This window comes from Colius striatus, chromosome 2, assembly GCF_028858725.1.
Source record: "Colius striatus isolate bColStr4 chromosome 2, bColStr4.1.hap1, whole genome shotgun sequence".
Classification (NCBI taxonomy): Eukaryota; Metazoa; Chordata; class Aves; order Coliiformes; family Coliidae; genus Colius; species Colius striatus.
In genome coordinates, this window is record NC_084760.1 from 86,772,418 (window position 1) to 86,916,596 (window position 144,179).

The window sequence follows — 144,179 nt, forward strand, 5'->3', positions numbered from 1 at the left end:
ACTCACAAGCATGGCAGACTTGCACGGGCTGCTCCGATGCCCACTTATTCCAAAGGCTGCAGCTCCTCTCTGCCTCTCGTGTGGGGCTGCTCTGCGGCGCGCAGGCTCTCCAGCACGGCCTGGGCCATGGCCGTCTCCCCACACAGTCCCTCGCCCATCCGGGCTCACCCACACGGAGCTGTTGGTGGCTCTCAGTCTTGCCACGAATCTCCATAGGTTTCAGGGGCACAGCTTGTATTCTCGCCACGGCTTGCAGAGGGGTCTCCGGTCTACTGCTTCTCGTTCCTTCCTCCCTCTCTGGCTGAAGGGTCCGCGTGGTGGCCTCCATCTTGTATCACTCTCCACCTCCCGACTCGCATTTCAAATTCCCGTCCCCTAAATAGTGATCGCAGAGGCGCCAGATTGGCCCAGCCGGGCCGGAGGTGGGTCTGAACCTAGGAGCCGGGGGAGGGTCTTCACTGCAACCCGCTCCCCCTGTTACCAAGCCAAAAGCTGCTCCTGGCTAAACCAGGACAAAAAGAAAAATCATGTATATGATATTAATGTCTTAGAACCACAGAGTCATTTCACAAGACTAAAAAATAACCCAGGTAATGCACAGGCGGTGCCAACTGACCCTAGAGCCACAGAATGCTCTCTGGGCCTGCTTTATTGAGCAACATGGTTACAGCTTCCATATCACTGTTATTTACCTGTAAGATAAAGGAAATTCAATTTCCTTACCTTGCAGCAGTATTGTGTGGAACAATATAATGAAGATGTAAACAAAGGAACTTGCTTTCTCTTTGGCTAAAATATTCTATTGTGTATCAAATGATTAATCTCATTAAATTATTTAAGGGAGGGCCAGATCCTATCCCAAACTATAGTGACACAATTCCAGTAGGAGTACTTTTTACTTTTGGAGAGTCACACAGGCTGCGGTTGGAAGAATATCAAAGATGAAGCTTGGGAGTGGGTTCAAATGAAATGCAGAGCCCAAGAATGACCCATGAAGGACACTGAGTGTGTATAGAGGAGAAGAAATGGAGCACACAGATCATAACCAGTAACAAGGACCAATGACTTTGGGAGAATTGGCAAAGAAAGTGGTGATGGAGAATAGTGTTTTCACTTGGACCACCTTTTGGACTGAAAACAATTTTGGGAGCCAACAAGAACTGCCAAGGCAAAGTAATTGTGTAGATTGAGATCAGTAGTGGAGAGGTTCCAGATGCAAGGTAGCATGTAGCTGGAAAGAATCAAAACTAAGTTTAATATTGGAAAGGGACAAAGAAGGCAGAAAGTTAGAAAGCAGCGTTCTAGACAGCTGTTGCTTCGCAGTTTTAACAATATTGCAATAAAAAACCCCAGCACAGTAACTTGTTTTTCAGGATATATTTTTAAAGTTTTGTAGTGAATTTGTAACTATTTTTAACATTTCCTTTGATTTCTCCAGTATATTTTCTCCCAAAGGTACCTGTCTATCTGCCTCTCTTAGAAAAGATATGAGTACCAGGTGGACACGTAATATATCTGAAATGAAACATTGATTTATTTCAATATGTCTACCCCAAACTTTTCAAAAAGTAGAGAATTTAAAATGCATCCTTTTTTTGTGAAAAACATTTAGATGGCTAAAAGAAATTTATACCAAAGTCAATTTCACATCAGGCAGAAAGAAAGGTTTTAAAGCTAATGCATTAAGTTATGACATTAACCTTGTCATACGTTTCCATACAGTACAAACACCTTACCAAACCAATCCTCCTCTAGTGCCATCATACTCCGGCAGCTCTGCCTAGTGCCAGCGTCTCAGGGGGAACCATGTTTGTTTATCTGCACTTCTAGGGTCAGAGCTACTTCTCCATAGACAACCTCCTCAGTTAAATGCGAGTTTGTAGGATTTGAATTCTTTATTACTACAGGGTATCTGTAGGGTCAAAGGATAATTCAGGATTGAGGGAATTAAGGAGGTCAGACTAGAATATATGTATATAACTTCGTTTCTTCTAATGGAAGAAGTTGGGTCTTGAGAAAGGAGAAAGCATCGTAACTGACTGGCTTCTAAACAGGCTGTTTTAGGTACTTCAGTTGCAAACCAACCTCAGATTAGTTTGTTAATGATTTTTTTTTTTCTAATAATTTTACCTCTGTGAATGAATATTTGCATTTTAGAAATCTTTGTGGAAGTTTCTGCTAAACAACAGCCAGACTGGAAGGCAGATAATTTTCAAAATCACATGCTTAAGATAGCAAATATAAAATTATTTTAATGAACTAATTCAATAGCTTTTTATTAATTACGCTAAAAGATGTAGATAAAGCCTGAATACCTCATAGAAATAATATTTTAACCTTGTAATACTACCATTCTTCTGCAGGATTCATCTTGCTGTAATTGTATAAAGGAATAATCTTTAAAAGAACCAGCCCTGTACTTCTTGTTTACATATGGGGGTTTGGTTTTTCTAATGAAGGAACTCTTCTAATAAGGCTATAAAAATGTTAATTAAAAAGATGTTTAAATAAGTTCCTGAATTTCATAGTGATTTTAACAATTCTGCAAGTTGCACACATTTTTAGTAGAAATGTTTCTTTAGATTCAATAGTGTCATTAATGCATCAATAGAATATTTGTGGTGCCATCAGAATGAATGACATATTCTGGTAGTTATTTTAAAAGTAAGAACAGAACATATGTGCAGAAACAGCATTAAGAACAGCACTGCTAAGTCCAAAAATCAGAGTGGATCATATGTTGCTGTATACCTTTGGAATATCTGAAATAATTAAAAGGCACACAAAAGCTCCAATCAATCAAAAGAAGAATGAAATTAGATGGAAGCAGCCTTTTGTACCCTTATTACCCATAAAATAATTTTTATGGTACTGCTCCTAGGTGCTAAGTCCAATGGGAAATAAAAGCACTGAGTACTCCACAGGCTTGAGCTCTCAGCTGTGCAGGAGCATACACGCTGCATAATAAGTCACTGCAATTAGGAAGAAATTAAACACAAATTATATACTCTGCACAAGCCTCCCAGTAAGAATGGTTAAGGATACCAGTTCATTCCAGAGATTCTAAGAGGTCTGGCTATAGCTACAGCCTTATCTGGTTGCTAAGGGGACAGTGTTTGTCAAGCACTTTCTTTTGTTAATAGATACTGTCATCCTTCTCTACAGAGGCCAATTTATCCTCCTTTACATGCAGAACAGCTACAGAAAAGTACCCTGTGCATGGCAGAAGTGGTGGCTTCAAGCTAACCAGGTTACAGGTGGGAGGGTAGAGAAACAAAGCAGAAGATCAGAGTGCACTAAAGGCAATTAGAGGGCGATGAAGAGTGAGAGTGAAGGAAGCTGTTTCATGGCAACGGGAATGACTTTGTCAAGGTTAGCCAAGAACAGCAACAGTGGGTAGATTTGGCCAGGGCTAGTCAATAAAACAGGACTGCCATACATGCTGTAAGTAACTAACACTGTAAACCACTTTGCCGTTCTCATTTCTCCTTCCTTGGGAAGACAATTAGGTCCCTGTGCTGCCACCACCGCCTGTGCATGCGCTACTTTATGAGCTACCTGGGCCACAGGGAGGTGAATCTCTCCCACTCTGGTATTCTCAGTGCCAGGTGGTGAGCAATCATATTTAAGAACACCTGACAGGAAAAACCTCTTTGCACCATTCAAAGCAATTTGAGATAAAATTGTTTTAGTAACTAACACTGCGACAACTTTAATTCTGCCCCTGTATATGCTTTGGTTTTACAACTTGATGCAACTCAGTCTCCCTTCAAACCATTTGCAGCTTCTTTTCTTAATCAGATCAGGTCATGACAGCAAGGTCATTCATTTTGTGCTGGCATGAACGAGTCCAGTAGGCTCTGTTAGCATCCAGGATGTCGTTCTTTCTAAAAATAACCCTTGAGGAGAGCTGGATCATATCTTCCCGTCCCCTTTTAATATTTTAAATATGAATAATGGAAATTTAATTTGGTTTTGGTCAATGGTACTACCTTTGATGGCTTTCTGATGAAGAAGATTTATACTGTAAAAAAAATAGATGTGATTTTCTGAATGGCTGTACTACATACCTACCTATTTTCATATCATTATAGTTTCTTTGATTAAAAGTCCAGATAACTGTTCTGTAGGAAAGTACAATACTTACCATCCACTTGTATGTTGGGAGATTCATATGTGATGCCTGCTATTGAAAAAAGGAAGGATTTTTTCTTGCTGGTAATTTGTATTAAATGATATGTTTTCTTTTGCAAGTGTAGCTGAATGGCTCAATTTTCATATTTTTCTCAAGTTGTGTAGGCCATTTGCTGGGCTTTGAGAATTTTAGCCTGATTTCCCCAGCATATGATGCTTACGCAAACGTGCTCTCTTTGTCTACCTGTATGCTTCTGCTGTTAAAGCTGAAGAAGGTTTCAGCTTCGAAATGGTTGGTCAAGTTCATTAAGATCCCCGAAATAATTAGGTTCTTTCTAGTTTAATGGAAACTAACTTCTGTGTAGAGGAAAGAGAATTAAATTAGTGCCCCCATTGAAGAAAAGGCCGGGAGAATTAATCAATTGTGATGATTCATCATTTATACTTTTTGTTCAGCAGCTTCTGGACTGTTCAAAGAGCACATGCAAAGCTCTGGAATAACTGCAGATATGTCCTATTATCACTGAGGATATAACAGAGGGTGTGATGGAGGTGAGCTAAGGATTTCCCACTGAGGAGGGATGGAGGTAAGTGGCGAAGAACTACACTTGCAGGAAACTTGCATTGTTAGTTCGGCTTCTCACGGAAAAGCTGGCATGTCTGCATGGATTTTGTATTAATTTGGCAAAGCATTTTTTGGCACAGTTTTGGTTTTTTATTTCTGTGGTTTGTATGAGCACATGTGCTCGTTGATAGGCACATTTCTTTGCAATTGCACTTAACAGCCCTAGCTGTATCTTCCTGATGCTTTTGGTTTGGATTAGTGCAAGGCAACACAGTGGAATAATATTTATTTTAGTAACTTTTACCAGTGTACCAATAAGAGTCATTACCTACTTTATCCAGCTCTGAAGTTTGCACATGACTTGTGGCTAGCTAAATATTTAGTTGTTACCTTTGCATTGCCCATAGATTAACAATGTGAAACTGAACAAAGATCTTTGCTCTTTGCCTTAGCTCATAGGAGCTCTTCCAACTATATCCTAGTTACACATCTGACCCTGTGGAGTTCCAAATTTGGCAGAAGGAAGGTACTGCTAGAAATATTCTTTTCCAGTTTATCAATCATTTATTCATGAATACAAAGTTACACACTGAGTGATATTTGGCCAAATCGTTTGCTTCAAGAGTCAAGTTTATGATCCTTTTCCAACTACCGCAGACTTGAGGGTATCTGGTAGATTGTTTTTACCAGATGTAGCTATGCAATTTCTGTCAGAAGGCCCAGGCTGTCTTTCCTAGCTTTCAAAAACTGTGAGAAGCTAAGTAAGAGTCACAGATTATTTACTTAGTGCCAACAACTTAATAATGCAGACCTTAATATTGAAAGGTCAGGTACTTAATGTCCTAATAAAGAACATTTGTGTGAGAAGCTAATCTGGATGGACGTTAAGTTGCAAATCTGATTGGCAGTGTTCACAAAATTGCTGCCAAAATTCTTAAGGAAAGTTGTGAACTGATATCCCAAATCAATTAGGGCACAGCATTGTATTATACTTCTTAGCCATCCTTTCATCTGATGGAGCAATAATATCTTTGGGAGATATCTCCTGAAGATGTTTCAGAGGTCATGTTTTAACTTCAGCATCATGGGTTAGAGCTTTTTGAGTCTGTTGGTTTGTCTCTTTGTTTTAACATCTCTGCAGCAGCTTTTTTTTTTTTTTGCATGCCTATAAATAATCCATACGGGTAGACTACCATAGAACTGCACATTATTCTGCTTCTTGCCGGGACTTTTGTAAGGCTCCTGGTTAAAAAACCAGGATTTCAGTTTTGTGGGAGTTTTGATCTGTTCTTTCAAAATCTGTTTTCATTCCAGATTGAAATACAACCAGAGAAAAGGCACACAGAGGGAGCTGCTGGTGTGCGCACACACACACATGCTCTCTTGCAACACCTCTTTAAGTGAAATTTCAACAAAGGGCTGAGTTTTTTAACTTAAATATTTTATATTGATGAAATCAAGATGGCTTGAGATTAAAAGGATATTTTTCCGAAATGAAAGACCTCGCAAATGCTCTTAATTTCTCCCTCTTTCCCAATGGCATTTCAGTGAAATCATTATGCTTCTGCAAAGTAGCTACATCTGAATGAAATGGCAAAATTCCATCAGAAAAATTTACATCCAGCTGTTTGAAGCTTTCTTCCACCGTTTGTTTAATTGCAAAATCATTTTGTTCACATAATGACAATTACAGATAGCTTATCTGTCTGGCATCTTAATTAGATTGCTAATCTAGGACTTGATCCTTTCTGGTTATTGGTAGCCTTTTTTTCATATATGTTGTGATTTTAATCTATTTTATGTTTTCATTAAGCATAGGTTCTTTGATAATATCTGGTTTAATAATAAGATTATGGCTAAGGTGGAAGACAAAATCCAAATAGGTTTGGCACGGATGGTGCCTTAAATGTGCAAAGAATCAATTTATAACAATGATCAGATAATTTAGAATTATGCGGTAATCTGACATAAAATATTTGCTGGCTTTGAGAAAAATCAGTGCAGAGTTCTATTCAGAAAAAGCAAATATTTTTATATAATGAAGACACACACAAAATGTATATAAACAATGGCACTATGATACATTAAATAGACATGGACTTAAACCAGAATTCTTTCCCATGCTATATCTATCTATCTAAAAAGATAAATAAAATATTATACTATATCTATTATAGTCTATCTCATACATATGTATTTATATAATATTAAGTAACTCATTTTCTCAGTAACTGAGACCCTCATGATCTTTAAGGTATTTGTCCTCCTATGGCACTCATGCCAAAGTTTCCAAGAGCTTTTAATTTTAATTGCCAAAGTGGTTTTGTATCAGTGCAGTGGTAGAATTTTAATCTGTATGTTGAAAACTTCGGGCTTATGGAATAAAATTTATTCTATAGGTATCGGTTAGTTGTGTTGCTGTCAGCAAATCTGTTGTCACAACAGGTGATAACTTTTTCCTTTGACAGAAAACTCTTGCTAACCTGTGAATCATTTGCATGTTATACGGATTTATCGCTGTTCCTTAAGGTCTCGTGTTTAGCTGTAGTCACATTTGTGTGCAGCTGTCCTTTTCTGCAAATGGCAGACTCATAGGACCACATGTAAATTCTTCCAGCAGATTGAATTGCCCATTGCATTTAGCAGACTGTCTCTGACACATCCATACTGATCAGATGTGCTCCTTTTATGCAGGGAATGGATGAAGCCGTAGCTCATACTGCCGCAATTACACCATGGGAACAAAATAAAAATAGTTGAATTTTAGAAGTTTGTGCAAGATTTGTCCCTCCTGGTAACATTGAAAAATGAGACTCTCATGGTAGTGGGCAGGAGTATCTCATATTTGAATAAAGCTTAGAAATTTTAAACATGTGCTTGTGAAGCTAAAGCACAAATAGAACTCATTTGATTCAGCATAGCTCTGAAAAGTCGTGTTTTGGTTCCTCACACATACTTTTCATATCATCTCTTTGTTGATGTAGAACCATGTTTGTTCCTTATGTCCTGAAACTGTTTTTCCAAACTGAGCAAATAACTACTTGGTAGAAATAATGTGTTCTTTTGTATTTCGAAAACCAAAAGCCTAGACTAAGAATTCCAAATGTAATGTTACTATTTCACACACGTACATTCATCCCTCACCCTGAAAAAGACTTTGTCCAATGATACGAACTTCTGCTTCCCACTATGTTAATTGTATACATGAATCACAGAAATGTGACAACATGTGAAGCTCTCCAAAAATTGTAGATGACTTTTTTAAACATCTCACAAACTGAATCCTGGATTCTGTATGGGTGGACATCTGTGCTCTGGGAAGTTTTGCTGATATCAGTGATTGGTAGTTCCTTCGTATGGGGATGCTGCCAGAAGCAGGGGGACAATAAAAAAAACCACACCCCAGAACAGCAGAGAAAAATAATAACTATAACAGTATACCTCATCCTACAGGAGTCTTAATTCCTGTGGTCAATACAGTAATATCGTCATAAAGGTGGCTATCAAGGCAAAGGGTACAGAAAAGTTCAGGGCTGGAATATTCTCCAGGAATGAATAGAAAATCATTGGGGTATCTGAGGTAAATGTCAGTGCTGGTACAAAGAAATATATTTGCCATTGAGCTCTGCTGACATTTTCTCTTTTAAGATTCCTTTTTACAGTTGCTTCTTGTCTGGACAAATGTCTGTCATTTGGGACTTGTGTTTTCCAAGATGGCCATTTTGCTCAAGATGACGTTGCTTTTAAACTCCTCACTTTTAAGTTCCTTTTCCAAACTGAGGTGAAGAATGAAATTGAGAAAACACATTGATTTTTTTTTCGTATGACAAAACATTTCTGAAGGCTGCTAGACTAAAGGAGATTAATGCTTCCAAGATTTGAACAGCAATGTATCATTTGGCAGAAAGATTATATTGGTAACAAAGATATTGGTATGACTACCTCAGGAGGAGGAGATATTCCTCCTGACAATCTTATGAAAATTCTCCTATGTTTGGCCAGTACATATGTGTCTGAAATACTTGTTCAGAAGTACTAACGTGTTCTGTTTCCTCACTCCCAATTAAAGCTTTCCTACACAGTGACAGAGTTGCACATACATCCTATTGTCTCTCCCAACGTAAAACCCATAATACAACTGATCTGCTTGGCCATTTTCTCTGTTAGTCACAGGAGCCAGGTCAGACACCTTTCTGCCTCCCAGGATCCTTGTGGTAAATGTCATGGGGCTTTGCGAGACCCTGTCCTCTCTGCTCACTGTGCTGCTCCTTTTGCATAGAGCTTCTGGAAGGTGAGGGGGAGAGTGCAGAAAAAGGATGTTCTGGATGAGACAATAACTGCAGACTCTCAGAGAAGAGGGTGGTCCAAGTGTGAAGGAGCTGAGGAAAAGGCATAGAAGGGAGAGGAAGGACCTGTGGCAGGTGGGACAGAGGAAAGAGTAGCAACACAGGCAGAATGTGAAGGTTGGAAAGGAAGAGTAACAGAGGGTGTAGCCACAGGAAAGTGCCCCTCATAGACAAGTTTCAATGACAAAACATGCCTTCCCCCACCCCAAACCCCTGTGCATAGCCATTGACCCAATATCTTTCAGCATTAAACTCATTTCAAGCATTTGTTGGAGGCTGCTATAAATTCAAAGGTGTCGAGCCCTTCCAAAGATATGTAGCATGCCTGTGAATGTGGCTCCACATATTATTTCAATTTTACACCCCCAAAACCCTCGGAAATCAGACGCTACAGTTACAGAACGTCACAGTTAGAAGACACCGTGCCTGAGACGCATGGTATCTTTATTCACCACAGGATCCTGATTCACTCCCAAATACCATCTGTCTTGTGCACCGAGTCAGGCAGAGGTATGATGGGAGGGAATAAAAAGTCTGTGACTGTGCTGTGGCACTGTGTCGTGATGTATTTACCTGCGCCGCGGAGCAAGTAGAGGCTGCATGGATAATTTTAATGCCAACATTTCTCGTCTTTCAGCTGCTCTATTTAGGGAGAGTAAGACTTTTTTCAGCGTTTTTATGGGGCTGTATCTGGCAGGGCAGTGCAGCCGAACCTGTGCGAATACAAGGAAGCTGCGCACGGCTGACGGCAGGTGCTGGGTGTGTGAAGTTCTGGAGATGTTTACGGAACCACGAGCCTGACTGAAACTAGCGGTTTAACAGCCTTGTGTTCTGTTTCAGCCAATAGCTTTGGGAAGCAGAACCATGGAAAGCGACGAGCTCTTCCTTTGCCGAGTAGCACCTTCTTCCCGCCAGCCCCGGGGGCTGCTGAGGGCTCCCCGCCTCGCTAGCGGCGGAGCGCCGTCCCGGGGCAGCTGAGGGGTGTCCGAGCCCGCCGTGGGCGGCCGCGCGCGCGCCCGGCGCCCAGCCCCGCCGGTTCCACGGGCGCCGCGCGCGCAGGGCGGCGGCGGCGAGGGGGCGGAGCCACGCGCCCCGGCACGCTCCGCTGTCCCGCCCCCCCCCCGGCCCCGGCCTCCCCTCCCCGCCGCCCCCGCCCGGCCCCGCGCGGCGCTCCCGTCTCGCAGCCGCGGCGCCTGCCAGCGCCTCTCCTGCGTGCGCTCCACTTGGTACGGCCCACCCCGGGGATCATGGCGATTGACGGTAAGTAGGCCAATAACGGGCTCCTCTCGCCCCGAATCGCTCCCCTCCCCCAGCCCCCTCCTCTCCCTCTCCTCCCCCGGGCACGGGGAGGGGGGCGCCTCTGGAGGGGCCAGGGCTCCCACCGCGGCGGGAGGTGGGGGCGCGTCGAAGCCGAACAGCATCCCGGCGACGGGGGCTGCAGCGGAGGGGATTCGTGTGTGTGGGGGGAGAGGTGCGTGTCGTTGCTCCCTCTTCCCGTCTCCGGAGGTAAATAATCCCAGGCACGGTGGTCGGCATCCTTCCTCTGTCTCCTCTTCCTCCTCCTCCTTCGCCTGCCTGCCCCAGGGATGCTGGGCGTGCGCCCGTGGGCGCCGCGGAGGGGACCTGAGGAGGACGAAGCCGTCATTGCTGTTCGTGCCTCGAGCCGCCCTTGCTCAGGTGGGGAGGCGGGGGCGGGCGGCTGCCTCCGGGGCGGGCCGTGCCTCCTCTGCCCGCCACCGGGTCCCAGACCCCTGGAGAGAAGGGGATGTGTCGGAACAACCCGCACCCTGGTTGTAAATGTCAGTTGCTGAACGTGCGCAGCCTTAGCCATCCTCCCCGGAGAGACTTTGTCAACTGCTCTGAAAGTAATCGTCCCTCCTGGCCCTGAAGTCTCTGAAAACAGATTCCCCAGGCGAGGGAGGTTCCCTGCTCTCTGCTGGTTGCCTGGCTGCTGAGAGCTTAACAGCCTGTAAAGGAGCTCCTGTCCGCAGATCTTTCTAGTCATCACTTAAAATCCACAACAACAAAGGAGTAAGATGTACTAGACACTTGTTGGGTTTATTTGGCTATTACCGCTTAAAAGGCAGGGCTTCCGAGTTTGGGTTTTTTTTTTTTTTTTTGAAACCTTCCTTCTCCATTCTGAAAAGTAATTTTACATCTTGTTAAAAATCCTCAATAAAAAAATAAATGAATTCTCCTAGAACTTTATTTCCAACAAAAGAAGGTCCTAAGGTATGCTGCTTTATGTTTCTTTCTGAAAGCATCAGTTATTGTAACTTAAGAATCTAGGAAAACAGTGAGGGGGGAAAAGAACCAAACTGTTATTGTTTGTTTTGCATGTGGGTTCCTTCCGTGCTGTCAGTTTCCTCAAATTGGTAATTCAGGCCTCTGTAAGGAGAAGTTCCACCGTGCAAGCAAAGCTGCAAGTTCACCCTGTCTTGGAAGCTCTGCACACTAGGAGTTTAAGTTGGCCAGCTTTAACTTGGCTAGGTTCTTTTCTGCTGAAAAGCCATCTTTTAATATTATCAAGAAGATAGCAAAAATTTCTGCTGGATCTGGACTTTTTACATAACTCAAGCTCAGAAAAAAACAGTATCATAATCTTTCAAAATCTGTCTCTGCTTTCATTTTAGGCCGCGTTATCCTAGAAATCTGTGAAAATTTGTTAGATCTGAAAGCAGCCACAAATTATGAAATTTGTCTTTAATATTTTCAGGTGATTTAGAGTATGACGTCTTGAATGTTAAAGCAGATACTCATGAATGAATAAAGCAATCCAACCTTTGAAAAGAATGCAACACTTCTCATTAGGGCCAGACATTAGAAATAGCCCAGCTGCCTTGTAGACACTTAGGTGCGATTGCCAAGATGAGACTTAAACTTTTGAGATGCATTTGGGTACAGAGTTTATAGTTAAATGGGAGGCTGGATAAATAAAAAATCCAATCGTGAAAGTGATCTGCTAGGTTCTGATTTAGAAGTCTTCCTTGAAGAAAGAAAACACAATGTACTTTGCTGCTGTAGTCTGTAGCAGGCATGCAGCATCCTCTTTGTTTTCAACCAAAGAGTGGATTGTTGTATATCTGTTAGTAGGTGTTAGAATTTTTATTCCTCATCCTGGTGTTCTTTCCTTCCTGTTTGTGCAGTGGTACCTCGCACTGAGCATTTAGCAGTACTATTTGCTGGCCATCTGTGTTTAAAAAATAAGAGTTTGATGTGGGTGAATAACCCTTGAAGTCAGGATTAAAGCACAGGACTTCTAAAGTGTCGTAATACAGAATTTACATTGTGTCCAAGTAACTTTGTTAATGTATGTGACCAGACATACCGTGGTTCAGACATGTTTTTAAATTTTTTGGTAAGGGTATGGGAAGTAATTGAGATTGAAAACTTCTGAGTGAAGAATACAGATAAATAGTTCAAAACTCTTTCAAAGCAGGACATATGCAGTTACATGTGAAGAGTGCACAAAATTAAGAGCTCAACTGAAAATAGGATTTGTTAGCTGGAAGAAATTAAGTGCCTTCTTAAAAATCTGTAAGTACCATTTCTGGCGTCACTTTGTCAGCATAGCAGTTTAAATCAGTTATAACACTAAAAACGAATGCTTTGGTAAAAGTGAAGCTTTTTGTGTCAAGTGTTACAGAAAAACAGTTAGACATTGACCATGGCCAGTGACTGTTGTAATTTTGTTCTGTGACAGTGCTTTGTTACTCTTTTTTTGTGTTATGATGACTGACAGACTTTAAAAAGACAAGTATTCTTTGTGTGACTACGTTCAAAGCCCTAATTTAGTGACTGTGGGAACCATTACATCTTTTTCTTTAGAAAGTTAATGTCATGTTAAAACATGTTTTTTATTTCTTTAGTTATTTAGTGATACAGTTTGCATAGGTTGGGCAATCTCAGCTTTGCTAGGAAACAGCAGAGAGCAACCCAATTGGAAAAGCTTTATCTCCAATGAGAGTAAAGACTTATATTTACAGTGCTTATTTCTGTATATTTCTCTTTCAAAACAAAATTAGTGTTAAGTAGGAGCTCTGTTTTAAGATGCAAAGTTATTTATTGATTAGTAGTATCCACTTTTTTGTAGGGAAAAGTTGAATTAATCTAATACAGAGAGTGTCAGAATGCAGAGGGTGGCAAATATGGTAGAGATAAGGCCAAACTGAAAGCGGTAGTAAGCCCAGGCTAGTAAGTGGTCTGGGGTTAAGATCGTCTCGGATACAGCTGTCCAGGTCTGGGGTCTTGTGTCAGTTTGCTGGGACTGGGGAGAGGGAGAATTCAGGAGTCGCTTCTGAGAATCCTACAGCATCACCGTGATAATGTCCCTCAATGCAGATTAATTTGATTTCTTTATCCTGCTTTTCCTCTTTTGCGCCATTGCAAAACTTCAGCATGTGCTTTAAGAGTTCCTTGAGTTGAGGTCTGTGTGAGGAACTGGCAATCAAAATCACATTGCAATTGCATGGAAGAGGGAAAAGAAATGTAAAGGTCACAGTGGGATGCTTTGTAACTGAAGGCAGAATTGCATGTTTTGCATATCCTTCTATTTTTACCAAGTTTTTGGGCTGCACTTGAACATTCTGTAAAGTGGTGTAGATTGGGGAAAAGTGAGCATTTCTCAAAGCAGGGAATACATTTACACATCAGCCTTTTCAGACTGAGTTAATTATTTTGGAATTGAAACTTTTTCCTATGGATTCCATTGTGAAGAATTTAGTCTTAAGAAATGAAAAGTAGTATTAAAGAGAGTTATGAGCCATACAATTGGAAGGAATCTAGTAGAGAAAAAAGAATTTCAAGGTTGTACCATCATCTAATAAGTTATTGGTAGAATAATGAGGCTAATAAATACGCCTTTCCTTATTTTACCCCTGTGATCCTACCAGCATAACACTTACCCTTCCCAATATAATATGCCAAGGTCCTCGTCATGTATCTAGGCTTTTGAATATCTCTTATTTTGTCCCTGGCATCTCCTGAGTGCTTCTGAAGCGTCCTGAGCTTTCTGATGTTTCTGACAAGATTGTGCTTCCTCTCTTTCCTCATCTGCCAGCTGTTTGTTTGGGAGCAGGCAGCTGCAGCTCTGTCTGCTGTGCAAGGATATATCAGCTGGTTGGCTGTCCCTGTGTTTCGTGGAATCTGCATTTGTGTCCTATTTGACTGCTAATTTTTTAAATGAAATGTAGAACCCTGAAATTATGAAGCTCTTAAAACTTTATATCAATTTTTGACTTAAATTAGCCAGTGAATTTGTAAGCAATAGAAGGATGGGGCAAGAAATGAACTGCTTAATTATGTAACTCTCATTTCCTTGGGAAACAAAGACAAAAAATACTGATTAGACCTACTTTTTGTTTATGGATATTAAAAGAGAGAGGATTTAGAACAGTGCTTCATATATGCTACATGAAAATGATACCTAATTGCAAGTTTCATTTCCTTTTCTGGATTCTGGAAAGTGCAATGGGCTGTTTACAGTGCTTAGGTAGGAGTATCATATGTGTGCCTCGTAGATTGACTCTGGCCTAGGGAATGGTTTTATCTTGACTTCCAAATTACCTGAGGTGCTCAGATGTTGCTGCAGCATGTATTAGAAGGGTGTAAGGTGACACAGAGATCCTCAAGTTGGTGCTGACCTTAATTAGCCATAGTGCTTATGAATCCGAGTTGATGCAGCCAGGGCAGAGGTTGAGCAGCAGCAGCAGTTTTAAATAAAGCCTAAACATAAACAACTGTATTTTGTAGTTAGGCCCGCTTTTCTCTGGAAGTCTCTTCCAACCCTACCATTCTATGATTCTATCAGATTTGGCCAGCCACACAAAATCTGTTTAATGATGTCTTCTGCTCATTTACTGTCTGTAGTGAAAACTATAAACTGAATGTTACCTTGTATTTTTATTGTCATTTTAAGGGTGATTCCTTGCATTATTTGCCAAAGACAGTAAGACCTTGTGCCATATGAAAAATTTGGTTTGTGTTATGCCATCACTGTAGTGTTATGGATCTCTTGACATAAAGAGAGCTGTCAAGTCTCTATTGCCTTTTAGGTAATAGAGTGGGCTACCTCTTAAAAAAATATATATATATCTAACCTATAATGCTCTACAGACTTCTTTTTGACAAGCTCTCTGTGGGCTGAGATGAAACAATTGTACTTGATATCAGAACAGTTGATGTGTTCAGAGTGAAATTCTTCATGAATTCTGTTCATCTGTAATTCTTAGCACTTTTGCAATTGGAACTCTTGGCATTCAAGATGGGCATCCAGGAAAGAAAACACACAGTTGCTACGTGATTAAAAATGTTGACTTATATTACTGCTTATCAAAATACAGGGGATCTGTAAGAGAGGACAGAGTCTTGCTGACTTCCAGAGAACTTTAAACTGCTTTACCATTAGAGTCGTGTTTTCTCTCCACTTTACTCCCAGTGTGAATCAATTATTCTTCTTCCAGCTTTTGTAATGAATAGTGTGAGGGATCCACAGCTGATACTCTGAGGTGTTTTCCTGAATATTGCCAGGTTTTTAACTGCATGAGGCAAAGGTCCTGTGTTGTATGTAAAACTAAATCTGTACCTGGGGTTGGAAGTGGATTTCCAGTCAGCATTTAATCCTTATATTTCCTAATTTTTGAGTATTTGACTTCTGGAGCTAGGAGATCTTTTCTGATATCTGTGTAAATCTGTCTCTACCATGAAACGGAGAAACTTTGGAAAGTTAATCGTAAGACAGAAAATGAGTGTTGTGTTTGTGGACGAATAGGTCAATCTGCAGAGGAGCATATTTGGTATGAGAAGTGGTAGGTTCAGTATGATTGACACACATGGATATTTTTGTTTTGTAGTCTAAAATAAGCAGTTTTGAAATATTAATTCTTTATAGTGATTTCCCTTTGTATCACAAACTTACTGTTTGATCTGAAATATGAGAAATTCAGTTACCGGTACTGTTTCTGTGAGTATACCTTTTCTCACGATTTCTTAACTAAAATTATTAAAATGTACACTTTTGATGACAATGAAAGTCCATAGATCATTAATAATTTTAAACAAATATTTCTCAGCTTACTTTCTGCTGTGAAACTTTGCTCCAGAGTGGCGACTCAGTAGTGTTAACTAAAAACCATAGGAATTAGCCAAAAGTCTTAGTAATCTTTTTTTTTTTTTTAATTATTATTCTATCAACTGTTATGGTTGATAGATAGATAGATAGATAGCTTTTATTTCCAGAACATTTGATAGCAGTATACGTTGCTTGGTAATGTATGTTTAATCTGCTTGTCATGTGCAGTGAAGTAGCAGTTCTCCTTGTAGCTCCTGGTTCTTTTTCTAATCTTACTTAAGAAAAATCCACAAGTTTTATATCAGGTCAGATTTGAACCATTTGTACTGAATGTTTCTGTAGCTTGTTGTGTTTGCTGTATCTATTAAGAGTTTGAGAACAAGGTGAAATAAAGAACTTACTAATCCTTTTCCAGTGCTAATTTTGTTGTCAGAAGAGCAGGAAAAGAGAGCTGTCAGGTCATTCTGGGGAGAAAGGAAACTGGAATAATATTATTTTCATGATGTGAGGAGAAGACCCCTGAGAACCCCTCTGCTTTATGACATAGTCAGCTTAACTAGTCTTACTGTCTCCATTTCTTTTTGGCTTCTGTAAGTCTATGGCGATGTTCCATCTTTTTAAGTGTGGGTAAGATCATGTACAAAATTTATTTGCGAAAAAGAAATGGCTATCTTGATTAATTGTAATTGATTGCTAATTAATTGATCAATGTTGTCAAGTCTTCCGATTTCAGATAATAATAAAATAATTTCCGTATGAAGAAAATGTTAATGTTTGTCACTACTTTCATGGTTGAGAAGCTAAGAATATTTTGTTTGTTGTTAAGTCAAGGACAGATAGATGACCTTATCTTTAGGCTAGGAAATCACTAGATAGCAATCATTTTAAATGGTGCTAGCAGGGAAGACTGCTTTTACAGTAGGAGTTTGTATTATAAGACCAGAATGTTGATTTCTAACTTTTACTCTTGAAAACATCTAGTCTTAAACATGTCTGCTGCTATTTTAATCTGATACTTGTTTCTCTTATTAGTGCTTAAGACAGTAAATCATTGATCTTCAATCACCTGTGTACATCCACCATCTGTTGTCTTTTTTCCAGATCCAAGAGCATTAGTCCATTAAATTTACCCACGTATGGAAACTATTTGTGTTTTAACCGTTTTTTGTTGACTTTATTTTTTACCTTTCTCTGTGACTTCTGTGGTTCTATTTTATTCTTTCAGGTGGTGGTAGAGAGGAGAGACCAAAAACTGCACAAAATATACAAGACGTGGGCACATAAGCATATAAAATAGCTGTCTTTTTCCTAATAAATTCAAACATGGTTTGCTTTTTGACTACTTTCAAGCATTCAACTTCAAACATTTCATTTTTTACATTTGAAATATTGCTTGTAGACTAAAATTGCAATAAAGGCTACTAAAGGAGTGCAGAGATGATTTTTAAACCGTGGGTGAGGACGGGCTAATGAGTGTATTTAGCCCCTTTTTAGCAAAACCCCCATACTGATGCCAGCTGTAGAACTACTGTTCTGTGAAAGTTTTTCCAGCTTTATTTTCCTTTACAGTTAGCTACCTGTTCATCTAAAACCAGCTTTAGTTCAGTTCCTAGAATGAGGTAGTTTTTCAATGAGTAGATCTGTTGGTGTACGTTGTTTCATTCTTGTTGTCTAGTGCGTCCTATGTTATAGGAAACAATGTAGCGTAAGAATGGGTTTCCAAAGTATCCCATATTCATAGCAAAAGCATTAGTATTTCTGTGTGCTTCAGATGTGTTAACAGTGTGTTAGGCTTTATCATTTGTATCCCATTTTATATTTCTGGCAGGTAGCCAGCCTTACCTGTGTCAATCTGTAGACTGACTGTGACTATCTGATCTAGTGTCACAGAGCAGGAGTGATGGAGCTGTGCTGAAATGCACGTCCCTTGCCACTGCTGTGCGTGAGCAGGAGCTACTCCTCTGTAGTTTGACAAGGTAGGCTCTCAAGGGCCGTAATGAATGCTGTGCTCCTTGTTCTGTTTGTGCTATTCAGCCAGCACAGTGTTGTCATTCTGTACTGGAATTTTTTGGATTTGTCAAGGCAAAAAATAGTTGTCTAATTAAAATTGTTAAGTGAATGCTTGTTGGCTGTAGCCCAAACTTATGAAAATGCTAATAACAATAAAATCCTCTGCAGGAAAGCAGTTTATTACATAAAAAGTATGTTTCTGAACTTCCACCCGATGACGAAGACTTCTGTGATGCTATATAACATTTCACTGCAGCTACTAATGTGGATTTGTGCTAAGTGGAAGAACAATACATTTTATACACGGTAGCCTAAGTTGTATTGATACTGGAACTGAGACTCTGTGACATGCTTGTTGAAGGGATGGAATGCACCCTCACTGAGTTTGTGGGTGATGCCAGACAGGAGAGCAGTTAATGAGCTGGAGGGCAGGGCTGCAATCTGGCAGGTGCTCAGCAAGCTGAAAGAAAGAGTTGAAGGGAACCATGTGAACTTCAACAAGGACAAATAAAAAGTTCAGACCCGTGCAGCACTATAAGCTGCAGACAGATTGGCCAGGAGCAGCTGCACAAAACAGCCTGAGAGTCCCGGTGAATAGCAGATTGAACATGAACTAGCCATGTCCCTTTTACCTGTGTCCAGCTGTGTTAACTCAGTGTGAGAGATGAACTGGAGAGACTGCAGCAGAGTGATGGGGGACCAGAGCACATGGCATATGAGGAAATATCATAGAATCATAATGGTTGGAAAAGACCTTCAAGATCATAGAATCCAACCAGCAACCCAACACTTCCAGGCCTGTCACTAAACTAAACTATATCCCTCAGCACCTCATCTATGTGTCTTTTGAATATCAACAGGGATGGTGACTCCACCACCTCCCAGGGCTTCCTATTCCAATGCTTAACAACCCTCTCAGTGAAAAGATTCTTCCTTATGTCCAATCTAAACCTGCCCTGGTGCAGCTTGAGCCCATTCCTCGTGTCCTGTCATTCATTATTGGAGAGAAGAGATTGACCCCTACCTCACTACAACTCCCCTTCAGGTAGCAGTAAAGATTGATCATATCTCCTCTCAGCCTCCTCTAGGCTAAACATCCATAGATGTTTAGACCCTTCATCAGCTTTGTTGCCTATTTCTGGACATGCTCCAGCACCTCAGTGTCCTTCTTGTAGTGAGGGGCCCAGAACTGAATACAATATTCATTCAATATGTTTGTGTAGTCTGAGGAATCCTGAAGGGAACTCTTATTGCAGCCTTTTAAAGGGGTCTGAGAAATGCAAATGTATTTTTTAGGTGGATAGTGAAAGCAGATGAGGTAATGAGTGTGAGCTACATCAAGGCAAGTTCTGACTGGCTGTAAGGAAGAAGTGCTCACAGTGAAAGGACTGACACCTTCCCTGCATACAGCCAGGAACTGATGGTGCCTCGAGGGGGCATGGAATCTTGGTCCTTGCAGAACTTGACTGGTTGAGGCCCAGAAGAATCTCCTGTAGAGGTGGTCCTGCTATGGAGTCTCTTGAAGTGCCTGAGGTCTTTCCCAACCTAAGTCACTCTATAATAATGCTAGTGTTAAATTTCCCAGACAGTTATTTTCAGCACCTAGCAGTAGAGTTTCAGCTAAAATCCAAACATTTGTAGAATTGAATTATACTAGTTTTAGAAAGAAACTAAATTTTCCAATTTAATCAATTTAAAATTCAGATGATGCTTTATCTTCTGTAATGTACAACTTTTCATCTTTTTGGTGTGACAGTCATCTTGGTAAATAGAGACTTGGTGTACAAAATCTGACTTAAATTGAGAAAATTAAGCTTCATCAAGCATCCCAGCAGCCTTTGTGAAATATCCAACCATTCTGTTTGTGCTAAATGTTTGAATTAGTTGGATTTTTAGGGCCATTAGTTAGTCTTTTTTGCTCAAGAAAATTTAAATGTTTTGTTGAATATGCAATTCTAAAATTACTTCATCTTTCATTATTTCTCATTTTACTTCTGTGGTCTGAAATTAGGAAAAGCTCTATGTCCCCAGGTAGCTTTTTTGTATTTTCAGATTACATTTTGAAGAAAGTATTACATAGTTTTAAATGCAAACTCACTTAAAACTGCAAACTGTTAAATAGGAGATGATAGTCAAGATGAAGTAAAATTAATAATCATTTTTCTCTAAATAAAACTCAAATTTTAATTAACTATAAAAATAAGGTGGACTACTGCTATTAAAATCAATTACTTTAACACAGAAAGACTGTCTTTTCAGACTGAAATGCTAAATTAGTGGTTGATAACTCACTCTCATGCAAAATGTTCTAATGTTTTCAGTTTATTTTCTTTCAGTGACTAGGTTATACAAAGCTGAGAGATTTCTTGGGACTTGGAAAGACAGAAAAACTTGTATCAATTTGTTAACCTGTGAGGAGAAAAAAACGAGGTGTCAATAGTGTTATTTGCTGCACAATTTTGTAGAGCACTAAGGGAAAAGAAGAATCTGTCCAGGTTACTTGAGGATAATATTTCATATGTTTAATAAATTGGTTAATTTAAAATATAAAATGCATTTTCTTTAACTTTATTTTCAAAACGTGTAAGTCACTTGACATTTTTACTTAACAGTTGATTTCCATCTAAAACCAAATTGGAAAAAGAGTAATAAATTAATCACCTATGAAATAAGAAATATAATTCAGCATTTTTTAACAAAATGAGAAAAAAACAATCCTGAGCAAATGCATGTTAAATTGTATAGATTTATTATGTAGCCTTATGGTCAATAAAAAGTAACGTGAGGGTTCGTGTAAAGGCTTTATTTAATGGAACAGTGATTAGCATCCAAATGACTGAAAAATATGTTTATTTAGAAAACAATAGGTAGTAATGCAAAATGCAAACTTAAAGTTAGTATTTTATGATGAGATTTCAAAATGGTTGATTTCATTGAGGACAGTATATAATTAAAGTCTAATGCTGCTCACTGTTTTCTCGATTATTTCTAGGCGAATCTTTATTTTTAACTAACCATCTAGCAGTTGTGTAATAAAAAATTCTCCTACTTTTTTGGATAGTTTTTGTTCTTTCTGCACTGCTGAATTTAAGTCTATTGGGGGAACAAAATCTAGGGAGAAGAGTTTCAGTGACTCTCTTAATTTCTCTTTTGTAGCCTGAAGATGATTGCAGTGATTTCACAGAAGATAGTAATCATCTCCCAGAGTTTGTTTTTGTAAAACACTTTGTTGTTGTAAAACCAAGTTTATTTATTTTGACTTAGGTCTTCTTGTATTTACTTTCAAAAAATGTTTACCGAGTGAGAAGGATATTGTCCGGCTTCTAGAATGTTCTGGAAAGAGCAAGTTATTATGTTGCTATTATGATGGGGTTTTGTAAAGAAGATGACTATACAAAACTCCTGGGATCCTCAGAGTCATTGATACTTGATTTTCCTTCAAGAGTATCTTTGAAGCTTATATTTCATATTACTGAATATGAAGAAAAGGTATATTGGCATAAAGTGAGGATTCTTTTTAATTTCATTTATCACATTTAGTTTTATTTTATAAGAATTATGTTTGACACCATTTATTTGATACTTTATATCCTTTTTTTCTCTAATATATTATTTTCCTACAGTTGTTTTGTTAAAATGTAAATTTAACAGCAAATATAGATATCTTTTAGAGCTTTTATAACTCTATTTCTTAGTGTTCTCAATTATGAGATGTAAATATTAGTGAATACTATATCATAACATCCTTTATTATATGGCATAATTACTTTATTATGGAGTGAAGAAGAATAGTAAGTGCTATGTAATATATTTCCACATTTTTGAGATGGAAATGATTTTGTTATCTAAAGCTTTTTTTTAGAGTGTTGCAAAGTGTTTGGAGCCAAGTAGTGGTTAATGTTTATGGAATGGATGTTGTAAGTTTTTGGAACTCTCTAGTTTGTCATTTCATTAGAATTATGGATTACTGGGAATGAAAATCTCGACAGTCCCCTTCAGTTCCGTATTTATTTACACACAGTCTTTTGTTCTCAATGGAAAGGCTTAGTGAGTGTTAGAGTACGGTTAAGATACGCCGTAGCCTGAAGTAGCTTGGAATGTTTAAGTTTTACTGTGGAGCATGTAGTTCCAAAATATAATAATTTAAGAGAGAAGAGGATCATGAACACTTTAAATGGATTCAATATAATATAATCCTAATTTAAAAATCAACTGTTCCAACAATTTCTAGATACCATTTAAAAAATCTCTTCAACAACTTTCTAACTGCCTGTCCCTCCTTCTGCAAGGCTTAGGAATAGCTTGTTTCATCTCCTATTCCTGCATCACACCTTCCTATTTCAACATGCTTGTTCCAATGTGTTCTCCTTCCTTTGTCCTCACTGGTTATATATCAGTGTTTTCTTTATTAGCTGTAATTGTAACAAAAACTGTGGGTTTTTTTGAATTAAAATGTAAACTGAAATTTAATATTTCTAGCAAAAATTATATTAATCTCATAATTTTCTCAGTTTCTGAACTTTTTTTTTTTTTTAAATTAAAAAAACTCTTAAGGAGAAATTCCGTGTAAACCCACCCTTTAGTAACTGTAGACTTTCTCTTTTGTTATTTTAACCATGAGAAATAATCATAACATTATTTTGACTTTCTGTTAGAAATAGTTTTGATATTTTGAGAATTCTTTGTAGGTGGCAGCTCACTCAAAACAGGAAATTATATTTTTATACTTGGGAAATATTAGCATGACTTCAGTTAGTTTGCTTGCATTTGTAATTTTATCTGTATAAATTTTATGTAAAACTCTTCATACTGCACTGTTGTTAGCAATATTAAGCTACAGGTACATTTGTTGTTTTGTACAAATGATACCATGTATAAATTAAAAACTTCTTAAATCAGTCTGTTGCATTTTTATTAAATGACAGTTTTACAGCTTTTTCTTTCACACTTTATAAGCCTTATTTAAAACCCAAATACATTTTATTTGTTAATGTTATCTACTGATTTATTTTCACATAGGTGGAGAACGAACTTGTGGTGTACATGAGCTAATCTGCATTAGAAAAGGTAAGTGATGATTTATGAAAGAACTTAACTTGTGTGTAGAACTAGTGAGAAATCTGCTACCTAGGGTTACAGTCTTACATTTTCTTAGTGCTGCATATTTGTGTTGCAAAATCTTTTGATGCTGACCCTAGCAATGAGAGGGGGAAAAAAAAAGAAAAGTGAAATTCCAAAATAAATTTGATTTTTCATAGGAAGGAAAAACGTGAACTTCTAATATTCACTGAGTTACATGGAAGCTGATAATGTTATTCAGCTGTGGTAGGAAACTAAAAAAACTTTCATCTTTGTCTTGTTCAGATATTTGATGGTTTGGTTCATGTATAGGATAATTTGATTTTTTTAGTAGTAATTGAAAGTTTTGAGGGTGTTTTATTGAGCTGATGTAAGGAACTGGCAATCTCTGCCTATGCTTTCAGTTGAGATCGTAATTACTCAAACTTCTTGGAAAACAACTGTTATCAGTAATGAAACCAGTAATTGACAGAGCATGAAGCAGAGCTGTGCTCAAGAAAGAACTTTTATAGATTTAAAGCCAAGCTACAATGACTGAAGTTGAAATTACCAGAACAGCTCATCTGATATAATGACTGGATACAGTTCCGTTTTCTGTCCTTTTTTTGCCAGCCCTGTGCTCCTTTCTATGGCATTGCTGTTGAATCTCTGTTTTCTGATCTGAAAGCTAACCTTGAAAAAAAACCCCCATGTTTCTTCAAGGATTAGTTCCTTGAATTAATTTATCATTAAGTCACAAGAGCCTTAAAGTGCATTCAAAGGAAAGGAGTAAGAAAGTGTGGTGGGAAGGTATAAGGGCTGCAAGGCTCTTTTAACAACAACTAAGTGTTAGACTGGCTCAATAGTATTGTCAAGCCATGTCATACTTGGTAGGAAGAAATCTTGTTTGGCCTCTGAATAGAGCTTAGTTTCCATTGCATTCACTTAAAGGAGGAGGAGGAGGGAGGGGGAGGTTGTGGAGTCTCCTTCTCTGGAGGTTTATAAAACCCGCCTGGATGTGTTCCTGAGTGATGTGATCAAGGTGAACCTGCTTGAGCAGGGAGGTTGGACTAGATGATCGTTAGAGGTCCCTTCCAACCCCTAGCATTCTGGGATTCTATAGGACTTACTAAATTAGTACCTCCCAACCTCAGAACTAAGTCTACCAGTTAATGTAAAGAAAAGCTTTATTGTTACAAGTCATCTTTTCCATCTATATCTATTAAATGAATAACTGAATGTTGCGAGTGATTTGACAGTATTGTAATGAGAAACATTTTTTTTTAAACTGTGAATTATTTCTTTATGACCTTTTTTATTCCTTCTTTCTCATTTTGGAGGGGATATTTCTTTTGGAGGGGATGGAGAGGATTTTGCTTTGTTCTTCAAAAAAATTCTTTATTGCTGTCTTGTTAATTTTGTTGATGGATAAGTTGATGCTCTGTATTCTTTCTGAAATAGGCTCTATTTTCTTTCTGAATTATGAAACTCATTGGAAGTTTAGGAAGCTTATTGAAAAAGTTTAAAAGTCTTTTAACCTTGCTAATATGATTCTAAGATCTGTATTTATTTCAGAGTACTGCAGTGATTTTAAGAAAAACAATTTTTTCTGCATTCTTGGAGGCAGTGCTGTATGGATTTTAATGTTATTGCTGGGAAGCTAAGTTGAAAAGACCTATTTTCCTTTAAGGCTCTATGTTATGTTGGAATTTTAGATTCTAAGGTCTGTTGTTGATATGCTAGTGTGGTGGTTTAACTCTAGTGAGCCAGGTGCTCACTAAAGCTGTTCTTATCACTCCCCTTCCTAAACTGGACAGGGGAGAGAGAAGTGTAACAAAAGACTTGTCAGTCAAGAAGAGGACAGGGAGATCACTCAGCGGTTACCATGATGGGCAAAACAGACTCAACCTGGGGAGAGTTGTCTTCCCTGAATAATGCAAAGGAAAACTTTCCGGTTTCAAGTGATGGAATGTAATTAGAATTTATATGAGGATTCTATGACTTGAAGAACACCTGTTGCTGGTGACTAACGTTTCTTCCTGGTTAGCAAATTGACACATTCCTAAATTGCCTTTTTCTTGACCACACATTCGTTTTTGCTAGGAAAATAGAAACCTTGAGGTATCAGATGGTGAAATCTGGAAAGGGATCTGAAAGGTCTGCAGTGCTATGTGTGACCACATCATTTAGCTCAAATTATTTCATAAACATTTCTTATCTGTATATGAAGGTAGAACTATAAAAAGGAAACCCAAAGCTCAAAAATGAAATGTCTACTCTAAGAATATTCAGCTGTTACAATTAAAATAATTTGAAACCTCATTTTTTTAAAAAAAAGTTTTGCATTTCTCAAATTAGCCAAAACCATGGAGCATTTTTTTTAATGTTCTGTATCTTCATCTTTTTTAGGTACACAAGGCTGCAGTACGGAGAGTGCAAACAGTTGCATTTTCATTTAAAAGCATCATTAAAGCATCTTTGGTGCTAACAATACCTCTACTGAAATAAATAGGAATAAATTGGGTTGTAGGTTTATTTTTAGCTTTATGAGACTCAAAGATTTAAAAGTACCAGTTATAATGCTTATTGAATCTCTCAGATTATCTGAATTATGATGTAAATATTCCAATACACTATTGATACAGAACTCAAATCTGCTAACCAATGGTGTAGTGATTGCCTAGCACAGAGCCTGCTCCTATGTCACACAGTGTAGTTTATAGCTTCATAGTTGTCCAAGATAAACTGTGGTGGGTCCACTTCTAGTCTGCACAAGAAGAATTATAGTACTTTTATAATGTTTTGTGTGTTCAGTTTCCATTTAGCAGGTCCATACGTTTTTGAAAAGAACCTGCAAAGAGCTCTTAGGAGTAAGAAGACTGACAGACTTTTCTGGAAAGCCTTAAAACCTAATTTGTATTTTTAAGTAGAAGCTTCTAAACTTGTAGGTATAGGATGTCTGTGTCTTGAGAATGTGAGTATTTTGTGGCTGTTACATAACATCTGATAGCTGCAAAATACAGAACAAGTAACTTTACAGCTATAGAAAAGAATGTCAAAAAATACGATCAGTTATTGCAGAAGTTTGATAATACAGCACTGAAATTTGTGACTCTTCTGTTTAGCATAGCTAAGTGGTTGAACTTGTGTGGTTTTGTATTTACACACTTATATTTACGTTATTCAATTCTTTACTTTTACTGTAACTGAACTTTTTATTTACTTCTACGTTTTAGTGTAAGTTTATTGCATGTACACACTCATATTCAAATTCTTGCTTCTTGTCTGACAAATATGTATTGAAGACTTGTCTAAGGAGAGTCCTGCTTAGTTTAGTTAGTAGTTACTAGGTAATTTCATTCAGTTACTTAGGATTCTTGAAATTAGAAAGAGGTGACGGGATTTTTTTTCTGAGAATATTCAGTTAAAGTTTTGCTTTTTTGCTGACTGTTTTCCTAACACTCTGATGTTTTTGAGGGGGGTGTCAGAGTTATATTGAGTTCTTCCTTTGGTTACTTGCTATGGACATAAAAGAGTTCAGGGAACTTGAGATCAAACTTCAGAAAAACACATCTTTTTTGACTGTATAGTGCACTGTAGCTGGGCTGCTAGTCTAACTTGGAATTGGCTTTTGTTAGATGTACTGATATTTTAATTAAGGTTGTTTTCAGGTTCTGTTTGACAGACTTGTGATGTTTATCCTGTTCATCTGTAACTGAAGAAAAATCCTCTTTAATAGATTCTGATATGTATAATATTCACTGTCTGACAGGGAAGTGATATTAAAGCAAAAAATGTATGACCGTATTATTTTTAAGTCTCTCTCGCCTTTCATTGTTCATTTGTGTATTTTTGAAGTAATGCAAAGTGATACTTCTAACTCAGCAATGTATTTTGTATTTGTCTTTTTGTAGTAATGTCTGAGTTGTGCAGATTTTAAAAAATACTTTTTAAGCCCTTTTTTATTTCACAAGATATTCTTTTTTTTATTGTTGTAGCAGTCTCACAAACAAAGGAAATTATTCAGCAAAATGTCTTTGTGGCTAATAATGGAACAAAAGTGCTCTTTAATATGCAAAAGAAAGAAGTTGCTAAAAGACACTGTCTTTGGCTGACAATGAAAAATGTCATTTTTGATAATTTTGAAACGATACAAAGGTACAAATATTTTTGTCAGATGATATTTTAAGTAGAAATATGTCCTTCTTTAATGTTCTGGTCAACTGTCGTTATCCATTTGCATTTATCTGAATGTTGGCAACTGCAATTAATTCAAATGAAAAAAAAATCGTGTTTATTAGTGAGTTTTATTTTACAAGGAGAAATATTATTTTATTCAAAGTCAACTGTGTCTGATATTCAAGTTATATTACAGCTTTTATGCTAGTTTACATTAAGTGCCTCTGATAAAGAAACAATTTTTCCTCTTTCTCTGCTGTTATCCGTTTCTTGTTCTTTGCCAAGAGAAAAGTGATACCACAGATAATAGCAAATTTCTTTAAATTATATAACTTCACATTCATGTAAGACATTATCTATATGTGTTGTTTCTACTTATTTAAGAGTTCACATATGGACAGTACATAGAGAAGTGCATTTAAGCTTTTTACAGTGATAGGAGTAAAACCTTTTCAATAAGAAGTATACACAGTTTTATAATATATGAAGACAACAGTAATTAATCTGTTTATATTGTGCACTAGTTACTTTTAAATAGACAAATATATATTCTTTTCCAGGCTAGGAGAAATTTTGTGTACTTTATCCCATGAATACCAAACTTGACAAATCTGAGAGATATTGTAAAAGTATGACTTTAATAAGGAAATGAAAATAGTAGTATTGGAATTAACAATGGAATATATACTAAATTTTTCACTCTATTGGAAAGCTAATCAGCATTTTTACATTTTGGACTAGAGAAAATTTAATATGAAATATTTTTCTTCAAGATTAGTGATGCTCATACAGGAACCAAAGTCGTGTTTCTGGTTCTCCTGTGTTTGGAGTCTTCTTGAAAGCAGCGATTACTGGGGTCACTTAACTCCCAGCTACTGCGGTACCTTTTCTTCCATAGCAAGTTTTGTCTATAAGAACTTTGCTGTATCCAAAACCATGGCGTTTTGTCACTTAAATTGTTCATATAATAATTTTTCCTGCACAGTACTTTGCTATGTATCCTAGTTAATGACTGTGCAGTTCAGAAATCTGGATCCTAAATTGCCCCACACTTTGTTGTTATTTGTCGTGGCTGCAAGGAGAAATGTGGTGTTAAAACTTTTTTGTTATATAGATTTTATTATTTTTCCCCCAGTAATGGAGAGCTACTTTGCAGTAGCTGTGACCTTTTAAATTGCAAGTCTCTAGACTCCCGCAGGTCTTTAATGCTTTTGCACTGGGAGGATTATTTGAGCATGCCATTAAAAATCTATAATCACTGCTGTTCTCTTACCCACTGTGTGGAAAATACAGTCATGTAATATGCTATGTAATTGCAACAGATTATTGGGATTTGGAGGTAATTAAGATGACTCTGTGATCTATGTCTGTTCCAAGTAGCAATGCAACACTTCCTCCACTGTTTCTTTTCCGAGATTTCTGTTGTGAGATACTTAATAGGAGATGAATTCCGTGTTAGAGAGAAAAGGCATTGAAGGACTGGTAAATCAGCAGGGATGGCAGGCTAAGAACTTCCTCAACCCCTAAGGATTTAGGAATTAAAAGATTTATGTCAAAAGTTTAAATCTCCAGCTCAGACTATGACTTCTGTTATTCCTAAGTTCATTCTTAGATCAATGATATTTTGGAGCCCAGGATCCTCTTTTTTTTATAGTTAAGTTTATCTCGAAAAGACAGTTTCAGCATGGTATTTTGAAAGAAAGGGAAAGGAATCCTGTAAATGACAGTCTGCAGAGATAGTACTAGAGTTGATAATTTTTGTGCAGTTGTGTATATGATAAGTTAACTTGCTGAATCAAGCCCTTTTTGACACAAACTGTAATTTTGGAAGTATATTGAATTATATTAGATGTAAATATTTAGTCAAGTAATTTAATTGTTTGTAATAAAATTAAAGAAATTTAATTTTAAAATTAAAATACATTCTAGACTTTCTTCCTGTGTGAAGGAAGTCTTGGAATCTAGAAGTTAAAATGTATTTTTTCTTATTAGTCCTTGTAATTAGATATTAAGAAAACAAGGGGAAAAAGAAGTTCTAATTTGCATCAGTAGTGGTGCAGTTTATCCTTCAGCAAGTGTCAAGTGACTTCAACCAAGTGGTGAAAAAAAGTTGCTGCCATTCCCAATAACTTTCTACTGGAATAAAAGTGACAGTGGAATTAGGCCAGTGTAGCTGTTGTGATACAATGATTCCAGTAATTTTTTTCATGTAAACAAGCACTTTTTTTTTTTCACTTTGTTAGGTGTATGACATTCTTTTATAAATTCACCTTTAAATGGCATCATCTATCACTTCAGATAATATAAGTTTTCTGTTTTCCTCAGTGTTACTTTGAAAGGTTTATATATAGTTTTTTAAGGGCATTGTTATTCCAAATAGAAAGTTAAATAAGCACTTTCATCCTGATTTCATTCTGTCAGTCTTTCAAAACTTATGAAAGGCTCACGTTACTAAAAATTCGTAATAATTTTTTTATTTAGGAAGTGCAATGCTCTTTTCAGTTCTACATTGAAATTCAATTGTCATTTCAGGTTTATACTCATTTAAAATTGCATGTCACTCGGTAATATACTGGATATAGCTATTTGAAGTGTTGAAATACAGGAGGCTCATCTTGCATATGCGTATAATTTGTACTAGAGAGCGTGTAATCTCTAAGTGCAAGATGTGGGAGAAAGAAACACATAGGAAGGAACATCATAAGTCTAGCAGTGTAATGTTCATTTAACATAACACACTGATAAATATAGACATTATTATTGGGCTGGGTTAAGAAGTCTTCTGCAGAAAAAATGCAAAATACAAATTTCAATTGAAAGGGACAGCATCTTTCTACAGAAAAGTTTGATTTTTTAAGCTACATTTAATGTTAAAACTGAAAAACATTAATAGATGAGATTTAATTGAATGTTTTGAGCTAAAACATTTTTCCTGATACTTGTTTTAAAAGAATAGATAAATTTGTAGAAATGAATTTCTTGGTTGCAATGCTTTTATGAGAGAAAGAAGATGGATATGAAATAAATAAGGAAGCACAGGAAACATGTTAAGAATTTTGTCTTTTGACACATTTAATAAAATGTTTAGAGGGGATTCTGAGTTCACTGTTATTGATTTTTAGCAGAAACATAATCTAGTCAATTTTTGTGGTGAAGTTGCTTCTGTTTTTCTAATAATAATGTCAGCTAGAGTTTAATGTCAGATAGAATTTATCTTGTTTTTAAAACAGTGCAGATAGTCAAGAGTTAATTTTTTTTAAAGTCTTCTAGTACAACTCCGGGTAAAATATTGTCCCTTGTATTTGTAGCATTTTGTCTTGGTGAACTAGGTTCTCTTCACTTGTGATTGCTTCTTCAATTACTCCAGCAAACAGAAAAATAACAATTCTGCTAAGTTATGGTGAAACTTTGTGTATTGAATTCACCTTATCAAAGAAAAACTGTTTAGAAGGAGCACAAAATCTTAGGTAGCCTTCAAGTTCAGATATTACTTTTAGAGAAAAGACTATTCTATGTTGTTAGTCATAAAAGGAAAACATAATTACATACAAATCGACCCATATGGAAGTACAGTTCTTATTCCTGTTGAGCAATCATTCATACTTAAGTATTTTACTTTTGAGCTGACTCTGAGATATGAAGAGTTTTATTTGTTTTTTTCCATTTTTGACATGTGTTGTCTGTGAGAAATAAATATATGCTGTTTGGAGATAAATAATTCAAACATGGAGAAAAGGCAATCAGGGCATGAATCTTATTTTTTGGTTCAGTAACCTTTTTGCTTTCTGAAAATATATTAATTTCTCATGCAAGTTGGAAAGTTGGTATGAAGTGATAAACAGCAGTGAATAGCACTTGGATGAAAATATTTGAACCAGACAGCACAGGTTATTTTCGTATAATGTCAAGGTGTAAAAGGTGTAAAAACTAGTAACAGTAAATAATTCTTCTTCAGAGCTGCATACAAAACAACAGTCCTGTTTATTTAAAAGGTTAAAATATCTTAGATCAAGTTGTCAAACCGAATAAAAGAGATTACAAAAGAAAATAAACTTACATATTTTTGTTTCAAACGTTTCTGTGCTAGGATCTTAGAAGTAATTGAGGTTCTTTGGATCATACTCCTAGTTGCTTAATTTGTGCACAGAAGAGATAGTATTACATTTGTAAATGAATAATTAAAACAGTATCACAAAGGTAACTATGAGTCTTTGTATGTTACTATCTAAGTGGGCAGTATGATGGGGAGTGTAAGAGCTCCAAGAACAATTGGCTGGATATTAAATGCAATTGACAGAGATATGGGTAATACATATTAAAAACATTAAATGATTTTTTGATATGTCTGAGGATTTTTCTTGGTTTGATGAAACGTATTCAAAGATACCGTTATTTTCGGAAGAGTTTGAGGCATCCTGGAGAGAAAGAGAAAATGTTTAATAATAGAGAAGTTATTATTCGAGGAAGAGATGTTCATTTGATATTTAAGATGAAGAAATGGTAAGTTTCTGTGTTCTAATAATTCTAATTCTAGTCATGATAACAATAAAAGTGAATTGAAATTATGTTGATGTAATACTTCTATAATGACTATAACTTTCAGTGGCATTTCCATAGCCAGCAATTCAAATAGTCTTAATAACTTTGTATGAAGATAGTTGTTCTTTTACTGTTTCTAAAACTGTATTATAATACTATGTTGTTTTTCTTAAGAATTGAGGAAGTTTGTTATGAAGTTTATAAAAGTAGTACATGTGAATTTGAAATATGACTATGACAGAGTATTGCCTCTTTACTGTTTTTTGATTGTAGAATAAACCACTGGGAACCTCTGAGAGTTTTTAAAGTGCTTTTCATGGTACAATTAATGCCCGAACCAAGCAGAATTTATGACAATGTATTTTGAATAAAAATAATTCTGGTGTTGAATGTGACAGAGACATATTTTATATGCAAAAAAGAACTTTTTTTGCTGTTGTTGTTGTCTACAAAGTATAACACTTGACACTTCAACTGTGAGAAACTAATTGAAGGATTAATGTAATGTATAAATCCTTTATTCATAGATGGGAATCTGTACACAGATTTTTTCTGTGGAAAATTGAAGTGCAATTTTATTTGAGATTTTTTTTCCTGACTTTATAATGGTAATACATTTAAAGAATTTTATCTTGTTAACATACTTAATCCAGGAATGTGCATTCTAAGATTCTTTACATGGATGCAAATTGATACAGAAATCTAATTTTTAAGTCCTATGTTCACACTGAATTGCATAAATAATTAATTAGTCTTGCTACAGCTAAAGTTTCATTCTTTTTGTAAGTTATTGGCCAATGTTTTGTTCTTAGTTGCAGAAAGATGTCATGAGATACTCTGTTTCCATAGAGAACTAGAGGGTTTGCATATGGTACCTTTTTCAGTTCAGTCTCCTGCTCAAACCACTATTGACACTGAATTCAGTCAATGATGCTTAGGACAGCCTGTTTCAATAATAAAACAGTTGTCCTCATAGATAAATTTCTGTGGTCCTATGATCTGTTTACTCTTCCTAATGCCTCTTCTTTTTCTGTCTCTTCTCTTTCCAACTTATTCTGTGCACTCTGTCCCGATGTTGCACCTTCCTCATAGCTCATACTTTCCATTTTCTCACTGAACATCATTAACTTGTGCCTAATGGCCACCTTCCACTTCACTCTCACTTCTCTTGGTCCCTGCATCCTGGTGAATTGCAGTTTCTTCTGCCAGTACCTCTGTGTTTGACAGGTGTTAGAACTGGAAGTTACTGAAGAATGAAGATTTTCTGGTCTTGGCCCAGTCTTCCATTTCATTTGGGTCACGATCAATAATTCAAAGAAAACTGGATGTTGTTCCAATAGCCTCAGACATTCTCAGTTATCCATATGCAATCTCAAGAGGAGGGGGAGCATGCTTTCTGCCAGCAGAACCTTGGGAGATTTCATCTGTTAAACTTTTGAGGTTAAAAATGAAAATATACAAGCTGAGGCTTTTGTCAGGTCTCAGAGTTTTCCTGTATTCAGGAAAATTCCATGAAAATGGTGAAAGAATACCTGACAAATTATAAACATACACCTGATATGTGCTAAATTTTACTTGCTTTTAATCAAGTAGCACTAGGGCTTTTAAAAAAAAAGTCAATCACCACTATAGGGGTAATTTTTTTCTTCAGCTCATTCTTGGTCACGACTTAACCGTTTGGGTTTTTTTGTAACTTAAAACTAAACAAACCCTATCAGTGTGAGGCAGAGTTGCCATAAACTTCAGCTGTCACAAGTGATTGGATCATGACCAACTCTAAGCAAACTTGTGAAGGGAATATGAGGTAGACTTATAAAAAAAGTTTTAACTTCCTTTCCTGTCTGGTCCAGAACAGAATTATGCTTTTATCACCTTGTTTCTTTGCTTGATGCCACAGGATTTCTCATCTTAAAGGACTGATGAGGATCGCTGTAGGAACTCTAAGGCTCTTTGTATTTATATTGTGTTATCTGAAATTGAAAATACCAGGTGCCTACTCCTCTCTGTCACACTGTTTGTTTTATTCTGACCCTGTTAAGCCCAAATTATGTTCTTGTATTTCTTGTTATTTCTTGGACTTAAGTGGGTTGGAAGGTGAAGGTCAGATATTGAAGGTTTCTAGTTATAACTGATTTGGCCTTCCTTACTTCAGGAGACAGTGTTCCCATCTTAAATCAGTTGAGAGAAGCTCATGTTTTTTCCTAGCTTTTCTGGTGTGATCTAATAAAACAAGAAAAAAAATTACTTGTTTGATATTGACTAAACAGAGGTCCTAGTCTAACAGAGCTTTCTATTTTGTCTTATTTTTTTTGCTTCTTTGGTTGCTATTTTGGTATTTCTGTAGTAAAGTCAGGATGGGTGATTCTCCTGTTTGATTTAAAATGGTAAAGATTCTAGGCAGAATATTATGCAATCTCTTCTGGTCAGAGGTAAAAAGAAGTAAAGAAAAAATAATTTCAACAGTTTCAGATAGATCTGGATGTTGAGATCAAAAGAGAAGTCTAAATCTGACCAATTCTTTTTAGATGGTGGAAGGTCCATTTCTTTTGATCTTTTTTCCCCTCAGTTTTTAAAACACACCTGTGTAATTAAGGACAGCAGCACAAATACAAATGTTTCCTGTCATCTGACAAAACAAACTGAGGGGGTTGTAGAACTGCATGTGTTTCCCAGTCAGCACTTTTACGTAGATGTATGAGCCTAGATGTGCAAAGGACATATGTAGTCTCAGAGAGCAATTTAATTTGGAAGGCTCCTGGTTAAGAAAGTTGCCGTTCAATTCCCAACTCAAAGGAGGGCTAGCATTAAAATTTGATTCTATAATTGATCTAAGCAATCAGTTCCAGCAATAAACCCATTTTATTCCGGATTTTTTCACCCTTATCTCCAACTGGAATTTTCCTTGTTGCTGCTTCAGATTGTTGACTCTTGTCCTTTTTTATCCCTGAGCATACAGAGTTTGTTGTCAACTTTCCTTTAATAGTACACCTTTTTACATAGTGAAAAATGTTGCCACACAGCATGGTACTCCTAAAATGAAGTGCTAAGATTTTGACAAATGGAATTCATGAATCTGATGAATTTTCTTAAGTCAGAAAAAATAGAAAAAATACAACCCCCAAGTGAGGAATTTATGGTTGTGAGTCTAGCAAAAAGAACAGGAAGAAAGGGATATGTGAAATTCTAAATGAATACAGCTGTGTTCAGTCAAAAATGCACTGACATGTGTTGAGGCCACAAAAACCACCCTTTAAGTGTCAAGGTACTTGTTAACTCGAGGTCTTACTCTCCCTCCTTACAATGCAGATTTGAGAGTTAACAGATATAAGAAACTATAATGTTTATTAATCGATCTGTACTCTACTAATAAACCATTTAGCAGATTTACTAATCAACGTACCACTATGAATCACTTAGAGTTCTATAATGCTTTATAACATTCTTAATTTTATGCAATTATTGAATTCAAGGACTTTTTTCTTACAAATTGCAGCAAAATATTATTGAATTATCATTCTATTACCTTTCAATTTAACTTTCTACACTGCTTAGTAACAAATTTGCAATTCTGTCATCCCTAAACTTATCGCATCAAGTGTTGGATGTAGACTCAGTGGAGAGTTCAGTGGGTTCCTCAGGAGGCTTCCCTCTGACATAGTGGCAGCCTTCGTTAATGAAGCAGGTCAGCTTCATTATAGTCTGTGGACATCTGCACTCTTTTTGTTAAAAGATCAACCTTCTTTTGTTCTTCAACTGCTTTTATAACTTGTTCTTACATTTCTAGGCCCTCTTTTTTGCTGCCTTTTTGTATCATAGAATGGTTTCGTTTGGAAGGGACTTTAAAGTCATCTAATTCCAACCTCACCACCATGGACAGGGACACCTTTCACAAGACAGGGTTGCTTAAAGCCCCATCCAACTCCCCTTGAGTTATCTGTTTAATGGCAATTATGTATGCTTATTTTAAAAAATTTCTAAGACATTTTAGCCTACTTCAGCTTTTTTTTTCCCGTCTACCTGGTTTTAAGTATGCTTTATCTTTACTCCATCTAGCTTTTTTTGGTTTATATGCAAGTAGCACTCCGGGACAAGGAACATCATAACATCATGTGCTTTTTCTCATCCATTCATACTATGTATCAGGGAGCAGCAAGGGCCATCTGGTCCCTAAGGGAAGAAAATCCAGGAGCTGAGCATAACAAGAATGGCAGAGGCAATGACCTCACCAGAAAGGGCTCAGTCCTTCCTCAGCAGCAGTCAGAGTCAGCCTTGAGCCAAACCTCCATCCTCTTTTGGGAAGAAGGAATACTCCCTCCAGTGCTCTCGCACAGATGTTCCATCAAAAAATCATCAGCCTTGTTATCTGCTGATTTTCTGCAGAGACCCTGTCTTTCTATGGGGTCCAGTACTCCAGAACCTCAAAACGACAGTCCTCCCTTAGATTAAAACTAGATACTTTTCTGTTCTTTGAAGAGCTGGTTAAACGTTAACTCAAATTTAAATGGTGTTTTTTTAGTTGTACTTAAGTTGGAACTTGAGTTGGAACTTGAGTAATACTTATTAATGATCAATTCTGGTAAATGTTATAACTTCTGCAGGTTAAGGTTTTACAAAGCTTCTTAAAATGTATTTTGTTCTGTTTCTTCTAGTGTCTCCTGAAGCAATTGGATTTCTGTCTGCTGTCGGGGTGTTCATTATTCTTATGTTGCTACTTTTCCTATATATTAATAAGAAGATGTGTTTTGAAAATGTTAGTGGTTTCCCAGACCTTGATTCAGGATACACCACGAGAAAGAATTCACAAGATAAACTTTGTAAGTATCTGAAATACAGTGTACTAAATTTAATGCTAAGAACTCAAATGTTTAAAAGGGTTTATAGATATACACAAATTATCATCTGACTGAAGTGATTAAAACATACAATGCTGAATTTTCCCATGACTGTTCAGTATATGGAGAGGAAGAAACCTTTGTATTCACAAGCCACAGAAACCAATAGCTATATAACAAAAAAGTAGAGGTTTTCACTCAGCCTATTAAAATCTTTCACTGACTGGAGAAGATCTTACATTCACTCACCTGGAAAATAATTTTTAAGTAGTAAAATGTTAGAAGCTAAAGACATGTTATCTCTGACTAACAAATTATTTCTATACTTTTAAAAATAAAACAAAGTTCCTAAGGGCAGTGTCAAATTAAAAAAAATAGACCTCAAAAAAGATACTGAGGGTTGATAAAATAACCCCTTTCTACTTTTGGGCTGTGTGAATTGAATGCCTTTTTCTACCTTTTGACTTTATACAAATTTAACTAGTTGATGTTCCTGTTGAAATAAAGTTCTTATCTGGTGATTAGGTCTTCAACAATAGCAAGTGAACTTTCTTGTAATGTTGAGATGGTGCTGGTGTCTTTTCTGTCAGACAATATCAGCATTTTGGGTGGTCTGCCTCTTCCAGTCTATGTACTCCAAAGAGTCGACATTAGACCTGGGACCCTAGAGTCTGGTAGTCTGTTCCAGAGGCTGTGCTTTAGGACCTGGTTTAGTGTTAGGTTAGACACTAGGTTAAGATCAAGGTCTAGGTCTGGATCAGATCTGAGGTCGGTGAGTCTAGAACATCTAGCTCACTAAATTGTGGATTCTAATAGGTATTTCGACCTGCTGGTTCTGAGCAGGAGCAGGCTTGGTTTCTCCTGTTTCAGCTCAGCTGTTGGTTTCTAGAGCAGATGATGGACCAAGACCAGATTCCAGCTCAGTTCTAGATCGGGAGTTCTGGATCGGTTCCAGAGCAGTAACGGAACAGTTCTAGATCTATTCTAGAACAGTTCTAGATCCATCCTAGAACAGTTCTAGATCAGCTCTGGATAGGTTCTAGATCACTTCGAGAACAGTTCTATTCTAGAACAGTTCTAGTAATGGATGGTCTAATGGTGTTCTAGAACATGCTCTATTCTGGAGCGGGGAGATTACAGAACGGTTCTAGAGCAGTTCAAAAAAAAAACCCAGACCTGGAACAGTTCTAGAGCCGTTCTAGATACGTTCCACCATATCGGTTTCTGGAGCGGTTCTAGAGTGCCTGTTCTAGACATGTTCTAGACATGTTCTAGACATGTTCTAGACATGTTCTAGACATGTTCTAGACCTGTTCGATTCTGGAGCGGGGAGTCATCCCCTGAAGATTTTTGGGCTCTTTTGAATTGATCCTGTCATCACATAAAGCACATCTGGAGACTGGACATGTTGGCAATGTCCATCATATAAGCATGTATGCTATGAAATGAATAAACAACCAAAGATGTGAAATTTATGGAATGGTTTGGGGTTGTTTTTTTTTAAATCTGATCGACTAATACTCATGCTGACTTATATCTGAAAAATAAGAAGATAACTGTATTAATCTTATTCATGAGTATAACAGGATCTAAGAGAAATTCAGTAGAAAAATTCTTTAGTGATGCTAATGTGAAGTGGAAGATGATAAAACTTTTTGACTTTTTGATGATAAAACTTTTTGAGAGGTTGAGAGGTTGAGAATGCAAATGCTCATAAATATGCTACGTCTTCAATTAGAACTGGAAAGCTATTAAGTATGCAAATTATTTTTTGAAAAATATATGGGATAAAATTTCCTTCTCACCTGTTTGTTTCAGGTGTTCAGACCTTCACTGATACCATGTTATCTCCATATACCTTCTATTCCTATTACATCCAAGCCAGCAATGTTCATGGTTTTACAAGAAGCACCTCGGTGACATACAGAACAAAATCGGGGACACCTGTAGGAAGCTTGCATTTAAATCCTAACGCTAGCTTGAGAGGAGTAGATAGGCACCAGAGAACAGAATGGGAAGTTTGGAGGGTTTTCTTCCCTTCTACCTCTTCAAAAAGTACAGCAAAACTTTTTTTTCATGTTCAAAAATACCTTATGTAAAAAACAAGTATTTTGTGGTGAAATAGTCTCCGTGATGTATGTTTTTGTTCAACTATTATATTAAAAGCTTGTTTTAGTATGACACTGATGAAAGGACATAATTTAAATGTCTCATAACTTCTTCTTTGCAGGTTAGAATAACCCCCCCATATTTCCACCTCACAAAGTTGTCTTATTTTTGAAAATAATGAATTGTGTTTTGACTAGTTGATGCTGCAGTTGATGAAAGACTGGGGTTTGCTGGTTGATTGCAGCTTCATTTCAAGATATTTACTTAGCTGTTTTCTTATTATTTTCAATGCGTATTGAATGGAAAGAGCAAAGACACAACTTCCCCTGGTAAATATGTTGAGTTTGAGATAGCAAGAGCAAATAGCTCTGAAATTGAACTTGGAGAAATGAAGCTAATTTGTTTGTGAAATGGAGACTCTTTCAGTCTTAGAAGTCGTTTCTGAGTAGGGTGGACAAATGGCGTTTTTCAAAAACCTCCACCAAAATCTGAGCCTTCCCTCTGTGTCTTCTCTGGTTGACACACTGAGCAGTGCTGTGGATGATCTGACAAGTGTTGTTGAAGAGGTTGGCTACAGTGTAGCTGATTCAGTAACAGAACGAGTAACAAACATGATAAATGGCCTTCGTGCAGAAGATGAAATCTCCAAAACACAGAGTGATAAACCTGTGGAAGGGAGAGAGGAACAGTCGGCATCATTAATTCATTCTCAGGAAATAAACACAAAAGCAAAGAGAGGTATTGCAGAACATAAAGAGACTCATTATTCTAAAGTGATAGATCTTGTAAAAAAGGACACAAGTCAAGATGGAGTATCTGTCCATGTCATAGACAAAAATCAGAGCCAGTTAAAAGGCACAGATAGTAATAATCCTATAAGTGATAGAGAAGTACCTCAGGATTTGAAGACTATAGGAGATCCTTTTGAACGGAAAGCAGTAGGAGGAAATGACTGTTATGTAAATAAGTTCTTAAAGGATAGTAACCTGAAAAGTAATAAATTTACAATGGAGCAATCTGTCGAGGAACAAGATAATTGCCTAAGTGCAGTATCAGATAATTCTAAGAATCACTTCCATAGAAGAATCAAACCTGGAGCTGATCTTAAAGATTCTGAAGAAGTGCACAGTTTCAGTGTTCCCCAAGACTTAGAAACAAAACTTGTTGAAGTACAGAGGCAAAAATTATCAGACTCCAGCTTGATGAAGATGCACAATGACCGTCCCAATTGTATTAATGAAATCAAAGAAAAGAAATCTGAAGCATTTTTTGACAGAAAAGGAAAATCTGTATCAAAGGATGAAGACAGTGTGTCAGCTACAATTGCAAAAGTGGATAAAAAGAAAAACTCAAAGAATTCAGAAAGAGAGCTATGTAATAAGAAGACAGCAGGAAAAGGTGAGGAGTGCGTCAGCAAACTGCATTCTTCAACCTTTCCTGAAACTTATGATACTTTCTACTTTTTTCACTTAATTTACACATTTAATAATAATTTTCCTGTGGATGAAAGTAGGTCTGTTTTGTCAGTGCTTCAAAATATGTTGATATTTCTTGGTTGTTAGTTACTTTTAAAAGTATTGCTTAAAGGAAATTATTAATAAATGCCTTTCCTATGTTCTAACTTTTCTTTTTCTATATGCAGTTTTCTTACCTTCTCTGCAGTGCCTTGTGTGGTTTCTGTTGAAAACTTTGAAATAACTTTTAACTTCCAGTATCAATTATCCTGTGAAAGTGTTTTTTATTTTGTATGTTCTAGAAGCATTGCATAAAAATGTCATAAGACAATAATGACAAAACTTAACTTATGTTACATTTACATTATATTAAGTCTTAAGAATTTATTTCTGGGATATTTAAGGCACAAAACTCAATGAGAAGTGGCAATTAAGTGATTTTCAGTATAGAAAGAACTGAACAAGGCTTACAAAGAGTCCTACGAAGAAGACGTATATATTGTTGATATGAATGCTGTGTGGCAGTCTTCAACATCCGATCTTAAACAACATGATAGTGGAATTGCAGTAATAGTTCCCGAGTAAGAAGTAAAAGTTTTGAGTTTTCACACAATCATGTTGTAGGCTGTACAGTGAACTTTTAGAAAGCAATAGAGGCTTGCCTGGAGATAACATTTCTGTAGAGAAATGATTGATTTCATGGTAGATCTGTTTTTCTTTCTGTGTGTTTGTTTTGCCATCTTTGAAAATTTTGGTTATTCGTTTTGTCAGTTTTTAGGTTTTAGTTTGTAATTTGTTTTGGCTTTTGGTTTCCTGGTTTTTTGGTTTTTTTTAATTTGATTTAGGATGCGGTTTCAATGTTTTTTGATAAACTATAATCTTATCTGTTATTTCTTCATGTAGTACAATATTTATAAAGTGTACTCTGTATAAAATATAGCATTTTAGATCCCATAATAACCAAATGAATAGCTTTGAATAGGTTCATAATGACATATGACCTTTATTAGCCAAATAAAGGAAAGATTTATTAAGAACATGAGTTTTCTTAGGCAAGTTCCCAACTAAGATCTAAAAATCAAAAGAAAAATGTCAAGGAGAGACAAAACCCTGAGGATTTTTTTAATGTCTGAGAATCTAATTGTATTGCTAATTTAAAAAATGTTTGCATGGATAGCTTATGTTTTAACTTTAATAACGTTTCGAAGTGCTCTGAAGAGGTCTTGTTCATAGCTTATAATAATAATGTACATCCTCATTCTTTTTCTTGTATGATACTGGAGAAAATATATCTGATATCAGTTAGAACTTCTGGATATTTACAAATGTCAGTGTCTTACTAGAGGCATAACTTTCAGCACTTCTTTCAAACATGTTCCTACCGTATTTTATACTATTCCATTCTTTGTGCAAACTGATCAATGAACCTAATTTCATATTTGTGACATGTTTCTTGTACTGATAAATGATGCATCTAAATACTGGTATCTGACATTGTATTTTAGTCCTAACATGCACTGCTTTAATTATAGTTGGGAAAATCTGTAGAAGCCTCCTAGATGACAAGTTTCAAACTGTTGAGGAAGGCAATATGAGATAAAAAATTTTGGTTTATGTACCAATAAAGGAGACATCTTTTTCTGGGCAGCTTCTGCAGTGAATCTACTAGCCAGAATATATCCTGCTTGATGTCATATTTTCTGTAAGGGATCAGTGAAATTGAACTTGCTTTATAGCCATCCATACAGTGGGAAGAACCATATCTGTTAGACTTGAATTAAAATTGATAGCCTAAAGTTGAAAGATCCAGTTGCTCATTAGCAGTTTTTCAAGGCACCAGTTTTCCTATAAATACCAAGTTAAGATTACGTACACATTGCATGTAGAGCTGGTAGCACCATCTGCAGTTAAGGTTTCCTGACATTTTCCATTTCAAGACCTTAGTTTCAGTTTCTTAAAACAGTGTGCCAAATTTTATATAGTTGGGATGAAATTTGGCATGCTTTCTGTCTACAGTTCTTTTTTTTCCTTTTCTTTTCTTTTTTTTTTCCCTTTCTTTTTCTTTTTCCTTTATTTTTTTTCCTTAAGGTATAATTTTAAAACTTTAGCTGTTTCCAGGAATAGAGTGTGGAAGAAACATGCTGATTATCTGTGCAGAAAATAAGTAGATACTTTGGTACCTTTGTATATTGCACTATGTACTTGAAATGTAGGAGAGCACTTTTCCCATGTCAGAGATGCCCAACTTCTATGGAAAAACATTTTAAGTTTGACCAAATTGGAAATTCTTGGAAACTTTCTTTCAGAAGGGCATATTAAACTCTTCTTATAATTTGCTTAAGTTTATTGACCATCTTATTTGCACTCACATGCTTCATTGCAGGGGTTGAAGAATAGAGCAAGTCTTACCCTGGTTTTGATGCTTAGGGTTACTGAAAGACACTGGACGTTTGAACAGGAGAATTGAGAACAAACGTGGCTTGTGAAGACAGACACTTGTTAAACAAATGTGACATGATGCAAAATGTAAATGGATTTGAAATAGGATGGGTGACAGCTATGGAGAGACCTGGTAGCATTGTATGAAGATGGAGATAATAAGGTTATGTGAGTAGTTGATTAGGTGTAAGTAAAGGGAATTTGGGACTGAATAGACAAAAATAGTGGAGGAAATACCTGTAGGAGACTAAAAGTGGATGCTTGGACCAGGAACCTCAAGTATGGGACCAAGAGACAAGAGCTTAGGATAACATTCTACTTGTACGAAAGATGTCTTTTGCAAAGTTATGTACCTAAACTTGCAGCATGGACTTTTCTGTATGAGTACCAGGGAGACAGAGACCTCTATGGGAAGGGAGACCTCTATACTCATCTACTCTACAGGCTTACCTAAAAGCGGGAAGGAAGAATCTCTGTGGTAGAAAAAAGCAAACAGGAATAAAAGGACTGTAGATGGCTAGCGTTGATAGAGTTGCCCAAAATTCAGCCATTTAAAATTAAAGTAAGCTGAATCCCTCCTTAATTAGAATACTCAAGGCAGAGGAGTGAGACTGGCTGGACATGAAGATGGAGACTAATGGAAGTGGAAATGCAGAACTAGAGCTAAGGACAGCAAGTGGGAGAAGGGCATAAGAGCAGGGAGGGGAGAAGTGATTGAACATGGCTGGACAGCACATTAGACAATATTCCCTTTTCGAAAGAGGAGCTGAAAATACATCATTATGGGCATCTTGGAGCTCTGCTGGTAGTGGAAATCCATTGACAAATCATATACCATAAGCTTTCTCACAGAGTAGTGGTAATGCTGACCTTTAATGAGCTTACATGAACTTTTTTAATGCCTGTTTGAGTTTTGATCTACAGAACCTCTGCATGGCAGGTTAAATTTGGACAGAATCCATTTGAGATTTGGAAGAGGGAGGAGGAACGTGTCCTTTCACAGAAATAAAAGTGCAGCTGAATCTTTGACATGTGTGAGGAAGTCAAATTGGCCACAGGAGTGGGCATTATAGAAGAACTGGTATAAAAGAATTAACTAGATAGATTCTTATGTGCAATTTTTGCTGTTGACAGATGTCTACAGTGAGAATCTGCATTAATTTTAGTTATTGAGCAAGGGGCTGTTTATTGTAAGTAAAACTGTGCATGCAAACATCTTTTGCTAACATTTCCCCATTTGTTACTCTGAGTTTAAGCACTACAGATATAAATATCCTGAGAGGATTTTGTTGTAGGCTTCTCTTTGTAAATCAGTTTCATTTCTGTGTTACATTGTATACTCACAGCAAAAATCAGCTGGCAATGGAGGATCAAGAGCTGCCTTTTTGCTTTGTTAGATACCCAAGCATAATATTGCAGCAATGTTGTATTTACGTAAATTACTGTAAGCATTTTCTTACTTAATGAAAGGTTTCAAGTACTTCAGCATGTGCTGCCTTATATAAATGGATCTATTTTCTGTTGAACAAGTTTTAGGATGGTTCTTGGAGGGCTTAATAATCTTTCAGTTTTTCTAGAAAATAAAAATAGCTCTCACCAATTACAAAATCACAATACTTATAATTACAAGAAGATTATATTTTAAATATTATTTTTTAAAAATATTGATAATATGGAAATTTTAATTGAAATGGCTTAAATATCTTCAGTGATAACCTGTTACGGTTATTGTCTTGTATTCTGTTTTGAGCTGTAGTCGATTTGCTTTATTTTATTCAAACAGACAACTCTTATATGAGTAAAGACCAGCATGGTTCATCATCTGAGAGTGAAGATGAAGCACTGGGTAAATATCATGAGGCCTTGTCTAGAACCCAGAGTTCCAGGCTGCCAGTGGTGGATGGCAGACAGCAAAAAAACTATATATGGGAAACCAGACAAAAATATAGTCCCCTGTCTGCAGAATATGATGGATACAGTAGTGAAGCCTCAATAGATGAAGGTAAGAGTAATTTAAAAGCATTCTTTTTATTCCAAATTTCAGAATTATGTTCTGGATAAATAAATCCTGGACGGGGACTGCTTGAGTTTCAAATTGCCAATGTCTGTGAGAAATATCCAGATATCTTTTTTATTTGTGCATGCTCAAAAAAAAATTCTTACAGAAATGCTGCAAGTTATATCTTGTTATATTAAGTTCCACACGATTTTATCATTAGTTATTTTATTTTAGTGGGAATTTAAACTGTTTTGATTTAGGAAGGAAATACGGCAACTCTTGGTGATTTCTGTGGTGTTATAAGTACAAAGAAGACCTATTGTTCCTCCACCAATAAGCTGATACGACACCAAAGTAAATTAAATTGGTTATTGGTTACAGTGCATCTGGTCATTGCACTGTAGGTTACTGGAATGTTCTGTATCTTTTCTTCTTTTGAAACCACAGGAAGAAATTATTACAAAGATTAGATTAATATAATTTTTCCATGTATGCAATAGATGTTTTCTTCTGTGGTATATCTTTCTTGATTTTAACTTTTGATGACAACCAGACATAGAGACTGAAAATTCTACTGTCAACATTTTGTCAATATACTTTTTGTCCTTGCAAATAGCTATATGGGAGAACTGTGTCTATAGCCATTTTCTAGCATGAAAAGTGAGCTTTAAGTTGCATAAAAGCCAGTTTCCAATGTAGATGCTGTGTTATAGTAAGATGTTATTTGATCTCCCTTTAATATGTTAAAATGCAAAGATTTTTATTTATATTTTCTAATAAAAAGTGGACACATGTAATTAAAAGATATCTGTCCAAAAATGTGCTATACAGTCCAGAAGTGTTTGAAAAAAAATAGTTTTTCTACTATGTGATGTAAAAAAGTCTGATTGCCACTGCCATTTGAAATCAGTGCATGTTTGTTTCTGATTCCAATTTAAGACACAAAGGACATGAAAGCCATAGTGGAAGTAAATTGCAGAGTAAGTGGATTCCATTCAGAGGATTCCATCAGGAATTTTGATTCTTTCCTTTGCTGTTGTAGGAAGACTGATTTCCAGCAAATAGGGAAGGAGATGCAGAGGGTGAGGTTAGGTGGTAAGAACCGACGTTTAGATACTGTGATAAAGAAAGACAACAAGGAGACTGGGATAGTGAAAGGATCATGTTTAGATTTTATATCTACTGGAATCTATCAACAGCATTGGTGGGGGGAGTGTGAAAGATACTATTTTTTTATGGCTCACGCCTCTGTTGGGAAATAATGGTGGTGTGTATTAACAGGAGATGGAAAACTCAGTTGTATTTATTAGCAAATAATAGCAGATACAAATGATACAAGAAAGTTATTTTAAGATATACAGAATAATGTACTTGTCACTCTTCATAGTATTGAGGCAGGTTGTTGGAGCAGTCATAGAATAAGCCACATTCGAAGGAGTATGTAACATTCCTCTTTTTATATCACAATGGTGCCAATTTTTTCATCCTACTTAGTTTGTCTTTGCAGTGAAAAGTTTTCAGTTGTTCTGAGTTTTATACTTCAGCCCTGTAAGTCTTAAGCTCCAAAGGTATTGTGCTAGCCTGTAGCTCTTTTGTTTTGTTTTCAATATAATTTTTTTCCTTTTCATCCTCTCAGATTATCAGAAGTGATAGTCAATTACTTTTATCCTCTTTTGGGGAATGAGAACTCCAGTCTGGTAATCTCTGTCGTAGTTAGAATCTGTTGACAAGTTGTTGGCAAGATCTGTTGCATCAGGAAAATTACAATTGTTTCCCTCATCCTCGTTTTGTCTGTTTTTCTTCTATTGCTAAAGGTATCTGTCACCAGCTGCTATCCCTTCTTAGCAGTCTTTCCATTAAGGAAACTGACTGGATGTAAACCTCTTTTATATATATGCACATACATATTCACCCTAAAATTAGTATGCAAATTGAATTTATTATAATGAAAGAACATTCAGGATTTGGGGGGAAAAAAAACTGTCAAAACATTCTAACTTAGAAAATTGTATATATTTAACTATATATTTCTGCTTGCAAAAATCTTTAATGCTCTCAGTATTTTGCTTTTGGTAATGCTTGTGAGAGCATTATCTTCCTGTATTTTGCAAGGAATGGACAATCAGCAATGTTATTTATTTGATAACCTGCAATCATTCTACAGTTTTCTGCAAAATGCTTGCAAATTTAAGTGTGGTCATTTAAGTAGTCTCATTTTTGTAATCCATTAATCTAAAAAAAATTATATTCAATAGTATTTAAGAGTTTTATGGTATTGAACGTAGCAACAGATTAACAACCTACTATTTCTCAATTTTCAGTGACCTGGAGGTGGCACACTAGAATGACTAGTTTTAGTACTTTTAGTATTCTTCCCAAATTATTTCAAACATAAAAGAAGGAATCTTTGCACAATGATAAAAATATGTTAGAATAGAGGAAAAGATGGAGTATGCCTCATCATGTTATGATCCTTACAGAAGGAAAGCTGCCCAACCTAGAAATTCAATGAAAAGATAAGGCAGAGCCTCTTGAAAAAAGCCTGCAGTGAAAAATAAATGAGACTAGCTATCAGTACCAAACAGTTCATCAGTGTCAGAGAAACAGTCCACTGAGGAGATGAGGTTAAAAATTTCTGATTCCAAGTGGAGAGCATCAATATTCTAGATACTTCAGTGCAATTTTTTAAAATTCAAAGCTTTATTGTTCCTTAAACTTGCAAAATAATTCTGTAGAAGACAATGCCATAGAATCCTGATTTTTTTTCATTAAATGCTTGGGGTTTAGGACTGTTTAGTTATGTCTATAAGAAGTGTAAAGGAAAATGGTGGAACTATTTCTTGATTCTTTGTAGTGAAAGGGGAGCAAGCAGTATGTTAAGATGTACTTTATTTAATATGCGAAACATTTGTCAATGTATTTGACTTCATGTTCTTCTGTTTCCTCATATGTACTTTATAATTTATACTTCTGGGACTTATTTCAGCTGTACTTCCAACTTAAGGCACCAGTCAGTCCATATGTTGAGCAGGGCTTGATAGTGTTCCAGTGAAGGGACGAGAGGACAGAATTCATTTTTGGCTCATCTTTGTTTCCCCCCTGCTTGTTGCTAGTAAATCAGCCTCTGATGATATCGTTAAAGATGCTGTCAGAGGTAGAGTAATATGAGCAAGGAAGATGATACTTCATTTTCGGAAAATTGTGTGTTATTTTCTCTTCAGCAGTTAATCTCTATCACATGTTCTATCTTGCAACAGTGTGCTGAGTGTTTTCAAAGGAGTCAATGAACAGCTTCACTAATAACTGTTTACTCTGCACATCAGTCTTCACTTTTAAAATTTGTTTGTTTTGATGTGTGTGCACTTAACTGCACACACAAAATTTAAGGAGACAAAAATGTAATCTTGTCTTTATTAATACACCCTATAAGCTTTGCTTGCCTTGCTGAAAAAATGTATAATATTAATGTTTGCATTACTAAGACCATCAAAATGTCTTCTTGTGTTGTTTTCAGGTTGACTTATTATCAATTACATGATTGGTTTACTACATCTATTTTCTGGCTGCATGCCTCTCAAAATGTTTTATTCTGAAGCCTGAAAATGTGTGTAGTGAGTTCACATCATTCTTTTCTCCTCTAGATGGCCATATTAATCTTTCTTTTCAGTATATTTGTATAGAACTGACATGGCATTTTGCATAATGTTTTTAATAATTAAATGAAGAAAGCAATATATTTTGTGGGTTTGTTGGTGCATTTTGGTGATGCAATGTTCTTGTAGCACTTGAATTAATTTTGTGAAATTTAGGTATTTAAATTTTAGTTCACAAATACCTGCTTATGACCAGTGTCTGATTCACTTTATATATTTGTAAAGCATATTTGATGGACTTAAATAACTTTTTGATGAGTTATAATACGTATTTTAAATTAAAAAAAAGAAATCTTTGCTTAGATGCAAGTATTTCTACAGACTCCAAGCTATTGTAAATATGTAACTTTTTCAATTAACTCCTCGTGGACAGACTCCTCATGGATATTCCAGAATATCTCTAAAGGAAAGTAATAGTTAATTAGAAAATGAAGATGATGGCAAATGTTATAATCAAACAGAAAGTGGTACAGGATAGTAAAGTAAATGGAACAGATGGCAAAGTAAAATGGCACAATTAGACAGATTTACACCTGAAACTTGTATCTCTTGCAGAAATGGCTCAAAACTGTTAGTCATAGAAAGAGAATCTTGTGTAACTACAGTATTTCTTGATATTGATTTTTGGGCTTAACTTGGTCTCTGTGCCCAGAGCTCTAGGGTCAACCAGAAGCTTGAAATCTTATTTTGTCAATAAAATTCTTTGTGTTCTTTCTCATGTTATCTAGTAAAGTATGGCTACTTCCCACAGTGACCTTTTTTTCCTTTTCTTTTGTACATACCCCGATAAAACTTCCTTGTCATTTTTTAATGATGTGCATCATAGTTCTTGCATTATTCCCTACCATTTCAAATGCTGTTGTTATCCTGTTGAATATATAGTATAGCCTTTATGGGCTCAAATGATTTGAAATATTTTGAAAGAAGGAATTAAAATAGGCTGTGATATTATGCATCTGTTTCAGAAAATGAAGAACAAAACTAAGGGCAAAAATCCCAACCAAAAAAGGGAAAAAATAACTCCATAAGAGATTTCTGCTAACTAGGAGATTATGAATTGAAATTGTGTCTATATTAAGTAATATACTTAGACCACTATTTAAATTCAGACTTTACATTTAAAATTGGTGCTATTCATTGTACTTTGGTAACTGGAAATACATTTAGTATCTGTATTGTTGTGATCTTAAATGGACTATGCTTTCTTAATAACTTCATTTTCAAAAAAAGTATGATATTAAACTACCCTCTTTGTCTCCAATAGTGACTGCTTCCTGAACTTTAAAAATTGAAGCATTATATAGGCAAGTCCTTATGTCTTTGTTATCTGTGTAAACTTCCTAGGCAAGTAGAATATATTTTCTTTAAGGAAGTAGTCCCTTAAATTCTAAAAAGTGGAAGTTTTTAAATTTAGAAATGTTGAGGTAAATATATCGAAATTACAGTTTTCAAGGCAGATGTCAAAAGCTGTAGATCCTTCTTTGTTTTTGAAAATAAGTTTCTCCAAATCCTTTGAGAGAAGTAGAAGAAGGGAAGAAAACAGTCTGGTTTTTTATATTTAATTTGTAATATTCTTAAAGCATGTACAACCCAAATCACATCCAACAGCTGTGCAAAATTCCAGGTTAGGAAGCAAGCAAGGAGGTTTAACGCCAATTTTGAGGTAAAGTAAGCAACAACATGGTGCAAAAAAGTAGTAAGCTCACTCGCTTACTTAGCATACTTAGATGTGCTTTATTTAGCTGTAGTTTACCAGCTCACTACAACCACAAGTTCTATCTTCAGCCTATTTTAAAGTCTTTTTCTAACTTCTCAATTGATAAAGCCCCTCGGCTGAAGACATGTTTGTTCAGAGGCTCTGTTTCTGAGATTGGCCCAAATGCCTTACATTTCACAAGGTTTTTTGGAAACATATGGAAGCACTAAAAGACTGCAGTGAGAAAACATAAGTTCTCTTAAATGAGAATCTGCTGCTCTAGCAGGCATATGCTACTGGATTTTATCCATCTTTTCCATATTGTGAAGGTAGAGTATGATGTTATTTTTGTAGTTTATCTTCTCTACTTTTATTCTTCTCTAGGCTTTCGGCACTTTATGTTGATGTGTCTGTTGGACATATGTTTGCCTTGCTCCTCAGTGTCAATCTTTGCACGTGAAGGCGACTGTTCTTCTGGGATCTCTTGGATCTGATTCTTTGTGCAGCTTTTTGCATTTTCTTTATCTCTTGTTAGTTTTCATGTCATGGGAAAAGTCTCTTCACCAAACTACTTGAAGTATATATAGAGATTTTCTTTCAGTATCTTCCCAACATAAACACCAAAAGCTCTTTCATAAGCACCTCAAAACTGGTGTACAGGTGAATCTCCTGTTTGTTAAAGCAACCGGGGGAGTTTTCCTTGGTAAATAACTTTTGTAAACAGGATCCTACTTCAGACTTACCCAGCTAAAGTGAAAAGCACTAGAAAGGCTGAGAGCGGAAGAATGGATCACTAAGTGAATCATGTACTGTTCTCATGCTATGTTTTGCAGTTTAATTTCTGTCATGATTCCTTGCATTATAAGCAGATCTATTTTCAAGCCAAGTGTGGATGAAGACTTACTGTTTCAAAATTATAGAGTGAGGGCCTAAGTGTGGTTGTATTGTGTTCAGCAAAATAAGACCACGAAGTTCTCTCAAAATTGATCTGTTGGCACGTTTCAGATGCTGACAATTACAGGCAATGAAGATGGCTTATGTAGAATAAGAGCTATGAACTAGTATTCAGACTAGAAGACTGAAAGCTCAGTTGAAAAGTTATTATATAGTTATTTCTCTTCTTTTTCCTCCACCATGCTTTAAAAAATGGGGATAAAATACAATGGAAAGAATATTTAGGAAGAAGGTGGCCACATGTTTTTCTGTGATATGTCTTTATCAGATTACCTATGAGATTTCTCTGGTGTAATACCTGTTGGAAGAAAATGTTCTTTTTGGCCTGCAACTTTGGATAGACCGAGGTCTTCAAAGAGTACATTCATCACAATAATTTGAAAGGGTCTTTGGTAGAGATGTTTAAGACAAGTCTTAAGTAATCTTCAGATGAGTATTTCCCGAGTGCTTCAGAGTGTATTTTGAAGGTTGAATCGTGTTACAGTGTGAGATATTACATGAGTATGACTATCTGGATCTTAGCTGATAATATTGTATGCTATCAATAAACTATCAATATGTTCTTTATGCACATTTTAGAGAGTTTTGGTGACAGAAGAAGGGAGTTTTTGATTATATTTCTTTAATTGATCCAGCTTCCTTATGCTTGTTTTCTATTATGTGAGCATCTACGTTTGCCACTTTTTATTTTAAGAGTGCTTAAAAGTCTTGATGTAGTACAGGAGACAGTGCAATGAGTAATAATACAGTGTTTTGATCTCTGACAGTGTGTGTCTGTCTCCAATTTATTGATAATTTATTGTGGTTTTGTAGCCTCTGGACATTGTGGCAGTTCAATCCATAGCTATATCAAGGGAATGTTTTAGATATAATTTTATGTAGTACAGAAGATACTTTTGTGATTCAAGGATCTGCAGAATAGCATCCAGAGCTAACTTGATTTGTATTGCTTTTTACTTAATTTCTCCGATGCTGTGGACAGTCAGTTTGTTTAAGTACTTGAAATGATCATGTGTGTTTCCCAAAAATATACAACTGAACATTGCAGAGACTAAGACAATTTAAAGATTAACTTTTGCTCTTTTTTTTTTCCAATCTGTTTTACTTCACAAGAAAGTGATTCTCTTCACCTTTTGAAAAGTTCCTCATAGCAAGGATTTTTTTGTGTAAGGAATTCATGTATTAGACTAGGATCATGTTGTGATTATGGTTCTTTTACCTGTTTTACAAGCATAGTATTTATGAAGTCTGGAGACCTGTAATGGACAGAATTCAGAGATAGGGGTAGAAAGTACATGTGTAATTCAATATTCTTGGAATTTTCTTGAGGAATATTGTGGAGATGGCAAGATACAAACATGGAATTTAAATGAAAAGGAGATCTATGTCGGAGTTTAAACACAGTTTGGGTGAGAACAGATTTACATCAAGAACTTTTGAGTTTAAAAGCCAGAGATATAATATCAAAGTTATGCACATCTTGTCAACCAAAGGAAAAACAAAGTGCTTGATAGAATGAATTTGAATAATTCTGAACTCATGGATTTATCCCGTGATTAGCAGCAGAGATGCTGGAAAAAGATGTTAAAGCATACATGTCATCTACTGCTGAGAGAAAAAAAAGTAGTAACAAAAAGTCAGTGATGATGGTTTCCTGATGATGGTTTTCCTGATGAAGATTTTCATCAGGAAAGTTCCTTTTCCAGCTATACCAACTCCAAAGAGGAGGAAAAACTGTGCTCCAATGGGAAAGGGCTTTTTTTTTTTCTTGATGTGCACAAATGAGAAAAGAAATCTCACAAATTAGGTTCCTCCTGCCAGCATTTTGAAGTCTTTGAAAAAATACCCTTTGCATTGATGTGAAGGCTTTGAAGACAGTCACCCTTAGCAATGTGATGTCTCTGAAGTGATGTAAGTCATACATTAATAATTACGGGAAAGTTTCCATTTTATTGTCAACTTACTATTTTAATAAGTGTTGTCTATTTCAATCTGGAATTTATGAAAGGATCAAGATCTGTCATTAACTGGGAAAAGTTCACTTGCAAATTTGTGGCTGCAGTAGTTCCATGTGGCATTGTATTTGATATACATGTTTACATTAATGAAAGGTAGAACTAATTTGTGATATAAACACATGAGGTGGCACTATATCAGCAGAAAAGATCACTTCCTTGATGAACCCAGTGCTTTTACAGATGCTGAGAGTTCATATTGAAAACTTGATATTTCTTGTAGCAATATAATATAAAAGCTATTGTGCATGCGCATTCTTTTTTCCTGGTTATTACGGTAATATCTAGTGATATAGGGGAACAGTTTCTTTGGTCTTTAGGCATGTGTACTATGAGACATGCCTTGTTCTGAAAGACGTCCACCGAACAGGCAAAAGAAAGTACTGTTTTCATTAATATTAACCCTAATTGCAAAAATCCCACAGCTCTATCATGGAATGAGTGACTAGGAAGCAGGATTGAATAGTAGACTGGAAACCTCTGGGTAGGCTTTTTTAAGTGCACTGGAAAAAGGAATTTTACCCTGCATACACTCGGTACTCCGCTGCTGAGAGTAGTTATGCTATGTGATCGGCAGAATGGAGCAGTACTTGTTACATAAATATGTCAACGAAAAACGTTACTACAACTTCACGTAAAAATCTTACAAAAGAATAGGTTATTGGTTCTTCCTCCACAGTGCCTGTGGATAAATGGATCAATCTTCTTACCTTTAAAGGTTTCAAAGAAAAGATTTAAAAGTATGGACCGAGACTAGTGTTTGCCTTCCAGTTGTGCTTTTTCCCCCCTAGGTTAAAGACCAGTTACCATTAGGACTGCTTTTTATGATCTGATAACGTTAAAAGAACTAGAGGTTATTTTTGCAACTGAACTGTTTTTGGTGTGTTACCTAGTCAGTGTAGATTATTTTCATTATGCATATGTGTCAATTTCATAGACATGCTATAACTATATCTTAAGTATCCTCTTGGAATTATTTAATGAATATTTTGTCCTTGTAAAAGATTAATAATGTTATTGTTTTTATCTAATAATATGTATTTTATTGATAGGATGCCTATTTTCAAGATTAATTTGACTGTGTTTATTATTTATTGCGACTGTATCGTACCTGATTAAACAGTACAGAATTGTATCTGTAGCTTCTGTGGAAGCAAAGATCTGTTTGTTGCTTTGTTTTGTTTTTTCTTGTTAAAATAAGCTTCTGTTTACTAATTAAGAATTTATTGTTACAAAGTTATTGTAACTTTTAGGAATTATTGGAATATTTTCCCTGGGTGAAAGTGTAATATGTTACATTATACAACTTGTAAGTTCTTTTTTTCAGTTTTGGGGTTTTTTTTTAATTTGGTGTGGGTGGGTGTTTGGGTTTTTTTGGTTGGGTTTTTTGTTTTGATTGGTTGGTTTCGTTTTTTTCCTGTTTGCTATTACCTTTCCTTCATTGTAATTACAAGTAAGCTGGAAATGTATCCTTAACTAGTGTATTTGCAATTCTTCTGGCCATTTAATGTGGGCTAAGGTTATCTGCTGTGATGAAATCATGATCTCATGAAAGCATATAGGAAAACTCAAAGGGAAAATTATTTCATTATGGAAATTCTGATTATGGTCCTTAGAGAAGCTAGCAGACATGCTTAACTGAGTATAAGATTTTCTGTATGGAGTCACCTATGCCCAATTCAATTAAAGCTTGATCTTTAAATTTGTAAATAGGAAATCCTACTGTGTTCACCTTCCACACCATGTAATATTCTGCCAGCCTGTGTTTTTAGGTATATATTAGTATTAGTATTTTGCTTAAGAAAGGACAATAAAAAATACCCATCTCTCTATTTGAAACCTTTGCATTTGGTGTTGTTGAACAGTTCTAAATTTTATTGTTAAAAGTGTTTTTTAAAATATTTTCAGTTATCATATTTTTCTATTTGTTTTAACTTTTAAAGAGGATTTATGACATTCCTTTGCAAATATATCAATTTGTCAGATAAAGGTTAAAAATTAGGTACATTTTATTCATGTTAAAGTCACACCCAGCTTATTTAAAGGCAGCTTTGACTTAGAGTTGCAAGCCTGAGGATATTGATTTGAATTATGCATGACTGTCTGGTATGCAGTTCCATTAGCCTGCTGGATGGATAATGTAAACATGTTCAGAATTTTAAGTATCCTATATGAGCGGCAGGTTAAAAATAGAGCTGATAAGAGCATGTGTATCTGAAAAATCCAAATCTTGAAGAATGAAACTACAGAAGGTTCATCTCTTCAAGAGGCTGACTTCAGGTGTGATTTTCTTTTCTTTGAAAATGCTCAGCCCGAACAAGTACAGTTTATGTATATGACTTGAACAGGTGACATTATTGCTGGTATTTACTGCAAAGAATTGACATCTGTACCAGAAAACACATGCAAAACCAAAAGGTCAGGGCCAACTCTGCATCTTTTGGCAAAAAAGGGCAGCGTCTGTTCCTCCTTAAATTGATCAAGATTAACACTGATAATTAGACTGATTTGTTCTTATCTTCAAGGAATCTTGTTTAGAACATTACTTGATTTTGCTCAAACTTTCTGTGGCTCCCAGGATATCATAGTTCCTAGTGGTTTTATATCAGATCTGTTGTTTGGTGATCCCTCTATTTTAGCAGCTTGTAATTTGGTAGGATGTGTAATGGCTTCTGAAATTTTAAATCCTCAGAACTAAAAACACTGTGTTAGTAAAATTTAAAACTGATAGTACCTCTGTAGAATTTTGTCCAAGTTCTTGTGAAATTTTAGAAAAAAAAGAGCTCTGAAACAAATACTACGATGCCACTAATATCACATTTTATTAAGATTTGTTATACTTCAGATTTTTTCTGTTGCATATATATGTGGCAATTTGATGAGTTGAGTGAAAACAGAAAAAGATCTATTGCACTTAGTTCAAGATCTGATGGATACAAACCAGAAAACTAGTCTAATTTTGCATTAATTTATATCTACTTTCTGAAAATTGTTTTGCTTCGAGTGCTTCATACTTGGCTATGTTAAATTATATACATAGTGCTAGAATGAAATTATTTTCAGATTTAGAGAATAATGAGAGAGAATAATGATATCTTTTCCCTGGATTTTACAGTGTTTATTCACATGAAAATTTTCAAGTAAATCTATTACTTAAAGGCTCCTTTTTGAAGATTAAGTTAATTGTACTGATCTGGTATCTTTTTTTTTTCCTGTCAAATGTTTGATCATAAATGGTATGTCCCTAGAAAATTTGACCAATAGATAACTCTTGAGTAGATCTGGTAAAATTTGAAATGACGTTTAGAGTTAAAGGTCATTTCCCCTTGTAACACGTAACGCTTTCCTTCAGAGAAACTCATAGTCCTGCTCAATATTGGCTGCTGTCTTTGACTGTTTACCAAGTAAAATTCCTTTTACTGTCAATGAGAATGACTTATCATCTGCTTTTCCTGGAGTCATTTCCCTCCTATTAACAAGAATAGGCTTTAAAAGAAAAAAGTCTTTGAAAGTAAAACCAGTAGTTGTTAAGTTTTAAAGGCAATCTATTGGCCCCAGAGTTATAGGGAACAATACTGGCAATTTCCAGACAGCTTTGAGATTCTGCAAAGGAAGAACTTTTTATGAAGGGTGGTAACAATGGTAGTTATTTATTGAAAACTGCTAGTTTGCACTTTAATTCTACTGAGAGAGGAGCGAGGTTCTCTTATGTGCTTTTGTGTACAGTGCAGATAATCCAGAGGAATATTGTATAGGGGAGAAATGATAGTGTGTGTAATGGTGAATGTAATGGTGGGAGTACAGAGCCATTGTGTAAATATCTCTGCTGTTCCAGATGCTTCTTTTTTTGTGTGAGTTGTTCCGACATTAAACTGCAGAACTAGTAATATTTTGATAATGCTGATGACTTACAGTAAGTACCAAAATATAGCAGTCAATTTGAGTTCTTTTTCATTGTTTGCTTGCTTTCAGTTACTTCTTTTAAAAGAAATTTTCTGGAAAAAAACCCAGAAGTGAGATTTAATTCTAGTTGAGTATTCATGGTAAAAACATTATGTGGATTTTTTCACCCCTAAAAGAAAGTATCACAACCTGAGGCAGTTCAAAGTTAATATTAGAAAAGAAAAGCATCTTATGAAGTCCATGCAAATGTAAGTCTAACCTACAGTGACACAGTTAGAAAAATGAAAATATTTAATATGTCTTCAGTTAATATGTACTTGCAGAAAACTTAGCAGAATGATGCAGTTCTTTCATAATATTAATACAAACAAGGGTAAGAGTCTAGATTTTATTGCTTCAGTGTCTCTGGCTCAGATGTTATCCTTCAAAATCTTTGTATTTGAAAGCAAGGATGAGCTTGTGGATGTGAAAAAGTTAGGTAAGTTTTTTGTTGGATGTTTTGCTATAGTACTTAGAGAAGTAATAGTACTAAAGAAGTACTGCTCTAGTAGTTAGAGAACTACTGAGGAAAAGGGGCAGGAGTAGTATGTGTCCTACCCATTCTTCTCTGGCTCTCTAGCTTTTAGTTGCCTTCATGACACGTATTTGTGTTGCTGATGTCTTTCCAATGATTTAATGCATTGGAAGTGGAGAAGCAGTTCTGGATGAGTCTATATCAAATTCATATGACAATATTTCTTTTTCCTTCTGGTTATTCCCCTTCTTATACATTAATTCAGATTATGTTAGTATCGGCATTTGGGTTTTGAATCATGTGTAAATTTCCTGTCCGAATGGAAGAAAGTCTTTTGTTTTTAAGAAGAGGTCAGAATTCAGAAACATAATGGGAAAATCAGTTTACTAACTGCCCTCTTCTTCACTGATTAGTACAAATTCTTCCCAGCTTGTTGGAATGCAATTTGCATTTGAAAATGCCCCTAATAAATTAGTATAAAGAGGCCTAACAATTTTTATCTAAGGCAGTTTTATTTACTCAAGTTTATAAGTAATCTCAGAGTTGCATACAGTGTTTCTGCAACTTGCCTCTGAAATACTTGCTGAAATTTGCTGCATTTTGTATCTCCAGTAGATATATTGATCTAGAAACACTTAAACTCGGTGAACTCAAACAGCAAACTTAGAATGATTCCATGTACTCCCATTTTCATATTAACAGTTTCATGGTTGATCAGATTAAATTGTTTTATGTTTGCACCTTTTTACCTTTTGTTTTCTTGAGCAAAAGTACTAGGTTTCAGATAGAAAAGAACCTACTTGTTTCTTTCATTACAAATGTAGTATATGGCATATCTTAATTTTTTGAGGAAGGGGAAAAAGAAGAGGAACGCTTCCAAGGGGTTAGATATTCATTCTGTATAGATGGCTCAGATTCCTACTGTGTCAGTTTTCTGGTGTTTGATAAGGCACACAAAGCAGTTGTAGGAGAAAGCATATCACTTGTATCCATGGTAACTCGAAAGATACTTTGGAACTCAAAAGGATAGAATAAGCCAGAGTAATAGGTCTCATTATAAGGGCAAAATACATAAAAGGTTCAGGCATATGCTTTTAATTAGTTGCCAAAAATAGCTAGAATCAGAGACAACGCAATGAAACAATAATTCTTGGTGTTAGAAATGAGCAACATTTGAAATCTAAAGATGTGCTCAACTGAAAGGCTTTTATCTTACTATCTTATGGATATTCAGTCCATGAATACTAATAGATTTGCTATGGTTTCTTAATCATGCTTAGAACATGAGAGCACACAATGATAAAAGCTACTCTAAGTCTCATATGGCTACAAGTTTCAGAAGTTCCATAGTGATGTTAATTCTCATGGCTGTGATGCAGCTTCTCATAAGTAGTATGTGCAAAGCACTCTCTTATGTTTTAGAAGTGCGCTACTGGAAAAAAGAAATGTTATGAGTGCTTCTATGTAGTGATAATAAATATCTGAAAATGCAGATTAATTGGAGATCGAAGGTACAATACTTTTCAGAATAAGTCACTTTAATAGAGGAAGGTAAGAAATGGGGAAAGTGTGAAAATGTAATCTGAAACTTGAATGGATGGGCTAGAATTGAATCCTGGAGAAGGAAATAGAACAATGTATGATGTACAAGGTATATAGGATATTTGAATAATCATTTTAGTAGGAATATTTTAATACAGTGAATAATTTTAAAGTTTTCTATTTGAACAGCAGTGTTTGTAAGGAATCCATCTTGTATTGCGGTGCAATTCTCCACATTATTTCCTCTGTTGCTATAGAAACTAATTCTAGTGCAGCTGTGATCGCTTATCAAAATTCTAATGTTTCAATACCCATTTCTTATTTTGAGTTATTTAAATAGCCTTGTCTTACTTTGAATCAGACTGCACATTTCATCACTGCTGAATTGTTGACTGGTCAAAATGTTAATATTAAGTGGTAGCAAATGCTGATTTTTGTTTTCGTTTTTTCTTTCTGCCATCTAAGTTATCATACTTAATTGTTAAGTTTGAATAACAAGCAAATTAAGGCTTCTTCACTTGACAAATTATAAAGGTCAATATTTGCTGTCTAACATCAGCATTTTGTAATGGATATTACTTCCTTGGTGTAATCTTAATTATATGTAAAATTTTATAGACCTTTACTTGTTACCGATATGTGGCCATAGGGTGTGTATATATATGTGTGTTTTTACATATGTGTCCGTGTTTGTGTAAATTGTAGTTAGTATTTTTTTAACTTAAAAATCTATCTTGGCATGTGCATTTTATCAAAGTCAAAATTTCAGTGATACTACATTGTCTGAAACCAGTCAGCTGCAAGGTATACTGCAGTAGAACATCACCAGTTAACAAAGTGTTCCAAATCTCTTTTGCTGCTTGTATTGTTTGCTTCTTTGGGATTGAGTTTGGGTTGAGGTTTTGTGGTGGTGTTTGAGGTTTTTTTTTTTCTTGATTGGGCTTTTAAAAATTTTATTTTAGCAGTGAAAAGTACTCTGCTGATGGGCACATATATTTAATGCAGGATGCAGTAGTCTAACTAGCATATACTGAGGAGCTGTACTTTCCTGTGAATTGTTGAACTACTGTATTATGGAAGGAACTTTCTAGATATTTGAGATACCTGCCTTTGAGATGATCTCCATTGTTGATTATTACAGTGTTGAATTGAATTTTCAATATATATTGTATAATAAGACAGTATCAAGTTGAAAGGGACCTGTGGAGGTCATCTAGTCTGGTCTCCTGGTTGAAAGAGCTAATTTCAACATTAGACCAGGTTGCTCAGAGCCCTAGCTAGGAGAACTTTTAAAACATTCAAGGCTGTTAATTACACAGCCTTTCTAAGTAACTTCTTCCAGTCTATAGCTACTCTCATTTCAAAGTTTTTTCTTTATTTTTAGTCAGAATTTCCATTGTTGCAACATGTATGTGTATCAATTATAGCTTAAGAAAATAATTTAGTGACGTTTGAAAAAAAAACCCAAATCATCATTCAGGTTATGAACCATGTTAAACATCATTCTGAGTATGTTTTCAATTGTAATGTTAAGACCTAAAAACTGCTGACAAGTTATGAGAGAGGTTGACATGGTAATAGATCTGGAGACCATACATTGTAGACTTTCTGATATTGTAGCAAAGCTACTGAAATGTTCTAGTAGTACTTTTCAGGGTAATCTCTGACTTTCTAATGAGTGTACAGTAATTTCATGTAGAGTGAAATAAGTAATTTTCAATTTTGAAATTACCATACAAACATTTTGCAGCTGTAGCTGTCAGACTTTGATTACTAATTAACTGCTGTGCACCACCTTTAAGGCTCTTACTCAATAAGCAGCATCAAACAGTAATTTCAGATTAGGTATATAAATGCTTGTAAGTATAAGAAAAGTCCATGAGAAATTAATTTTTATGGGTATGCATGTTTTCACTCTATCACAACAGCTAGTAAGTTTAACATTGTCAGTACAATACTATGTTCATGACAAAAGGATTTTCCAGTTAACTATTCAGGGAAGTTAAATAGTTTGAGAATGAAATGGTATGCTGTGATCCTTGATTGTTCATTGCTATTGTTTCTTTGGGTGGATGACATGGAAGACCAGTTCCGCTCCTACTGTTTGCTGAGGGCTGAAGCCTCACTTTGTAGGACTTATGAGCCCTCTGTATGCAATGTGCAACTTGGCCACTGTTCACTCATCCTCATAAGCTCTTGAATAGCTCTTATGACTGGTGCTATGCCTGAATGAAAATCTCTTCACCAGCTAGACTCATATTCATCTAGCATTGTCAAAATACAGAAAAATAACTGTTTTGTGAATTATATGACAACTGTGGAAGCATAGCAACAACTACATCATATATTACATATAAGCTTACTGTAGCTGCTCATTTATTACAGTGGAAGGTCTCAGAGGCACTGCAAAGAAGTGCAACAAATTTAATTTTGAGTGATTGTATTTCTTTATGACTGGATAAACTTGTTTGAGGCCTTGCTGGAGTGAGTGGAACAGACTGACATGCTCCCTGCTGCTTAATCTGCCTTTTCTGTGAATTTGTAGCCCTCTTACTGAGTGTGTGGAGGAAAGATGGCTTGGTTTTGAAGCGTATCCATTTCCTGTGATTTAACGGTGTCTAATTTGACTTTCTTTTCCTGGACAGTTAGCCTCAAAAGTGGCACTAGTGCCATTATTCATAAACATACTTTCTACAGGCACTAATATCTAAAAGGTTTTAGAGGGGTTCTTGAGCACATATAGACAACTTTCTTCTATTGTTGACCTTTCAGGTACTCCTGCAAACTGAGACTGCCCTTGATTTTTGTGGGTTCTACCTACTTTTTATTTGGTAGCTATGAGAGTGATTTAAAAAGCAAAATAAGTCTTAATTTTCTAGAATCTTTTTTTACTGGTATACTCTTAATATAATGCAGGAAATGTAGTCCATTTTACTAAAGGAAGTCCACTGAGTGTGTCAAGAAAAAATGCCTGAATAGATAAATCAGGGCCCTTTGGAATATTAGGATTGGAATAAATAATTACTACTGTCTGTCTGCTCAAAAGGAAAAATAAAAATAAATCTAACATATAAAAAAAATAAAAAGCTTATTCTGGGAAATGCCTCTCGTGGATCTTAAGTAGCTATGTTCTCTAGATGGTACAGATTATTATCTACAAATACGGATATTCCCACACATCAGGCATCACTGATTTGACTTTTATCTCTTTCCTCTGTTGGCATTGCTTTTTTTCTCAGATCTGAAACACTTTTTTGCATGTCATGTGTTGTTTTATTTTCCCCATTCCTTCACCCTTCTTCCTCTGTCATTTTTGTTTTGTTATTTTCAGCTGTTTGTAATTTTTCTTTCCTGTTTGCATCTTGTCTGTTCTTTATTCCTCTTTGCTCTTTTTTCTCATTTTCTATACAGATCTACTAAACTTCTTTGCCTTTATTTCTTTCCTTTGTTCATTTACCGACAACCTATCACTTTTTTTCTGAATCATTGCACCTACTTTATCCTTTTACCTTGCCTTGCTTTTTTTTCCCCCACCCTTCTTCCCTTTACTTTTTTTCCTACTCTAATATTGCAATTTGTTTTCTCTTCTTTGTGTTCTAGTACAGAGCTGATGACAATGGAAAATTCTGTGAGGACGTATCTCTTAGGAAGCTAGTGACTTAGCTTTTTCCGTGTTGGTGGTTGTACACAATTCTGGCAAATTTCAGATTAATAGTGATTTACAAGGCTTGAAGTAAAAATAATTTAACAAATAAAACCTGGAAGAAATGGCTGGTGTACTAGTCTTCAAAGACTTTGATTTCATTTCATACTTCATTGGAAGCTCTCTATGACTATAAGCTCTTTTGAGCTAGATTCACAACAACCTTTATTACCTCGTATTTAAACCTGTACTTCACTTCTCCATCTGTAAAAATGCCAAACACATTAACTTGTACTGTTATAGTGGTAGTATTATTTACCATAATATGTATTTCACATACATACATATATATATATTAAAAAAACAATTATGAGGTACTCAAATTGGGATCATATAGAGATCTTAAGTAGATGAGTGGAGAATTTAGCTCAAGTCGTACTGAAATGGTTCATGCAGAGTTATTGTAGTGCTGTTTTGTGTATGTGACTCACTCCAACAGAGTATCCTGTGCACTCAAAATTGCTGTGAAAATAAGGCAAAGGAATCAAAGTAAGCTTTGCATTCCTATTCTGGAAGCAGTTCTTGATAGAAGATATATTTCCTGGTTCACTTCCAACAGTTAGGGCAGTAGTAAATAGAGAGCTAAAATACTAAGGGACTTTACACAACTTTTTGAAAGGAATTAAAAAATGGAGCTACAAAGGTGAAGCTACATTTAAGAAACCATGAAGTTACTGCATTTTGAGTTGCAGGAAAAGTTCTCACTAAAGGAAATATTTATGTCTTGTTTAACATAAAAAGAGTGATGGCATTCTGGTAGTTGGGAAACACATTTAAGCACACTATATACTGCTGAATGGATCGTGTTTCTAGCATCAGATTAATAATTGTTGACAGAGGGAATTTCTGTATCGCTTACAAAACTGAAATGAGTTACAAAAATAATGTGTAAGAAAATTCTACAGGTAACACATAAATATTCTTTTCTAATCACGCTTTTTTTCCCTGTTTGAGACCAAATGGAATGGGAGCAGGTATGTTACAGGAATATTAGCAGTGTGTTACAATACTCTACTGGGAGTTTGTTTAGACCACTGTGCAATCGTTTTCACCTTCTCAGCACTTGATCCAGCTGCTTGACTCCCGTGTTTAGTACTACAGCTGTAGTACTATTAAACTGGATTGGAATTTGAACTATAAAGGGAAAATTATACTCAAATGAAGTATAGCAATGACAGGCCCACAAGCAGCTACTACCATCCAGAGGTATGTGGGGATGCTAATATGCATACACTGGTCAGAAATGAGGCTTCTCAGAGGCTGGAGGTGGTTTACAGTGGGTGGAGTTTTCAAAGCTTTTAGCTGTTAAGCTCTGATTTTCTGTTAAGCATCTGTAAATGCTAGTGAAATAGCTGAATTTGGGTGATTTTTTAGAGATGATAAAAGGCATTTCCTTGTCATGAAGACACTCTGAAAATTTCAAAGCTGGTTGTCAATCACCTTCAGCACGCAGGACTTTTAATGTATTTTAAGGAGGGGGGTAATGGGCAGAAGAGTCTATGAATGCATTTAACTTCTTGTCTTTTGGAAGTGATATTTTTCTAACGATTTTTATAACTTGAAAAAAATAAGGAACAGAGGTGCAAAGGGAGATACCTGTAAATTTATGAAGTTAGCCAACGTAGTGATCTGAAAAGTGATGTAAAGGAAAGTGTGGTGCTTATAAAAAACAGTAGAAGTGAAACCAGCATGTAAATGGAACAGCTAAGAAATTGAACATACTTACTACAAATGCTTTACCTAAGGAAATACAATTATGGAAGGGAAGGCAAACAATTTATAATTTCACTTCTTAAAGACCACTGCTTTCAAAAAGCTTTAGAACTGAATGTAGTCTCAGAAAAGAGTTTTTGAAGACTCCTTTATCAAATTAAAAAAAAAAAAAAGTGAAAAGCTTAATTTATTTATATTTGAATCAATAAGAAATTAAAATATTGAACCAATTGGTTTAAGCAGTCTTTATATGTATTTTGGACAGCCGGAAAGTGTAAATACAGAGCCAGGTAGCAGAACTCCTTCGTATTCAAATTAATAGAAACACCATATAAAGAATCAGAGAGTGGTAGTGAAATTGAAAGAAAAGGAATTCAAGAGATGATAATGTATAATTTTCATTGAAAGATGGCCAAAATATTTGGGAAGGAAACAAAAGAATGTCTTTGACAGTTAGTTCACTATAATGCTTTAATAATGTATTTGTAGTGTAAATGTTCTAATTTGAGTTAGTTTTGGAAAGAGAAAGCTTAGAATTTTTCACCAGTGCGGTGCTTTTCTGTTTTGCTTTGTAAAACACACCATACATTCTTACAAATCAGAAGTGCTCTAATAAGTGCAGAAGAGAGCAAATTTCTTTTGTCAGCAAACAGAACCAAGCTGTAAGTAATGATATAAAAAGACAAATAATGAAAATAAAAATAATTGCTATGTGAGTATCAGTAACTTCAGTTGGTCTTATACCTTTCTTGAGGAAAAAACTTCAAACTTTAAGGACTGATTTCCACAGGTCAGGGATTAAGCTCATTGCGTGTGGAATGTTCTAAGTTTTAGGAAAGAAAGGAGAATTATTTTAATTGGAAAAAAAAATCCAAATAAACAAAATTTTGGTTACTTTTTTGTTTAGTGGTAAATCACTTAATGTAGAAGATAGTTCAGCTGTGAATAAAAGCTTTAAATGTGGCAAATGCAAAAAGAAAGCTAATGAAAGATCTTATTTTCTATTGTCCATTATGACCCCTTACTACTCCCATATTCCACTTTTTTTCAATAAGCAAGACTCCTACCGTGACTCTTTTGCAAAAGAAGTAGAATAACACCAAGACAATTTGTGTTTGTTGTGAACTAATACAGTTTTTTAGTCACAAAGATGCATTTAAGCTTTCATTTTAAAAGGAGGAGAGCCCTGAGATTTCATTCAATATTTAATGTTTATAATTTATACTCCTTGTAATGCAGAGTAATTCAGTCAACATAATATTTTTTGGATGGTAGAAAAGTTCAAACATGAAAATTCCATTTGGACTGTCTGTGCTGCATATCAGAAATCTCTAAGGGTATTTAATCATTCAGAATAAGAAAGGTTTCTTTAATTTTTAAACATGTATTTCATTTTATGTTTTATTTAAATTGTCTTAACATTTACATAGAAACCCTTGAAGGCTTGAATACTTGAAATTTACGTTAGATTTTAAAAAAATAATTATGAAGCCTAGTATGTGTGGAGATATATTAGAGAAAGAAAAGATACTGTGAGTATGAAGATGTTCTGATAATTACAAAATATGACTTGCAAAAATTATTTATTTATTTTGATTATTGTTTTTAAAGGAACAGATTCCCAAAGAAGTTTTGCTGTAGTGCTGCCTCCCACAGTAGTATGAATATTTAAAGAAGTAATATATATGAGAAGCACCAACTTGCAAAGGTGTAGTTAGTTACTGCTTATAAGATGGGAATTAAAACTACAAGGATAGTTTCTTTTCCCCTGTGTTAAGGAGATGGATGTTCTTGGAATTACTCAGGAAATACAAGCTAATGAAAGTCACTGCTGATGTGCTGCTGTTGACAACTTTTGGGAAAATTAATGAAGATAACAAAGTCTGAACATTGTAAACATGGAAAGAAACATCACCAGCTTCATGGTGAGGTACAGCCTAGCTTATTCCCCAGGACACAGAGGAGAAATGGGGAACGTTGGAAACAGAAAGTTCAAATAGTTGCTGAAAACCTAAAGAAAAAACATTGCTTATAGTAAGTTTGTGTATCTTTAAACCATGATTCCACTCAGAAAAATGTCTGGAAAAGTTTATTTTCTCATAGTTATCAATTATATTTTCCAGGAGTGCTCCTTTTGGCCTGGGTTGCTGTGTCAGATTTTACTATCAGTCTCTTGAGGTTTTTTGGCAATATATGTATCATCTCCCCTTGGCTTTCTATTAGTCCTCCATACAGGGACTTAGGAAAACAGATTAACTGTCATTATTTAACTAAAAAGAAGATATTTATTTACTTCTGTCTTAAATGTGCTAATGACAGTTTACATGCTGTAATTTGTAAGTGTACCAGCAAAATGCTAATCTGCTTTGTGTTTTTCACTTATAGTTCCGTTTTCTTCAGCTGTTGAGCAAGGACTTTACTATTACCAGTATATGAGTCCTTTCCCAACCTACGAAAGAAGGATGAAACTTCTAATTAATGCAGTTGGTTAATGCAATGGTTAATTTCATTGGGAGAATTGGCAAAATATATTTTTATGTGATTTGAGAGTACGTTTACTGTGAAACTTGCAAAGAAACGATGCAACAATGAGTTTCAGATTTCCACTGTAATGATTTTCTTGATAAGACCGACTCTTTGACAGGTGTTATTAACCCCATTCTGTGGTCTTTGAAAGGTGTTCTTTGGCTTTGTCACAGTACACAAGTATATGCAAGTGTAACTGTTAAAGTTCACACCTGAAATGAAAGGTACAATGTATATTGTAGAATCGTAAAATCACAGAATGGTAGGGTTTGGAAGGGACCTTTAAAGATCATCTAGTCCAACCCCTCTGCAGAAACAGGTCAACCTAGATCAAGTTGCATAGGAGCGTGTCCAGGTGGGTCTTGAAGACCTCCAAGGAAGGAGACTCCACAACCTCCCTGGGCAGCCTGTGCCAGGGCTCCCTCACCTAAACAGTGAAATAGATTTTTCTTATGTTTAAATGGAACTTTTTATGTTTCAGCTTTATCCCATTACCCCTTGTCTTGTCACTGGATACAACAGAAAAAAGGGATACCCCAACCTCCTGACATCCACCATTTAAATATTTGTAAATGTTAATGATATCCCTCAGAAGCCACCTCTTTTCTAGGCTAAACAGCCCCCATTCTCATAGCCTTTCACCATAAGGAAGATGCTTCAGTCCCCTGATCATCTTGGTGGGCCTGCACTGGACTGTCTCCAGGAGTTCCCTGTCCCTGTTGAGCTGGGAAACCAGATGAAGCCTCAGCAGGGCAGAATAGAAGGAGGGCAGAACCTCCCTCGACCGGCTGGCCACACTCTTCTTGATGCATCCCAAGATGCCATTGGTCTTCTTGGCCATGAGGGCACATTGCTGGCTCATGGTTATTATCAACCAGGACTCCCAGGTATCTCTCTGCAGAGCTGCTCTCCAGCAGGTCAATCACCAGCCTGTACTGGTGCACGGGGTTGTTCTTCCCAAGGTGCAGGACTCTGCACTTGTCCTTGTTGAATATCATGAGATCCCTCTCTGCCCAACTTTCAAGGAGGTCCATTAAATACATAAATATGCAAACTCTTCAGAACGTGTTTTTGTCTCAAACATTTTTCTCCAATACAATCAGTACTAGGTCAACATGTATTAGCAGTAGTTTTTAAATTTTAAACTTCGTTACATATGCAAATTTTTGTGGACCTATTAATTGTTGAAGTTGATTGTTATCTCTGTGTAATTTTTAAGGAAAATACCCAGAGCGAGATATTCAATATTGCTGTATTCACTTCTGTGTGTGGTATCATTTGCCTTTGATATCATCAGGGATTAGAATTTCTTCGTGTAATCCAAATGAGCCATATTTTCAGAGAGCAGTAACATGAAATCATCATTTTATTGCATCATATGCAGTGGGGAGGGGGAAATCAATTTAAAATGGGACTTTTTCACCTTAAAAATTCATTTGAGAAGTTCCAGGTTTTGTTGTTTGGGTTTTTTTTTAGAGAAAGATTTTGTTCAAAACTGGTTTATACCTGTTTAGACAGAGGTGTCCTTAAATTTTTAAACCCAGATATTTGATTTAGGAATTTGCATGCTATTTTTGTAAACTAAACCTTCAAAAAGAAGTAGTTAAAACCTGTCCCAGCTTTTTCTGAGATTTTTTTGAATCACAGCTGGTTGGTAAGAATTTCGTTCTCTTCACTTCTTCCCCACCTACATTAAAAGTACCTTTTCTGTCACACAGCCTGTGCAGTTTTCCCATAGGGACATGTAATGGAGTTCATAAAAGTGAAAAAAGTGAGTCACACAGCCATTTATTTACTCATATAAGACAATAATGGTGTTGATAGTTACCTGGGCACCTTTTCATTTCATTATATTGTAGAAAAGCTGGAAGTTAAAAAGTCTTTGCAGACTTGACTACAAGTGAAAAGAAATTAAGTCATAGCTACATGGTGATTACTGTCTCATTTAGTGCTGTTTGTTGTTTGAGCAACAATGAGCAGAAGTGTTGCTCTAAATTTTTTAGAATATTTAATTATCTAAATTGTGAAAGGAAATTCCTGTTTTTATGGTATAGAAATTCAAAGAGTATTTATTATTTTATTATTACTAAAATAAGGTCTAGAGTCTAAAATTAGGTATTTCTAGTTTCATGGACACAAGTTATGTAATATATATTAAAAAATAGTGCTTTCCCATCTCTCTCCCAGTTTTGCAAATAAACCATTCTCACTATTCCTGCATAGTGATTTCAAGATTCTGATTGTTCCACATAACTCTGTCTTGTATGTAAGCTTTTACATGTGTTTTCATAGAATCATGGAATGGTAGGGGTTGGAAGGGACCTTTAGAGATCATCTAGTCCAATGCCCCTGGAGAAGCAGGTTCACCTAGATCAGGTCACATAGGTCTTCTACACTGATGTCTGCTTTTCAAGTATAGAGTTCCCTGCCTGCTCTGTTTTCCTTTTCAGCTATGTGGGACTTTGAGTTTCAAGAGTGAGTGGAACTGGGCTATCTAACAGCAGAAGACTTCTTGCAGCAGCACTGTAATGTTAATTTGGAATGACTGTGGCTGGCTCTGATGGGTTTATCAGAGAAGAGAGAATTCTTAACAGTGGTATCATCTGGTAGTAGCCTTTTAGGAGTATTCATTTACCTTAGCTAAATCTAGAAGGAGTTCTGTTACAAGCTCTGCATTCCCCAGTTATCTTTGCATCCTATATTTGTGCAGTAAATACGCTCCATAATGAGTTGTCCTGTCACTGTCCTTCAGTTGCCTATCTTTGAAGATCTGTCTGTTTCCCATGGATGGTGTGCACCAAAACCACAGTGTTTTGGGCTTACAGCAAGTCCTAGATGCTGTGAAATGTGCTGGCGTGCCAGTCAAGTCCAGCGAGATTTCCAGGAGAAATGGAAAGAGAACAAAAGGGAGCCTTTTGCTAAGACTGTTTCGTAAGAGAGCCACATTACTGTGTTTTCAGCCTTGTTTCTTAAAGAGTAACTCCATTTATGCGATATGTTGAACATCTTTCTGAAACAGTTAAAAAAGTGGTGTACTTCGATGAGAATTTAGGACAGAGGCAGGGCAATCCTGTATACAAAAATTTTTAAACTAAAATGTACTATTTTTGTTGTGGGGAAGAAGATCAGTTTGTTTTTTAGATTAATCTGAAATGAAAACTTGTCTTGTTCTAATGTTAATATTTCTGTTAACTTCCCTGTTTGGTAGATTTTTCTGTAAGTGAAAGTGGTATGTCTGACACGAGAAATTGCTTGGAGGTTTCGTGTATAAGTAAATTCTGTGTATATGGGGCATTGAAATCTTCATTAAAACCTCTACAGAAGACATAAACAAAATGTGATACAGATTTTTACCTATCCTTGGCATTCCTTTCATTTCAACTACTGCACACCTTGCTGTCTTTTCCAAATTCTAGTAAACTGTGTGGTGTTATGTGCTAAAGTATGAGATCAAAAATTTAAATGTAATTATTGTGAATTAATTTTCTATATCCATAGCCATGTGTCGGGTTTATTTTCTGGGGAGATGTATAACCACATTTCTATCTTTTTGCCTAATGTGAGAAGCAAAGATGGTCAGTGTCAAGTGTTCACCCCAAGCACAAGATTGCTCATGGTCCTTTTTCCTTTGTCCTTGGTGACTGGATCTAGTGTCTAGCTTCTGGATACAGATATGTACCCTTTAGCTGTCATTAACAAGTAATAAAAAGTCTGAGACACTGCTTCATTTGTTGACCAGTGAGCAGAGTTCATTTGTGTGAAAAGGCTTGTGTCTGCCTTTATTGTTTTCAGAGCTTAATGTAATATCTCCCTGAGTGAGCAACTGCATGGGAGGTAATCTGAAGTTTGATAGCTTGGCTCTAGGGAGTGCATTTTGTTTCCTTAATTGATCTACATCCCACCTGCACAGAATCTGACTTAAGATACCCAAAGTTTTATGCAAGGTAAGCATCCCTGAAATTCAAGCCTAGATTTTCTGTCATGTTGTATTTGTGCTATATTTATTTATATAGAGTTTACACAATCCATTGTGACTAAACTTTGCCTTTGTCTAAATCATTTACATCTGAAAGATAATTAATTTCCTTTTTAAACAAATATTTTTCAGTAGTATTGGTTACCCAATTTGAAACATAAAGTAAAAAAGGACATCTACAGATTTTTAAATAGTGTCCAGATATTTAGGCTTACCATTTTCCACAAAACTGTGTCATCAGTAAATAATCAGAAAGTAAGTAAAGAATTTTCACTTATTCTCAGCAAACTGCATTCAGAGGATGAGAAGAACACCTCCGCTAGATGAGCTGCAGCCGCCTCCATACCAGGATGATAGTGGTTCTCCTCATCTTTCATGTACGCCTTCTGAAGTTGGAGACAGTAAATGTGAATTTTCCCAGTGTAGCAACAGTCCAAGATGTTCATACAAGTGCCCAAGTGAGGGAAGCACGGGACACGAAATAGAAAGCTTTCATAACAAAGGATATGAAGAGGATGTACCAAGTGATAGCACAGCTGTCCTTAGTCCAGAGGTAAATGAAAACAGTTGAGTGTTCTGAAGTATCGTGTAGTGTAACTTTTTGAGAGCTTTCTTTGTCTAAAGGTCAATGCAAAGATATATGAACACTAATATTGCAGCTCATTAATTTTTAATCAGAAAATACTACAATAGGATTTCAGGTTGTTCTCTATAGTTATCATTATGGCATCTTAACTTTCAAACAAGCTCCCGTTAAGAGTGAATAATCTTTTAAATCAGAAAACTTTACCACATCGTAAGGATTGTAGTCAAAATTCTTTTTCTGCTACGTAGTGTTTCAAACATTCCAAATTAAAAAAATATTCTGTTAACAATTTTTAAACTGAACACCCTGTAAGGTAAAATATCTTTTATGAACAAAAATTATTACAAAGAATTTTATTTTTTTTAAATCATTGATGGTAGTGTAGAGATTTGATCCACTTCATTTTTTTTCTGCCATAAACTGTAATGATAGCTATATATTTTTACTATGGAGAAATCATCTTTCCTGACAAATATTTCCTTGAAATGTTTTTAACAACCACTTAGTGCACTGACATCTATGGGTAAGTCTACATTAGTGATGTCACGTGCAGAAGAGGCTCTTCTTGGTACAAATTTGACTTTTGTTTCTACCTGAAGTTTTGAAGTGAATATTAGGACTCAGTCCTGATATGCCAACAGCTGTTTCTGTATTAGTAGATGTTTTGGTAAGTTGATGTTGGATACCTGCGGTATTGGTGCAACATCTGGAAGGCCCATCTGCAAAGTCCTCCAGTACTTAGCTGTCTACATATACCTGATGATCAGCTATGACCACAATCTGTATGGATGTCATTACTGCTAAAGACATAGCGTATACGTATGGTCCTAAAACCCTAACAGATTACGGCAAATCTAATCCTAGTTCTTCCCAATTTGTGTCACACCAATTCATTAATGTAAGTACACTCAGTAAGAACTGAGAATACTGCCAACTTTCGTTCTAGCCACTCAAAAACTTGAAGAATGAGGCTTTCAGAGGGATGAATTCCCATAGCTGTGTAGCAACCAGTTTAAAAGAAGAATGTAGCATTTTTTAATCCAGCAGGCTTTATTGTGGCATCCATTCACTTACATGAACAAAAGTATCTTTGATAATCTGAAAATATAAAGGAAAAACGTTTGTTTTACATACTTGGAATAACTTATCACATGAATACTAGGTTAAGCTGTACTTGTAGCTGTTTTGTGTTTCAGTTACCACTATCAAACTACCTGTGGTATCAATATAGGAATCAATACTTTTTTCAAAATTTGAAGTGACAATAAACAACCTTAAAATTAAGTTTGAAATAAAGTTTTAGGACTGATGCTGTTTACAGAAAGTTCAGAAGGTGTGTTCAAAACAGAAGCATCTTACACAATTCCAGTAAAATTACATTAATAAAGCCATGATAACTTTTGGTACATTCATAGAACCCATGTGGACTGCAGCAAGAACTGCATGTGCAAGTAGGTATTATAATTCCAGTGTTCTTTGCTGTTAGGGCACCGTGCTCTCAGTCCCTAGCTACATCATAAAGCACTGTAATGTGTAAACTTGAAAATGTGCATGTACTCACACTGAGAGAAGGTAATTCTCATAACAAGTGTATATGCATTTTAACATATGGGGCACAGAAGAAGAGCTCGTAAATACAGCCTAATTTAATCTGAGCTCTGTCTGATTGTCTCTTGGCTTTTGGTGGTATTGGCCCAGGTAAAGGCTTTTGATTTCTTCTTGGCTGCTAGTCAATCATCTCCTCAGACTTCCAGTGTTTAATTACCTTGGTGATGGAATGAGCAAAAAGATCATAGTCCCTTCATGTTGCTTAGAGAAAGCTGTGTATTTCTATCCTAGATTTAATAATAGAATACAATAAATAAATAAATAAAAAGCTTTTCTTCTTCTTCTTCTTCAGGATATGTCAGCTCGAGGATCATCTTCACAGCTTCCTAAACCTTTTGATCCTGAGCCAGTAGCTAAATATGGCACACTGGATGTGACTTTTGACTATGACTCACAGGAACAGAAGCTTTTGGTGACAGTGACAGCTGTCACAGACATTCCCACATACAGCAGGGCAGGTGGAAGCTCGTGGCAAGTACACCTAGTTCTTCTCCCTATAAAGAAGCAGAGAGCAAAAACCAGCATCCAGCGGGGACCGTGCCCTGTCTTCACAGAGACATTCAAATTTAATCACGTTGAGTCTGAGATGATTGGGAATTATGCCGTTCGCTTTAGACTGTACAGCGTACGTCGCATGAAAAAAGAGAGGATTGTGGGAGAAAAGATTTTTTACTTAACAAAATTGAATCTTCAAGGGAAGATGTCAGTGCCAGTGATACTGGAACCTTCTTACAGTCTGTCTGTGAGTATTAAATGAGACAGAATAAGAATGCAGTGATATACAGTGTCCTGAATTTTGTTAAGAATAATGTGTCTATTTATAGATTCTTCACATCCACTCGACTTTTTTCAACAGTTGTAGCACTATATTAGCACAAAGATAATTTCCTTACTGCCCCATTCACTTTTGACTTGCAAAAAGCTACACATATTTTTCCTTTTAATTACTTAGAAATTTCCAATCTATAAATAGTGATATAGTGGTGAATGTATGTATACACAGAAATACTCTGCTACCTGCAAATACTCTTCACTCTTCTATCCACATCATTTCAATTACAAAAAAAAAAAAAGGAAAAAAACCCTATGCTAGCAAGTCTCCTCCAGCTGTTGCAAATAAATCTTGGTTGCAATAGGTGTTTTCCTTTCAAGCAAGAAAAATAAGAAAGAGGAATTTTGAGAGTACAAAGCTGGTTTTAATAACTTCAGGTTAGAACCTTGTAAATAATTGATTTCTAGTTCAGTCTGAAGTGAAAAATAGTGTGAAAAGTATTTCAAACAGGACAGGATTTTTGTTTGCTGAAAAAGACCCTTACCTATCTGATGAACAAAATTTTTTGTGCCCAAAAGTAATTTCACTTGTAATGTTTTTAATAAAGCCAAACAACGGTAATGAAAGGTAAATTTAAACATCACTGTCAAAAAACACAGGAGACCACTCTATGGGCAGTGATCAGCATCTCCATTTTTTTTTTTTTTTTGTGAGAAATACTTACAATTAGGCTTTTGTCCAGAAAGCAAATGTTCATAGTGTTGTGATCAGAGCTTCCTAGACTAGGACTGCTTGAATGTTCAATGCTTAAGAGATGCATATGTGCTTTTAGGGGAAAGAAAAGGTGATTTACCGAGAGCATCCTTATTTGGACATTGCATGAAGTTTGTGGCATTTGTAAACTGTCAATAAAAGGGGAAGAGAAATGAAGGAAAATCTATTTTTTCAGATGAAACAATGCAGTCAATTTGTTCTGCATTTTCAAAAAAAGTTTGGATTAATCAAAATGACATTGTTATTGAATATGAATGTTACAAAAGACACTCAAAATGCCATTGTATTTAATGACTAAAAATACATTGAAGTTGAGACCAAAACTTGGATCTAAGGGACGATCAACTGACAATAAGAACAGCTTTTTATGATTTCTTCAGTAGCACAAATAATTTTTTTCAAGGACGAAGTGGTTTGCCTACCTAGTGTGAACTGTCCTAATGCAGAGTTTGCTAGTTTCACAGCTAGGAAAAAAGCACCTCATTGAAACAAAACATTGAATATTGTAAATTACTTACTGCATTTGTGTGTGTTTTCAGTAGACTCTTGTATAAAATTTACCAAAGTCAGTGAAAGAGGCCAATGAATGGACTGGGGTTTTGATTAATTGGTATGTCAGATAAATGCAATGGTTATTCTTCTGTATTATTTTCTTGAGCTTTTGTGACAGGGAGGGTAAAACAAATTCCAGAAGACATCAAAGATACGAGTATTGTTAGTTATTTTCTGTGATGTCATGTTGGTGTTTTTCTCTCCTCATTTTTTGGAGAAGGAACAAGAATAAGCAGTATTAGTAGGAGTTAAAGGATCTTCTGGAGTTTGTTGCTGTATTGGGTTTTAGACAGATTTATCTTAGACTTACCTGTTGCTGGAAAAGAGCCATCTTAGTCTTGAGTGAGGATCCATGGGGATTTGGTATTATGCAAACCAGTTTTTGAATCTGATTAATAGTGAGCAGATTTATTACAGGATTTAACATACAGTTATTTTGCAAGAGTGTTAAAATTGATTGTGTTTTTGGGGTGTATGACTGGAAGTGGGGTGCATCCTGGGTTACTTGAGTTCAAACCCTTGTTATTGCAAACAGCCAATTCTGATTTGTGAAAACAGCTGAAAACATCGTATTGTTTCATTTCCAACCTGAATTTCTTCATGGCCAATTTAATACCATTTGTTCTTATGCCAGCATAGTCTTTGAGCTTAATTAGTTCTTATCCTTCTCAGATGTTTGCCTCTGGGTCTATTTATACACATTAGTTGTACTCCTCAACTATGCTTTTGCTAAAATAAACCAACAATCTTTATGTCCAGCTAATTATAAATGGTAGACAGGAGTTATTTAACAGGGGAAGGTAAGTGTTGTTTCAGTTTGGGGAGATCTAGTTGTTCAGGGGTATTTGTAATTATAAAATCTATGATGAGATATGTTGTAAATTCTGAATTAAATTTGCCTTGTTCAGTTGCAGAGTGTTTTGTTGCTGAGAAATGTTTCTATTTGACAGCTTTTTTAATATTTCTTGAACACATGACAGTTCTCTTATTTTTTCCGCTGCTTCTCATTATATGCATTTTATATATTAAATATACCTTCTGTCACTGAAACTTCCTAATACATTGAAACATCTATGCTAATCCCTTCTGCAGAAATGTATTTTATTTGCTTCTATCTGTGCCTGATCTTATATTAACGTATTTTATTAGCTAATCATCTGCCTTTCAACTGTATAAGAACAGTTTGTTTCCTGTGAAGTTTAGTACTTTTTAAAGTTATACCCTAAAGCTATTTACAAGGGAATCTGGTTAAAGCTAGACCAGCAAGTTCAGTGCCTTTCAAACATAGTAGCATGCTCACATGAGTGGGGCCCACACCTTTCTGGTTATTGTTAGTATGTGGACAAGTGCGTGTCATGGTGAGTACGTGATACTAGTGTTTTCCTTATATAGGTTTCAAAGCTACACATAGCTTCAAATTTGCAAATATATTCACAAAATGTCTTTCTCACCCAAGATTTCACCCTGCTCTTCACCTTCCTACATCGCGTATAATGTCTTGGATTAGCAACTATTATCTCCAGTCCTGTTGCCATTTGTCTTTAACAGTCCTGCGTTGCCGAAATTCTCCCATGTAACAGGGAATTCCTCCTCAGCCCCCTTATTTATCACACTCTTCTGAGTTCAGCATACATTTGAGTGAGGAGGAAGCAACAGAAACAATTTGAGCTAGCCAGAGTGTAGTTGTCACTGGTATATGATACTATGTCCCTTTCAGATTTGATAGAAATTGTTGGAGTTAAATGCGGAAGTGTACACTGGTTTTGTCTCAGTGTAGTTTGCTTAGGAAGACCTTTTTAATGCTTCTAGAGAAATTTCCCCTTTAGTACAGTGGTAGATGAATTTTTTTCATCCATCTTGGATTTTAGAATGTATTGCGACATTGTTCAGTTTTCTTTAGGAAATCCCTGTGAACCCGTTTTTAGTTGCTCGTTGTTCTTCCCACTCAAAGAATTTTTCTTGACAGTGAACAACAGCCTCTGGTGTGATGTGATTATAAAAACATATAAGCAGTTTATGAGTGAGAACTGTTTGGGAAAGACCGAAAAAACAAGCGTAATCCTTTTCTCCATCTCATAGGTTGCTTTTTTTGGTGTAGAATAACAACAAACAGTCATGTTTTTAATTTTTTTGATTGGTTTTGGAAGTACAGTTTGGATGACTGAAACATACCTCTTCCTGCTAGGCAAATCTAGTGATCATTCATTATGTATTGTCAATAACGGGATGTTTGCTGTGGAAAATTACATTTATTTTTCTTTCTTTCCATAACGTTCTCCATTTCTTACATATTGAACTCCCAGATGTGATCCCCAAGACAAAGAATGGATGATGTAAGGCAGTCATATGTGCTTAAAGGATTATTTTGAATGTCTTTGCTATAAATATCTGGAGTGTCTGAGAATTATTCTAATTACTTTTTTTTTTTTGAATGAAGGAATTTATGCATGCAATGTGTGAAAATGCTCACTCAGATATGGGTGCGATCTCTCCACTTTGAGGACAACAATTAATCATCTGGCATACATTGATTTACACATTGTGTTACCAGCATTTGTTCCATGTTGCCCTTTATGTGTGACATAACTTCAGTATTCGTTGTAATGGATGTTTATCAGTTTATACACTTCTCAGGAAGAAAGCTTTCAGAGTGACATTTCTTTCTTGGGAATTTTTGTCCATTATAGAGTCAAGCTGTCAGATTTTGTGAAAATTCTTACACTTTAAACCTATTGGTGACTTTACTTTTGTGTTCTTGTGCTATAGTATTCAGAGTTGTAGTTGGAAGGCTAATTTGGAATTATCAAACTCGTATGTACAGACAGGTTTTTACTAAATACCAGTATTACAGTTTAAAATAGCTGATGAAAAAATGACTATACCTGTCTAGGAAAAAAAAAGGCCTCAAAGATTTTGTTCCTAGTGTTTTATTTAATTAGAATTCTACCTAAAAGAGTCAGTTCCTATGTAATGTTGCATCAATGCTTTCAGTTAGCGTGTAAAAATATAGAAGATCATAATGAATTCTTTGACCTAATAAGATAGATGGCTCTTGCAATTTCTTTGAAGAAAATTATTAGGTGATTAGAAAATGGTGATCATGCTACTGAGGCTGCAGGAGAACCAGACAGTACTTGGCAACTGAAGCAGTCACCCTGTGCTTGGCTCATTGTGTGAAGTTTCGTGGCCGTATGGGCAAGCAGCAGCTGTTGGCTTTTCAGTGTCATGGCTGCCACAACTTGCATACCTTTGTGTGGTGTTTACCGAGCACTGTTCCTGGCAGTTGAGAAGATAAGTGCTAACCTGTGGTGCTCTGCTCAGGTCTTTATCAGGATTTGGGTGGGGGAAACCCAAAGACAGCTGTGGCTACTATGGTCTAAAGTCATGGTGTGCCTGCACTGTTCTGACAGATGCAAGTTTCAAGAACTCAAATAGAATCTGACCAGATGGTAAGTTAAAAATTAATTGTCTTTCCAAATCAGTGCTATTTGCTCCTCATTTTTTTCTTATGTAAATGTCTAACGTGAATTTTGGCGTATAGTTACTCTCTTAATCCAAGAAGTACAGGACTAAGCATTGAGATTATGAGATTGTTTCAGTCTCGTATAAAATAACATTAATGCTTTGTAAAACCTTTTTAGATTTCCAGGATGTTTGGGTTTTTTTTTTTTTTTTTATATCACAACTTGTATTAGGTGACTGCAGCTGTTCTGTTGTCTCAGAAGCAAAATGGTTGACCAGTTTCAACATATAGCATTTAGTTTTTGATAATTCATTACTGTTGTGGAGGCTGATATGGTTATTGCTGTCACAGATTGAGCAGGTCTCCCAATTGAGCTATCCTGAAGAACTAGAACATTTCCTCAACCTGTAGAGAAATTCATATTCAGTTATTTGAATGAATCCAGAGCAAGAGGCAATAGTCCTTGCAAGTTGCTTTAAATTCAACTAAATCCAGTACGTGGCCCTTTCCTGGGTTATTTACTGTCTCCACTGTGATCAAGAGAAGGATCTTTGTTATTAGCATTCTCTGACTCGTGCTGTTGTAAGTGTGGGCCATATTGCTGAATCCATTGAAAATCAAGCCCAAGGTCAATCAGTTCAGGAAGCTTTCCACAAAGCAACAATTCACACTTTGTTATTCTGCCATGCCTAGGTTACCTAGCATTATGATTCCTCTTCTGTCAGTAATTTAAAGAGTATAAAGCTTTATGAAATGAAAAACCTTAATTCTATGAAAAAAAAGCTGTGACTTCTTACCAGCTTTTGAGAACCCTTAGTTGAATTTTGTACATTGACCACATTTCTCAATTGATTTGCTTCTAGACTTTATTGCTGGACCTATTTTGTAAGATCCAAAAAGAATGTTTTCATTCCAGTTTTTGGTGACACTCATGGATAATAAAGCTAATAAAAATGCTATCAAAGGGGTATTTGTATATCATTTCTGGGATATGCTGACCAGTGTGGACAATCAAAGCATTCTGAACATAGATGTCACTGCTATGGCAGAGCTAACAAAGTCCACCTGGCTTTCAAGTTGTGAGAGGCTTTAAAAAAAGTGCCAGTGTAACACTATGACTTTCTTCAACATGTTAGCAAAACCAGAACTTGAATTCAACATTAACTTTCAGCTACTTTACTGATATTCTGATGGGAGACAAGTTTCTACTTCAGTAACTAGATCAATTACCTTGACCCCAAATGAAGGATATTGGGAGAATTTTTTAAACCAACCATGTAAAGAACTTCATCTGTTTGTCAAAATCATCAGTTGGTCACATAGCCAGAATATTATTTGTTGTCTCATTATTTTAATATCTATGTACTGAGTAAAATGACAAAAACTGATGTATTTTGCCTTTAATGAATGAGTTGCTTGAAAAAAAGCTTTGAAGACTAGCTGCAGCTTAAGTCTTCTTCAAGCAACCCATTCAGTGGAGATACATTCTTCTACTTTGTGAAGCCAAGTGAAATTTCTGTTTCCCTTATGTATACTGAGTTTTCCCAACTATTTTATTTTCTGGTAATTTGACTTCTTTCTTGTGAGTATACATATACATACATGCAGACATCTCACTTTTGTTATGGTCTTTCAAGGAAACAAGAAAAAGGAAGAACACAGAGTTCTGTTGCAGGTTTGGGCACCCTTCAGCAAAAGCATGTACACTGTTTTCCTCCAGTTGATTTCCATTGGGGGAAATCGTTATCATAGAAGTTGCACAAATAGATCAAGTTACCTAGTCTGCAAATTTGTAACTTACATATTTGTGGAACTTTTAGTTTTTTGTTTAGTTTTCTTCTCCTGGGCTTTGCAGTATAACATTGGTGTTCTTCATTAGCCTTCTTCCTTTAAGACTTGAGGATCTCCAGGTAATCACTTCTTTTGTATATTCAAATAGCCTATATTTGGTATCAGCTAAGCATTTCTGTTCATAGGGTGCCTTTAGCAAGGGATCCTTTTAGTCTTAGTGTGTTAGCCTCTTGTCAGGTTTGGCCGTTATATTGTCTGACATTGAGCTGCATCTTTCACAGTTCCTGTCTTTCTGTTGAGTTTAATCAGCTGTCAGTTTGGCCCCAGGAGAATCTAGCTTATCTCTACCTTCTTTGTGATGCGTATGATAGCTCTAAGAACTCAAGCAGATCCTTTCCAGCTGCACGCACCTGATGATCCTCCAGTCATAATATTAAACATGACCTGAACAAATCTAAAGGGGTACCACTAGAAGATTAAATTAGAGCTGAGTGAACTGTTAATCACAAATAGTTTAACTGACAATGCAGCATAAACTTACATTTAATGTTATGGATTTTTTCATTGTGAAAAATAATTGCGTGAATGTTTATGCAATCAAATATTAGTCCATAGATTGACTACTCAAAATTATGCTTACTATTTGATTACCGAATCATTTTTTCTTTTCCCAGTTTGAAAGAGTGTAATCAAGAGAGAAAAGAGAAAGATGAAATTATTTGCCATTGATCTCCCCAATGAGCACGGAGAGTTTCTCTATCTGGACAGAGCATTGCCATTTAAGGAAGTCTGTGTTCTTGGAAGCTGTCCCGTAGTAACATCTCCATGGTCTTACAAGTTTGACAGGGAGTAAAGAGAGGGGGAGGTGTGAACAAGTTTGGGTAGGAGCTGTTAGCATAGCTTCGTCAGAAGTGCAGGTAAAGTGTCTACATTTTGTGTCAGATGTTCTTAACTAAATTGCTAGCACAAACATTTAACAGCTTTTAGTGCTTGAATGTTTCTTTATGCTACATGTCTTATCTCAGAAAACAGAATTCAATAATAAAAGGTCTCTTGCCTCTTTTCCTCCCGTTCCCTGTGGCTGTGTAAAAAGCTTCTGCAATGTAAAAACAGCAATTTTGTAAATGCTGTAAATTCCATTGTACATTCATTTCCAATTGCCTCCACTGCTGCTCAGGTTTGCTGTGCAAATTTCAAGCCCATTAAGTCTACTAGAAGAACTAGATGACCTTTCATAATCTGACAAGGAAGCCAAAGGTGTAATTTAAATGCAGACAAATAAAAGTTACAGAAAAGTTAAAATGTTTCCCTTTCTGTAACAAATTATTGTTTTATTCTGCTGTGCTGATCATGAAAAAGACTTTTAGTCACAAAAGTGGAATGTTGTTTTGTAATTGTTAAGAATCTATGTGTTTTATTTTGTCATTTTCATTTTATGAATAATTATGGTAACTTAAAGTTTGATAACAAACTTTATTTAAATAATATTATTTTCTTATTAGAATACCCAGAAAAGTTCTAACTTATATTAAAATTAATTACTTTCCAATTACTTTAAAATTGAAATTTGTGTATCTAAGGAAATCTTATAGCTTTGTACATTGTGATATCTGTGGTATTTGTGTGCTATTTGATCTTAATTTTCCAGTGTTTAACCTGTGAGAAAACAATGTCTTTTGTAAAAATACCTCTGTATCCAGAGGTTTTTTTTCTCGAGAGTTAAAAAGGTAGAACAGAAGGTTTTGATGAGAAATGTGAGTTTTATCACTTGAGATAATCTGTTTTTCAACTACATTAATAGTAATTTAATATCTTTTTTAAAAAATCCACATTTTATGTGAATACTGTTAGTGCTGAATGTATTTATTTGCTGAAGATCTTTAAATGGGACTTTGTGAGTAGGAAATCCTGGTAATTTTTAAAGCATGCCATTCTATCCAAAATAAATATGTTTTATTTCCTGAAATCAAGGTGTATACTGGAAATATAATTAGAATATTTGCTTTCATGTTTGTGATTTAAGGTGAATTATATGTTAATAGTGTTAAGTACATGAATAAAAATGCATATCATACTTAATTGGAATGTGCTTCAAGGAAGCTACTAAGCAAAAAACCCAAATAATTACCTGTCATAAGTAATGGTGCTTTCCTAAATTTGAATCTTTGTGAGATGCCTAAAAGTATATGTTCTAATGTTTGCACATTCAGATTATTAGTTTGAAGCAAAATAGCGATACCTATGTGTTCTCTTAATTTTACTGTACAGGACAGCCAGCTACAATAGGGATTGGAATTTCTTCCCTAAGATGCTGTGAAGATAGGTAGCTTCATACAATTTCAAAAGTAGTGACTTTCTTTAAAAAAACAAAGCAGCAAAATCGAGAACATCCATATTGACAGTATTTGAAAGCAAATGTTTTTTAAAATCACTAAAGCCTCAAAATGGCAACTGTATATAGTACAGAAAGAAACCTTTTCAAGTAAATTTTTAAAAATACCTTTTTTTTGGCAATTGGTTCTTCATTGAATTCTTTTTTTTGCAACATCTTTGCTAAATTTTATTTTTAATAATCTTCATAAGAAGAAATCTATTATTTCAAACATTGTTTTACGCATCATGCAACACCTTAGTTCTACCTTTAGACAAAAATTGATAATTCTTGCAGATACTAATGTGCAGAAAGTATAAACTGTTATTTTTAAGGAATTGTTTTGTTAGGAGTCTTGTATTCTTGAAGACTTCTTGTTTTCAAGAATATCGATCCTCACAGTTCTTCCATGAGTTAGGGAAGCAGAACTGGTGAGGAACTGAGGCAGACATCTCCAAAAGCACTGAAGTGTCCAGTGTTGCATGTAAGTGGGATGTAGATGCCAGAATTCCAAATTATCAAGCTCCATTCTGTGACATTCCTAATTATTTTACATCTATCTGTTTTCAGGGCTGAGTTCTTCAGGTGTTTTTTCTTTCCCAGGAGTGATTGTGATACTATTTCAAAAGTATTTTAGCTTTGAAACATGTCTTTATAAAATAGCTAGTGCTTAAGCCACTAATGAGAGATGTGGAGCCTCTAGGTTCATTTTTTTTCTTCCTCTCTGGCTCTCAGGGCAGAAGTAGGGGATGGACTTCAGGCGAAGAGCTGGTCTGGAGCCTGTTTGGTGTCCGAGTGCTCTCATCAGCTCAGCAAGCTTTTGTCTCAAAGTGGAACAGTAGCTTCAGGGTTCAGCATTGGGCTGGTGATTAAGAGAGATGAATTCTTTTATGCCAAATGTTGGAGACCCAGCTTCAGTTCCCTCTTTTGCCTACTAGAATTCAAATTTCCTTCCCTAACCTTTCAATTTTATTGATACAGAAGTAGAAGAAAGAAGTGTGCAAAAAAGTTCTTTAAGAGATTATTGGTATAACATTAACATTTAAAATTTGAGAGAGACATTTTGACAAGTAACATGCTGCGAATCAGATTTTTGTTGCTGAAGGATTGTCAGCAAGTTTTCATCTTTCCTGTGTGTATTTTGAAAAGCCAAGAGAATCAGATGTTCTTGTTCCATAAGCCTACAGAGGCATGAATTTAACCTGTGCATTGAAAAAAATGAACTTTTTACTGCCCTCAGAGCATGGCCACGTTATCCCTTGTGATTAACTCCAGTTGGCTTAAGAGCCGAATTTATAAGCAGAACTTCAGGGTATAGAAAAATAACAGTAGGAAATGAATATGTAAGTAACAAATAGCCCGTTTCTATGGAATTATGGTGAAGGAAGACAAATAGATACATTTTACATATATTATTGTGGCAAATGGAGGATTCTCTATGTTGTAAGAAAGCAGACAAAAAGATTATTGAAAATATTTCTTAGGGATTCAAGTCTGACATTACGAGTTATATTCTCTTCCATTGTCACTAGGGCAAAAAGAGTGTTCTTTTATTGATTGTCATCTTCTGTACAATAAGAACATGAAATACAAATGCTACTTAACGGGAACAGATTTATCATATGTTTATTAAGAAGTGATGTTTCCTCCCTAGATAATATCTTCAAAGAAATCATCAAGAACAATAGTTTGGAGAATTGGTAATTAAGGGTTTTTTTGTAGAATGTAACACATATTACTCTTATAATCCAGTGCGAAGCAGTGATTCTTCTAAGTGTTGATCAAATTAAATAGGCTTAACTTTGTAATAAAGTACTGTCCTGTGGTGTGCAAGTGAAACATTTAGGTCCTTTGTGCAATTGCACTATTGAAAAACTGAAAATTAGTAATTTACTGTAGTATGACAGGCCTTTGAAACAAATACTAATTTTTTACCTATTATTTTTCCTGGAGTTTACTGTTAAAAAAAATATTAATGACTAAATTAACAAAGATAGGTTAGAGATTTAGCATTAATATCCTGGAGACAACCCCAAGAGACAGCTCTTCATTTAAAATTTTACAGCAGTTTTTCCTAGGCTATTTGAGTGCACTGCTGACTTTGAAAGGCTTTTGTTATTATGGAAACTTAGTCTTTTTTTTTTTCTTTTTTTTCCTCATTAAAATACACAAAGTGTTTCTAGACAAGTAGAAGGAAAAGTTCTAAAAATAAACTTACATAAATTATTTCAAACAGGTAGTAAGTTTTGGTCTAAATATTACATTTCCCACAGTGAAGTTACAGTATCAAAGTGGCCTTACAGATAGATTCAGAGATAGATTGAATGCAGATCTGTATGGAAATGAAAAGCATCTGGTAGCACTGTAGTGTTGTCAAGAAATGAAAGCTTTGTTGTAGCTAAGTTTGTGTTCATGTTGTACCAATTAGCAATTTCAGTGTTAATATTTAAAAATTTGGCACATTATCATGAACCTTCTATTTTGAGCAGGTAAAACTATAACATCTTGCTTTATTCTTGATGGGTTTGTTACCACTATTCTTGAATTTTGACTGAAAAAACCTCTAAACAGAGACTTGAAAAACTTTCAGTTCTAGTGCAACTTACGGACTTAGCGGAGAGTCAGCTAACTTATCATCAGACATGATTATCACAGAATACCTCACTTAAAACAGAGAATGGATTTCCACAATGTGAACAATAAACTTTGTGCTGGATAAAGTAGTGCTGAGAAGATATCTAACAATACTTAGTACCCCTGATGATAACTTCGTTCCGCAATGAAAGTCGTTCTTCAGTTGTTGATCTGGGCCCTGTTGATCTCAGCTATTTCTTTACCTTTCCTGATTGCTGTATCTTCTTTTCTTCCTTATAGAATCTGTTTTCTTTCAAAAGAAAACAGACAAAATATAACCTCAGCTTCCCCCCTTTTTCATGTCTTTTACCTACTTGTCCCCAAATTCTGTTTTCTCCATTGTCATAGTCACAAAAATTATATTTTGGTTTATGTCAATTAACCCTGTTTTTACCCAGTAACATCAGCCTGCCTTCTAATCTGCTTCACGCCTCACTGCTTCATTTCTTTCTCAATGTCTCTTTTATATTAGGATTTTTCATTTCATAACTGAAAAGTATTTTTGAAAATATGTTTTGGTCAACCTGAAACAAAATGGAGTCTTTTTTATGTTAAATGGAAAACAAAATATTGTTTAGATTGTTTCTTCAGTGAATTTCGCTGTTTTAGTTTAATGTTTTTAAACTTCTGTCAAGGCAGCATTTTGTAGGAAGGAAACTCATACGTTTATTATACACTAAGGATTAATCAACATGCTATTGTTTGTTTCCAACCTGCCACCTGTCTCAAAACAAAAGGCAAAATATTTTGTTTTAGGAAATATTGTAGCAAAACCTTTAATTTAGACCCTCTCCAGATTTTCCTGGAGGCTACACCTACCAATTCTTTCTGTGCAAGAGTTCTAAGTTACAGCCATTTAGTTGCATTTCCATCCACTTACAGATCTGAAGCATCACCTAAGTCTTCTCATCTCACCGTTAAGCTGGTGAGATGCTTTTCTCTCATCTTGAGAAATGCAATCTTGTCCTTCTCACATACATTCAGCATTCTGCTGTAAGGGAATACTATATCTAGCCCATCCTTACATGACTTTATAATATCCCACTTGTTTCATTTTTTAGTTGTTTTCCCGCTTCTCTGTTGTATCAGACAGTAGCTACTTGTTTTCCCTTTCAAGCTACTTCAGGACTCATTCGCACTCGGTCATCATTCACTTACCATTTACTATTTCTAGCATTCTAAACATTATTCTGGTATCCATTGTAATCAGTTAAAGCTGTCATAAGCTGATTTAGACAGCATACAAATAAGTCACAATTAGGAAAAAGTGGTATCATCACCTTCTCTCAGTACAGATGTCAAAGCCCTTTGAGGGTTTGTGGGGACAGTGTACTCATCTCCTTGCTTTGTGATCCATCTTTTTTTTGTGAACTTACAGCATCATCAACAATCAAGTTGAGACCTAAGCCTTGAACAGTATCAAGTTGACTGTGGTTAAATTCCCGTCCCAACAAAATAACAAGATGAATAAGCACCATGAGGATAATGTGTTGTTACAATTTTAAAAGACCAGAAAACTTAAGTAATAGCTGCAGTTGTGACAGACTGAGGCTTTCAAGTGTGCAGTTTATACTGTGACTGCCAAATCAAGTCATCTTTCTTTTAAACTTTCCATTTGATATTTTACTTTTGAGTTAAGTTTCCTATTTTATGAGTGCCAAGAATCAGAGAATGAAGGTGTGTGTGTAATTCATTTTCAGCAATTTACAGTTTTCAACCCATTTGAAATTTATTCTTGGAATTGAATAAAGAACTTTTGAAGAAATAACAAAAGATTTAAAATTCAGAATTTCCAGCTTGAGGTATGGAAGTCAGGGAATTTTGTTCAGGTCCTTCTTTAGTAGTAAGAATGTATTTGCTAACAACAGTGAATGGTTATTAATGAGGAACTGGATTGCTACTTGAAACTTCTGCCAGACTTCTTGGAAATGTTCTATCGAAGTAGTTAAAATGTTCACTGTTAAATATATTACTGTAGGTTTGTAATTTTTTCTTGTAGCCATCATGTTTTCTATAATTGGAGATTCTGTAATGCTTTTGGACTTTATATGTCAGATTAAGTTACTTGCTTTTAAAGTTAACTTTTATGTTGATGAGGATTTGTGCTATTTAGGTTTTAGGACTGATCCTGTGCCCATGTCAGCTGTTGCTGAAAATGATAGAGACATTTGGAATCTGAAAGAATCAGCTTCACAAAATCATCGTGGCTCCTTGAACGAGTGCTGCCAGATTCCCACATAAGTCAAGCCATATTTGAAAAATCTATGGATCCAATTTACTTTTTTTTCCCTAAGGGAATAATGAGGGGATGTACTAATAATTCAAAAGTCTCTTCTTGATTACCAAGAAAATTGCTGTGCCATTGGCAAGATTCCATCCAGTTTCTTGGTTTCAGTGGTACAACTTTATGTGCCAGTGCGTGAAAACAAGAAATTAGCATGGCAGTGTAAACAAAATGTAATTTTTTGCCCTTCTTTTTAAGGTTCATAATAAGGGTTTAAAATGATAAAAATTAATATTAGAAGCTTCCATCAAACATGTGACGTGGTGAGAATGCATGAGATCTGGATTTTTTGGAAGCCTGCAGGGTGGAAATGAGAGCATCACTTGCTAAGCTTTCAGATCATATTCTTCCTTTCCCATCCCTTCCCCAAGACAAAGGGTCTATTGCAATTCTGTGTCCCTGGATCAATTAAATTCCTTGTAAGCTAATTTATTCTAGACAGAGTGCATTTTGTATTTGCATGTGTTCTGTTATTTTGCTACTCATAAATTCTCAGTCTAGAGAATAACCTTTACAACAGATGAATAAGAATTTCCTGCATTTTATTATCTTCAGAGTTCCACTAGCGTTTTCCATTTTTGGAAAGTACAAGATCCAAGGTTTAATGTTCTCCAGGATGCTGACAAATTATGTTACAGGTCTTATCTTAGCAATTGAAGTAAATAAGGGCCATAAAGACTGCTTTTAATCTTCTATTATTTCTTCTTCTGAATTATGAAGCAACAGAAACATAAGAATTATTTTTATTCTAGACCACTTTAGTCTGTTACTTTTAACGTGTGCAAAATAAGTATATATTAAGGATGTGTGTTTCTTATTGGGTGATTGAATGGAACTTCTCTCATTGTCAGTAAGTTGCTTTTCTAATTTTCTATGCATTATTCTAAAAATTACTTCATGGTCATACTGTTCCACATAGAACTTTTATGTTTTATAGGGCTGTGACTCTCAAATGAGCATGTCAGAAGTGTCCTGCAGTGAAAGTACCTCCTCTTGTCAGTCTCTGGTACATGGCTCAGCTCCAGAAATCCTCATTGGTCTCCTTTATAATGCTACAACTGGAAGATTATCAGCAGAAGTGATAAAAGGCAGCCACTTCAAAAACTTGGCAGCGAACAGACCACCCAGTGAGTGAAAATCTTTTTTCATCCTAATGCTTCTGTACTGATGGGACTCTCGGTAGCAAGGACTTCAATCCTATCATTTAGTCTTACCCAATCAAAATGAAATGGAGCAATCATCAACTAATCTGTTTCATGTTTTATATTTCTAGTCAGTTGGGAAATAGCAAAAATCTAAAATTCAAAATATTAATTGTAAGTTGACAAGACTGTTTTAATTTTTCATGATGACTGACTAATAAATTACCTTTATCATAATGATTAATTGCTAAATTACTAATGCCTCACATCACAGACTAAGAATAAAAAGTTAGTGTTTAAAGAGAAAGTACATGCCAACTAATATTAATATAAACACTCTGAACAGTTATTGATGTTCCTAGAGGGGTTGATACTGCAGTCTTTAATTGCTTATGTGCCTGCATGTATGCGGTGGTAATATATGTAACTTGAGAATGTCAGTGCAGACAACAGAGAAACAAATTTAGACCTTTGGCATATTTACTGTGCAGAAGGAATGTCACCATCAGAAAGGACTTGAACTGTGTCTCCAAGCATTTGCTCAAAAATACATTTGTCTGAAATATCTGTGAACTTTATATACTTCTAAATTTGAGCCAGATGGAATGTCACACACACAGAATGTTTTTACTGTCTCTAATTCTTTGATATAGCTAGAGAAAGTTCAGTAATTAACTTCTGTAAAAAAAATCTTTTTTATTGTTTTTTTTTATTTGGTTGATGAGCCTGATTTATATAAGTTGTAGCCAGACATACCTACTTGTTCTTGATTTTGTCTGGAGACTCAGGCTTTAGCCCCTCTTTGTGTTTCTTAATCCCCAGATTTGAATGGCACTAACAGATTATCTGGCAGTAGTAGATTATATAGCACAGTGCCAGCATTTTGTAAGTGGTTTGCACATCTCACTTTGTCTTCAGAGTTTAGGAAGTAAGCCAAGCAAGTTGAGACTGATGCTCTCCTCTTTCTTTCTAGACCTGTATTTTATTTTGTTTGTTAATTACATTTGGCTCAGCCTTACTTTGCTTTGTTTTCTCTATACTTTTCACACTGACGGAGCCAAACTTTGTTCACATGACCAGAGAGGGAAGGCAAAAGCAGAATCTTAAATACTTTTGTATAATTAGGTAGCTGCCCTGGAGTCACCTATTTGAAAATAGAAATACAAGGGGAAAACCAAGAAGGTTGGAGAACACAGGGGTGGGGGAAGGCATGAGCATGAGAGAAGACCTGGAGAGAAGGGATCATGTGTTCCCTTAAAGCAAAAGCAGTAGGTGGCTTATGCTTATCTTTCTGGAATCTCTAGATAAAGACAATTTTTTCTTAATACTCAGAATATGCAAATTAAATGGGGATTCAGTACTTGTTTTGAAGACAGATATGTTCATTTCCTGGTATGCTAATTCTCCAAATGTGCTCTGTGGGCCCATGCTGTCTAACTAACAGTTATGTGTGCCACTGGGGTCAAAAATCTGTTTCAGCTTGCAAGAACACAGCATATAAAATGGCACGTAGCCTCGTAATACCATCTTCTGTCTAACCTTTCTGGAGGGAAGATCTTGTGTGTTACCTTTTGTCATCCCATGTGAAGGATAGGGGGAAGTTTTGATATTGATAGCAATATTAGTCTGGTTCTGTTTAGGCAAATGTGGGTTTGGAGTTCTATTGTTTCTAGAAAGCTGGAAACTAAAGCACTTTCTGGATCTGGTCAGACTGTGCACAGAATATTGTGGAGTCCTTATTTCTTCTGTAGGCTGTTTTGTTTCATCCACCTTCCCCTTGGTAGCAGTCACTCCTTCTTGTAAACTCCTGGACCCGGGTGCATACCACTGCCACTTACTAACTCCCTGTACAGTACATTGTGGACACATACCAGGCGCTCTCTGTACCCGTGTTTTCACAAAATGAAAACTAAGGCCCTTAAGGGATGACAATGAAATGCTCTGGTCAAAGTCATTGTTTGGTAGGCGGTCTAAAGTCCCGAGAAGTGCCACAAAATACATGCACAGGTCAGTTTTCATTCAGTTCTTGAGAAACTATGGTAGAAATGGAAGCAGTTATTCATTTCCACATGTGAAGCTTTCTGCAGTCCAGGGGTTGTAAATCTATGCAATTTTTGTGCAATGTTTCTGCTGAAAATATGAGTTGAGTCTTACATTTCTGCTTCTTGGTAGTATATACTCTTCTGCTACATATTTATATGTAGTACAGGAACCCATTTAGCAACTGAGTACAGGCAAATAGGCCAAATTCTTCGGACAATAACAATCGATGTTAGAATGTGTCTTTGTTTCTCTGTGTGACAGTTAATAATTTTGTCTGAGAAAAAGATATGTCTTAGTATTCTTTAAAATTTTGTTGAAATGTGGTACAAGCTTTTGCACATGAAATGCATGCGTGTGTATGCATGCACACACACATTAAATCCATAAATACATGGATTTTAACTGTTGAGATCTTTACATTTTAGAGACCTGTAGTATAATTTCCGATGTAAGCATCCCTCAGCTAGTTTTAGAGATTGAATTGGAGTCATTCTCGTGCCCAAGCTCATTACTACTCAAGAACTGAAGTATTACAATCAAATATGTGTGTAACTGTAAAAGCTAAGGGCAAAGTCAACTTAGTTTTCAGTTCGGTGATTTTTCATTTTCTTGCTTTTAATATATGAAGTATAATTACTGTGTGCAGTTTTTTCTTAATATGCTGGAGTTTGCATGAAAAAGCATAAGGTTTGATGAAAAGGATACGGTGATTTTTACCCATTCTTCTGTAACCTAATTGTCTGCATGATTCTTTCTGTGTTGAGCGTGCTTTAGAACCCAGTAGCTATTAGTGAGAAGATAACCCATTATGTAAGTGGTGTAATTTTTCTTAAAGATTACACAAAAACTGCACAAAGTTTTCATTTCATTAAATTTTACCCAACAATCCTTTTGTTCAATCCTTTTTCTGATCTATGCTGTGAATGTTTTGTGTTCTTTCACTCCAGTGAATAGTGTTTCCTCTTAAACTTTAACCTTTGATCCTCTCTCACCCAACTATTGACATCTGGTCATTATTTCTTTTACTGCTTTCCACCCCCTGTTGTCAGATGGACTGTTCTGTTGTCTAAAACACTTGATAGGTGGACAGGTTTATATAATCCGAGGTGAGTTCCTGTAGAAACTAATTGGATGTTGTCTTTTTCATGCAAAAGAAAACTTGCCAGCAGTAAAGCTATCCGTGGCTGCCCACTGTTATTATTTTATAAAAGTATATGTTTCTTATTTGTGGCACTCTCCAATGCAAAAGTTGCATTTATCTCTGATTATGGATGTTGGGATTTCAGTGTACCTGCAAAGTAAAACTATTCAATGTGTTTCTTTTTACATACCTTCCAATCTTTTAACAGTATTATTCATTAACTATATGAATAATAAATGGTATAAATATGATGGGAATAAAGAATGAAGCATCATATTGTGTTATACAGTTTTATGTTTCCTAAAATCAAATAACTGAATGAAATGCACATCCTTCTGCAGGAGCACTGTTTGATGCTTCTAGTCAAAGGAAAACAAAGCTTTAAAAATAAGAGTTTATACCCAGATACTAACACCCAATGTGTGCTGACCACATTTGCTTGCATCAGCTTCTTAAATGTGCTTCCAAAGAGCACTATACAAGCTATGTCTTAACCATCTGAATTATGCAATAATTTATTTATCTTTGACGGTGTATTAAATCCACTCCTTCATGAAAATAGGAATTAAGAGGAGTTTTTTTGTATTGTGTAAACTTTGAATGCCCTTTTCTACATTTTGGTCTTTAACAGAAATAACATTGAAAGGCCCAAAGTGCGAACCACATCCATGCAGAGATTATTCTTAAGCATTTCATTCTGCCTGTTTTGATATCGTATCACTGTGTTAATTTTTTTTCTCTTCATTAGTTGCCTTCGTTTTATTTAGTTTATTCTTATTCTCTGAAAGTTCAGTGGTATGCTTTATGGTGTTGTGGCTAGTTGGAGCTTGCTAAATGTTAATGCAACTGAAGTTTGTTTAGAACAAATAAGAGGGATTGATGGGATAGAGGATTGTGAGGCAATACCTGTAACTTAACCCATTTACACGGTACTGAAACTAGTTAATTTGTTAGTGCATTTGTAATATTTTGCTTATTTGTCATCATTCCATGTGTCTAAACTGCGTTGTGTTCAGTCAGCCTGTTACACACCATATCCTTGTGTCTTGTGAACATCTCATTCTCTAAAGCTTTTGTGCCAAGATATCTGACCTTCCAAAATACAATTTGTTTTGTAGATACGTATGTTAAGTTAACACTGCTGAACTCGATGGGGCAAGAAATGTCCAAATGCAAAACTTCAATCCGCCGAGGACAGCCAAACCCAGTGTACAAAGAAACCTTCGTTTTCCAAGTGGCACTCTTTCAGCTCTCAGATGTGACGCTCATACTGTCTGTATATAATAAGCGCAGCATGAAGCGAAAAGAGATGATAGGGTGGATTTCCTTAGGTCTCAACAGCTCAGGAGAAGATGAACTCAATCACTGGACTGAGATGAAAGAATCTAAAGGACAGCAAGTATGTAGATGGCATACTTTATTAGAATCGTAATGGACAATACAAGTGCAGTTGTGTTTTTAAGGGAGTTTGGTGTCTCAAGAAGAGGATCGTTCTTGGTCACAGTCAGAAGATTTGTTGTGGAAGTAAAAAACCAAAAGTTGAAGTCAACATTCCATCATAAAGAATGGACAACATGCAAAATGGCAGGATTTAATACATAATCTTCACGTAGTGTCAGACACTCCCTTGGTGACAGAGAAGCCTTGCTGTACACAGATACGTTAGCGGTCCCTCCCCCATCCACCTGATGCTGTGTTTGTTTGAGTTTGTTTTGTGGTTTTTAATTCAGAGACAATTTATGTAAGGTTCTCCAAATTAATGTCAACTCCTCCTTGTGTACTTTTTGTATTGCTCTAATACTGTAGCTTCTGACCTGCCTGCATTCAGATTAAAGGTCAATAATTTGCACTTTGAGAAAAAGCTCATGATCTGTAGAACAAAAGGAAAAAACCCACTGGTAGAAAAAACTTAGTAATATAACAAAAATGAATATACTGTTGTTTTACACTGAGTTTCTTTCCAAGAACTTGGTACAATAAGTTTTCATTTTTTGATATGCAGTTGGTTTGAAAAATACTGGCATTTGGGCATCAGGTGAACTTTGACATCAAACTAATGTTTCTTCAATCTGTGACAGGAACGAGCTCTATATATGGCATAAATTGGGTTTTTCCCTCTTGCCTGTACTTCTGCCTAATCCAAAGAGACCAGATAATTAGTTTGGTCCCTTCCAAATCTCCTTAGACAGGTTGTACTGTAAAACTATGTAACTTTCTGTTGAAAGCACTTCCTTTATTCATGTATTCCAATGTAGGAAGCTCATAGAGCACGATTTTACTAAAATATATTTTCATTAAACAAATAGATACGGATTTCTTTAAAATGTCAACAGTTGAAGGTTAGGTTGAAAGACTGTGAAGGAAGTGTCAGCAGTTGAATTACTCTGAATGAATGCGAAATATTGTGGCTTTGGTTGAAACAGGGATCCGCTTGAGTCTCTTCTGAGCTGTTTTAGGGATTACCATATGCTGTTTGTTGAAATTAGAGAGCAGACCAGGAATTTTTACCTTTCTTCTTGAAGAAGAGAACATCAGTAAGTTATTTTTGTAGTGATTTGACAGCAACTGGATGAATGTTCATACCCAAAATAGAGGTTTGCTTTGCTCACGCTCATGTTGGGAAACACAGCTTTCTGACGACACAATTGGGAAGCCACAGTGTCACAAGTTTACAATCAGAGAAACACTCATGGCTTCCATTAAAATTATGGAAATATCAGTGCTTCTGAGATTCCTAATTGTCCCAGGTGCTTTAACTGGAATCACACTAATTTGATGACTGCTGAATCTAATTCATATTAGTGAAATTGTGGAATATTGAGTAAACATATTTTTTAAAAGCTTCCCAGTTAAAATATCTTAGGTTTTTTTGCCTGTAACCTAAGGATCATCTACTTTTGGTTGTTGCTGAATGGAAAATAAGTGATTTTCTTTTTCTTGTAAATGATGGTGATGTCTTACTTATTAATATGGAATCTTACTGACTGTTTTAGCATTTGGTGGGTAGAAGGGTGAAGTTTTGGATTTTGGTGAAAGAATTAGTGGTAGCCTAGAGCATTCTCAGTAGGACAAATGTTTTTCCTTTGAATTTCTTTATAGTACCTTTAAACAATCCTGGCTTTAGGGTATACAGACAAGTGCAGTAAGAGTGGAGACAGTGAGTATGTGGTAATAAAGTTATTTCTCAAATTTTCACACTACTTAACAATTTCATTAAGTCCTTTTTAAAGGATATTGTAATTCCGCTTCTCGGTTTATTTGGTGCCTTTTTGAGGGATTTGTTTACAGAGTCAGGCTTTCGGTTTTCAGTGATATTAAGGTTTAAAACACGATTACAGGCTTTTTTTTTCCCCCCTAGTATTGTGCTGCTTCTTCATTTACAGAAGCCTTACTTAACTAAATACAAGTAAAGCAAAAATTTTCTTTAAACAGTAGTGGTCTTGCCGTAATACAATACAAGTTGCCTCTCTCAGTACTGTTTTGTTGCTCAGTTTGTGAAATGTAATTTTGAGTGTAGAATTTAATAAAAAAAAATCAACATTAATTTTATATCCATAAGGAAAATGCTGACATTTCCCCAATCCTTTCAGCTTTATGTATAACGGAAACACTGACTTAGAAGCTGTTCAAAAGCAATTTTTCAATGGGTGTGAAAGTGTTTTTACTCAGTCTGTGGATATTTGGATGCGCTTTCCTAAAGCTGAAAGTTGTCTCTTGATGGTTGTCTATTTGTACAGGTTTTGTTTTATAAAATAATGTATGTTATTTAACAGAAGAACTGAGCAAATTCATTCCAGTGAAGAATACATTTAACATCACCATTGAACAAATGAAGAAGTCCGTTTGGGAGGTGAAGCAAAGAACCTCTTACAGAACTAAACCAAACTGTGTGGATTTCTGTCTGTAGGTTGCATTGCTTCAGATTTACATCTAACCATTCAGATTTCTAAGATGCTGAAATCTTAATTTAGACACAGCAGAGATTTGTGATAGTCTTTGTTGAGAGTACATTTGGTAAGAGGAATCTCTTTATAGACCATGAGACTTTTCCCAAGGTATCCAGGTCCAGACTGTGCTTTGCAGAAAGAGGTTTGGCTTACTTGGATTAATACTGTACAAAGACTGGGAACTGAATGTATAAAGAATGTAAATGAATGCTTCATTTTGAGGTAGTAGAATGTGGATTTGCCATGCAAAACCAGTCACACCAATAATTGGATTCGCCCTGGGATTTTTATGAATTAGTTATAGTATCAATAGCTGTCATGTTGGTTTTTCTTCCTAGATCCCATTCTTATGATTTGTTTGTAATTCTTATTGCTTTATGCAAACCTATACTTTTGTATTTGAAATCTACCTTTAGATATTGGGGTTTCTAAACCTTGCACAAGGGCTTATACGTACAATGTGTTTTCGTTCATTCAGTTAGGTCTTTAGCATGGAACAGAATTTCTAAAGAACAAAGTATCGGAAGCAAATCAGAGGCGTTTGTGTTTTTCTCACAGTTGTCTGTGCTTTTTTTTTTGTAGCTTTTTGGTATTTACCTTTGTTCAAAAGTACAGTAAGTACTTGGAAGAGTTTATCAAATTAATTACTTACCTGTGTGCCAGTATACCTTATAGAGATTGCAGTTTTTGGATTGAATCTGTTCCTGTCAGTGTAGCCTTAAATAATTATAAAACAGTGATGTTCTTACAGATTCTCTTCTAGAAAGTATTGCATCCTTTCTACATATGATCTCTTTGGTTTAATGTTTAGAATATTTCACATAGGTCTCCTTAAAGTATTATAAATATTGAAAAGTTGGTTAGTTCCTTTCTGTGGTAAGGGCAAGATTGTGAATGGCAGTACAGGCAAGCATGAAGTTACTGCGCAGAAGGATGAAAGGTTGTACAGCCTCTGCAGGACATCGCTGTCTCTCCTACATGCGGAGGCAAGGAGTCAGCTTCTCTTCCCCCTTCAGCCAGGTGACACAAGGAAGGAGGATAGTACGGGTAAGATTCAAAACTTGGTCCCTGTGGTGCTGCCTCATGCTCAGGACTTAAGGCATCCACATTTTAACCACACTGCAAGGTCTGAATGCAAAGGCAGAAGTTAGGCAAGGTGTAACTTCTGCATTGGAGAAACATGACCTAATTTCTAAATCAAATTAAAATCTTCTAAGCTCTTTAATAATTAGATTTTAATGTACAGTGAGCCCTTGGTATAAATGTATGTGCTCTTACTGGAGCTGAATGTTGTTTATCAATTAAGAGAGTTCTTTAGCTGAAAACAGATTTTATGGCATTTACTGTTGGAGATATTTTGACCTGTAAATTTTTGCACCTATTCCTGATGGCAGATGCAGTACCAGCATCAGTACCTTCACGTTTTTCACACCTTTGTAGCGATACGTTTTTTTTTGGTCTAAAATTTATGTTTGTGTTATTGATTTATTCTCTTTTCTCCCTAATGACTTGCTCCCACAAACTCCCCAGCACCATGGGAAGCTGTCTGTGGCAGTTACTGGACCTTAGAAGTCAAGGGCAGCGGGCTGCTCTGTCAGTAAGGTACTAGTGCAAAATTTCTGCAACCTGTCTAGCTCTCTAAGGTTTCTAAAATGCAAACCATCAATTTTAATGTAGTGAAGCAGAAGAAGATGACATTTTAATGTAGGAATTGAATACAGATATCTGTTTTGCGTACACGTTCTAACAAAAAGTCTGCCATAAACTTAGAGAATGAGGTTTGAAAGGAAGCCTTTTGGCCTGAGCTGTTCCCACTTGAAATTAACAGCAGAATTAACAGCAGAATATCCTTTCATTTAACTGAGAGGTGTATTGAGCTCTTCACTTATTCATCACACTTTTCTGGAGGGAGAAAAAAAGCTGTCCCGTTTAAAGCAGTTTTTAAAACTGTGGCTTGTCACTTGTAAGGCAGACTGACTTCCTCCTGAAACTGAATTCTCAGTAACAGTGGAATACCCATTTAATTCTCCCACTAATGTGCATGCCTGCCTACCATTCATGTTAATGAGAGGAGCCCACAGGCATCCACAGGAGAGTAGACCTGACCCTGAAATTGTCAAGTGCAACAGAATCAGTTAGACAGCATGGCACCTGCAACAGAATCGAATGTGGTTTCAATTATGAATGGGGGTAAAAACCCTAAATATCTGGATACTGTCACAAACTTGTTATTTAATCATTATCTCATTTTTGTGTCTTCTTTTCCTCAGCCTCTGAAATATTTTTAAAACTTAAAAGTATTGAAGCAGTCCCCAAACATCTTGATCATTTTAACTGGAACATTCAGCAAAGTTTATTGTTAGAACGAGCCATCGGTATTTTTGGTCTATTTAACTCAACTGCCAGATTTTGTAGTGCAATGCAGCTGGATTTCAGACTTGCTTTGTTCTGATGCTAGTTTTTAAGGGGAAAGTCACGGGAGCATTTGCTTGTCAGTGAATCAACGCCTGATGAAGAGATGTCACCTGAGAGCAAGAGCATTACAATAAGAGATGACTTCACACAGTGGCAGCAACAGTGACTCAGATTCCACTCTTGGAGCCTTCTGGCCCTTGGAGGGCTCTACTCAGAGAAACTGTGACACACGAGGTGTGGGAGTGGATATGTACAAAGCAGCATCTATCTGGGCATTCTGTGGCTTCTGACCTAGTGTATTTTACAGCTATAAGCAGGGTAGATGGTGTTTATTTGCCTAGGGTAAGTACCAGGTGGCCTACAATGACATGGATTAGTTTAGCCTTAAGAACTTATCACTGCCCCTCCTTAAATTCAAGCAGGGTTTCTTCCTTTCTGCCGATTATGCAGAAATCTTATGCACCCAACATATCTGCTTTTATTATGCCTCCTTGAGTATAACACAGTTATATGAATGCTAGCAAGCTTAGTTTGTATGTAACATGGTGTGACTGAATTAATAAAGTGGTCTGATACATACTGGATCAGGCATTGCTGTGCAGACTTGTGGTGGTATAATATAGACATGATTCCTTATGAAGAGGAATGGGCCAGGAGTTAGGAAAGTGCATGGTACTGCTTCTGTAGAAATGAAGATCACGAAGCAGCTAAGCCCAGAAGATGGGCAAGGCTAGCCTATCAAGAATTAATTCATTTCCTTAGAAGTGTCTACTGGTTGAGCTGACATAAAGCCTCCAAAAGCTGCTTGTCTCTGAGGACCCTTCTCAGGAGAGCAAAAGCAGTAATACTATGCCACTGAAGGAATACCTCATGGACATTCAGGGATGTAATTAGTGTCATCCTTTTTTCTCTTACATCCAAGGACAGGAGTCTTGCCCATTGTATCAACTTAATTTTTCTGCTGTATTTTGCAAATCCTGTGGACATTCACTGCATGGTGGGGGTCTGGAGTGGATTGCTTTAGAACTTTTGGTTCATTTCCAAAGCATGAGTTTGAATGAATCAAGTTAGAACCATTACTAGTAGCTTGGAGATGTAATCTCTAGGCCATAATGCAAGCAAGGAGCAGGGCTTTGAACAAATTTTGATAGTAAACTTAATGAATGGCTTATTATGACATTTTAGGAAAATTTCTAAGCAGTTGAATGTATTAAGGAATATTTACAACAGAAAAGGTGATAGAGCAATGGTATTTTTTACTCTACAGCCAGTTTGCTGTCCTTTGCAGTAAACCACGAGATTCATTAGTGCTCGGTACTGTTTCATTTACAGTAACTGTTTTTAATGTAATTTTCATGACAAAGTGTAATTAGTGAAACCTTTTATTCAATTTTTTCCCTTTCTTTGCTTTTTTGAAGGAGAGACTTCTCCTTACATAGTATATATACTTTCTTACAGAGCTTTCTTACCTATTTTTATATAAGATGATTTAACAACATAAAATTAAATGCTCTATGAGCAACCTGTATCACTGTTACACAACTTAAAGTGCTAATATAATGACTAAGGGCCTGAACCTACTGCCTTTTATTCAGGTCCTGATTTAACCACATCTTTCATGTTGTGTAGTACCTTTCCCTGTAAGCGGTTCTATCTATTTCTCCGGGATGACTCAGAGGAAGGCACTATTAACATGAATAACAGTGGTAAAACTGAGGCTCCTCTCCATTCTTATCGGGACATCTGTCATGAGTAAAGGCTACTGGCTCTGTCCCAAAAGTATGGTTATAGTTCCCTTGATCTTCAGTAATTCTGGACTTGTTTTCTGATGACTATAAGCTAATAACTGATCTTAGTGAATACAAACATTGAACCGTGCTGCTGTCAGCAAGACTACTGAAATTCATTCTTTCACTGGGATAAAAGGGGTTGGATTTGTGAAACATTATATTGCATAGAGAGAGCACACCTTCACCACATTCTTCAAGCATATGAAATACATAGTATGTAGCATTTTCTTGGATACTTTTGTACTGCCTGTATGCCACCGATGCATTCGGTGCCTTCTTTCTTTTTTATAAATCTAATACATAGAGAATAACTGAAGTCACAGTGTGTAAACAATGTCACTGCACCTGAAGAGATGTCTTAACCTGATTACTCCTAGTACAGGAGGTTTCAAATGACAGTTCAGTTTGACACAATGCATTTCTTTGAATTTGAAGTTTCCCCCTTTCCTTCCTCACCCCCCCTTTCCAAGAAACCTCCTCATACGACTGTTTATTATTAATTGATTCCTGTGTCTGATGTAAGTCACATGGTGTTAACCAAAGAACCAAGTCTGTTTCTAATTCTTTGGACAAATAATATTTGGACTTGCTATTACTTAACGACAGAAATTATATAATAGATCTCTTTGAACAAATATAAAATTGGCTTCTGTAAACGTGGCTCTCAACTGAGAAGTCAAGATACCTCTTTTCTGACTGGTTCTGAGTAGCAAAATGTTTGAGTTGTATTTCTTTGTATATTTTAATCAAAATCCCATTACAAGCAAAAATATAAGTCAGTGCTGACAAATTAGCTTGTTTTACTCAACTTATTTCTATATCTGAAGTTTGCAGCTTTGAGAACAGACATGGCTTTTGTGTGTCTGAAGTCCAGATATTCTATAATAGCTGTCTGGTGTATGCTGGTCTTACAGACTCATGCTGCATTGTGTGTACATTTCTTACCAGTATCCCTTCTTTGTAGAAGTTATGTAATATAACACAGTTTTCAACCACTGTTTCAACGTGAAATTCCTTCCATTTCAATGCATCCGTATAGCCTTAAACATTTAAGACACTAAGCACAGTTTTAGTGGGAACAGGTTATATTTTCAGGTCTTGTTTGGCACAGAAGTCAAAGAATTATTTTTGTATATCAATCAAAGATTGTAAAAAATCAGTATATTGTCGGCACCTAACCGACCAGCCTCCTAATTATACACATTTTCTTAAAAAAGCATTTTTGCTGAAGTTTTTAGAGGTGGAATACAGTGGTCATTTACTTTCTCAAATTTGCTTATTTTGTTTTTACACTTTAATTTCTGTGCACAACCTTGGAGCCCCTAACTAGTGTCCATGACTGAGTTCACCTCTGTTTTGAGAATTCACTGAGCTGCTCTTCCTTTTTGCTGCAGTTTTAAGTTGAATAAGCTGTAATTACAATTATCTTTGGGGTTTTTTTTAACATTTTGACAGTAACATAATTAGAGCAAATGACTGTTTGCAACTGTTTATGCAGCTTATTAAAGTCTTAGGACTTTGACACTGTTGTTATCATCCAGATGAAGACATCCGTTTCATGGCACTGCGGTCCACAGCGGGTGGAAGCCGGAGTTGTAGCGATGTGTGTGCAGATCTGTATACTGGGTGTCAGGTTGTAAATCCCCAGAGGGATTTATAATTAACTGTCATATTGTATCCACGGCATCTCCAGTTGTGTGTTGTCAGATATTGTTGGTTTGATTTCTTTATTATTACCTAGCAAAAAAACCACCCTTTTGTCATTTTTGTACTACTATATGTTAATCTTGAGGGTTTCCAGTGTGCAAGGTTAGTTTAATGTTGTCAGTTCTCTTTTTGTAAAAAAAAGCTGGACTTTCAGCATATGCATCCCATTGCTGTTCTGATTTTGGGGAGAGGCAGAATGCCACCAGATGGGTTTAGTTACATTTACCTGTACAGCACAGGTAACTTTAATCCCATGTTGTTTTGATTAAAACATGCTATAATATATTTTAAAATCATGGATCTGTCACAACATTAAAGTAGTTATTTGGTGTATCTGAGGCTTTGAGGTGTGGATTTGTATTTTGTTTACTCTGTATTGATTACCTCTGTGAAATGTATTTTTGTCAATTTAAGGACTGGAATGGGTTTCTTTTGGTTATTTCAAAGTATTTTCTGTATGTGGGATCAGCTTTTTGCATGTGAACTTAATTGCTCAAAAGTATTTAAAAAAAAAAAGGAAAAATCACATTTAAAACTGGTTGTTGTCACTGTCCTTTGGAATTCATTTGATCGTGAGGAAATGTAACAGATGTCACTGGTCAGAAAGCAGTAACACTTGGTCAGCTGTTTGAACTGCTGTCTGCATTAAAGTGAACAAAAACTTAGCAATTTTGGCAAGCTAACTAATCCTAACGCTTACATGTTTTTTTACTCCTTTTCCTGAGTTTTCCCAATTGCGTTTCTGTTCCTCACGGTCTTTGTTGATGTCATAAATCTTATACTTAGTGAATTTGAAATTAACCAGTGTGGTAACTTTCCGACAAATTTGATGTGTATACTGGCAAATAAAGACACACTCAGGTGATCATTCTGATTGATTTGATAGAGTTTTCTTCTGGGGTCATATGTGATTCCCCCTGCTTCTTTATCCCACATACATCTCTGAGAAAACATCTCATCTAACGTATTCCACTTCCTAAGGAATAAGTGAGCTGAAGTAGTTTGATTTGAACATGAAAGAACATGTTCCATAAGTAACCATTATAATTCTACTGTGACCCAGCGTAGGTCTTCTAAACTGTCCTCTAAGGATTTTTGTGGTACATATTAGAAAAAAATGCTTTCTGGGTTCTTAAAGCAACTCTGCTTTGGGATGTGCCTGAATATATTCTGTGTTTTAATACATATTAGCATATGTTAAAAAAAAAAAAAAGAGAATTGTTACAATTCAAGCCTTTTTTACTGTGCTAAAGGTAGGAAGACCCTATAAAAAGCTGCTATCATTTCGTCTCATTTCTGCAGATGATGGGAGCATAGCCCAATGACTTTAACAAGATGAAAGTAGAGAGAGGGGTATATTTCTTTGCTATATAATCCCGATCATCTATACCCATCCTCATCATCTGTGCAAATCCTAGGACATCTACAAGCAAAGCAACATTTTCAAAAGGCTATGCACCTAAAAATAACTTGTCATTCCATGTGGAGACTGGTATATATTTGGTTCTTGACAAACTTGTGTCCATATTATTTAGAAGATGTCATAAGACATTTGGTATCCTTGTCTTATCAGAAAAAAAATCCCTACAAATGTTTTTCTCCAGCTTATATGAGAGCTATTAAAAGGTGATAATATGAACCATTAAATATTTGTTTAAAAATGAAGATTTCGGAGGCTGTGAAAACTGCAGAGTAAGAGAAATAGGTATGTTACCTGGATGGTGGTGTTCACCATTTATGAACAGCCATTTTCTATTCAAAGATCACAGGAAAAAAAAAGAGTTAATACACTTGTAAATCAAATTCGGCTTTCAGCTGCATGTGTGGCACCTTTCAGTCACCCGTGTTGCATGCATGTAGCTGAGCAGAATTATATGTGATGCTCACAGTTGTTAAAATAGTTTGTTATGCAACAATAATTGCTCCAGACAGGTAAAGCCAAGTTACATCACTTCTATTCAGATGCAACTTTGCCCGTCAAAAGTTTTCTCTAAACAGTTGTCTTCATGTGGTAAATTCCATATCAGATAGTACTTAAAATCGTTGTGAAGTCATTAGTTGCTTGTCTCCAAAAGACCTGTAGGCAAGAGTTATTTTTCCTGCTGAAATTTGTAGCATGCAGTTTCTTTCTCTAGTATTTTTGCTTTTACGGTCCAGCAGTTGAGTTCTAATTCAGTGTTCAGTTCATATTTGGCATTTCATTTTACTCGTAAATTAGTCTACTTCCCCAAAATTAATGAGACCATTATTAAGGCATTTTGTTACCTGCAACTCATTTTGAGTAGCTACACTTCAGCATAAGGATTTGAAAAAACGGATTTGCTGTTGTATCAGTGTTAAAAATAGTAAGGAAAGAAGGAAGAAAAGATGCAGAAATTAAATAAGCTCTCATCAAGTAAGATCGTACAACAAATCAGCTGGGGTTTAGATAAGTGATTTATTATTAAATTCAAAACCTAATAGGTTTGTGTGTTCTGAGTGTAGTTTACACTGGTTTGTTTTCCACTTAATTAGAAGCCTTACATTTCATCTTATTAATAATGAAAATCCTCTTGTCAAATTGTGTAAGATCATGTTGAACTAATAAGTATATTTCAGAGGCAGAGTAAAATCTCTTCTCGTCGTCTTTAGTATTATTCCATTGTGTTGTGCAAAAATGGCATTCTGATTTTAATTTTGCCTGATGTGAAGTGAGAAAACTTCAAATATTCTTCTACTCCTGGTTGAGAAAGTTCTGGTTTCCAAAACTGTGGTTAAGGCAGTTCAGTCATAGAATCGTTTTGGTTGGAAAAGGCCTTAAAGATCATTGAGTCTAACCACTAACCTAACACTGCCCAGCCCACCACTAAACCATGTCCCTAATCTCTGTAGTGCACTGTTTATAATTAAAGGTCAATTGTAAACAGAAATTCAGGATATCAAGCCAACTGAGCTTTATAAATGTAATGAATAAGAGTATAAAAGATAAGCACTGATTACTGACAGATTGCTAAGTTACATCCTGCTATCTTAGCTCTTCTTGCAGTAGTTGAACAGTTCAGAAAGGGAGCAGGCTTAAACACACCGAAAGAGACCAGATTTGTACCCCATTTGTTTATTAGAGTTAAGTACACATTTTCCATGATATCACAGCATTTTCATCTGCCTACGCAGAGACCTAAAGTACCAATAGACTAAAATGTCAGTCACACAAGCCTTTGCTAATTAATGCCTTCACCAGAAAATGTCTGGCATTCTTGGGAAATCAGGGAGATACAGAATGCAGAGATCATTCATATTTATTTCATTTTCTAAAAAAAAGAGCAGGGAAAAGGCACATAATCAGCTATTTTTAAAAGCTCCAAATCAGTCAGTTAGGCTAAAGGTCTAATACAGCTAGATCTAAGTAAGCCTCAGTGGCAAATCTCTGCACAAGCTCGTGTCAGCTTTCCGAGACAGTGTAAAACACACGGGAGCACGCAAGCCAGGCCGATAGGGTAAGTCACGGCATTAACCACTCAGCCTTCGCCATCTGTTACGCGTGCAGCCAAGGCGACAGTTGGGATGAAGTTCTATACTTTTCCTTATTTCCAAGCACGGTTTTTTTTTTTTTAAAGCCTTCCCAGAAGGCTTCCCAGCAAACACAAACTGCTCGCAGCGGCAGCAGCACCGCTGGGTGTTGTAAAGCGGTAGCGTCGGGTGGGAAAGGGCAGTGGGGCTTTTTCCAGGCTCCTGAAGGTACCTGTCGATAAGGCACGGTGAAGATGTGGTGGTGGTGGTGGTTGGTCTCAGCATGGGACTGGGAATCGGGAACATTCTTTACTACCATGCTTGATGCAGACTGTCTTTGTAGCATTAGCAAATTTACTTGGCGTGTACTCTCATTGCCAAAATGCCCATTTGCTTCCCTGTCATTGATGTCTCCAGGCACTATTAAACTAATGAGTAAAACTGGTACACATCCTTTCTCCAGATAAAGACAGTATGAAATATTCTCTCTGAAGCATTGCTATGTAGCAGTTGCTGCATGTGGTGGTGTTATATTCAGATGAACGCTTTTCTGCTTATGCTTAAACATGCCAAATACGTATGCTGAATACCTTAGTTATACAGTCTTTTTGTGATTCCTGCTATCAACAAGAGTCACCAAACGATCAAGATAAAGCCTAAGAAGATTTTAAACATTTTTTTTCAGTGGGATCAGTTCCCACTGAAATAGAGCCTAAATGAGTGCCAGGGCAAGGAAGGGAGTTCGAAGTGCACAGCTGGGGCCGAGCTGTCCTTTCCCTGGCAATCCACGCTTAGCTCAGCTAAATTTGAAATCACTACCTGAGAAAACTGTTACAAATATGGAGACATTTTACATTGCTGCCTGTTGCCTGTAAAGAATCTATCCAACCACTTCTCTTATTTTGAAAAATCTTGTAAAAAAAGTGAAATCCATTAGGGCAGGCAGAAATGAATCCAAATACTTTACAAACATCATAGAGAGTCATTTTGATGGGACAGAAATTGCTACTAGGTTCTTGTATAATGCAAAAAACCATTTTCAGCAATGCTTTAATTTAAAATAATTTTAAATCATGTACAATTGAAGTTACTTTGGGGATTCTCCTGAACCTTCAACAACACTCCCTCTTTTTTTTTTTTTTCCTTTCTTTGACTTCCAGAATGCTTGTCTCACAGCAGGACCCGCTTGAAGGACATAGGTTGCCCTGTTTATCTGACACAAGAATCACTGTAGAAAGATTGCCACGGTAGGTGCGTAGACCCCAGGGAGTCCTTTGAGAGGAAGGGCAGTGGTGCATGACCGATATGGGAGCACTAGCACCACCAGGAAGCTGGGGGAGAGCAATTGCTGAAGGTAACTCAAAAGCAGATGTTTCCCGACAGTCTGTAATGATCCAAGGATGCTGGTACCTAAGCCATCACTCATCCTGCACACAGATTTGTTCCTCCGCTCCCTTCTTAGCTTTTCCATGGAATGAGGTGCTCACCCTTTGGCAAGTGTTTCACTGCCAGAATATTTTAAGGAAATGATATTTTCTGAGCGCATATCCCACCCTCTCCAATTATGCATAATATTTCACTGAAAGCTGTCTCGAAAGGTAGACATGCAGCATAAGAACTATTACGTCAACAGCCTGAAATACAGAGTAGCTTAAACTGTTCGTTGTCATTCTGGGCAAACTGAATTAAGCATTCCCAGTAAATGCTGCAACCAACAGAACAAAGACTGAAAAAGAATTAAATGAATTTATAGTCCATGTTACCAGTGGTTGACAAACATTTCTGCACTTAGATCTTCAGCCTGCACTTGTATCTACTGGCTCTAGTTTTCACTGGATTTCTCAGAAAATTATTGCCCATGATCTTACCTTGTTTCTTTCTCTGGGTACAATGTGGAGCTATGCTTTTCACTTTAATATTTCATTTTGTAAATGGATATTTAAATATTTAACAAATACTAATTGCAATATATGGTGTTGTGTCACAAGAGTGTGTTGATGTCCTTAACCTAACCCTGAACTGAGCCAGTTTGAAGGAAAAGCCTAGAAAGCTCTTAGTAGTTGAAGCCACTGCTGCTCACCAGTTTAAGGGAGGAGACATCAATCCTAATTTGATGGGAGAATTTTCAGGTAGACAGTAATTGAGTTGGAATTTGGCCAAAGCATTGAGGTTAAAGAACCTACTCATACAAAGAATATTAGAGGATCTTTAATGAATGCAAATAATTGACATCACAGTTTCCTCTCTTCTGCAAGGGACAGCAGAAAATCCTGGTTTCCCTCCAGAAATACTGTGCTGCCTGTAATCAGGCTGGGGCACTGAAAAAAAACCAAACCAAACCCATCTTCTGAAAAACCAGAACCATTTTCTCATCAAACATCTCAATGTGTTGACCTGTAGGAGGAGTAGCTGGCTCATGTATTTTAGCAATAATCCTCACATCAATACTGAGAAATAGCCACAAAGCAAGTAAAGAAATCCTTAACTAAACTGTATTGACTTACATTCAATTCCACTAAGTTGGCCTTTTTTCCCTTTTTTTTTGGTCTCAAAAATCTGCTGATTTGAAAGTTCATTAAGCATTTCACATAGACTGGAAAACAGGAATGCGTCCAGACTTTCTGTTTTCCATAGATATTTCCATATCCATGAATTCTTTTGGATTTCTTACATATGTTTATTTCTAAATACAGCTAATGGTTGGGAAAAGAAGCATTGACTGGAAGAGACCTTGGCAGCACAAAAATGAAGGAAAGTTGATGCTTTACAGATACTAGAATTGTTTGCCTTTGAAGCCCTCTGGGTGAAAAGAATTGTGTCAGTCTGCTGAAGCCCATAGTATAAGTTACTGTCTGCAGAGAGGGGATTACATTTTACTGTTTTAAACCACCTTTATTGCATGATACTTAATCAGCTGAAATAGAGGTCTCTTTAAAAGCAAGAGCTTCTAAAATGCAGATGAAGGTGTTTACTTCAGAGATTTAAAAAATATGCAAGCCAAACTTCATATGAGTGCTTAAATCTTTCAATATGGAATTTGAAACACTGGTGCATTATGCTGCCTTGCAGCAGGACAGCCCTAGAGCAGCAATGCTAGATAACCAGCTTGGTCGCTTTCATTGATGAGAATGACTAAATAGCAAATCCATTCATTTAGGGTTTGTAATGCTATCTGTTAAAGCTAAACCAGCAGAGACAAAAGTTCATTTGTTCCTTCTTTAAGTATGCATTTACTTTTGGTTTTAACCTCATAGTGGGTGTGTAGTTCCTAATGCAGAAACATAGAAGGACCTGACATAGTATCATTGTGGACTCTGGAATTATTAAAAGCTTTTTGATGTTTACACCTGTGTGTGGAATTGCTGAAGTGGTACCAGATGAATCAGACTTTAGCTAACCAGTACTCTGCTGCAGACTAGAGTGGCCTTGAGAGTGAACCCCAATTCTAAAATCTGTATTCAATTTCAAGTATTTAACTTCAGGCTTTTATTAAAGCGTTTCTTTCCCATGTACAAGTGTACTTTAAAGCATAACACGTCTTCTGTACCACCCAGGTCAGATTTAGGGGCAGGGGGAATCAACTATATTTTAAAAAGTATACAATGTGTAAACTGAATAAGAAACTTAATTTTAGTACCCTGCCTAAGATTCCCTGCATTCCCCTAATGCTTTCCTCTCCAGCTTCCATACTTAGAAACAAATTGGAAGCAAAACCTGGGCAAGTGGTTCATTCCTTCAAGACGACATGGAATCCAACTAAATAATAGTCTTGCTTTCATATTTGATTTTTGGTTTGGATTATTCAAAGATATCTATTCTTGTCTCTTGGGATAATTTTGCTTTTAGAATAATTTCAGACAACAGTCTATGGTTTAACTTACTGTGACCCACTCTGGCTCTCAGAATAATTTCTCCTACCAATTTAGTTCTCAATTGTTGGCTATGTTTTGCTGGTTTTTAACTCCTTTTGTACCCTGCACATTAGGAACTGCTGTCTAGATATTCTTCTTGAGGACCTCTTATTTCTGATTTACTGTGCCTCTCTGAGTGAAGAAATCGCTCTCATTGCTGTAAAGTAGCAGAAACTGCTAATGCTTTCTGAGAGCAGAACCACACACAGGAGGCTCATATAATTTACTTTGTAATTGAATGGTACATTTCTCAACATCCAGCTTTTTAGCTGCTGGGATTTCTTTTTAAAGACAATATATCCTTCCGAGATTGCGGTGTGCTCCTATTAAAGACAATTGGGGTGTATTTCCCCAGCTCATAAGAAAAAATTGCTTGAGCAGACTATGGCCAACGTGTTGCCCTTCCAGTTCCGGTTCTCCAGTAGCCTTGCACCAACTTCTCCGAGGTTGTAACAGAAGCTTGGTACTTTGCTTTTGGCTATCCTCAAGTTGGGCTGGTGCTTCTCAGAGGTGTACCCTGTGACGTTGCTGCGAGCTTGTTTTTGTCTTTGGAGTGATTGGATCTTTCTTCTTGGGGCCAGGTTCTTCCAGCTTTATTCAGGCTGCCCTCACCATACTCAGCGAAACTATTCATGGAGTGAGGTGAGCTTGAGGAACGGTTCAATAGGAGCTTGGCTGGCACCATCTGGTCCTTGCAAGTGGGCAGAGGAAAGTCTTTTCCTCTTTTTGTGAAAAGCAGAGAGCATATGTAACAGAGAGGGGCGGTGAACAGGAATGCATCAAGAGGTAGACATGGAAAGGAATCTTTAATTCATTATCATGGGACAGCAGCTAAGCTAGAAGCTAAAAAATACTTCAGAGATTGAACATGAGATCAACATTTTATTTTAGAGTTCATGTTGCAATTTCATTGCAATGACAAAAAATGAATCAGCTGAATAATTGAATTCAAACTGATCATTATTCAGTTTTTCGTGGTGGTTTGATGGATGAACTGATAGTGGAGTTTAAAAATCTCTCTCCTTTTAGCAAAAATAATAAAGTCATTGTTCAGCTCCAGAGTGGAGGCTTGCAGAGGACTGCATATAATGTATCCTTGCCATTGATGCTGGAGTTGAAGGTGACTGTGGATATGGGCACTGGAGTGAGTACCAATATACCGTACACAATGTGAATATATGAAGGAATACGTAAGTGCTTTCCCAGATCTTCTTCCTCCCATGTTTTGAAACTTGGGGAATAGTGTATTCCATTGAAATCCATTGAATCCATTGAAGAGTACTGCTGCACAGGTTTGTATAAACTAAAGCACGTTGCCGGCCGTTACCCATACAAGTTAGAAAACTTGATAAGACATAGGTTGGGCATCTCCCCAGCCCTTGGAGCTTAGATATAGTCCAGGACACGCTGTATGGATAAAGAAGAGGGTTGACACAGCTATGCAGCAGCTACCTGGAGGTTTTGGAGTAGACAAGGAGGAATGGCTTTGGGGATCCTGCTCCTAAAATGCTGTCCCTCCCACACATCAACACTATCTTCCTCTCTGGATATTAAAAACTACCCAGGTCTGTGATAGAGGAAAGTAAATCCTCGTCATTGCCGGGCCCACTATTTGGTTATTTGTGCTCCTTTTGCCTGAAGCTGCCTCAGTGTAGGGGAGGAGGTAATTTCCTACGGAGAGTTGAGTTGCTCCAGCTTGATTACGCCAGTGTTTTCCCCTTCTCCACACCCTTATCTGCTGCTGCCAGGGGCACACACAGGAGACTCTGCTACGGGACACGTGGTCCTTCCTGGTCCCTGGGAACATCATCCACTTTGGACTACATCGTCCTTTTAAACTATCCCTTATAAACTGCTCATAGCAGTAAAAGTACTTCTGAAAAGGGAAGTGCTAATAAGGACCAATTTCCAGAGCTACAGGAAGATCCACTGGTGTGGATCAGGGAGCTACGAGTCCCAGCCTCAATGAGCAAGTACACCTCAAAACAGTTCTCTAAATGAAAATTCTCAGAACTTCCAAGTTTTATATGCTACTGTTCAAAGAAAAGGAGTAATCAGTTTTTGTAGCACCAGCTAAATAATTGTATGTGGATCTTAGCAGAGTAGATTTGGTCCAGGACACTGGAAATCTACATCTCTGATTTTGCAGTGACAAATCATACAGAGGAATGTTCTTCTTATGGATGTCTTTGATCTGCTTTTATTAACTCTCTCATTACCTCATCTGCTTTTGTCACCTCAATTTTGTCTAGACAAGATTTCTTTTTTCCCCCTAATTTCCTCTGGTTTCATAATTACTTTATATAAGCATTTAATGTTGCTTTTCCTTGCTTCTAAGAGGTGACTTTTTCCTTAGCTATTGAATCAATAGATTTGACTCAAAACAAAAATTGAACTTAAAAGGTTTTATTTTTAAAAAACTTAGTTTTTTAGGGGTCTGCACTGTAAATTCAAGCACAAAGCCTTTCAAATTTTGATAAAGTTGATTTTTTTTTGTTTGCTTGCTTTCATAGATGATAAATGTTGAAGTCTGAAAACAGTGACACAGACAGAGGCTGAGAAAGGAATGGACAAAGTCATGTTAGTAGAGTCAGTGTGAATGCTGTCTCAAAAAAAGACGACTTCAGTCAGTTATGAAGTTCTGCACCAAAATATAGCATCTCATCTTAACACTCTGTTATTATGATGTTATTGAAAATTATTCAGTTATCGTAGATTACAGGATGAAAATTAATTACTAATCAGTTCCTCCCCAAAAAGTGCCTCTTACTAGTTACAAGTCATTTATAACTGCCCAGTTGCTTCATGAACTCCATCATGCATAGAAAATTTATACTCAACAGCACTGGTATCATCATTTTTTAATCTTCCCATTATTTAATGTTGTGGTCTAGGCCCATCCAGGGACAAAAGACCACAACTAGACTTAAGTACCCTGGAACTCCTGAAGGACAGGGCTTAATTGCCACTTATGGTCCTGGACAAATGGACAGAGCTACTCAGCTTGGGGAAGAAAATGAAAATGTAATTTGCCTCCAACCAAAACATAACAAACAGAAATACCCAATGGAAAAACAATACAGAGTAGGGTGAATGACAGAAGTGCAACCAGTTCTTTAAGATCTCTTTTTCCCCACCCCTTCTTTCTTCCTCAGCTCAGAGCCCTGAGTCCGGTATCATGACCTCCTCCTCCATAAGCAGTGCTGGGGACAGGGAATGGGCGGTGCAGTCAGTCCTTTGCTAATGTCTCTTGCCACTTATTCCCCTCCTGAGGAGAAATGCTCCTCGCCAGCCCTCCCTTGCTCCAGCTCGGGGTCTCCCACACACTGGCAGCTCTGCATGGGCCACTCCAACCCCAGTTCATCTTCTCCAGGTTGGGGTCTAAACTGCTCACTCCCTCTGACCCAGAGTCTCCAGCTCTCACCCGCTCTGGCACGGGGGTCTCTACTTCTCATTGTGGGCTGCAAGGGTGTCTCTGGTCTGGCATTGTTCTGTCTTTTCCTGGCTATGGGGTTCACATAGTCACCTCTGTCTTGCCCCTCCCTTCCACTCTCTCCCATGTATTTCAAATTCAGGTCTTTAAATAGTGATGGCAGAGGCACCAGACTGGCCCAGCTGGGCCAGAGGTGGCTCTGAACCCCAGAGCTGGGGGAAAGTCTGAGAACTCTTTACCGGGTCTTCACTGCAGCCCTCTGCTCCTGTTACCAAGCAAAAGGGGCTCTTAACAAACCCATGACATTTAGGCATTTCTCTTTTTTCTAATGCATTTTATGTGTGCATTGCAAGTATTTCTTATGGAAATAAAATGTTTTAAAATATGTTTTTTAAGTCAACCCCTTATGATTTCCCATAGAAAGGTGGGCTCTCTCCCTTCTCTTCCCTTTTCAGCTCCTCACCATAGTCGTGTCACACTGTTGCGTCTGGGAGACTTAATCCTGTAAATAAACTCATTCTTCCTAAACTTTACAAAATACATGATTCCCAATGTCTCTCCCCAGGAAGGTGCTTCCTGCAGGCATCTCCATGGGTCAGGGTTGTTTGCCCTTGTTCAGGCTTTGCAGAGCAGCGAGGGGCAGAGAGCAGTGCCCGAGTGGGTCCTGGTTGGCCTCACGTGGCTGCAGCTGCTCTGGCTGCTTCAGGGGAGGCTTCCATAAAATTATTGGATTATCATAGATTAGAAAGGCCCATCAAGTAACAATGCTCTGTTCCTTTTGCGTTTCTTCCCTCTTTCCACTCTTGTTCCCGTTTCTCTCTCTCCTTGGCTCAGCATTCATCCCTCTGCAGCTCCTTCGCTGCAGCAGCCACTGCTTCCCAGCTGATCCCTTCTTATGTCTCTAGAATGACCAGCTGTGCAATTGGGAGTGTTAAGGTTCCCCCACTGATACTGCAGTGACCTCCTGCCTCCCAGCTTGCTGTGCCATGCTGCCAGCAGATTCGGGAAGGCGACACCACACTAGTTTATCCTGGGTTTCTTCCCAACCCTGACAGCTGGTTATAACTGGCTGAGCAATGGCTGGAGTTCAGCACAATTCAGATGTCTCAGACAGTCTATATAAACATCGTTCCCACTTGGAAGTCCTGTTGGAAGAAGTGCCTGTTGGGCACTTAGTGAATTACAGGCTTTAGAAACTACCCGGCAATGCTGGAGACCTTGAACCAGACACAAAACTTCCACTAATGCCACCTTCAGCGTCTTAAGTAGGTACTTGGCTGCCAATTGGTTTTAGGCACGCTGGAGAGGGACTTTCTAAACAACAAAAAAAAATCTGACTCTGGACCAGCACCTCTGTTTGTTTCATCTCAATTTGGAGGGTTTAAATAGGAATTTGCAAAGGAAATGAATGAGAGTACCAGCTTCTTTCATTTAAAAGGTTTGTCTGAGTAGAACTGAGCAACAAAGGAATTCAGTGTAAGGTTTGCAATTTTTGTCGCTCTTGTCTAACCAGATTTACATCGTCAAAAACAAAACAAACAAACAAACCCCCCAAACCAACATGAGAGAGCACGAGCGTTTTGGAACGTGTGCATTACAAGTGATACAGAATATGCATTTATGATTCAAAAATTTAAACAGCTGAGAAATAAATATGCAAAGTAGATTGTTCTGTTTGCAGATGGTAATCCTGCCACACTGATTTTGCTCAGCTGTCTGATTTTTCAGTGTCTGCGTTCCTGGTTCCTGGGGTTCATGATTAAGAAATAAAATATGAGTCACGGTGCACAGTTACCTTCTGCACATCTGAAAGGGTAACCTGATGACTGAAAACAGATTATTAGAGGCTGATCTTGCCCTGCTGAATTGATGTCAGGGGACTGAGGGGGGAAAAAAAAATCGCTTCCCCACTCTGCCCCTTGTTTTCACATCTGTAGGATAAAGGTTTCTCCCAGCTCCTGTAGATCAGCTAGCAGTAAATGGGCTGCCTGGCCCAGCTCTCCCGGGGGTCTCTGCAGGCAGCATGCTGCTCGGCAAGGTGAGGAGCATCCCTTTCTCCCTCTTCTCCCGAGGTGACAGCCAGTTATTAAAGATTTCCAGCTTCCAGCTAAAAATGGCATCAGAAGCAGTGCCCTGGAGGGAAGAGGGGGAGATTTGAGAAATGGGCTCTGTTCCTGTCTCTGCTTCCTAACACACAAACACACACACATGTGCGCGCACACACACACACACACACACACACTGAGCTGATGTGCAGCACGTCTGGGAAAAGTTTATTTTGCAATAAGAAGGGTTAGTATTTTGCTAAAGGCTTTTGCAAAGACTGGATCAAATTTTCAGAGCCTGTTGCCAATATTTGTGAGTCACTTCCTTGGAATCCTACCTTTGCTGTTTATTTCCCTTAGAAGGAAACTTGTAAAAGAATAATAATAGCTCTCATTCTTCGTGGAAAGTAGCACATAGAAAAGTGGGAGACAACTCCCTCTTTGTTCCAAACCACTTTTTTGTTTGTTTTGTTTACTTCAGCAGACAAAAAGTGAATGAAGAAGGCAATATAACTAACTCCATGAACCATCTAATTTACTGTGCCAGTGACACGCATGCGCTGCTGCACCACAGCAAAAGTGAATTAGGGAAGTGGTTTTAATTGGTACCTCTTTTAAAGTGCAAGTGAAGAGAACTGCCATGTGATTTGGGAAATCTCCTTACCTAGAGGAAGGGCTTTGCCTTTTCTTAACCCTGTCCGACTGCTAGAACCCCTTTTTCTCTCCAACTTCTGTCCCAATAATAACATCCAGCACCTCTTTGGTGTCAAAACCCGTTACAAAGGTTAACTAATCAGAAATACCGCCAGTTAGAGTTTGCAGCGATAGGAGCACCTTTAACCCTCAGGAGACTGAAGTGTTTGGCAAACTAAACTCCCACTGAGCTAAGTGGATCCTGGACAAAGCTTTATATGTCTCACAGGGCCACGCAGCCACCAGAGGGGTGGAGGCAGAGAGCATATGAGACATTTTGGCTAAGAACACTGGAAAAAAATATTTATGCTTACTGAAATAAATACCACGGGGCTTTATTGTTCTCCCAGAGCAGGCAGGGGAAGCAGCCTTCAGGAGATGGCTGCAGTAAACTCCGTGTCACCTTTTCTCACATCTGCCAGAGCCCTGTGGCAAAAAAAATCCTAAACTGCCAAGTTGCTTGTATTTTCATATATTTGCACAAATCCTGGGGCAAGCTCTGTTAAAACCACCATTTAATAGTTCACTGCATATAGGCTACCAAGAGTACTGATAGGTAACATATACCTACAAAAAGATAAAAGAGGAGAGCTCTTTTATGTCAGTATAGATACCTCCTCTAGTTCTGCTTCCTAGAAACCAGAAGCAGGAGAAAGCACAACTGTTAAGAATTCAAAAGAACATTTTCCTTTTCATTCTTTTTTTTTTTCTCTGAAGAAGTGCTTACTAAGAAAATCAGGGGACTCTGACAAATTGGGACAGAGTAACTCCAAAAAGGCTTTCTGGAAAGAATTCAACTGAAGTATGGAAAGGAAAAAAAAGCATGTGGGAATTAGGAAAGTTTGAGAAATATTTGCTTGGAATTCTGTCTTGAGAAAGAGACAGTCAAGCATCTTGAGTTGTACAATCTAAATTTAGAGAGAAGTGAAGATACCTTTGAAACACTTTCAGGGAAGGGCTGTATCTTGACACAGAAATCAGTCTCTGATTTCAAGTTAATTCCTTTCCCACTCAACAGTAAGTCCCACTCCAGAAAAAGGAGGAAAAAAAAAAAGGAAAGCAAAAAGCAGGAAAAAAAAATCAGTGAATTCCTTGAAATTCCCTGAAGTCAGGGCCAAGAAATACAGGGAAAAACACTAGGCTTGGCAGGTCTCTGGTTTATCCAAAGGATGAAGAGCTGAATTGACCCCGTTGGCACACAGAGCTGTTGTTCTACCAGTCTGATTATTTCAGCCAGCCTTAACCCTTTCTTTTCTCCCGTGTATTGTGCTTATGTTAGGTGGTGTTACACGCATTTCTGATATGAGGTGCAGCTGAAGGAACAAAAAATCATCTCATTGCCTGGGGCCCATACTGTCTGGCTGATTGCCTCCTCCCTGCAGTCTCTGGCTCGCCTCATTGCAGACCAGAGACCACTCTGCACCGGCTCGATGAGATGCTGCAGTTCTTCTCAGCTATTTTATGTCAACAAGAGAAGGAGGAGATGTCTCTGCTTCAAATTGGAAGTCCAGTTTGCATTTTATATTCAGTATGGCCAGTTCTAAACGCTTTTCTACTTCTTATGGCCTCGCTGTCTGCCTTGCCGCCAGAGCCCCGAGTGCAGAGATCTGTCTTTGACTCTTTGCTTTTATTTACTGTGACCAGGCGGCCCCAGTGTGCTGCGACCAGTGTCCCCAGTGTTTCCACTGCTTCATTCATAAAATTGCTACAACTCCATGTGTGTCTATCCAGACAATGAACGTTTTAATCGAGGCTCTCATTATCTCACATCTCTGCTTGTAACTTCCTTCTCCTTGAACTTGTACCATATCAGCGAGTTTGATCTGTTTAAACACAAGCTCCCAACATCCTTTTCCCTGACCACTTCTGTGGTCAGAGCCAATCCACCTCCTGCCCTTCCTCCTTATTTGCCTACATCTAATCATTTATTTTCACATGCTAGGTTACCACAGTTCTGCCTTAGCTGTCATCGCTCCGCCATTGTCTGTACTGCCCAGCTCTGCTCTCTTCGCCAACGACGCTGGCATCCTCGTGCATTTATCTGCTGCTCCCAGGCAAGCCTTTACACCCTCTCCCATGATTTTCCAGCCAACAGGATGCCCTGCCTCCCTCAGCTAAGTTGGCAACACTAAACTTTGTGGTGGCAACCATAAGGAGTAGATAGTTTACAACCAGGTTAGTCTGGCATTATTTACATGGGATGCAGTTGTGGTTTTTTGGTTTTAATGTATGTACAGCAGTCCAGGTGTGAGATTGTGCCTTTTCCCTTCCTCTCTCTGGCTGTCATTTGCTTTCTTAGACCGTGGGTCTGCACAGCCTGCATGCAGTGCTTATGCAGTGGGATTTCTGATTTCTTCTGCAGTGCAAATTTTCTATAACACCAACAAGGTAACAGCTACCAAAACGATGGCAATTTTGTTTTCTAAGCCCAGATGTTAACAATGGTATAGTACAGTTAAGAAATTATGTTCTCTCAAGTCATGTTGCTGTGCTATGGAAACGCTCCAGAATACACTCTAAAGACAGCAACTGCTGCACTACTTGGGTACAAACCCAGGAGTTAAGAAAGGAACAGCCATTTTAAGTCCATTCCCTTGTCTTTATTGATCTTGGTGAGACCTGCAGCATTATGGTCAGAGGCATTTTATATTTAAGTTTGGGTTTTTAGAGGCATTCTGGAACTGTATAAAGAGCCCTTTTCACTGACATGGCATCAGGTTTGTTATAATGTGAATGGCATCATTACAGTTCTCTCATTAACATCATAATGGCTCTGGAGGAATAGCGAGTGAAAACCCCAGCAAATGGAGCAGAATAGCAATGTATAGTAGTTGTACTGTGTAAAACTGCATATGGAAAAAGTTTGACATTTTAACCTTCAGGCTGCTGTAGATGCCTCAGGGTGTCCTCACACTGCATGCATTTGGCTGACAAAATTGGAAAAATTGTGGTAGCCTAAGGATGGAGGGCTGGGTTCAATCAAAAACTCTGCCTGGCTTCCATGCCACTGAAGCCCACACAAGGCTCCCAAATGGATTTTTCAAAATTAAAACCAGCCCCAAGTGTCAACCTTTTGCTGTAATTTTGTATAGTAAATGTATTGCATGCTCAAATGTACATCTTTCATCCTTTATTTCCAGTGGCGTTAATGGAAATATAACAATGCATGTGCTGTTCTGCAAAGCCTCATTGAAACGAATGGGATTTTGGATGAAATCCCTCCATTGCACAAGACAATGTAATATAATATGGCTGGAGGACGATGAGATCTGGTTCTATTTCTGGCTCTGACACTGATTTGCTGTGCGACTTCTGGCAAAGAGACTGGGAGTGGATTTGTCACCCTTAACAGGGAAAAAACAGTAGGCTGGCTCTTCAGGAGCAACGCCAGAGAAGCAATGCCAGAGGTCCTGTTTGTGGAGCTAGGTTCAGCATCTCTTCAGCAAATACTGCCTTTTGCTTCAGGCTTTCGGTTTTGCTGTGTCTACCTTTCCCTTCAAGGACGCTGACTTGGGTTTCCATGTGCCAGGTACTCTCAGCGCCCTTCCCACTCATTTGCAGCAGCTGGAAATCAGCTCTTCTGAAAATCAAATGGGAACAAATAGCATGACCAGACTCACGAGCCCTTTTAAAAGCCCAGTTCTCTGCTCTTGTGTGCTGAAACCATTCCTTCATGACAAAATGGGGCTTATTTTTAGGCTGAGTGCCACCTGTACAGCTTTGTAAGGCAGGTTGAGATGTGCTAGCTTAGTTTGTGGCTTTGATTTTTCTGCTTGATTTTTATTTTGGGTTGGGTTGTTTGAGATTTTTTTTCCCCCTACGAAAGCTCTGTTATTTATGTCTTGTTTTTATACAGTTTGAAAACATAGAGAATGTGCATGGACAGTAGCTGTTTATAGAAGTTAACTGGCCTGCTTCTATTAATTTTGCATGTTGTAAATAGCAGAAGCAGTTTACTTACTTTACCGGCTGTCCATGGAACTCAGGTTTTTCAAGATAAATCTGCAGCACTGTGCAGAAGGCATCTCAACACTTCCTTCCTTCCTTCCTTCCTTCCTTCCTTCCTTCCTTCCTTCCTTCCTTCCTTCCTGTGCATTTCTGCTTAAGAGCAGAAAGACCTATTTGTGATGAAATATGGTAAAATACATAAATACATTTTTAAAAGCACAGTTGAAATCTCTGATTCTCATAAAGAAACTCCACAACAAGATGCTGAATTCATTACAAGCAAAGAAACCTTGACTTTCCCAAAGCAGCAGCAGCAGCGAGTTTCTTCCAACCCTTATTCTCTACGGACAAATGCTGTGTGTTGACATCATGCCAACACGAGAAGATTGATGTCTCCCTGCGAGTGATTCCTCGGTGCAGATTAATGAGAAGAGTCCATGGGTTCTTTCTAATGATGGTGCAGTCTTTTCAGACACAAAACATACAACTCTTTAGCTGGTTCTCGGGCCCCTTTTTGGTCTCGCTCTTAGGTCAGCACAACTGACCCACTTGTTTTGACTACTCTTTCAACATGTCAGTACTCAGCTGGTATCAAAAGGTGTGAGGAATAATAATATATACTGACCGTGTCAGAGATAACCTCCAATGGGCCAGTGTGGTGGCTTGCCATTCCCCACGCCATTGTTTCTTGGCCCAGGAAAAGCAAGATGGCATTACTGCAAGAAATTGCAGTGAGGGATCAGTAAAGCAATTGCAAAGAAGAGGTTTAGGCAGCTTTCAGTACAACTGCAGCAAGGTCTGGTGGGTCTTTACTAGGGCAAGTTGCTGGGGGATTTCCCCTTCACTTCCCGTTTTCTGCCCTGGAGAGGAGCGTAGGGCAGACCCACACACACATGCAGCTAAGGAATGGAGAGTTAGCGCAGGCTGGAAGCCTGTCTCTCAGTAAAGTAGCAGCCCTGTGCATTCTTCCAGGATTTAAGAAAACAACTGGCAGATGTGAATGATTTATTTTTCCTCCCTCTTTTGCTGCGGTTTATTTTTTCCTCTTGTTAGCGAACGCTCAGCTGCTAACACAAACAATTGCCGAAATTCCACCTGCCCACCTGCAGCCCCTCCTTCTCGCCGCTTGCTCGGGCCCTCATCTTCCTCCGGGAGGGCTGCACCGAGGGGAAACTACACCCCGCTTTCTTAGAGAGAGGACGAGGAGGAGGAGGAAAGAGAAGGAGGGAGGGGCCGGGCCGTGTCTGGGCGCATTGTTCCGCGCTCCTCTGCCAAGAAGTAGGTGACTATGAACTCATCCTGTGCCCCTCGCAGAAAGTTTGCTCCCTGCGCTCCCCTCCCGCCCACCGTGGCGGCAGGAGGCAGCTCCCAGCCTGGCGCTGGCCCTGGAGTCCCCGCTCCTGCTTAATATTCCGCCCGCTCCGCCGATGTTGTGCTTGGCTCCGGTGGGACTGCAACTCACGGCTTGAAACCGGAGCCAATTTTCTGTCTTAGTCTCGCAGTGTTTTGACTGGAGGCAGATCCAGTTCAGTCCGATCGGGGCTAGTGGAAACAACTACCTAAGTCTCTGCTGTCTCTGTCGTTTGGGAGGGAAGAAAGAAGAAAGAAACGCGATCCCGAACTGCTGGGCGCGCTCTCTCTCGCACACGCACACACACACCACACACACACACACACCGCAGACACACACACACACGGACTGGCAGCCCGTCGGTGCCGAGCGCGCCGTGCCAGCACTGCCGGCAGAGAATGGGGAGCGAGTGAGCGGATCCGTGCCGGTGCGTGAGAGCCGCCGCGGCCGGGAGCGGGGCTGGAGCGGAGCTGGGGCGGCGGCGGGCGCGGGGGCGGCGCGGGGAGAGCGCGCAGAAACTCCTGGGGCCGGGGACCCCGCACGTTTTGTGGAAGAGGGCTCCGGTCTTTTTTCCTGCCGTAAGAAGGAAAAACACCCCCAAAATAATGTGTGTCTATGTAAGATAGCCACGCGTCTATTTTTCACATTTGTATGTGAAGAGGTAGGACTGGCGGGGGGCAGAGCGGGGGCAACGCCGGCGGCCGCGGGCAGGGGCACTGAGCCGCCGGGGGGTGCCGGGCGCTCACCGCGCCGCTTCGCTTCGCTTCCAGGTGCCCGCCCGCGATGACACTGGTGCTGCCCATGCAGCGGCTCGGCCGCCCCATCGCCGCCGAGGGAGCCGCCGACCTCGCCGCCTACCGCGCCCTCTGGGAGCCGCCCTGCTGCGGCCGCCCCGGCCCCGCCGCCCCTCCGACCCCGGCCCCGGCAGCCCCCGGGCCCCCCGCCACAGGTACGCACCGCGCCGCTCCGCCCCGGCCCAGCTGCGGCGGCGGGGGGGGGGGGTGGGGGTGGGGACGAGAGAGATCTGTCCGCCGAGAAAGGGAGGACGGGCGGGAGGAGGCGGCGGCGGGGTCTCTCCCACGGGCGAACGCGGCGCGGCCGCAGGTGCGGCAACGGGGGTCGCCGAGTGCCGTGACACTCGGCCCCTGCGGCGCGATGGGTGCGCTGCGGAAGAAGCAGCTGCCTCCCAGCCGGCCGGCAAGAGAGAGGGAGGGAGTAAAGTTGCTCCGCGTCCCGAAGCGGGCAGCGAGTGTTTGACGCGCCGCCGGCGACATCGGCCCTCGGGCGGCCGAGCCGGCGCGTCGGGTGCGGTGCGTGTCGCACAGGTGAGGGGTTGGTTCCGAGGGCTGCAAAGACATTTGGAAATACGCGGTGGAGTTCTCCTGTAGCGCGAAGGGAAACGAAAAGTATTTTGTTTGGAGAACCTCCGGCAAACCGCATGTCATTTGTCATATCTGATTTATTGCCCGCAGGATCGCATTACAGGGGAATTTCAAATCCTGTAACAACATCCAAGATCACATACTTTAAAAGGAAATATGTGGAAGAAGAGGATTTTCATCCACCGCTCGGCAGCTGTACACATAAAGTATGCTTGCTAATAAGTCGTTATTTTTACTCTGAGTTTCAGATGCTTCATAATATTCGATTGACCCATTTCCAAAAGGCTGTAATACTCTGCTGAAATTAGGAGAGCCATCCAGCTGTTTGCTCAGAAACAAGTAGTTGTCACTTTTTCTCTTGTATTGTTTTATTGTCATCGAATTGTTTAAGAAGCAAAGGCGTTTCTTCATTTAGAACAACTGGGAATGGAAATGCAGAGAATAACTTTTTTTCAGATTATCTTGTTCTTAGCTAGTTTATATCATGCTTAGAGAAACAGCTCCATGACAGCATTTAAAGAGCAGAAAAGAAGAATGTAAATAAAAAGGGCCTGTGATTCCCCACTCATTCAAAACTTTTTCTGGGAGAGAAAATAGTAACGGGTTCCATGTCCCCCAGAGGGGTTACAGATCCTCTAGAAAAACAGAATGACTTGGAAAGTAAGCACAAGCTCCTTCAGTATTTAATCCTGTTTATTAAAAAGCTAGTAACTCAAAAAAACAGATTAGTAAATGAAAGAATATTTTTTTAAATGAAAGCTGTCAGGGGAGGGATTAGAGCAAACATTTCCCAGGCCAGTGAATACATCAATTGAAATCTAAGGGTCTTTTTAATGAGAGATTTTATGCTCTCGTTCATTAAGGGCTGAGTCCTGTAAGGAACAGAATGCCTGGAGTGAAGTGCTTAAGGATAGCTTGTGCCTTGAGATGCCATCCTTACCTTGCTGGTTCGTACCCTGGCCCATGGCAGTCCAGTGCTACCCACATCCTACTGGCAATGGAGAGGACACGATGTCATCTGATTCCAGCACAGCTTATGAGAGGCAATAGTAGCCTATTGAGAAGCAATAGCCCTAGAGACAGAAAGCTAAACCACATCAAGTTGTAGAGAGATTTTATATGTTATCTTTACCTGCATCGCAGAGGCAGCCTTCAGAGATGCGAACAGAACCTAATGCCTCATCCCTATTGGGAAAGCTGGGCAGGAACATTTGCCTGGTGGGATCCTCTTTCCCTGGAGGGATTTCTGCAGAGAAGTGAGCAGTAACACCAAGCTTCCTTCCCAAGGACCTTAGAGCAGCCAAAGGAATTTTCAGCTACAAGTAGTATTGGCTGGAAATAAGTACCTGAGCGGGAAGGTGAAAAACAGCCCTGTTGTTAATTCCAGAGGTGTCCAGAAGGTCTGCTGCCAGAACAATGAATAAATGGCACCGAGGGCATTGAAAAATGAGCTCTGGTTACTAAGCCTGTCTCCCACATGTCACATCAGTCTCTGATTTCAGCCATTTTCTGTTTCTTGGCTAGATTGTTGGATATTTTTGTAGTGGTGATTATTTTCCCCCTAAAGAGGAGAAATAGTTACTGATCCCTTTCTAACAGCATTAAAACCAATTGTAGCAGTACTGGTAAAACAGATTTGTGCCAGGAATTGTTTTGTGCTGTTGTGGAGGTGTATTGTGTCAAAACCCTTGGGTTACCGGTTTCTTTTGTTCAGCACAAGTGTGTTTCCTGCTTTGGGGAACACTGAGCTCAGAGGAAGGAAGGATGCCCAATGTATTTCTTTGAATGTCTTACCTCCACTGCCCAGTAAAGAGTTATGTGCCAGGATTCCTTGTCTCGTGGAGGGTATGACAGCAGGGCCCTAAGTCCCTCTCCAGAGGGTTGTTGGCAAACATTTGGAGCAGAAGGTCTTTGACAACTTGTTCTTACTGGTGGCCCTCCAGCATATATCTCCAGGAGGATCACGGTTCAAGGCTTGCTGGTTTGCTCCAGGCTTTTATGGCTTTGCAGACTGTTGCGGCAGCAGGTATAAAGAAGCCAAATTAACCTATAGGCTTAACACGATTTAAAATGAGTCATTTATTACAGAAGATTACTCTCTCTAACATGAAGAGCTTCGGCTGTGAACTCACATGAAAGCATGGCCAGTTTTTGTTTTTATAAGGCACTCTGCTGCTTCTAAGCCCTGCAGACAAGACCAGGCTGTGGAAAGAGTTGGAGGGCTGAGGAGAGCTGAATGGATGTGAAAAGCAGCTGTGCTTTCAGCTCTTTCAGTCTTCATAGCTACGACTTCCACTCTGCAAAAATGCTGTAACCATGTAGGAAAAGGGAAGAATGATCAAGCTACAGATGGGGGGGATTTAGAGCAGTTTTTCTTTGTGCTGAGCTGCTCTCCTACGCAAACTAAATTCTTACTAAAAATGAAAATTAGTTAATAGTGCTTACAGTAGCATGTGTTGCCCCCTCTCTTATTTTGATTCCCAGGGTAGTGATTACAGCGCAGAATCCGGGGCCTCCTGGGGGCAGTAACCTGCTGATGCTGCCAGTGCTGAGACAGGGAGTCCTGGAAGGGCCACGGAAGGGAGAACAAATCTGTGGGCGTCAAGCCAAGATTGCAGCAAATCCCTATCCTCTCTCAGTTTCCTGACCTTGTCCCTGCCTTTCCATGTTCCCACCGGTCTTGTAGAGCGCAGGGTGTAGTGTGCAGGCCAACAGCTGCTCTCCAGATGCTGTGATTGCCTTGACATGGGTTTGTTCCTGCCTCCCTCTCTGCATGCACTTCTGTAAGGGAGAGCAGTGTAAGGGAGCTTGGCAAATGGAGACCTCCTCACCGAAGGGCCTCTTCCACTAGGAGTGGATGAAACGCTGCATGAGGCGATGGCTGCTGGCTGCGTCTTGCAAACCTTGGGGCAGCAGGAGGGGACCTTTCCCTGGCTTCAGAGCATTGTAGGAGCCCCACAGGAGGTGATTGAGTTGGATCCATTTACATCAAAAGGCCCCTAGCCACTGGAGCAAAACTGCATAATAGTTTCATTTTCTAACCCCAAGTGCAAATAAGGAACCAGATGTGTGCATCTGGATTTCACTCTGTTATGCTGGATTTGTCCCCTGAGATTGCTGCTGTGGTGTAACACTCAGTTACTTATCTCCTAAACCTGTCTCAGTGCTATGGCCAAGAAAAAGCAGGTCCCCAGCTACATGGGTGTGCAAAATGAAAAGTCAGTTTTAGGTGCCTCAGGAAGAGAATGAAAAAGGTGGCAGCGCAGGGGAAATACTTTGCTTCATTTTCTTTCACCTTGCTGTTAACAAAGCCGGTTGCCTTCAGTTCCATATCTTCTGTCTTCTTCGTTTTCAGACAATCTCTGTGTTCGAGGAGCGGGCCCATATTCTTTACATGTCTTTGGAAAAGCTGAAGTTCATCGATGATCCTGAAGTCTACCTGCGGAGATCTGTCCTCATCAACAATCTAATGAAGAGAATCCATGGAGAAATCATCATGCAGAACAACTGGTGCTTCTCCGCCTGCTCCTTCAGCGGCACTCCGCCACAAGAGTGGTTTGTGCCTCAGGACTGCCCGTACAGAAAACGCCTTCGGATGGCAAAGGAGGAGTACGAGAAGCTCCACACGTGCTGCTTCTATCAGGAGTGTGGCAGTCACTATTTGAATCTACCCTACTCTGTTAATGCTAGTACAGAAAGTACTTCCTCTTCCTCCTCCTCATCCTCCCCCCCAATTTCTTTGCCAAGCTGTTCACAGCAGGTGGATTATGACATTGGCAGCGCCCCTTCTTACAGGAGCGATGACCAGATACCCGCTAATGAAATATTCATCACTAATGCCAGGTCTCACAGTAATCAGGAAAAGGCAAAATTTAATGACGAGAAAGGAGGTAATGAACCTGAGCGAGAGAGCGTCCCCCTAAACTGTGAACCTGTAAGAGGCACCCATGCTCTCGAATGTAAAGGCAAATTTTATGACTATTTTGAGACTGGATGTAATGACAAGAGCAACATAAGTGAATCTTGGAAAAAATCCTTAAGGAAAAAGGAATCTTTAGCAAGTAATAAAATGTGCTGCAGCAAAGGAAGTAAAATATGAGGCATCTTTCTTGCTCTGTTGAAGCATGCGCAGCGTTTGTTTGTCTACCAGATTTTTATTTTGAATGGATTTCTTTTATAGTTTTCTACAAATGATACGATCACGCCACAGACGTTAACATGTAGTTTCAAATGACTGGAGAGCAGATTGTGTAAAGCATCTCCACGATCTGCATCAGCGGGCTATTTATAAATATGGAGACTTCATAAAGAGCGCAGTTGCGTTACTGCTGGGCACTGTAGTCTGTACAGCTATGGTGTAGCTTTCGCTACTGAAAATGCCAATCAGCCAGATGGGGAAAACATATCGTTTTATATATCCCCGCCCCCAAGAAGTCTGCCATTAATTAAGAAGAACCTCCATTGTGTTTACCAAGGAATTAGGAGTCTGGTAAACAAATTGAAGCTACCAAGAAGGGTGATGTGCTCCTTGTAACTCAGTATTTGTTCCGACGAAGGACTGTCTATACGGACTGGGAATAAACCATCCTTATGTTTTGTACTGATACTCTCAAATTCCTGGATTCATCGTCTTCATCAACTGACAAAATGGGACATAGCATAAAGAAATAACCTGTTTATGGGGTCTTAATCAGAAACACAACAGGCAGCTCAAGTACTCGCATGTTTTCACCTCGGCTGTGACAACTAATGAGGCTTGTTGTTACACAGGGCAGGTTTTTTTTTGGTGCCTTACTTTTTGTCTTAATTTTTGCCAGCGTGAAAATTAAGTATAAACCAGTGATACAGCAGGGATTTAACCTAAACAGAAAAAAAACCCAACCAACCAACCCACAGGGTGGATCAATATTATTAGAAACCTTTAACCTTTGAAGTACTGAGTTCAACTTCCTATTCAAGTATCTCCGTTCTTCCTTTTTGATGCTCAATTGCTTTTTGATTTGCCATCCTTAGGAAGGGATTTAAGAAACAATAGAGAGATGTCTCTTGTAAACAAGCATTCGATGCTTGAGTGTTTCTATGGCAACTGTCTGTTGCCGGGGCTCTTTTTTTTTTCCTTCTTCGTATAATGAAGTTCATGAACCAGTGGCATGTTTTATACTTTATTCTCTTTCACATAATTTCTCTCTTTTAGATTGCAAAAGCATGCGGGAGTTTTCTATGACTTTTGCCGTTGATTTGGAAAAGACAAGAAAAGAAAGTGAAAAGCACAATGTTAATCAATGATGTGGCGAGAAACATGATTTTATCTGAATGAATGTAAAGGGTTTAATTTTAAAAAAGAACATTTTGGAGAAATGAGCTGAGATTTCAGTGGCTAAGGACATCCCTAAGATCACCCCTAGGCAGACCGTTTGCAGAAGCATGCTGTTTAAAATGCCCAGAAGGCATTAGTTGGGCTTGGACTGAGAGTATTGTGAGTCTTGGATCCACTAAATTAATTAGCTCTCACAGTCCCCGTAACAAGCGTCAGGATGGGCTCGGCAAAACAGCCACATCCAGGCCATGACAGGCTCTTAATAGCTACCTTTTCCCACATCATCGTGCACTCAAGAGACGCCTTCTCCGCTTGGTGCGTGCCCACAGGGTGAGGTTCAGCTCTGTGCTGGGGGAGCAGGCAGCCTGGTACAGGGCGCCAGGGTCCTTGGGTAGGGGGACATCACCCTAGGCTGCCTCATCCCTGATGTCTCTGCCTCACACACCTCCTGCTCTGGGTTTCAGCCTGAGTCCTCCTGGGTAGTGTTTGCAAACTGGACAGTTTTTGTCACTACACTCAGTGGTCACAGGAATGAGCTCCCCACCCCCACCTTCCAGTAGCCAAAGTGACCACAAAGAGAGAAGGATGTAAAACAATGATAACTTTATGTGGTTAGGTGAGTTGGAACTGATAACATTTGTAAGGGTTATCATTCTGAAGGACAAATGAAAGAGAGTGTAAGTCCCACCTGATTTCTCCAAGACAGAAGCTTTTTTTAAAATAATAATAATAAATATAGATCTCATTCATACAGTGTATGAGTTGGATCATCATTTACACATTTGTCCACAAGGACCGATTTTAAACTCTGATTTTTCTTGTGTTATTCCCAGATAGTCTAGTAATGTCTGCTCTTTTCCAATATTTGATAAACACTTGATGTTTTAAGCTTAAATATTAGATGCTTGTATACTAATGTGTTGTTGTAGTAAAGTGAAATTTCCTTGATATATATTTATTAAAATGACCGAAATTCATTTTAATTTTACATCTCCAGTGGCTACTTGGTCCTTCACCCCATGTTCCCCTTCCTCACCCAAGGAAAAGCCGTTCAACCAAAGTGCTCCCTGCTGAAGAGGTTATGCTGCAGTTGACTCTGTGCCTCGAGCTGACTCCAGGACGGAGCTCAGTCTTCTTAGGGTTTCAGGAGCCTTTAGGACAGCCTGAAAGTATGCTGAGAAGTGACAGACTTCTCTATGGACTTGCATGTGCAGCCAAGGAAAATACCTGGCCAAATGCTGTCCAAACCACAAATCAGGTAACACTTTTGGGGGGGCTGAAAGCTCTCTGACCCTAAAGGGCTCCTTGGTCTTCAAGAACAAGCCTGCACACATAACCTGTTGCAGAGTCTTCTGAGTTGAATTTGTACCAGCTGAAGTGATGGATCAGCAGAACTCTGTGTCTACTCTGGCCTCTCTACAGCTTCTTTAGTCCCAGAGTCGCCTAGAAATTTAACTGTAACAGCTCTAGACAATCTTACTGAGTGTCCATCAGGGTCTGTAAGGGATGAAATGGCATGTAATGAAGGTTGGCCTAAGAATAAGTGGTCTTTTATGCCTTTCTCTGGACTCTGCCTCACAAAATAATAGCAAATACTGAAAGTAGATATATTTGACTCAGGAGTCTAGCGAGCTAGGCTTTTGGCTTCAGAACAAACTGAAGTTATTTCATATTAGAAAAGGGAGTTGGAAACACCCTTGTCCAATTGCCAAAAACGCAATAGACCTTGATGGGATTTCCAATTTGAGTTAGGCTCAGTGGATTTCATGGTTTAAATGTGGTTTGATTCATGGCATGTGAAGAGTATAAACCTGTAGGCCTTCTCCCCATTGCACACTCCAATACTAAAGACATTGAGCTATTATCACAAATTTTGAAAGAAATATCTCTTTTCCAAGATTGTACTAATGCCTTTTATCCAAATGTCCCACGCACAACTGCTGAATGAATACTCCTGACAAAGATCCTGCCCTACTTGCCTGGAGGAGCTGGACAGGAGATGCTGCTCCCTAGGTAGATTGTTTTATTCTCTACCGTAAGATACTCTGCTACTAGAGTGTAAGAGTATAAAGTACTACTATGCCTTTCAGCAGGCTAATAGTGGTACTTCAATAATACATGGAAAACAGCAACAAGAAAAAGATGTTCCTGTTGTCAGATCTGTTTTACTGTTGCCAAGGTCAGACATGTCATTTTATCTTCCCTTTCCACCAGGTAATACATTTCCCTTGGAAATGTGTAGTTCATTTGAGCTGAAAAAATTTTGTTCCTTTTCTCAAAACACACAGCATATCATTGTGCTTCACGCCTGGACGCGTTCCTGTGCAACCTGATCTAGGTGGACCTGCTTTAGCAGGGAGGCTGGACTAAATGATCTTTAGCAGTCCCTTCCAACCCGTACCATTCTGTGAGTCTGTGAATACTTTTGGTAAAATTTAACTATTTTTACTGGATTAGCTAATCTGTTGAAACAGCTTAACACAGTTACTTAAGCATCCTCAGCACTCAAATAGCTTCAGCTGGCACTACCGTGCAATGCCAGCATAGCAGCTGGCTCCACAGAGAAAACAAATGCAGTCTGAGCTGCAGAAATGAAGTGCTGCTTTCAGTCCCAAAGGTATTACACCCTGAAGCGAAGTTGTGGTGAGGAGACTTTTTCATGTTTTGTCTTCCTCTATGCCCTCCCTCCTCCTTTTATGCCACTTGTCAACCAACTACCCTTTGCTGAAGACACAGCGTTGGAGTGGTTACGCTAAGGGCCACCACTTGTGGTGCCACGGTTTGTGCAGGGGAAGCAGATCGCTGGTTCAGAGGCACAGTACAATCTCAAGGGGGATTTAAAGAAACTAACCAGGTGCAATGTGTCTCTGCTTTATACTGCTTTATGTCCTCTCTGGAGGTCCACACCAGTTGTGACCCATACAGCTAAATGGCTCTTCCAGCTGCCTGTAGCGCAGATTATCGCTATGGTAGTGACCTGGTGATTAAAGGGCTAGGGCCAAAGCAGAGATGTGAAGGTGATGTCTGGCCTGTCCTTTCGTTGCTGCCTTGAGGTAAGGCTATAGCCAGAGGTGTAGCAAATGCAATTGTTGCTAACTCATGCCAGGAACCTTTATTTAAAAAGTTTCTCAAGTTTTATTACAAAAACAGCCAGACAGTCAGTCACATCAGAGATAAATTTAAACTGCTGTGGGGTAAGGGATTTTATCTGCTGTTTCAGATAGTGAATGTCACTCCCATGTGGAAGCCTCCCAAGGGAACCTAACTTTTTTCATTGCCCATCCCTGGCTTTGCAACCTTGAGGAGAGGGCCTGCCCTTGCTTTCTGGAGGTAACCTTTTGGGCTCCTCAGTATGAATATGAGTGTTTCTGCAGCTGCACAAAGCACCCCAGAGGCATTTCCTGGCAGAGTGTGCAGAGCCTGCTAAAAGATTGCAGCCAGGGAAGCACTGTAAAGGATCTTGCTGTAAATGTTAGGAGATGTGAATCTTCCACAAGGCATCCCATGTAACAGCCAAGCCGCTCAGTCACGACTACTTGGAATACACAGTAATTTCCTGTGTTTTCTCAATCTCACTTTAACTTCTCTGACAGATGGGGAAAGATGACTAAACCAAGGGAGTTTACAAAAGTTCGTCTTGTGGTGTTTGCAAACTGTCTCTGTGAGGTCCATTTTCTCTAATGTAAACAGGGCCATGGCAGGGTGCCGAGCGCCTTTGCAGCAGCTCATCCTGCTCAGCGTGCAGCTGCTGAAGCAAGGTGTACCCGACCAGCTGGGGATGCACTGGGGAGCTGAGCACAGACCAGCCCTGGTGCTGAGCGAGGGGAGGATGAGACCTTCACTCCTCTTGGCTCTCCACGGAGAGCATGAAGGAGAGCAGCTGTGGCTGTAAGGCTAGACTGAATTCACCATTCCGGGCCAGTGGCTTTCCATGTCAGGGGGCCTGGGGTCAGGTGTGGCAGGTTAGATTAAATTCCAGGGGAGGTAATTATGTGAAAATGGTTGCATCGGCTGGCTGTAGCTGGCCTGTTGTTGCTCTCTCTAGTCTTTAAGGTATAGCAAGGAAGCTAGTAGACTCTGAGGGAGTAAGGGTTTTAGTTTTCCAGTGTTGCAGACTGCAAGGTATGTGAAGCTCTCTCACTAGATCCAGATGAAAGGCCAGGTAGCCAAATACTTCTTTTAATCTCTATGTTCAAGTTCTCCCTCTGAGGAATGCAGGGAGTGTGAGGAGAAGTAACAGATGGGTGGTCTGTGTAGGCTCAGAAGTATGCTAGATAAGGTAAAGCTCCTCAAACCCAACAAAACCCTCCAAACAGGGAGATAATTTGAAAAATAACTTCTCTTCCATGGCTAGTGATTATTCTCAATTAATACAGCATCATTCTCCAATTTACTGCAGAGAGTATGTAATCTGTCATGCTGGCATTGCAGAAAGGAGATAAATGGCCTGTCTCCTCAAGGGCAGTCCACTTGGTGCTACCTCCTGCAGGAGTACTTCCCCGGTAGAAAGCTCCCCAAGGCCTGCCTGTCTGTACCCCCGTGAGCTATGTCTGCCTCCTGAAACAACTGAAGGCTCTGGGTGATGAGGTGGCAGCAGTTGGTGGCTGTGCCTCCATGAGAAACTGGCCCATAGCCATGGTGGCTGCACATTTCCAGCAAATGCAGAGGGACCCCACAACATTGCTTCCACTGTCCCCTCACCACCTTATATTTTTAATACAGCATTTTCACTTGTGAACTTTGGCTGATGTCAAATGCTCTCTGTCAGTTTGCTGGCTGATATTTCAGAGACTTTTTGCAGCACATGATGGATGATCAGGCACTCAGCTGGCATGAGATTATGCTGTGCCATTGATTTTTGGAGATGTTGTGCCTGGTCCTATCAGCTGACCACCCACACCTTTGGCTGTTGTTGGTTTTGTCTTTTGCCTCTTGCTTCATTTTCTTAATTGGAACAAGTTTCAAATGGTGATCCCCCTCTTCCATACCATACAGGGTGGGACTGGCTACTTCTTCTGTACCCCTTTAGTTTGGAACGGCTTCTGCCAGTGGAGTCCAGCAGCAGATTATTTTCCAGTCCAGTTTTATTCTCAGACTCTTAAATCACTTGTGCCTCTCACTATATGTGTAAATTCGGTATGCTATTCCTTTATCAACCCTAAAAATCCTTGTAAATTTTTTTGCCCCTATCTGTTGTTTTCAAGGTGAAATTCTCTGTACTTATTTTTGCAAGTAGGCCCCACTTACCAGCAATACCGTCTTAGCCATACAGCTACCATGAGGCCATTTATTCCTTTCAATAAAAGTCACATGGTTTTGGCACAAAATGTACCTACCCATTACGTTTTCCCCAAATTTATCTTCTGTGAGCCTCAACAGGTATGACCAAAGTGACCTACGTGTCTCATTTTTTATTGTTATCCTTTTTATTATCCTGAAAATACAATTTGACTGAGTTTTAAATCTTGAGTGGCCTACATTTTACCTGCAGAAGCTGAATACGTATTATTCCTTCTTTGACCCCTTTCTCTGTGTGCCAGGTTGGATTCTGGTTTACCAGAAGACTAATTGGTGTAATAGTGGCAAATTTCATTTTGTGTTTGCTATGAGGAGTAAGGTACATAATATTAACTCAATATTATCCAATATTAAGGTACATAATATTAACTCAATCCTGAATGTACCTTCATTGCAGAATTGCTCCAATACTAAAACTTTAAAATATCCAGTACAGTCATCACAGTTATGAAGAAAACTCTTAAAACATGAGGAGACTCTAAGCTACTGTCAGATCATTTCCCTATTCTGCATGCAGGCTGAGACAAGGATTTTTATTGTATGAATTTCTCCACCCGTTGAAAGCACCCATTTGCTAATTCTGAGGCTTAGAGATGACAGTGTAATGTCAGCTTTTGAGGTATTCCACTAGTGACCATTATAAATCAGACACACAGCTAACAAGCTTGCCTCACGTTCCCAGTGGTCTTCTGGGCCTTGTCTCAAGCTGCCAGTGGCTCCTGGTTGTTGCTTTCCGGCTGCCAAAGCTCTTTTTTTTCCCCTTTGAATATTTCCATGTGCTATCAAGAAAATATCTTTCTAGGCTCTAGAAACACAGGGAAAAGCCAAACTCTCTTTTAACTGAATATCAACATAAATAATAGAAGGGCAACCAGGCTGATAATTTAATTATTTTAATTTTGAATATATGGAACCTTTAAAAAAAAAAGAAAGAAAAAATTGGAAACTTAATTTTAAATAATGCAACTGCAGCATTTTCTGGCTGTCATGAATCTGACACCCACCCACTAAAAATCCTTCATGATCACCTAGTGCTACCCTGGAGCATGCCAGAATCAGAACCTCGGCAGAGCCTCCAGGGTTTGACTGGATGTTTTCCCACACTGCCTCATTTTTCCCCTTTGCTCAGAAGTGCTGAGAAAGATGCATGTGGAGGGGGAGGGGGACCCGAGAGGAAAATGTAGATCATGGCAACCTGACTGTCAAGAGGGTATCACTTTTTAATTCCTAGCTCGTTTTCCCAGTGGCAGTGGAGCTGCAATATTAAATTGGTTTGTTTTTTACCTTCGGCATGTTTTACAGGTGCCGGAAGAGACGTGGCCCCAGACCCTCAAGCACAGAGGTAAGGGACCTTGCAGCAGAGAGCTCGCCTAGGGGTTTTGTTCCCCTTTTGATAGGTCGAGCTGGCGCTCATTGCTGGGAGCAGCTGGGAAGGAATAATTAGCATAACAAAGAGCTATATTATAGTATTGCATTGTGCATTTTGAGCCTTCAGACACCTTGACACCTTCCGTTGCATGTTACCTAAATCTGAATTCCGGGTAGAACCAGAGAAAAAAACAAACCACAAAATAAAATGGAAGTAAATAAATCCTCTCACCTTTAAAGTTAAAACAATTTGAATATTGTAATTGCAAATATAGCAACCCTCAATGTTTTGAACATAGCCAGGCTGCAAGTGCAGTCACCTAAACCCGGGTGCCAGTGGCTTTTGGTGCAGCTGCTGGGCATGTGTGGCAAAGAAGCACGGTTCTCCCTGGCCGACAGATGGGTCTGAGGGGGATGCAGGGTGAATTTTTCCTGTTGTACAGGAGGACTGGGCTGCGTGGGTGTAGTGGCTTTGTGTGGCCAGGTTTTGGTAGTGGAGGGCTACAGGGGTGGCTTTTTAAAACAAACCAAAAGCTGATAGAAGCCTCCCCTTGGCTCTGAGAGGGGCCTGCCACTGACCAAGGCTGAGCCAATTAGAGATTGAGGTAACACCTCTGTGAATAACATATTGGAGAAGGGGAAGAAGTTGCTGTGCAGATTCTAAACTGCAGCAGCAACAGAAGGGAGCGAGAAAGTGAGAACAACATACCCACAGACACCAAGGTCAGTGGAGAAGAAGGGGAAGGAGGTGCCTAGTCACTGTATGAGAGATTCCTCTCTGACCTGTGGTGCAGTCCGTGGTGAGGCCCTGCCCCTGCAGTCCATGGAGGCCACAGTAGAGCAGAGATCCACTCATAGCCCATGGAGGACCCCACACTGGAGCAGGTGGATGCCTGAAGGAGGCTGTGACCCCTTGGAGAACCTGTACTAGAACAAGTTCCTGGCAGAACCTGGGAACCCATGGAGAGAGGAGCCCATGCTGGACCAGGTTTGCTGGCAGGACTTGTGGCCTCATGAGGGAGCCACACTGGAGCAGTTTCTTCCTGAAAGACTGTTTTCCTCCACGGATGAGACCCACAGTGGGGCAGTTTGTGAAGAACTGTAGCCCGTGGGAAGGATGCACACTGGGGAAGGTCATGGAAGACTGTCACTCATAGGAGGGACCCTACACTGTAGCAGTGGGAAGTGTGAGGAGGCCTCCCCCTGAGAGGAAGCAGCAGCAAAGACCATGTGTGATAAACTGACCATAACCCCCCTTGCCCCTGTGCTGGAGAGGGAGGAAGAGGTAGAAACCTGGTTAGAAAGAAGGGATAGGGGCAGTTGTTTTACGGTTCAGTTTTTATTTTTTAGTTCCCTGATTGGTTATTAATATATCAGTTCTCCCCAAGTTGAGTCTGTTTTGCCTGTGATGGTAAGTGCTGAGTGATGTCCCTGTCCTTACCTTGACTCACAAACCTCTTGTTAATATTTCTCGTTCTCTCCTGTCCAGTTTAGGAGGAGAATGATAGAACAACTTGGTGGACACCTGGCACCTAGCCAGAGTTAACCACCACAGTGAAGCATGTGGTGGCCCCAGCCTCCCCAGCAGCTGCTTTCTGCTTGTCTTGCCCTAGAGGTGGAAGGGCTGTGCGTGGGCAATAGATTACCATGCAGAAAGCTGAGGGTGCTCATGTTTCGCTCCGTTTTCATCGTTGGCAAACAGCAAAGCCAAGCTGTGAGCATGCTGGCGATTTGTACTGGTTTAGTTGCACAAAGAGATTACGAATCCCACATCAAGCCACTTTCCCTGCCTGGGTGCCTTCCCCTGGGTGCTCTCAGGCATGGCCCACTCCTCTCCTGCCTAACTCGCACCAAAGCTGTAAAATCTCTGTTTCTTCATCAACCCTAAAATTCCATGTAAATCCTTGCTTCTCCATGGCAGGGGACAGATGGAGCCTGCTAGGGCCTGTGGCATTTGCAAGGCTGGTGCTCCATTCCCTGGCTCCTGTGGAATAAGCTGTTTTGTGCCACTTATGTGCATGGTGCCTGCCTGTGGTCTGTCTGCCCACTCACTGCAGCAAACCTCTCTCCTCCTTGTTCCCCCCGCTTTTGTCTGGTTTTTGGCTTAGGAAAATTACCCACCCCAGGAATTAGAAGAAATGCAGAGAATGAAGTAAAAGGAGCAAAAATATCCCAGGGAAAGCTTTTTTGAAGCTGATCCTCCCCTGGGTCCAATGTCTGTCAGACACGCTTGCAGCATGCAGCTGCATCATGCTGTCAGAAAGAGGGATTTAAAATCTAACCCACATATGCAACTCTTTATCTTGCGCCCTTAGATTGAGAGTCTCTGGTAGGGCAGGAGAGTAAATACCAGTTCAGGAGGGCAGCTCTGTCAGCCCTGCAGGCAGCCTGTATTGCAGCCGGGAGCTGTGTAAGCTCTGTTATCCATGGTGATGGTGATTTCTGCAAAACCTGAACATACTTCACCCAGATTATTTGCATTCAGTACAACCTCTAACAGAGATAACCCAGGGGAAGGGCAAGAGGTAGGGTTTGAGGAAAGACAAAATCAGGGTATTACAGTAACATGTTATGGTTCTTAAACGGTAGTGGTAGTTTTAGGAAGCCTTAACTTTGAGACGGTCACTACAAACATGACTTTGTTTAGGCTTTATGCCACTGATAATTATAATAAATTTTATCAGAGAAATGTATTTGTCAAAACTAATGAGACTTTTTACATTGAAAACACACCGACATTGTGTTGTGCTTTCCTTCACAAGTAATGTCTGAAATAAGAGTTGTAGTTGAAAGGAATTCCTGAGGAAAAATTACATAGATCTATTCTTTTGTTTACTTTGTGCATTTGACAGCCCCTGAACACAGTCAGGTTCTCTGCTTTGCCTGTACAGTCTGTCAGTCAGTTTTCTGACATTTGTTTGAGCCTTTCACATAGCAGCAGAGAAGACGGAGCTGGTTTTTATAAGGAAAATATGTCCATGAAAACACAAAGGGTGCCGATGGATTCAGCAGTAGGGAGTGTCATGGGATGATGCTTTACATTATTTCATTTCAAGGGGGAAAAAAAAAGATTTAAACAGACTGTTTCTTTTTACTGCAGAGAATGCTCCTTTGCAGCCCAAGAGCATAAACACCACATGAGAGCACTGATGAAATTTTAAAAAGCAAGAACTGAAAGAGCAGGAATCTCAGGTAAGCTCCCTGCAGGTTTAGGAGCATGAGGCTGTGCCAGCCCACAGTGCTTTAATCCTGTCTTCACAGTGCATGGCCACAGACCCTGAGAAAGTCTTCCCTGTCCACAACAATTGTGGTTCACCCTACATGTGAAAAAAATATCCTTCTTAGGATCTCCAATGGCACTTACTCTGGGTCTCTAATTTCACTTTTTCATAAGAGGTATGGTCAATTTAAGCAAAGCCTGCCCAACTTAGCAGAGGACGGGTGTGTAATCTGCTCCGGTACATCTCTAGTGAGATCAGTAACCTGGCATGGAGGCAGACCTCTGAGCAAGGCTTTTCAGAGGAGATCTGCTGGGCCGCATACCATAGCAGGACACCCATGGAGTTGTTATTTCCCCCTCCTCGCAGATCTGGACTGAGTGAACAAAAAATCAAGCAGGATGGAGAAGTTTTCGGGGCCAGGAAGAGCAGCTGGCTGCAGTGCTTCAAACCCTTGATGCTTGCCAGACCCACTGTACTTCCTTTGGGCCAAAAGTATACTGCAGAGGTCTGTCAGACATAGCCTTTGCCAAGAAACAGGAGACGATTAGAAAGATCAGAGCGCTATATGTGTGGACTTTCTGTGTGTATATCTATATGCAAGTCCTGACACCTACAAGGAATGGAAAATATTTGGAATTGTTTGGTGGCAGCCAAATCCATGTGGCTAAGTCGTCTTCTTTGGCTGTCCATTTGCCCTGGGTCTTGGCTTACCTGGGACATGAAGATTCTGCTCACAAGTTCTACTGATGTTTGAGTGAGACCTATTGGGAAGAAACAGCTGTCTCATGGCCCTTGCATAATCATCCGGAGAAGAGCGGCAGTCTCGCTGAGGCTCACAGAAGCACAGCTACGTGGACACTGTCTCCTCTTTTTTCCTCCTAAAGTCTCTCTGATGGTCAGAGGCTGTTGAAGGGACATGACTACATCATCTCCAGTGCCTTTGAACCTGGGAAACTGAAGGTGATTTGGTTGTGACTGAGCTACAGCCTCAACTCTTTTTCTTTCTTTGCACCAACACTGCTTTGACTCAAATTCTTTCAAACTCCACATCATTGGACAAGAACTGCTGCCAGACCTTTCTGCTTTGAAGCAGAAGAGAAGCACCTCCATAATTTCCCTAGCCGGTGCCAAAATATGGAGGAAGTCTGCCACGGTGCATGCCCTGATCCTGCTTTGGGGAATCACTTAGAGCTGTTCCTGTTTTGACAGAGTTCATTTACCTCTCCCTAACTGCTGTAATCTCTTAAGAGTGCAATTCAGGTTGCTAATATGAGTGCCTTCATAAAGAATTTCCATATGCAAATTCTCAGTCTGAACTTTGCTACAACAAAGTCTGTAGAGCTGGAATATATTTCTCCGCACCCACAGTCATCTTTTTTTATCCTCTGTGCACCATACCCTTTCGCTACCTGCTCCGAGCTGCTTTCCACAAGCTGGAAGTTGTAAGCCTGAGTCTAATTTCACCCTTCAGTAAGCAGGGAATTTGGAAAATTCAGAAGCGCTGGGATCGACACCCGGCGCTTGCGTTCAGGATGATAGCTCTCAGAGCTGAAACTGCGCGTGTAGCCGTGTGACTGCTGCTTCGGCGTTTTCTCTGAAGGGGAACCTGACACCTTGCCGAGGTCGGCTGCCCACGGGCAGCACCCAGCTCTGGTTGGCGTGCCCCAGGGAGCCTGGGCCAGGCTGCTTGGAGGGCACGCACACGTGTGTTTCCTGGAGCCCTGGTCTTGTTCTGTCTTGTCTCTGGGCTCTTAAAAGCAAGGGTCATTAGGACTGTTCTCTCTGGCATTTGTTCATCCCACATCCTTCTCTGTATTAGACAATGTCTACCTTACAATGTCTGATCCTGATCCAGCAGAAAATATTCCATTAACGTGACTTGAACAGAGGAATGTGTTTTTCCCAGCCTCAGTCTGTGAAGTTAGTTGTGTTGTGTTTCTTTGTACATTACAGCGGAATCAAGCTTCCTTTCATTGGCACCAGCTGCAGCACTTTGTCCCTAAACCCAGGATGCAGAGTAAAAGACCTGCGGGTCTAAGTCAGAGCAGGAACTGACCTCAAGCAGTCCATGGGGCCTCAGGTCGAGTTTGGTTCTACCTTCCATCGTACTAAGCTGTCAAAAACAATTATCTTGAGAAAGCCTTTCTTGTATCTTTACATCTCATTAATTGGTGGGTCCTGCTCTCTGTCATGCTGGCACCTCGCGAGGAGTCAAAAGTGGGAGCAGGAAATGACATGACGAGTCAAAGCACAGAAGTTCAATGTCATCTGTCCAAAGAAAGCCTAGGTTGGTGTAAGGGAGATTGGAAAGGGCATAGCAGACATGGAAGCATGCTATTTACTCTCTGCTGAACGTGATCATAGGAAATCGTGGCAAACAGAAAAATAGATGTGAATTTACAAAGTGACATAAGGGCAGAAAACAGTAACATGAAGACGCCAGTGGGAAAGAGGACTATTTAAGATGTTGTTAAGATATCTCCTGGCTATAGAACGGAGCAAGGTGAAATTAAATATCAAGTAAATATCAGGAAGATCTGCTTGAATGTGGAACAGCCTCCAGGAAGAAACTGGGAGAGCCTTTGCTTGAGCCACTCAAAACTAGCCCGAACAAAGTGCTGGGAGAGATACATTACAGAGAGCAACTCTGCAACTGCCATAGGGCTGCAATGATCTAATAGCTCTTTCCCACCCTTAATCTCTTCAATCCTTCGCTTAATCATAATGTATGCATTGTGAAATTTCTACTCAGACCATTTTTTAAGCCTCTTTATAACTAATGAAATTTTTACACTCTCTAGAAAAGGACAAATCTAGGAGGTTTAATCCAAAGTTATGTCAGCCTGTGGGCTTGGAACTATGATTTTGCAGGCAGAAATTTGGATCTGGGTACAAACTTTGTATCTCTACAATGGGCAGATCTGAAATGCAGCTTCTTTGTTTCTGCCTTGTGCCGCTGTAGAAGCTGCTGCCAAGATACAGAGATAGTGAATCAGAGACAGGTTCTTTTCCAGAGCAGTGACAGCGACTAGCAATTGCAAATAGCTTTGAGCCTTTTGAATGTAAGGGTGTGAACAGAGGCTGGTTTATGCTTATGCTATTTTCCCCTTGCCTCCTCCCCCACCATTTCTTCACAAGTGCAGAGGTTGGGACTTGGGTGCAATGGAGACAAGAGGTGGCCAGAAGGGAGTCCAGATGGCTTGCATGATAAAACTACCTTCCTAGAGCTGCAGGAAGCACTTCCTCTGGTTTGTGAGTTGCAAAGCATCGAGGTGGCAGGGGCAGATGTGATCCGGAAATTTGTTTTTGTCACTCTGGAAGATGATTATGGAACTGTTAGCAACCCCTTGGCACTATGTAGGCTTGCACAGCAATTACTTCCGCAATTACTTCTACATCACTCTCCTGGCTGTAAACTTTAAGAATATCCCAGATATAATACTGAGTTTTGGTCTGATGGGTTCCCAAGCAATGAACTGTCAGAGGAGCTGTGGCCTGTTGCTTTTTCTCAGATGTGGAACAGGTGCAGAGGAAAACAAATAGCACTGTTGTCCTCCCCTCTGATCGAAGGCTTGTTGCTGGATATTTTCTGTGAATTAAAGAATGTGGTGATGGCAGAAGGGCCACCAACAGCAGACTGGAAGGACACAGAGAGAGGAGAGAAATGTTCTTGTAACTGGGTCGTGAATTGAAACATATTCCTCTGAAACTGGCTGCCTCCCTCCTCTGACTTCAGTCTTGGACATGAGGCTTCTCATCAGTTTCCTTTTCCTTTGTTTATTTGACCACCAGTTTCACACCTTTCCTCCTTTGGTTTTCTTCAAGTTAGTGTTCTCCCTGATGGTGCATTTCCATATGTATGGGCTAGTCCTTACAAAGCCACAGAAGAAGAGAGGCCTGCCCTGTTCTTACCTCAACCACGACTTTCCAAACATTTTTATTAACAATTCCCTTTTCCTTGTCACATTACTAGAGGGTCCTGACAAACAAATTGGGTAACTCTAACTTCCCTTGCAAACATAGTATTATTCCATGTTTGCTGCATGCAGTACAGATGAAAGAAGCCAGGTTTTTGCATAAAATTTGATACTCTTTTTTCTCCCTGCTTCTTGCAATTGAATATGACAGAATATGGTTCAAGAACGCATGAACGTCTTGAAGATTTTTTTGCATCCAGATTATGCACATTAGTAACGGGAGCAGTTCTCGGGTATGAATAGATGAGCTTCTCATGGGATTTTTTGCTGTGTCGAGCATGGGAAGCAGGTGAAGCTGGATGAATTGGAAGGAAGTAATTTTGCTTACAAAGATTGTCATTTTGAGTTTGGATTATTTTTTTTTCACTCAGAAGCTTCTTCATGATCTGAAGTTTGCAAGCAGGTTTTGTATGTGAGTTCATTTTCATCCCAATTTTCCTTTTGGGGTCAAAGGGGAGACATGGAGGAGCTGAGACAGTGGATCCTTGAAGATAGTGCAAAGCTAGTAATACTGTCCACCCTCCCCAGCTCCAGATTCATTGTTGATGGTTTTGTGAGGAAAAAGCAGCAGCTGATTATCCACAGACTGCTTCAGGAGTGGGACTGCACATCATTCTTCAGCTTCTGCAGATTAGCTGATGAAAGGCTGGAAAGAGGCTCTGCAAAAAAAGAAAGAAAGGGGGAAAAAAATGTAAGCTTTGCTTTACCCAGCCATAATGACAGCCCAGAACACTTACTGGAGAGGCCAGATGACCCATAAAAACCCCACAATTCAGTTATAACTGGGAACAGAGTAAACTGAGATCAGCAATAAAGCGGCTTTTATACAAGTTGGGAGGATGCTGTAACATGCCAGGGTGTTTTGCTAGTAGTGCCTTTCAGTGCTGTGTTATGGCAAGTTACATTTTGCATGGGCTATGTCCAGAGATGATCTTCCTTTTGCATTTCTTCTTATTCCTTTAATAAATTTTCTGCTGCATTCAACCATGGAGCAGAGGTAGTTTATGGGCTTTCCTTAAGCAGTGGAGTTGGAAGTCAGGCTAAAGGAATCCTAGGTAGAAAGGGCAGAGGAGTGCATTCACATAGTAGTGCTGCATCTGCCAACAGATATACTCCTTAGCAAAAGCTAAGAGCTAAAACTCACCCCAGTATTTTGTACTAGCTTTTGTAGTGGCCCCTAAAAAGGATATCTTTTCACCATCTTGCCAGTTATGCTGTGGGTTAGTGATCTGTGCCCTTCCTGGTTTCTTTCATGATCCTTTCCTTCAGGTGAACTTTTTGCAGACTGCTTCGGGAAAGATCCTGTCCTATTTAAGAACATTGTCTCTGGGCAGGAGGTAGGGATAGCCTTGCCCTCACTAACTAACTTCCAAGCCAAACAAATTCAACCTCAAGATGCGTGCATGTTGAAGTGGGCATCTGTGTCCAGGGCAGTCCTCAGATAATGACCCAATTCATCAGGACGCATTGTAAGCACCATGACGTCAGTGTCACCCTTGTTCTGGTCTTATCTTGTCCTTGCTCCTTTCTCTCCTGTAGTTGGTCCAATTTATGATTGCAGTGGGTTGACCATGGCCAGCTGCCAGATGCCTACTCAGCCATGCTCCCGCTCCCTTTCTTCAGCAGGTCATGGAGGAGAAAATAAGATGAAGAAAAGCTCATGGGTCAAGATAAAGACAGGGAGATCAATTACTAATTACTGTTATAGGCAAAACAGACTCAACTTGAGGAAAATTAATTTATAACCAATTGGATAGTGAGAAAAAAAAAAATCAAAACAGCACTTTCCCTCCATCCTTCTTTTCAGGCACAACTTAACTCCCACCTCCTCTACCTTCTCCCCCACTGAGTGCTACAAGGGAAGGGAAATGGGACTTATGGTCAGTTCATAACAGCCACTCCTGCTTCCTCACACTGCTCCTCTACTCCAGGATGAGCCCTCTCTGTGAGCTGTGTCCCTTTATGAATTTTGCCGTGGTCTTTCCACAGGCTGCAGGGGAACACCCTGCTCCACTATAGTCCTCTCCAGAGGAGTCTCTTCTTCAGCAGCTGCAGCATCTCCTACTTCTCTGACCTTTCTCACATTTTTCCTTGCACACTTTCCCTGACGCACCACCATCACGTCTGTGAGGCTCAGCTGTGCCCTGCAGTGGGTTGGTTGGAGCCAGCTGGAACTGGATGAGTCTGGCACAGGACAGCCCTGGCCTCTTCTCACAGAGGCTGCCCTGCAGCCCCCCTGGCCAGCACATCCACTGCAATGACCCCTGGAGAGGTGTATGGGTGCATGCCACGGCGAAGCGAGACTCATGGCAGAGGCAGACAGAGGTGTAGTAACAGGGTGTCTCTAGAGGAGGGAGAGGGATATTTTGGTTGGAGGGGTGGGTGTTGGGGGTCCAGTGGCAATGGCTGCAGCTCCCTCATGGTGTGGGTGCTGCAGCTGCATGGAATGCACTGAGATGTGGACATGTGAATGCACAGCATGTGCTATGCCATGGCAAAATCATTGCCTCAACCTCAGCCCTGAATTTTATTTTTTTTTTCCTTTTAAGGCTTTGCAGCAGACTGAGGACCTTTGTCACTTATGTGCATGCTGGAGTCCAAAGTCTTCTTCCTGTAGCCCCAACTTGCCGCCAAGTAAGCTCTTCTCAGGCACTCACTGTTGGTCAAGCATTGCCCATGCTAGTCCACACCAGGAAGGGGTGACGCTCTGCAGGGATTTCTCAGAGCTGAGAGGAAGGCGGTTGAGGTGTTTTTTTCTCCTGGACTGAAAAGATGGTAGTCAAAGAGAAGCTCTTGAA

General features: G+C 38.3%; 2 protein-coding genes across 3 annotated transcripts; both read left to right on the plus strand.

The window, feature by feature from the left end:
• Nucleotides 1-10,245: 10,245 nt before the first annotated feature.
• Nucleotides 10,246-93,521, plus strand: SYT14 (synaptotagmin 14). Of its 2 annotated transcripts, XM_061990137.1 has the most exons (9): nucleotides 10,246-10,305; nucleotides 23,144-23,191; nucleotides 36,550-36,714; nucleotides 44,518-44,736; nucleotides 71,213-71,481; nucleotides 73,415-73,864; nucleotides 88,701-88,890; nucleotides 91,998-92,054; nucleotides 93,208-93,521. In XM_061990137.1, exons 1-9 carry the CDS (start codon nucleotides 10,293-10,295, stop codon nucleotides 93,519-93,521), a joined length of 1,725 nt encoding a protein of 574 aa, XP_061846121.1. In that variant the 5' UTR covers nucleotides 10,246-10,292. The 2 variants fall into 2 exon arrangements, with proteins under 2 accessions (XP_061846121.1, XP_061846120.1); XM_061990136.1 differs by lacking the exons at nucleotides 10,246-10,305; nucleotides 23,144-23,191; nucleotides 36,550-36,714; nucleotides 91,998-92,054 and adding an exon at nucleotides 39,300-40,239.
• A 28,079-nt stretch (nucleotides 93,522-121,600) lies between these two features.
• SERTAD4 (SERTA domain containing 4) lies at nucleotides 121,601-127,106 on the plus strand. The gene is made up of 3 exons (XM_061990354.1): nucleotides 121,601-121,767; nucleotides 122,291-122,406; nucleotides 125,556-127,106. Exons 1-3 carry the CDS (start codon nucleotides 121,602-121,604, stop codon nucleotides 126,297-126,299), a joined length of 1,026 nt encoding a protein of 341 aa, XP_061846338.1. The 5' UTR covers nucleotide 121,601; the 3' UTR covers nucleotides 126,300-127,106.
• The last annotated feature ends 17,073 nt before the right edge of the window (nucleotides 127,107-144,179 follow it).

Bases quoted from the DNA above. Each gene is read 5' to 3' on its own strand.
- SYT14 (XM_061990136.1), top strand. From the start codon at position 39,300: ATGGCGTTTTTCAAAAACCTCCACCAAAATCTGAGCCTTCCCTCTGTG. The intron at 40,240-44,517 runs GTGAGGAGTGCG...TTATTCAAACAG, and splicing joins TAAGAAGACAGCAGGAAAAG to ACAACTCTTATATGAGTAAA. The intron at 44,737-71,212 runs GTAAGAGTAATT...ACTTATTCTCAG, and splicing joins TGAAGCCTCAATAGATGAAG to CAAACTGCATTCAGAGGATG.
- SERTAD4 (XM_061990354.1), top strand. From the start codon at position 121,602: ATGACACTGGTGCTGCCCATGCAGCGGCTCGGCCGCCCCATCGCCGCC. The intron at 121,768-122,290 runs GTACGCACCGCG...TATTGCCCGCAG, and splicing joins CCCCGGGCCCCCCGCCACAG to GATCGCATTACAGGGGAATT. The intron at 122,407-125,555 runs GTATGCTTGCTA...CTTCGTTTTCAG, and splicing joins TCGGCAGCTGTACACATAAA to ACAATCTCTGTGTTCGAGGA.